Source organism: Trachypithecus francoisi, unplaced genomic scaffold (genome assembly GCF_009764315.1).
Source record: "Trachypithecus francoisi isolate TF-2019V2 unplaced genomic scaffold, Tfra_2.0 Lachesis_group7, whole genome shotgun sequence".
NCBI lineage: Eukaryota > Metazoa > Chordata > Mammalia > Primates > Cercopithecidae > Trachypithecus > Trachypithecus francoisi.
The window spans coordinates 98,107,498-98,249,703 of NW_022681472.1; the positions used below are offsets into that span (position 1 = coordinate 98,107,498).

Here is a 142,206-nt window from a genome sequence, read left to right on the forward strand (position 1 = left end):
AGTTTTGGAGGGTGCCTATGGGTGGCTGCTTGGGGAACGTGTAGACTGTGGCCTCTGCCTTCTGATTATGTTTTTAACACCAAGTCAAGTCCTTCCAACTGCAGGAGGGGCCGTGGCGGGCACCGCAAGGCTGAGTGGGGAATTGACTGGAGACGAAGCTGAAGGGAAGCCGGGGACAGCCGCAGTGTAGTCAGGGGAAGGGGCTTCCAGCCCGGGACACAGGAGTACAGGCCTGGCCAGGAGTGGGCAGCAAGGGGGCGTGAGACCTGGGCTGGGGGCTGCGGGGAGCCAGGTGAGGTGCTGGGAGGGTTTTCACAGGGGAGGGCAAAGATCCATTTGTTATTTTTCATTTTACTTTAATCAGTTCCCCACTCCCCATTCTTCCTCAGGAATCTCAAAGGTCTCGGCCCCTCAGCAGCTGTGATGTGCTGTGTGTCCCCGTGAGCCTCCCGCTGTCGTGTCAGAGCTGGCCTTGGGCAGGCTGATGCCATTGGACTTCCCAGCACGTCCTTGGTGTGGTGGTGCAATCTGCCCGGGCATGCTGGACAGTCCTCCTGCCCGACCCTGTTTTCCAGAGACTGTCCCTTGCCCAGGGCCACTTTTTGTATTAAAGGCTCAGCTTGGGGTTCCTCAAAGGTGGGGGTGACCTAAATCCTAAATCAACATGAGGGCCTCCATCCTGATCCGTACGTAGGAGGGGACATTTCTCCCTCCTCATTCCCAGGGTTAAAGAGCCAAGCTTCCTTCTCATCTCCCATGCTGTTGGATGGAATATTTCTGGACCACATTTTCATGGAAGTTGTAGTCTTGAAAGTTATGGCTTTACATGGGGATTTCAATTCCAATTTCTTTTTTTCTTTTTTTTTTTTTTTAGGGATGGAGTCTTGCTCTGTTGCCCAGGCTAGAGAACACTGGCACTATCTCAGCTCACTGCAGTCTCTGGCTCCCAGGTTCAAGCCATTCTCCTGCCTCAGCCTCCCAAATAGCTGGGACTACAGACGTGTACCACCACACCTGGCTATTTTTCTTTCTTTTCTTTTTTTTTTTTCTGTATTTTTAGTAGAGACGGGGTTTCACTGTGTTACGCAGGATGGTCTTGATCTCCTGACCTTGTGATCCATCCACCTCAGCCTCCCAAAGTGCTGGGATTACAGGTGTGAACCACCGTGCCCAGCCATTCAATTCCAATTTCTAACTTTGTTTGTATCCTAACCCTCACCTCCTTTCCCCTTAGAATTCAAGCCATCTTTTCATCAAGATGCTTAAAGTGGTCGCTGCACACACCCCCACTCCCAGGTGATGGCTGTGTCGGCTTCTGTGCTGACTGGTTGCCAGTCATAATCCCAGAAGACACAACTCCAAGTGCCATAATCCCAAATGCTGAAATCCCAAAAGATCAAAATCTCAAAAATATAATTCTGGGGAAAAAAATTGTAATTATTTTAAAGATATTTATTCATATTTTTAAGAGGGACTTATTTGAAAAACACATAAACACATGACAGAACACTTCCTCAGCCACTTTACACAATAAAACAGGCAATAAGAACTTCCATATTTTTGCCATGATAAATACTTAGGTACATTAACGGCAGCCACAGAGATATAACAGTTATGAGCAGACAAATTGTACTCATAAAGAAATAGGTCAAAAAGCAAAATATATAAATGCTATTGATGAACAAAGCCAAACTCTGTAAACTATTTGAAGAAGTTTATTCTGAGCCAAATACCAGGACCATGGCCTGTGACACAGCCTTAGGTGGTGCTAAGAACATGTGCCCAAGGTGGGTTACAGCTTAGTTGTATACATCTTAGAGGGAAAGAAGTTACTAGCAAAGACATAAATCAATACATATAAGGTAAACATTGGTTCAGCCCCAAAAGACAGGGCATCTCAAAACTGGGGCTTCCAGGTCATAGGTGGAGTCAAAGATTTTCTGATTGGCAGTTGGTTGAAGGATTAAGCTTTTCCTGAAGGGTTGAATTCAGCTTAAAGAATTGCTTGAGTTAGCTGGGTGCGGTGGCTCACGCCTGAGATCCCAGCACTTTGGGAGGCCAAGGAGGGCAGATCACAAGGTCAAGAGATTGAGACCAGCCTGGCCAACAAGGTGAAACCCTATCTTTACTAAAAATACAAAAAAAAAAAAAATTAGCCAGGCATGGTGGCGGGTGCCTGTAGTCCCAGCTACTCAGGAGGCTGAGGCAGAAGAATGGCATGAACCCAGGAGGTGGAGCTTGCAGTCAGCCGCGATTGCACCATTGCACTCCAGCCTAGCAACAGAGCGAGACTATGTCTGGGGAAAAAAAAAAAAAAAGAAAAAAGAAATGCTTCAGTTAAGATAAGGGAGGTTATAGAAACCAAGGTTTTTATTACAAAGATGAAGCCTCCATGTAGCAGGCTTCAGGGAGAATTGGTGGTAAATGTCTCTTATCGGAACTTTAATGGTGTCAGGCTCTCTAGAAAAGACTTAGCAAGGGAAAGAGATCCTCTACAGAATCCAAATTTCCTCTGCAAGGCACAGCTTTGCAGGCCTGTTTCAAAATATGTCAAATAAGTATATTTGAGGGTAAAATACTTTGCCTTCCTTTAGAGCCTGCACTAGAGTCAGGTTGGAATTTGGCATCTTATTGCTACAAAGAGTGTTTGTCAGTCTTAAGATCTCTGTTTAGTGTTAATGCTGGGCCGTTGTGCCTAAACTCCAAAGAGAGGAAGGTCTAATGAGGCATGTCCGAATCCCCACCTTCCAGTCATGCCTTAATGAGTTTCTCAGATTTCTTTAGGACCCTCTTGGCCAACAGGGGGGTCCATTCAGTCGGTTGGGGGACTTAGAATTTTATTTTTGGTTTACAACACATATCACTCTGGCTGGTGACTGTGTGCTACCAGCTTTGTAAAAGCAGTCTGAATTTTCTGCCAAATGTATTGGGCTGAATTAAAAAAGCGAACCTAATGGCAACACCTGGACATTCACTTGTAGGAGTTTGGTCACAGCTCTCTCCCAATCTATTATCAAGGTTTGGGGATTCCATCGAAATCAATTCTTTTCTGCAAAGTCCACCAAATCTTCAAACACACATTCATAAAGGGCTTCACTTTTTCCTGTCGTTGAAACACAAATGAGGAGATAAAGTTCTAGACTTTTCAGATTCACCAGGAACTTGAATTGTATATACTTGAAAAAAAAACAGTGGGGACAGTTCTGAAAGTGCCATCTTTAGTTGAAGTGAAGCATGCACTAGTTTTTCTATGTCCGATTTAGTGGTAAATATAAGAAGTCTATCCTCTTCAACGTCAAATTCCTAATCAAGAATGTCTCACCGTGCAGTGTGTTTGTGGCACTGGAGGAGCCCCGATGACAGACAGCAAACGTCCTTGGTTCTGAAGCTCACTGAGCTTGTCACATTCGTTTTATTCTCAGACGAAGGGCATTTGTTTGTTTGTTGTTTGTTTGTTTGTTTGTTTTGTTTGAGGCAGAGTCTCACTCTGTCGCCCAGGCTGGAGTGCAGTGGCACTATCTTGGCTCACCGCAACCTCCGCCTCCCAGGTTCAAGCAATTCTCCTGCTTCAGGCTCCTGAGTAGCTGGGACTACAGCTCCCGCCACCATGCCCACCTAATTATTTGTATTTTTAGTAGAGGCAGGGTTTCACCGTGTTAATCAGGATGGTCTCGATCTCCTGACCTCGTGATCCGCTGGCCTTGGCCTCCCAAAGTGCTGGGATTACAGGCATGAGCCACCGTGCCCAACCGAAGGGCATTTTTTGAAGGCAAGCATGGTGCTGTGTGTGAAGGGGCAGAAGTCAGGCCTGAATGGATAATGTGACTTGGGAGATTTCTTGTATTTTTCACCTGAGTTTTCACTTCCATGGTCTTCAAAACATTCACTGCACTTGTATCTGGAGAGTGATTGTGGTCTACAAATTTTGCAGGTATGTGCTGTCTATTTGAAGATCTCATTATTGTTTGACTGTTTCAATTAAGCAATTTTCTGCTTTTACAGTGCCAATAATAATTAGCTTTTAAACTTTTATCTTTCACCATTGAGTAGCTTCATACACTTATGGCAGCCTTTTTGCAAGGGAACAATTCCATAGATCTCTTTCTTCCATTGTATTGTAAGAAATATGGTAAGAAGGAACAGTATTCAACTTCCACAATACCAAATCTGTATTAGTCGGGGCTCTCCAGAGAGACAGAACCAATAAGAGCTGGATATGGATATATGAGAGGGGTTTATTAGGGGAACTGGCTCACATGATTATGGAGGCTGAGAAGTCCCACGGCAGGCTGTCTGCAAGCTGGAGACCACGGGAAGCCAGTAGCGTGGCTCAAGCCGAAAGCCTCAGGACCCATTGTGGATGGGAGGGGATAGGTGTAACTCTCATTACGAGGTTGAAAACCTGAGAAGCCAGGGGCCCCTGGTGTAAAGTCCAGAGTCCAAAGGCTGGAGAGCTTGGAGTTCTGTGTCCAAGGCAGCAGAAAGCAGAAGAGGTCTGTCCCAGCCCTCAGGGAGACAATTGGCCTTCTGTATCTGTTCTCTCCAGGGCGCCATGGATTAGCTGGTGCCCACCAGCATCATGGCAGATCCTCCCCCACACAACCACCTCAGACTCACGTGCTGGTCTCCTCTGGAAATACCTCACACACACCCCCCAAATAATGTGTTACCAGGTTTCCAGGTATTTCTGAATGCAGTTGAGTTGACACTTGAAGTTAGGTCCACAAGTTCACCCCTTGTCAATTTGGCATCCATGCCCATCTCCTCCTGAAACCACACTTAATTTCCAAATAATAAAAGACAAGAACAAACAGTGCTGTCTAACACGGTGCAACTGTCCTGTGATTGGGATTCTTGGGGTTTTAGATGTTAGAGATTTTAGACTCCAGGGGTGTAGACTATGGCATTCAGTCCTGTGTCTTGGGATTATGATCCAAACCCATGTTGACTGATCCCTTGTCCAGGTCTCTCCTTATTTCGGGCTCCTGAAGATGTGTTCTTTTGCCAGCCAGGAAATGCATCTTTGTCCGCTTTTCGGTATTCATAGTAGCTGGAAGTGAAAGGATTTCCAGAGTTTCTGCTCCATAATTTTACTAGAACCTGAAGGCATTTACTGGAGCTTTTTCAGCAGCATGTGGTGTCGGGCAGCTCTCCGCAGCCACAGGAGGGAAAGACATGGCTGACGCCGTAGGTGTGTGGCCGCCTCATAGTCATGGAAGTCAGGCCTCACTTTGCAAAAGAACAGTTCCAACTTTCTTGCAGAAATCTGTGCCTGTTTGCAAGAGGGGCCCTGGAACTGCTGGTTGCTGATCTTCTGGCCTCATAGACTGTTGGACAACAGTGGCGTTGTCTCTGAAGATTCTAAATGCCGAGTACACCCTTTCATTGATTCACCCCGCACTTCTTTATTAGGAACTTTCTTTTTCTTTTCTTTTTTTGAGACAGAGTCTCGCTCTGTTGCCCAGGCTGGAGTGCAGTGGCGTGATCTTGGCTCACTGCAAGCTCCGCCTCCTGAGTTCACGCCATTCTCCTGCCTCAGCCTCCCGAGTAGCTGGGACTACAGGCGCCGCCACCTCGCCCGGCTAATATTTTGTGTTTTTAGTAGAGATGGGGTTTCACCATGTTAGCCAGGATAGTCTCGATCTCCTGACCCCATGATCCGCCCGCCTCGGCCTCCCAAAGTGCTGGGATTACAGGCGTGAGCCACCGCGCCTGGCCTTATTGGGAACTTCCTATGGGTCAGGCGCTGTGTGATATGCCAATGAAAAAGAAAATGTCTGCCCTCAGGGTGACTCCATTCTATGTCTAAACTATAGAGATATGTGCTAACACATTGATTTCCCTAAGTTTGATCGTGTCAAAGTAGACACAGCATAATTGTCTTGCAATAAAAGAAGCACTAAGTTAAGACGCACCCATTGAGTGGGACAGTAGACGTCGGTAATAAACATGGGTCTATAAACATGTCTGTCTGTATTAGCCGAAAATGTTGCTCACCATGCATTAAGCAAAAGGACAAGTCAGAATTTTATCTATAGATGCACACTTTCATGTTCTTGCAAATAACCCACACACACATACACAACGATGTCTACAAACCAGTGTGCTAGTAGGTGTTGAGCAGAATGTCAATAATAAAGAGAAAAATATTAAAAGCCTCTAGAAAGCAGGCTGGGCATGATGGTTCACTCCTGTAATCCCAGCACTTTGGGAAGCTGAGGCGGGCAGATCACTTGAAGTCAAGAGTCCGAGACCAGCCTGGCCAACATGGTGAAACTCATCTCTCCTGAAAATGCAAACATTAGCCGGGCGTGGTGGTGGCGCCTGTGATCCCAGCTACTCGGGAGGCTGAGGCAGGAGAATCACTTGAACCTGGGAGGCGGAGGTTGCAGTGAGCTGAGATTGTGCTACAAGAGTGAAACTCTGTCCCAAACAAACAAACAAAAAGCCTCTGGAAAGCAAAGATGACCTATAAATTTGCCTTGATAGTACCATTGTGTCAGAAGACAATGGAATAATATATATGCAAAATGCAAAGGGAAAATTACTGTAAACATAGGATCTTAAATTCAGTTAAATGCTCATCCAAGAGAACAGGCTAAATGAACTATTAATGAAAAAATCAGTTTACTCATCACAGACCCTGTGCCCAAAAGAACTACTCGGAATTTGCTTCAAAGAAAGGAAAGTGATCCAGAGATAAGATGAGGGATCTGGAAAAGTGAGTGTAGTTCAGACGTGGACACAATTCTGCTGATACATGTAATTAACAATTGACTATGGAGAGGCCAAGAGCACAAGAGCTTCGAAACAGCCTGTGAGCGATAACCCTTGGGTACTTGGCTTTGAAGCCAGGCTGGTCTTGAACCCCTGACCTCAAGTGATCTGCCTGTGTCAGCCGCCCAAAGTGCTTGGATTACAGGCGTGAGTCACTGCGCCTGGCCGAGAAGCCCTTTTTAGTCTTTGGTACATGACCAACGACCTCACTCCTCTAACTCACAGCTCGGGCAGTGGGGTGGACCACCAAAGCTCTGCCTGTGCGACGCTAAGGTAAGCTCGGCGGTGGGTGCCGCCTGCCGGGGAAGAACCAAAGCCTGCCTCATGGTTTTGAGCACCTGGTTTAACTCCTCTGGTCCTCAGTGTTTTTCCTTCATCTGCAACATGGCCCTGGAGCAATTGTAGCAGCAACAGTAACGATACGTTTTAAGGATATCAATAAGAAGCACAACTGAGTACTTACAGGCTGGGCACCACGTTACCCTTTATATGAAATACATATAAATGGCAGAACTGTGATCCTTCCCACTTTATTGGTAAACAAATGGAAGCCAAGAAAAATCAGGGCCTTTGCCCAGGGACACCCTGCTATGAAGTGGTGCCGTGGGGTCCAGACCTCCTCTTTGGCTCCAAGGCCTGTGCTCCTTCTGGGCCCACGTTCAGTGCCAGGCTGGGAGCAGTTGCTGCCTGGTGGGCTGCAGGACTTGAGGAAGGATGCTGAACAGTGGCCCCAGGAGCCAGCACCCCAGGGACTGACTCTGGAATCAGTGGGTTCTACCTGGCCATGTGGCTGGCACCCCCTCCACACCTCGAGAACCTGGGGGATCCTCAGTCTTTCAGTGCTGGCCTGGAAAAGTTGGGTCAGATGAGTCCTCCGATTTTCAGATCTCCAGGCCTCTCATCACCTGCAGGTGTGGGCAGCTCGGCACCTTGAGGGCCACAGGCCCTGGTGAGCATCGTGGGCAAGAAACACCATGCTCATGTGATGAAACCTGTGGCAGGCCCCCAGAAAGTTGTGCGGCTGCTGTGACCACTGGTCTCTGCATGAAATTGATAATGAACTGAGTGTGGGACGAGGCTCATGCTAGATTTGTTGAACCATGGATGGAGCCCACGTGTGGCCACTGAAATAAGCATCCAGGCACCCCCAAGTCCACAGTAAATTGGGGGAGTGCCAGCAGGACTGACACCTCTTCCTTAAAGGCCTACATCAGCTGTATCAGCTGGCCCCTGGGGGAGCTGTGCTTACACAATAGGTGAGCACCGTGGTGATGGTGCCATCGTGACCTGGCAGAGCATAGCCGCTATCAGCAACATCATCTTTACAGCACTGTCTGGGGAGCCCTTCCAGGCACTGCTAGAACCAATTCTTCAATCTGTTCTAGGCCAGCACTCAGAGGGCAGTTTCTGGTGTGGCAAAGGTGGTACAGTTCTGGGGCCCCCGCCACCACGGATGGTGGCAGAGGCGAGCGCTCTGACTGGCCAGGTCTGTGGCGCATGTCTGGGAGGGACTCCCGAAAGCCCAGCCCAAGATCAGCATCAGCCTTCACAGAACCCTGGAGGCTTTCTCACAGGGCAGAACCTGGCCATCAGTGCTCACTCTTCAGGGCCTGCCGCAGGTGGCAGCAGCAGCAGCTGAGGCTCCATAGAAATGGAAACATGTGAGCCCAGCAGACCCATGGAACCAGAACCCAAGGTTTCACAAGATACCCAAGACCTACAAGCACAGCAGAGTCTGAATAGAACCGGAACCTATGGTTTCACAAGGTCCCCTGGCCCACGTGCATGGCAGAGTCTGAGAAGCACAATTACAAAACACCATCGCCACAAGCATCATCATCACTATCACCACCACCACCATCACCACCACCACACCCATCACCATCACCACCACCACCACACCCTTCACCATCATCACCACCACACCCATCACCACCACCATCACCATCATCATCATCACCACCATCACCCTTCATCACCACCACACCCACCACCATCACCACCACCACACCCATCACCACCATCACCACTACACCCATCACCATCATCATCACTACACCCATCACCACCACCACCATCATCACCACCACCACCACCATCACCACACCCATCACCACCACCACCACACCCATCACCATCATCACCACCACCACCATCACCACCATCACCATCATCACCACCACCACCACCATCACCATCACCACCACCACACCCATCACCACCATCATCACCACCACCACCACCACCACCATCACCACCATCATCATCACCACCATCACCCATCACCATCATCACCACCACACCCATCACCACCACCACCACACCCATCACCACCATCATCATCACCACCACCATCATCCATCAACATCATCACCACCACCACCACCATCACGACCATCACAACCATCACCACCACACCCATCACCACCATCATTACCACCACTGTTACTGGATGGAAGGTCTTGACTGTGAGCTGTCCAGGTTCTTGGCATGTTCAACAAATAATTGAACAAAACACACAAACAAAGCAACCAAAAGGCATAGTAACACAAGCACAGATTTATTGACATGAAAGTATACTCCTCAGAGTGAAAGCAGGCTCTAGCAAGCAGCTCAAGAGCCCTGACTGCAATGTTCTTTAGAGTTCTTTTATTTATTTATTTATTTTGAGACAGAGTTTTGTTCTTGTTGCCGAGGCTGGAGTGCAGTGGCACGATCTCTGCTCACTGCAACCTCTGCCTCTCAGGTTCAAGCAATTCTCCTGCCTCAGCCTCCTGAGTAGCTAGGATTACAGGTGCGCACCAACACACCCAGCTAATTTTGTATTTTTAGTAGAGACAGGGTTTCTCCATGTTGGTCAGGCTAGTCTCGATCTCCCAACCTCAGGTGATCCACCTGCCTCGGCCTCCCAAAGTGCTGGGATTACAGGCATGAGCCACTGTGCCCAGCCAGGGTTCTTATTAAGCTAAAAGAATTTGATAACACCCATAGGTGTCCCTTAGAGACTTCCAATTAGCTATACCCTATGAAGGACTGGCCCACGGCCCCAGAACCACCTGGAACCTGCCACACCCCAAACCAGCTGGAGAGTCCTGGACTCAGTCTCCCTGCAAGTCTCACCTTGAGCTTCTGATTGGCAGAGCCCAGTCACATGACTGCCCTTAGCAGCAGGGGAGCCTGGGAAGTGCAGTTTTCTAAATCTCATTTTGGAGAAGGAGGGTTGTGAGGGACAAGAAAAATAAGAAAACGAGTTAATCAAAATCTGAAAACAGAAGTTATACCATCTGTCACTCACATCACAGCCACAGCTTTCTCAAGGTTGAAAGTGTTTGGGGTTCCCGCCGCTTTTCCACTTTCTTGCTAATCACAAGACAAAGGCCTCACTCTGCTGGCTTCACCACAGGGCCCAGGTGGGGTGAGACGCAGGGGTCCTCCCCATCAGGTCAGGCAGGGGCAGGCTGGGGCAGCCCTGGGGCTCCTGCATCACCCAGTGACCACCTGCCTTCTCTCTGTGCCCATCCCATCCCCAGCCTGAGCCTTAAAAGACCACAGCTGCACTGACCGTGAGAGCCATACCTGCCCCATCACACAGTGTGCAATGAATAAATGAAAGTCGATGTAATGAAACCTGAGAACTGCCATTCCCATTTCAAAACCCTGGCCCCACCGTTGTCCTCAGTCTCACACCACACCTCACTACCACAGGACCCTGCCATCAAAGAGGCATCAACTAATTACCTACCAAACACCACTGCAGTGACAATCTTCACAGTGAAATCTGAAAAATAAACAACTAAAAGAAATTAAGCTCTGTAGGCAGGAGGTAGGTACTGGATCCTACAAATTCCTAACAGTTCAACCCTACCCCCAGCCTGAGGAGCGGTACCCACACCAGCTCCATCCCATGCGCAGCACCCTCCTGTACTGAGCCATGGAGCCCACCCTTCCCAGCCCCTCTGTGACCCACAGCAGCAAGTACTCTTCCCATTCACGTGCTCCACCACTTCCTCTCAACTGGAGCATATCCACTGGCTGTAAGCCTCTTCTACTTAAAAATGCATATTGTTGGGTGTGGTGGCTCATGCCTGTAATCCCAGCACTTTGGGAGGCTGAGGAGGGTGGACCACTTGAGATCAGGAATTCCAGATCAGCCTGGACAAAATGGTGAAACCCTATCTCTACTAAAAATACAAAAATTAGCCAGACATGGTGGCACATGCCTGTAATCCCAGCTACTTGGGAGGCTGAGGCTGGAGAATGGCTTGAACCCGGAAGGTGGAGGTTGCAGTAAGCCGAGATAGCGCCACTGCACTCCGGCCTGGGCAACAGAGCAAGACTTTGTCTCAAAAAAATAAAGCAGGCCGGGCGCGGTGGCTCAAGCCTGTCATCCCAGCACTTTGGGAGGCCGAGACGGGCGGATCACGAGGTCAGGAGATCGAGACCATCCTGGCTAACACGGTGAAACCCTGTCTCTACTAAAAAATACAAAAAACTAACCAGGCGAGGTGGCGGGCGCCTGTAGTCCCAGCTACTCGGGAGGCTGAGGCAGGAGAATGGCGTAAACCCGGGAGGCGGAGCTTGCAGTGAGCTGAGATTGCACCACTGCACTCTAGCCTGGGCAACAGAGCAAGACTTTGTCTCAGAAAAAATAAAGCATACATATAGACATGCATGCATACACATGGACATATTCATACACATACACGCATATATACATGAAAGCACACGAATACCTGCATACACGTATGCCCTGTGTGGACCCACATGTGTGCGTGTGTTTTGTGCATATATGCCTGTACACACACACATATATGTGCATGCATGCGTACATAAGTATATACATACATCATGTAAGAACAAGCAAAAATCACGAACTTCCCTGTGTGAATACCACCAGTAACCCCTTACAATAACTGTAAGCTCTCCTTCACAAGGCGAACAATGATAAACCATCCAGGGTAACTCAGTGTGCGCTCCCTGCTAAAAAAGTTACACTTTACTGAAGAGTGCTTAAAACCTGAAAGGAAATAGACCATGCTTCTACATGAGAGGACCATTGTGGTCGGGGTGTCAATTCTCCCCAAATCAGTAAAGTGTTTTTATTTTTTTGAGACAGGGTCTCGCTCAGTCACCCAGGCTGGAGTGCAGTGGCATGAACACAGCTCACTGTAGCTTCGAACTCTTGGGCTCAAGTGATCCTCCCACCTCAGCCTTCTGACTGGCTGGGACCACAGATGTGGGCCACCATGACCAGCTAATTTCTTTCTTCCGTTTTTTTTTTGTTGTTGTTGTTGTTGTTATTTTTTTTTTTTTTTTTGAGACCAGGGTCTCCCTATGTTGCCCAGGCTGGTCCCAAACTCCTGGGTTCAAGTGATCCTCCCACCTCAGCCTCCCAGAGTGCTGGGATTACAGCCGTGAGCCACCATAGCTGGCCAAATCAACAAACTTAAGAAAACTCCAAATATCCTCCCAACAGGAGCTATGTGTGTTACATGAATCTGCAAGATTAAATGTGCAACAAAGGCAGAAGTATGAAAGTATAAGAAAAACCAAGAGCTTACCCAGCAGATCTCAGACCTTTCATAAAGCTGGAGATGCACACATTATAGTACTGGCAAGGAGACGACCAAATACATCAGAGGATCAGAATGCAGGGGTGTGTGTATGTGTGTGTCTGTGTGTGTGTCTGTGTGTGTGCGTGTGTGTGTTTGTCCACATGTGTCTGTGAGTGCATGTGTGCATATGTGTGTGTGGGTGTGCATGCATGTGTGTCTGTGTGCATGTCTATGTGTGCATGTGTGTGTGCGTGTCTGTGTGCATACATGTGTGTCTGTGTGCATGTGTGTGTACGTATGTGTGTGCATGTATGTGGGGGGTGCACGTGTGTGTCTGTGTGTGCATGTGTATGTGCATGTCTGAATGTGTGTGCGTGTGTGCAAGTGTGTGTGCATGCATGTGTGTGTGCGTGTGTGTGCATGTGTCTGAATGTGTGCATGTGTTTGTGTCTGTGTCTGTGTCCGTGTGTCTGTGTGCATGTGTGTCTGTGTGTGTCTGTGTGTGTCTGTGTGTGTCTGTGAGTGTGCCTATATGTGTCTGTGTCTATGTGTATGTCTGTATCTGTGTGTGTGTGTCTGTGTGTCTGTGTGTGTGTGTCTGTGTCTGTGTGTATCTGTGTCTGTGTGTCTGTGTGTGTCTGTGTGTATCTGTGTCCGTGTGTCTGTGTGCATGTGTGTCTGTGTGTGTCTGTGTGTGTGCCTATATGTGTCTGTGTCTATGTGTATGTCTGTATCTGTGTGTGTGTGTCTGTGTGTCTGTGTCTGTGTGTCTGTGTGTGTCTGTGTGTATCTGTGTCTGTGTGTCTGTGTGTGTGTCTGTATGTGTGTGTCTGTATGTATATCTGTGTCTGTGTGTGTCTGTGTGTGTGTGTCTGTGTGTGTCTGTGTGTGTGTGTGCCTGTGTGTGTCTGTGTGTGTGTGCTGTGTGTGTCTGTGTGTGTGTGTCTGTGTGTGTGTGTCTGTATGTACGTCTGTGTCTGTGTGTGTGTCTGTATGTATGTCTGTGTCTGTGTGTGTCTGTGTGTGTGTCTGTGTGTGTCTGTATGTATGTCTGTGTCTGTGTGTGTCTGTGTGTCTGTGTCTGTGTGTGTCTGTGTGTGTCTGTGTCTGTGTGTGTCTGTGTGTGTGCCTGTGTGTGTCTGTATGTGTGTGTCTGTGTCTGTGTGTGTCTGTGTGTCTGTGTCTGTGTGTGTCTGTGTGTGTCTCTGTGTGTATGTGTGTGTCTGTGTATCTGTGGGTGTGTCTGTGTGTATCTGTGTGTGTCTGTGTGTATGTGTGTGTGTGTCTGTGTGTGTGTCTGTGTGTGTGGATTTAACACAGGCATCAGCATGGTGGTTCCAACCAGTGCTTCCAGTCAGCAGCATTGGAATCATGTCTTACCCATTTGGAATGAGAGGAAGAGAGACAGAAAACTCGAAAAACACCTCAGTGAAAACCGTGAGTAATTTGTTTATAGTCTTAGAGAGCAGAAATATTGGAGAAGTATACATTTAAATTATTCAAAAGTGAAAATATTTACATAACAGCCATTAACTGAAGATTTTAAAAAAAACAGTGAATGATGAGCAGGACAAACTATTTGCAATAGGTGGAACAAGCAAAAAGTAACATCTCAAGCACATAAAGACCCAGCGGAAAAGAGCAGAGGCCCTGAGCAGGCGGTTCACAGATGAGGAAGTGACAGGAGCCCCCACGGGAACATCCAGGGAAGCAATTCAACACGGTGATGAGATGCCACCCGGCCCCGCCCAGATCAGGCGCAAAAATGTAAACGCCTGATAAAAGTGTTTTCAAGCGTGTAGGGAAATGAACACGCTTGTATCCTGTATAAACCAGTGCCATCTTTTAGGAGGGCCAGTTGGCAGGGTAACCAAAATGTTAAATATGTGGGCATTCCTCTGTTTTCAGAAATTTCACTTTTAGGAATCTTTTTGACAGAAATACTCTGATTTGGGCATGAAGACGTGTGTAAAAGGTGTGCAAAGCTGTAATAACAAAAAACTGGAGGCCACTGAAGGCTCCATGCAAGGGGTACTATCTAAGCCGTGGCTCTGTTATACTGGGCAACTGTTATTTAAAAAAGCATTAGATGCATCTGTAGGTCCTAACAGCAAAATATCTACAAGACACGTTAATGTTTAAAATCAAGGCTCTAGAAACTCCAATTAAAATAGTTAACACGGACCAGGCATTGTGACTCACGCCTGTACTCCCAGCACTTTGGGAGGCAGAGACAAGAGGATTTCTTGAAGCCACGAGTTTGAGACCAGCCTGGGCAACATAGTGAGACCCGCATCTCTACAAAAATTAGAAAAAGTTCTAAAATTAGAAAAAGAAAGAAAGAAAGAAAGAAAGAAAGAAAGAAAGAAAGAAGAAAGAAAGAAAGAAGGAAGAGATAGCGGTGGGAAATCACTGGGGGCCCAGCTACTTGGGAGGCTGAGGCAGGAAAATCACTTGAGCCAGGAGGTGGTGGCCGCAGTAGCTGCGATTGTGCCACTGCACTCCAGCCTGGGCCACAGACGGAGAGACCCTACCTCGAAAAAAATTAATAAAAATATAAAGAATCCTAATTCTCTCTGGAAGGAAGACGAAGCGCCTGCTAATATCGCCGGCTGCCCTGGGAGAGAACACTGGGATGTGGTTCCCGCCTGACCAGGCCCCGCCTCTACTGGGAGGCTGCCCCAGGCTGCATCGCAGCTGCCGGAGTCTGGGGTCCAGCGTGGATTTGGGTGCGGGAGGTGTGACACAAAGGTGGACAGCAGTTCCTGGAGGCCTGTGGGGTGCCCCTGAGGCTGCAGGGCAGGTGGGTGTTCTCCCAGAAGGCCCCGGGGTCAGGGGCGCCCAGTGTCCTCTCCACCAATCACTTCTCAGCACGGCGGCTCCTGGACCCCTGGGTCCCAGCACCTGCTGTGTGCTCCGGATCAGCCACAGTGACTGATGGGAGAGTCACACAGTCTGGAGAGGGAGGCGAAGATGCTTCGCCTGGGAGCTGAGGCGGGACACAGCAAGTCCCCGGACTCTTCCTGCCAGCTCCCCGAAAGGCTGTCCCCAACGCCTGGCCTCCCAGGAGGTCAGCAAAGGCATGGGCTCCAGAGGAGCAGGTGGCGGGGTCTGCAGTCAGGGCAGGCCAGGAGGCTCCGGAGGGCTGTTGAGCTCTGCTTCCCAGAGACAGTGCTGTCCTTGCCCCCATGGGTGGGGCTGGCAGTCAAGTTCCATTCAGGAAAACAAGGATGGGTCACCAGAAGCACCCAGTTTGCCACAGTGACAGCCCCCAGGCAGGTGAGGCCTATCCTGAGCACACGTGGCTTTCAGCGTCTCCCTTCGCCCACCCTGGATGCTTCTGAGGCCTTTCACCCCAGGGGCACACCCTTCCTTCCCCCTTCATTTCACGCAAACACCTTTGGCTGGACGGTGAGCTCACGCAGGAGGCTGTGAGCGCAGTGGTGGGGACAGGACCCGTGTGCTCCTCCACCCCACATCCCACCATCTGGCCCATGGAGGAGCAAGTACAGGCCCTGGACAGACACAGTCGGGCAGCGCCGTCCTGGAGAGAGACGCACATCCCGGGGCCCTGTCCGGGCTTGGTCCTTGCTGGGCCTTGTGGACATGACAGGCTGGGATTGAGGGGAGGAAGCCTGAGGCAGAGGCCAGTGCCCCCCAGCCAGGCTTCCCCCACCTCCCCAGAAGCCTGTGGCAACTGAATGTTATCAGGACCCAGAGGGATCAAAGTGTTCAGTGGAAAATTACTCAGCTTCAGCGAATTTGCTTCTATTTTGGGCAAGGACGTTCTAAGCATGAAAAGAAAGGCTTGATAGATTGATGATAAAAATGTCAACCTTCTGCATAAGTGAATTTAAAAGTATATGAAAAACTGAAAAATATGTGACAAGGGCTTATCACATTTAATACAGAAGTAATTGTTCATTTTCTCAAGGGCAACTTTTAAAATTAAAAAAAGGAGAAAGCAAATTGGAAATATGCAAAAAAGATAAACTGAGAAAAGAATAAACAAAAAAATGAACAAGTAATGATTGTCAAAATTGTCATGTGTAAAAAATAATAGGAAGTGGGGACTTTTTTTTTTTTTTTTTTTTGGAGACTTAGTTTCGTTCTTGTTGCCCAGGCTAGAGTGTAGTGGTGCAATCTCGGCTCCCTGCAACCTCCGCCTCCTGGGTTCAATGATTCTTCTGCCGCAGCCTCCCAAGTAGCTGGGAATACAGGCACGCGCCACCACGCCCAGCTAATTGTGTACTTTAGTACAGACAGGATTTTACCATGTTGTCCAGGCTGGAGTCAAACTCCTGACCTCAAGCGATCCACTCGCCTCAGCCTCCCAAAGTGCTGGGATTACAGATGTGAGCCACCGTGCCAGGCTGGAAGTGGGGACTTTTGATTCATAAACAAAGAGATAAAAGTGAGCTGTACACATCAGAATGCCCAGCCTCGCCACCAATGAAAAAGAAGTCACAGAGCAAGGAGACGTTCTTGAGCCCGGCTTATTTACAAGCCTTCTTGTTTTATTTTGTTTTCAATCATGAAAGCCAGCTTCGTGTGGGGCTGGGAGTGAGTGTCCAGGCAAACCGCAGTGCGTTGGGTCCTCCCAGAAGGTGGCGAGCTAACCTGCACCCAGAGCTTTAAACTGTTCCTGGTCTTTGACCCCATCGTGCAATTTTAGAATTTGACTGTAAAGAAATAATCCAAGATGCCACCTGTGCATATGACTTCGTTCTTCATGATAGGAAAACGCAGGCAGGGAATAGGAAAAACGGACGGGCACCCACTGTCTCCCCTCAGACCCCTAAAGCAGCTCTGAGACCAGGATTTGGAGGGGAAGAGGGTCTACGGCCAGCGAGACAGAGACAGAGGAAGTCAAGGCGAGGGGCTCTGCGCACTGCTGGGACCATGCGGCTGGATTGTGCTGGGCCCTGAGAAGCCCACGGAATGCCTCCCACGGCCCAGCATGAACAGGTACTGCCTCCTGGGGCGGGGACAGGCCAGGAGCCAGCCTGAGTCTGCATTCCCAGGGTGCCCATGCCATAGGTGATGGGGTCCCATTAGAAAGGACCTAGTTTTAGCCAGGAGTGGTGGTTCACGCCCGTAATCCCAACATTTTGTGAGGCTGAGGTGGGAGGATCGCTTGAGGTCAGGAGTTCGAGACCAACCTGGCCAATATGGTGAAATCCCGTTTCTACTAAAAATACAACAATTAACTGGGTATGGTGGCGTGCGCCTGTAATCCCAACTACTCAAGAGACTGAGACAGCAGAATCGCTTGAATCTGGGAGGCGGAAGTTGCAGTGAGCTGAGATCATGCCACTGCACTCCAGCCTGGGCGACAGGGCTAGACTCTGTCTCAGAAAACAAAAAAAAAGAAAAGACCCAATTTCTAAAGACCTGAGAAAATGCTCACAACCTACTGTTAGGCCCGGAGAGAGCCCACCGTCCGTCACCTGGACAGATGTCTCATGGCTGTCCTCAGAGTGCTGTGCACCCTGCTGCCCCACCTTCTTCTAGACGGCAGATCCAGTGGCACACGCCTGAGCTCAGAGCTCACAGTGTGCACACAGGCTTCAAGGATCCCCACAGCCTAATGAGATGCTCACCAAGTGCCATTCCAGACCCAGGGAGAGGGCCCTGGTCATTAGAGGCTGTCTGAGGCTGCACCAGGCCACCTTGCTGGGACTGGGTTGGGTGGGGAACTTCCACCGGAGCCCCTTTTGATGACCCCCCCCATCCCCGAGGAATCAGCTACGGAACCATTTCCATATGCAACCAGCTCCTGGGATGCAGTTCACAGGGTGCCCTGCAGGTGGGAGAGCCCCACACCCCCACTTGGCCTGAAGAAGCTCCTGCGGGAGAAAGTCAGAGACCCACCCGCCCGCCAATGGTATTAACCAGCATCTGCACCCATAGGTCCCCTCGACCAGCTGCAAACACTTAACTCACAGGAACAGCCTCTGCTGGGTGCTTGAAGTGTGCATCTCAGCAGAAGGTCCTGCCTGGGGCTAACTGTGTCCCAGGAGCCTGCTGGTTAGAGGGACCATTTCATCTCAAGAGCCCTTGTGTGCTTAAGGGACAATTAGGGGCTCTGAGGACACAGGCCACACCAGTTTCCCTGCTGCAGAGTGAAGTCAGCCCAGGATTACGCCCTGACCCTGGGCTGCAGCTGAGGCACAGCTCTGGCTTTGTTAGGAAAGTGGCCCAGCCCAGCCCAGTCCCAGGGCTGCAAAACATTAGGGAAGCCGCCTGTGCACATGGCCTCCAGAGGAGAGGGCATGAGAGGAAGGAGGAGGACCGCAGAGCCCCCATGGGGAGGCTGTGGACGCCTCCCATGCTGGAAGCCCCCCACCGTGCAAAAAGGCCTTCCAGGGAAGCTTCAGTGAAGTCTGCTGTGTTCACAAATGCCTGTCTGAGGGGCTCCTCTGAAGAGACTGGGGGAGGTGCTATCTTAGGGTTTCAGGTCTCTAAAGACAGAGCCAACTAACACACTCAAGGAACAGGCAGTGACTTTCATGAGGCTTTTAATTAAAGGATGTGCGGGTTAACACACTGACCAAGACCAGAGGCTGGGCTTGAGGCAGTGGCGGAGGGGATTGGGAAGTACCACAGAGGCCTGGGCTTGCAGGCAGTGGCAGAGGGGTTTGGGGAGTAGCATTGGTGCCCCGACCCTGAAGCGCAGTCTCCCAGCTGGACGAAGCCCGACCCTTGGTCATCCTGCTCTGCAGTGCTCTAGAAGTCCAGAGTGGACTGCAGTTCTTAAGAGCTGAGATTCTGGTTGGGGTTAGTGCTTCCTCCTCCAGGAGGGCATCCCTCAGGGCCCAGGCCCTGGGGACACCATGTCCTTCGGGAGCTGTGGAAGCTGGGGATGCCCAGGCAGCCTGGCATTGCCTGCATCAGCTCCTGCTGCCACCAGAGCTAACCCACCCAGTGCTGGGGGCGCACCTGTCCCCACGTGGGCAGCCGCTTCACCCCTGCACACAGACCAGGGGATCCTGCCACAGGGTTTCTGTTTGCCAATGGTCTTGGGACCCAACTTACAGCAGCACATTTGAGCATGATTCCAGGTTCTTAGGAGGACCCAGCCTTGGATTGCAGGTAAAGATGAAGGCCCGAAGGCAGTGGTCTGCACTATCAGAGGTGCCTCAGCCCCGGCATCATTAACAGGCTTATTGCTGTGGCCACCTAATGGTGCTAGCCCCTGGAGGCCAGCAGGTGGCCAACTCTCTGGGCCAGCAATCACAATGCAGCACCCTGGACAGCATCAAAGACCATGCGCAAATGCGGCCACAATGTCTCCTGTAACGCCCACATGCATGTCCATTCTCTCCTGGAATCCTTCCAATTGGAGATAGGGCCCAGAGAGGGCAAGTGCCCTGCCTAAGGTCACAAAGCAAGTCAGCAGCAGATGCGACCCAGCTGCAGACTCCTAATCTCCTCTTGAGCATTCCTGGGGCTGAGCCCCACTGCTATCTGTTGAGGCAGGCCACCCAGATGCTGAGGGCCAGCAGTCCCCAGCTGACTCTGAGGCTTGCTGTGCTATTGCAGAGACACGTGTTGCAACATGAGGCCCTGGAGGTGGCTAGGTTCTCTTGGTAGCCAGAGCAGATGTAAGCACATGATTTTATAACAATCGTTGGCTGACCTGGGGGAGCTGGAAAACAGAGTGCAGAGGGCTGTTTTTTGAGACCGGTGAAATTCATTCCTGCCCCTCTCGGCAGGCAAAAGACTGCCTGACTCTTCCTCATTATTCTCCCACCTTACAGGGATGCACAGCAAGAGGCAAGTGCAGCCCCAGGGCTCAGTGTGTGACAGGGACCAGGGCTCAGTGTGTGACAGGGACCAGGGCTCAGTGTGTGACCAGGACCAGGGCTCAGTGTGTGACAGGGACCAGGGCTCAGCATGTGACTGGGACCAAGGCTCAGTGTGTGACCAAGACTGGGGCTCAGTGTGTGACCAAGACCAGGGCTCAGTGTGTGACAGGGACCAGGGCTCAGTGTGTGACCAGAGTCAGGGTTCAGTGTGTGACCAAGACCAGGGTTCAATGTGTGACCAAGACCAGGACTCTGTACATGACAGGGACCAGGGTTCAGTGTGTGACCAGGGTCAATGTTCAGTGTGTAACAGGGACTAGGACTCAGTATGTGACCAGGACCAGGGCTCAGTGTGTGACAGAGGCCAGGGTTCAGTGTGTGACAGGGACCAGGGCTCAGTACATGACCAGGGTCAGGGCTCAGTGTGTGACCAGGACCAGGGCTCAGGGTGTGACATAGACCAGGACTCGGTATGTGACCAGGGTCAAGGCTCAGTGTGTTACCAGGACCAGGGCTTGGTGTATGAACAGAGCCCAGGGCTTAGTGTGTGACCAGGGTCAGGGCTCAGTGTGTGACCGAGGTCAAGGCTCAGTGTGTGAGCAGATTCCAGGTCTTACCCACTGTCCCACTTTTCTCCCTCTTACTTTCTGAGCAGTCTGTACCCTCTGTTCAGTATTTACAAGGATTTAAATTAAGCATTTCCTGTGTGCCAGCACTGTGTGGGGCATTTCGTGTGGAATCTCTCATCCACTCTAAGGACCTTAGGATGGAGGCCACTTGCTGTTCCTATTTTGGAGGAAGGAGACAGAGGGCCAGGCAGCTGCAGCATTTGCCTGAGGCGTTGCTTTCAAATATCAGAGCTCTGATGAGAAGCCAGTCTCCCCAGCCCCTTTGATCTCCCCGCCACTCCCTGCCCTCCTGCTGAGGCCCAGGCACACTGCCCTGCCCACCTGCCACCCAGAGGAGAGGCACTCATCGGTCCAGGTAGCGAGTGGTGTTTTGGCAGGATGTGGGTTGGAAGCAGTTCCCTCAATTCCCTGTCGCAGAGCACTCATGGCATCTCAGTGCCTGGGCTGGGGGAGGCACAGCTGGTGGTCAGAGACCAAGCCCTGGTCCCTGCCCGACCTCCCACATCACAACCGCCAGGCATGTACTCTGCTTTTGGGAAAGCACCATCTTACCAAGCCCTGCACCCTGTCCTCCATCCACCCACCTGTGTGGACACCAGGCCCTGTAAGTGCTGCGGCTCCATGGTGCACACTTAGGCTCAGATAAAGACCTTGTCTCTGCTTTCTCAGAAGAGGACTAGAAATCACCTGGGTTAGGGAACCAAAGCTCTGAGCAGCCAGAGATCTAGGCTACCAGGTAATCCCCAGCACCCCCGGTACCCCTCAAAGCCCACCAGGCCAACTCTCTGCAGGACTGGGCAAAAGCAGAAGCCATCAAACGGTGCCCCTGGGGGAGTCAGGAAGACAGAGTGGGCAGGCAGCCCAGGGGCTGGGAATGGGGCGGAAGGCCCAGGCTGTGGCCCTGCGCTGGCTCAGGCTCAGGCTGCACCTCCTGTGGGGCCTCTGGCGAGTCCTGCCCTCTGTGCCCCAGCTTCCCCCTCTGAGCAGCATGGGTGCCTGACTGTACAGGCCAGTCCAGCTAGGCCAGCCCAGGCTGTCAGGGTGGCTGCCAGCACCCCCAGGGACCCAGGGGGGACCCACAGCAAGGGTGTGCATTGGCTCACCTGAACACACCAGCCTCAGAGGCAGCAGTCAAGACAGGTGGATCCTCATGGCTAGGGTGAGGCAGATAGGCAGGTGATGGCCCCGTCCAGAGCTCAGGCTGTCTGGCCTGGATTAGGCCATCTGGTCTTTATAGGGCCTTCTCCAGCTGTGGCTGGAGTGGAGCAGATGTGTTCCTCACTCTCTCCTGACTCCATCCGAACATGTGACATCACCCAAGGTGTGGTTGGAGCAGTAAATGCTTCCAGGAGCACACCTGCTCCTAAGCTCCCTGTCTGCCTAGGCCTGGTGCCCTGGGCCCTGGAGAGCCACTCAGTGCCCCCTTTGCCAGCCCCCTGCACACACACCTCCCCACCACAGCACCCAGGGGCCAGCAGCGCTGCTGTCTGCTTCTCCTTAGGGTGCATCACCCAGGGGCATCCTCAGCTCAGCCACCATCGCAAAGGCCACAGGCCGGGTGCCAGAATGGCAGCCGTGTGCGTCTCACAGGTCTGGAGCTGGGAAGTCCAATATAGAGGTAGCAGCAGGGCTGGTCCCTCCTGAGGCCTCTCTCCTTGGCATGGGGAAGGCATTTTCTCCCTGCATCCTCATGCAGTCACCCCTGTGTGTGTCCTCATCTCCTCTAATAAAGACACCAGGCAGGTTAGGTTAAGGCCCCCTGTATAATCTCATTTTAACTTAATCACCTCTCTAAAAACCCTGCCCCCAGACACAGTCTCACTCTGAGGTATTAGGGAATGGAACTTCAACACAAGAATTCGGAGGAACGCAATTCTGCCCCTAACACAGGGAGAGGGAGAAAAGGGTCATTTTCCTGGGCTGGGGCGTGGTCATGACAGACGCCATCACCAAGAGCCCCATGGGGGCGGGTATCCTTGTTCCTAAGATGGGACCAAAACTCATAGCTGGAATCCATTCAGTCAGGAGACTACTGGTCACACTTGGGCCCGCAGGGCTCTGCTTCCATTAAACAAATAAATATTCACATTTTCAAAGTGCCTGGAACTTGTCCTTTCTTCTTGACTACAAGGATTCCAGGTGTGAGCTTTAGCCCCATTTTATGGACAAGGAAACTTGAAGGCCCAAGGTGGGAAGTGGCTGGCCAGGTAAGGGCTGGCCATCGAGGGCTGGCAGGTGGGGGCTGGCCAAGTGAGGGCTGCCAGGTGACGGTTTCTAGGTCAGGGCTGCCAGATGGGGGCTGCCCTCTTCAGAGTGGGACTGAGTCTTCCAGCCAGCCTGGGGGTCTTCCTGACAAACGTGGGATAGGCTTCCCCTGGTGCTGTGGGCTCGTGCATGGCTCTCCCTTTGTAGCAGAACAGCTGCCACCTTCCTGGGAACCCCTATGATGGGGACCCCCACAACCCTGTCATGCACATCTGTGGCCTCACCGCTCCCCAGCCTGCACGGGCTGACACATTGGCCAGGATTCCCGGAAACAACCCTGGACAATCCCACGAGAGATGGCAGCAGCCCGCCCAGATGTTGGCCTAAGGCCAGGCACAGTGGGTCCCTCTAAGTCCCAGGCTTTGTTCTTCTGTGCTGCAGCCACCCACACTGGACCAAGGGACAGGAGGGGCAGCTGTGCTCTGGGCAGGTCTTCCACACTCATCATCCTGAATCCTCACCGCCATCTCAGGACAGGGACTGATCACGATCCCCACTTCCTAGACGGGGCAACTGAGGCTCCCTGGCCACCCCGTCTGCACTGTGTTCACTTCCCTCTGGGATAGCAGAAAATGGAGCAGGAGTCAGACTGGGAATAGCACATCCATAATAAGGAAGTCGGCAACACCTTGACTAGTCATTGACAGCCAGGCCCCAGGAAGGTTGGTTTGTTGTCTTCTTTGTCACTGAGGCTGGTGTTTCCAGGCAAGCTAAACAGCGGGCCCGAACTTTATTAGGTGTGTTATGCAGGAAAAGGGCCCCCAGAGATGTTCATGCTCCCATCCCAGGAGCATGCAGCTATGTCAGCTCACACAGCAGAGGGGACTCTGCAGATGGGATTAAGCTGAAGATCTGGAGAAGGGGAGAGGGTCATGGGTTACCCAGGTGTGTCTTCAATGTAATCACAGGGTTTTACAAGAGGGAGGCAGGAGCATCAGAGGAGGCAAAGACGGTGAGGTGGGGACAGAGCAGAGACTGGAGTGACTCACTTTCAAGATGGGAAAAGAGGCCACAAGCCACGGAAGCTTCCAGAAGCTGCTATAACAGACTACCACAGAATGGGTAATTTACAATGAACAGAAATTTATCTGGCTCATGGTTCTGGAGGATGGGAAGTCCCTTGATCAAGGGTCCAGCTTCTGGCAAGAGCCTTCCTGATGCATCATCGCATGACTGAAGGGCAAAGGGAGGGTGAGAGAGGAAGGTGAGAGAGCAAGGGTGAGAGATAAAAGGATGACAAACTCATCCTTTTATCAGGAACCCACCACCATGGTAACTAACCCTTAGTTCATTGGTGCTGCTATAAAGAATACCTGGGGGAGGCTGTGCTTCCATCTGGGGTCCAAACATCCCACTGAAGGGACAAAAGAAATACCTCGCTCTGGTGAGCAGAACGTAGCACATCCTAATGACGGACGTGCTATTCCCAGTCTGACTCCTGCACCTAAGGCTGGGTAATTTATAAAGAAAAGAGGTTTATTTGGCTCATGGTTCTGGAGGCTGTCCAAGAAGCATGTTGCCAACATCTGCACCTGGTGAGAGCTTCAGGCTGCCTCCACTCACGGTGGAAGGGAAACGGGAGTCACCATGTGCAGAAATGGCATGGTGAGAGAGAAAGTGAGAAAGAGAGAGGAGAGATGCCAGGATCTTTTTAACAACCAGCTCTCGAGGGAATTTTCACAGGAACCAATAGAGCAATAAACCATTCATTGCTTCAAGAACAGCATCAAGTCATTCATGAGGCATTCACTCCCATGACCCAACACCTTCCATTAGATCCCCACCTCCAACATTGGAGATCAAATATTAACATGAGGGTTGGAGGGTCAAATATCCAAACTACAACACCATGTTTGTGATAATGGCATTAATCCATTCATGAGGGCAGAGCCCTCATGACCTAATTTCCTCTTAAAGATCCCACCTCTCACCACTATGCACTGGGGCTTAAGTTTCTAACACATGAAGCCACCACAGACAGTCCTCACCAGAATAATTGCCCAGTGGAGCCATAAGAGTGGACTGACACCTCCGGGATGCCCGAACTGTGGAGCTACCAGTGTGCAGTAAAAGCCTGGGGTAGCTACAGGCATGAGACTCCAACCCAAAGGAGCTGCAAAGCCATGGGGGCCAGGCTTCCCAAGGCTGCCCAATTCCCATTGCAGTGTGCCCAGGAGGTGGTGTACGGAGCAAAAGATCATTCCAGAGTCTTAAGACTTAACTTCTGTCATGTTGGATTTTAAACTTGCTTGGGTGCTGTTACTCCTTTCTTCTTACCTATTTCTCCCTTTTGGAATGGGAATGTCTATTTTATGCCATCCCATTGTGTTTTGGAAGCACTTAATTTGTTTTGATTTCACAAGCCCACAGCTAGAAAGGAACTTACCTCAGCATAAATCATGCCTTAAGTCTCATCTATATCAAGTTAAATGAGACTTTGGACTTTGAGTTGATGCTGAAATAAGTTGAGACTTTGGAGACTGTTGGGATGGAATCAATGTATTTGACATTGTGAGAAGAACATGAATTGGGGGGTCAGGGCATAGTGCTATGGTGTGAATGTGTCACTCAAAGTTCATGTGTTGGAAACAATCCCCAATGCAACATGTTAGGCAGTGAGGCCTAATTGGAGGTGTTCAGGTCATGAGATTTCTACCCTCATCAGTGGACTAATGTCATCATCATGAGGGTGGGTTTGTTATAAAAGCAAGTTCTGTCCTCTCCTGCTCTCTCCTGCTTTCTTGCCCTCCCACCTTCACCATAGGGCTAATGTACCAAGGGAAGACCCTCACCAGTGCTGACACCTTGAAATTGGACTTCCCAGTTCTAGAACTGTGAGAAATAAATTTCTTTCTTTCTTTCTTTTTCTTGTTACGAATTTCCCAATCTGTAGTATTCTGTTTTAGCAACACAAAATGAATGAGGATGGTGGGGCTGTTGTTGGGGATGGTGATAATAGTAATGGTGGTGATGGTAATGGTGATAATGATTGCGATCGTGGTGGTGATGATTGTGATGGTGGTGATGGTGGTGATGGTAAAGTTGGTGGTGGCAGTAATGGTAGTGATGGTGCTGATGATGGTGATGGTGGTGGTGGCAGTTATGATGGTGATGATGGTGGTGGCAGTTATGATGGTGATGGTGGTGATGATGGTGGCGGTGCTGGTTATGATGACAGTGATGATTGTGGTAGTGGTGACAGTGATGGTAGTGATGGTGTTGGTGGTGGTGGTGGTGGTGGTGGTTATGATGATGGTGATGGTGGTGGTGGTGGTGGTGGTTATGATGATGGTGTTGGTGGTGGTGGTGGTGGCAGTGGTTATGATGATGGTATTGGTGGTGGTGGTGGTTATGGTGATGGTATTGGTGGTGGTGATGATGGTGATGGTGGTGGTGGTGGTGGTGATGATGGTGTTGGTGGTGGTGGTGGTGGTGATGATGGTGTTGGTGGTGGTGGTGGCGGTGGTTATGATGATGGTATTGGTGGTGGTTATAATGATGGTAATGGTGGTGGTGGTGGTTATGATGATGGTGTTGGTGGTGGTTATAATGATGGTAATGGTGGTGGTGGTGGTGATGATGATGGTGTTGGTGGTGATGGTGGTTATGATGATGGTGATGTGGTGGTGGTGGTTATGATGATGGTATTGGTGCTGGTTGTGGTGGTGATGGTTATGATGATGGTGATGGTGGTGGTGGTGGTTATGATGATGGTATTGATGGTGGTGGTGGTGGTGGTTATGATGATGGTATTGTTGGTGGTGGTGGTGGTTATGATGATGGTGTTAGAGGTGGTGATGGTTATGATGACGGTGGTGGTAGTGGTGGTGGTGGTTATGATGATGGTATTGGTGGTGATGGTGGTTATGATGATGGTGATGGTGGTGGTGGTGGTGGTGGTGGTTATGATGATGGTGTTGGTGATGGTGGTGGTGGTTAGGATGATGGTATTGGTGGTGATGGTGCTCATGGTGGTTATGATGATGGTGATGGTGGTGGTGGTGGTGGTTATGATGATAGTATTGGCGGTGATGGTGCTCATGGTGGTTATGATGATGGTGATGTTGGTGGTGGTGGTGGTTATGATGATGATGGTGGTGGTGGCAGTGGTTATGATGATGGTATTGGTGGTGGTGGTGCTGGTGGTTATGATGATGGTGTTGGTGATGGTGGTTGTGATGATGGTAATGGTGGTGGTTATGATGATGGTGATGGTGGTGGTGGTGGTTATGATGATGGTATTGGTGGTGGTGGTGGTGATGATGATGGTGATGGTGGTGGTTATGATGATGGTGATGGTGGTGGTGGTGGCTATGATGATGGTATTGGTGGTGGTGGTGGTGGTGGTTATGATGATGGTGTTGGTGATGGTGGTTATGATGATGGTAATGGTGGTGGTTATGATGATGGTGATGGTGGTGGTGGTGGTTATGATGATGGTATTGGTGGTGGTGGTGCTGGTGGTTATGATGATGGTGTTGGTGATGGTGGTTATGATGATGGTAATGGTGGTGGTTATGATGATGGTGATGGTGGTGGTGGTGGTTATGATGATGGTATTGGTGGTGGTGGTGGTGATGATGATGGTGATGGTGGTGGTCGTTATGATGATGGTGATGGTGGTGGTGGTGGCTATGATGATGGTATTGGTGGTGGTGGTGGTGGTGGGTTGATGATGTGGTGATGGTGGTGGTTATGATGATGGTGATGGTGGTGGTGGTGGCTATGATGAGGTATTGGTGGTGGTGTGGGGTGGTTGGTGGTATGATGATGGTGATGGTGGTGGTTATGATGATGGTGATGGTGGTGGTGGTGGTTATGATGGTGGTGGTCATGATGAGTGTGGGGTGATGGTGGTGGTGATGATGATGGTGATGGTGGTGGTGGTTATGATGATGGTATTGGTGGTGGTGGTGGTCATGATGATGGTGATGGTGGTGGTGGTGGTGGTGGTTATGATGATGGTGTTGGTGGTGGTGGTGGCAGTGATTATGATGATGGTATTGGTGGTGGTGGTGGTTATGATGATGGTGATGGTGGTGGTGGTGGTGGTTATGATGATGGTATTGGTCATGGTGGTGGTGATGGTGGTTATGATGATGGTGGTGGTGGTGGTGGTGGTGGTTATGATGATGGTGTTGTTGGTGGTGGTGGTGGTTATGATGATGGAGGTGGTGGTGGTGGTTATGATGATGGTGTTGGTGTTGGTGGTGGTGGTGATGATGGTGATGGTGGTGGTGGTGGTGGTTATGATGATGGTGTTGGTGGTGGTGGTGGTGGTGATGATGGTGGTGGTGGTTATGATGATGGTGGTGGTGGTGGTGGTTATGATGATGGTGTTGGTGGTGGTGGTGGTGGTTATGATGATGGTGGTGGTGGTGGTTATGATGATGGTGATGGTGGTGGTGGTAGTTATGATGGTAGTGGTGGTGGTGGTTATAATGATGGTGATGGTGGTGGTGGTAGTTATGATGGTAGTGGTGGTGGTGGTTATAATGATGGTGATGGTGTTGGTGGTGGTGGTGGTTATGATGATAGTGCTGTTGGTGGTGGTGGTTATGATGATGGTGATGATGGTGGTGGTGGTAGTTACGATGATGGTGGTAGTGGCGGTGGTGGTTATGATGATGGTGATGGTGATGATGGTGGTGGTAGTTATGATGATGGTGGTAGTGGTGGTGGTGGTGATGATGATGGTGATGGTGTTGGTGGTGGTGATTATGATGATGGTGGTGATGGTGGTGGTTATGATTATGGTGATGGTGGTGGTGGTGGTGGTAGTTATGATGATGGTGGTAGTGGTGGTGGTGGTGATGATGATGGTGATGGTGTTGGTGGTGGTGATTATGATGATGGTGGTGTTGGTGGTGGTTATGATTATGGTGATGGTGGTGGTGGTGGTGGTAGTTATGATGATGGTGGTAGTGGTGGTGGTTCTGCTGCCGGTTGCTGGTGTTGTTGTGGTGGTGGTTTGATTATGGTGATGGTGTTGGTGGTGGTGGTATCTTATTGTGTGGTGGGGGTGGGTGGTAGTTATGATAACGTGGTAGTGGTGGTGGTGAGTGATATCACTGATGTGCTGGTGTTGTTGGTGGTGTGGTTATGATGATGGTGGTGTTGTGGTGGTGGGTCTGATGATGGTGATGTGTTGGTGGTGGTGATTATGATGATGGTGGTGTGGTGGTGGTTATGATTATGGTGATGGTGGTGGTGGTGGTGGTAGTTATGATGATGGTGGTAGTGGTGGTGGTTATGATGACGGTGATGGTGTTGTTGTTGGTGGTGGTTATGATGATGGTGATGGTGTTGGTGGTGGTGGTTATGATTATGGTGATGGTGGGGGTGGTGGTGGTAGTTATGATAACGGTGGTAGTGGTGGTGGTGGTTATGATGATGGTGATGGTGTTGTTGGTGGTGGTGGTTATGATGATGGTGGTGTTGGTGGTGGTTATGATGATGGTGATGGTGCTGGTGGTGGTGGTAGTTATGATGATGGTGGTGGTGGTGGTGGTGGTTATGGTGATGGTGGTGGTGGTGGTGGTGGTGGTGATGGTGATGGAAGGGGTAATGATGGTGCTGGTGACGGTGTTATTGGTGGGGATAACAGTGGTGGTAGTGGTTTTGCTAGCAGTAATGGTGGCAAAGGAGGTGGAGGAGAGTGTATTGCAGTTTTTCCTGCCATGAGTCAGTAACAAGTTGTGATTAAAAGCCCAGCCTTCAGAATTCTACACACCTTGGCTTGACTCTCAGCTCCAGCACTTATTCACTGCATGACCACGGCCACATTAGTCATCTGTTTGCCTCACTCACCTCATCAGTGGAGTGGGAATCACAGGACTCATGAGGGGAATGCAGGGTTTGATAACTACCACAGTGTACTGAGCCCAGGAATGACATGAATGACTTACCCAGAATCATGAATCTACCAACCCCATCCCATATTTCCATCTCTGCTGGCTGTTTGATGTCTCCAGGCTTTCATTATTTCTGTCCTGTTCTAGCTCTGCGACCTTGTCATGACCCACCTGTTTGCCGCCTTTATACACTTTCTTTTGCCCTTCTGCCTCAACTCAGGACACTCTTAACAGCAACCTGCACCGCTTTTCCTCTTGTGTATCTTTCCCTGGAGACACCACCGAAGTTTGCAGAGTATCGCCTGCTCTTTGGCTGTGGCTCCACAAAGTGTTAGTGTCAGATAGGTTCCATCCATAATGCTCACCTTTCCCCGACTCTTTCTGAAGGCTACTTATGCCCCCTGTATGTCCCAAAGACTTGGGCACTTAGCTGCTCTCTTTGCCTGAGGCTTTCCTTACCAAAACTTGCATCCCCACATCATGTATTAACAAGAACACCCAAAAAAAAAAAAAAAAAAAAAAAAAAAAAGAAACACCCAAATTAGCCAAACATCCCTGCGCCCCTTTGATTCCTTACCACCTTCTCTCTACATCCAGTTGGTCTCTCAAGTTCTGCCCACCCAGAATCACCCCGTATGCTCTGTTCCTGCTGCCTCATCTCAATGCAGGTTTTGCCCCAGCCAGTGATGCCACCTCCTTCCATTGTGCTGCACCACCATTTTCCCTGCTGCAGACGCTGACCCTTCAAGCCACACTCACTCATGCCACTCTTGGCTCAAAGCCTTCCCTGGTGCTCCATTTCCCACTAAAGAAGGTCAAACTCTAGTCATGCTGCATGCTTTGAGGTCATCATCCCTTTGCTCTGTGGCTAGAGATTCGAAAACCCAAATCCAGAGTACCTGGTTCTAATCCCAGCTCTGCCGCTTGCTAGCTGTGTGACCTTGGGCAAGCTCTTTAACTTCTCTGTGCCTCAACGTCCTTATCTGTAATTTGGGCCTCATAATGGCACCTACTGCATGAGGTATGGGGGAGGATCAGGTGGGTTTAATACACACAAATCCTTTAAAGTTGTACCTGGTGCCTGGCATGCAATAGGTAAGTGTTTACCATTTTCATCATCAGAACTCAAGCTCTCTGTCTGGCTCAGACTTATTTTGAGGATGTCAAGGGCCACATTCTCACTAACCCCCTTGGTGGTGGAAAGGTGGGGGTGGGTTGTCTTCCTGGACCTCCCCTTTTCCAGGCTGGGCCAGCAGGTGCTCCACCATGTTCCCAGCACTTGGCTCAGATCATGGTGTTGCAGCATCATGATCTGGGCAGGTTTCTGCCTCCTCCCCTGGACCACAGGCTCTGGACCAGCCCATCCAAGGCTCTCAGGCCCCACACGTGCACCGAGTGGGTGCTTTCAGCCTGACGCACCGGAGTCTTCCGACAGCATGGCCAAGCAGCGTCAGAGTTTTCATGGTGCTGATGACAATGCACAGCCTTGGCCCCTGAGTCACCCCAGCGGATGGTGAGTCACAGCCTGTCTCCAGGACCAGCCGGGCCTTGAGCTCAGTGGCCCTGGCTGCATCCCACCTTATTTCTCAGACTCCCAGCCATGCACCCAACTGTAAGCACACACTCAGGGGACTCTGGACCCTGGCAATGCCACAGAAGAGTCAGGCCAGGCAGTGGGGACGTTGACACGGGCAGTAGGATCTGTCCCTCTCCCTGTGGCTGAGGGGGTGGCTGGGGGTGAAGAGTGAGAGGCAGCCATGAGACGACTGCCCACGGTCCCTGAAACCACAGCAGCACACCCCATGCCTCAGCTTCTCCTACACAGTTAGGAAGCTCCTCTCTGTCTCCCTCCTGGGAGCCACCATCCCCCAGGTTCCCCTCTACTCCCAGTCGCCCATCCAGACACCCCTGAGCTTCCTAGAGTTCTAACCATCTTCTCCACAGTCTAGTCCCATTGCCTAGAAGTGGAAGGGCATGTGGAGGCTGAAAAGCAGAATGGGGCACCAGCCAGTGCTCCAGCCCTGGCACAGGCACTCGCTGTCTATGTGCTTTCTCTGCCTCTGTTTCCTCATCTGCAAAACGACTGCGTCTCTGTTTTGCCAATCGCTATGAGAAACGATGAGATATTTACAAAGCCCTTAGAACAGAACCTGGTTCAGTCAGTGCTGAAGATATGTTAATTACTATGATTATGATTGTTTCCTAAGTCCTCCTATAGATGCTCCTCTCTTTACCTTCCCCACCTGCCTGCTCTGTCTCTTCTCTCCTCCTCACCTCTCCTTCCCTCTCTCCTCACTCTCTCTCCATCCCCTACTGAGCCCCTCCCCTTCCCATCACTCCCAGTCCCTTGTCACTTCCCTCTGCCATCTTGGCCTCCAACTCTCCCTCCCAAGACGTGTCCCAGGATCTTTCTCTCCGGGATGTTGCCCAACCACCGTCAACCAAAGCAGCTGCGATTTTCTCCTGATTCAAGCCGCATGCCCTCGACACCTCACCATGGACCCAGCTGTCAGCCAAGACCCTCTGGTGCCACAGCCCCACAGGCTACGGGGGACGCACTGGCCCTGAATCCACCTCATGACCCGTCTGTCCCCTCCCCACCCCTGCTGCCTCTGCCCAGGCTCAGGCCCCTCCACCTCTGTTCGGACCAGTGCCCAGCCTGCCCCTGGTCTCCTTGCCTCCCCCACCCACTCCCCTCCCATCCCAGGCTGCAGGGCACCTCTGGCCACTTGACAGCCATGCTCAGCTGCAAAGGCTCTTCCCATCGGTCATGAGCACCGGACGCCATTGCCTTCAGTCACACAGCCGGGGCCCTCCAGGACCCGGCTTCTCTCTATCTTTGTGCATGTTTTGAATGCATTGTTGTTGCTGCTGCAGTTTGTATTTTTCACCACTTAAAAGTGAAGCATAACACCTGAGCAGATGGTGCCTGCAACACCCTTACCTCGAGTATGTAGTTCCCTGAATTCTTGCACACGAATATGTAAGATCAGCCGAGAGAAAGGACAAGAGATAGAGACCCAAGTTCAGGCAAGTAAGTTTATTGAACCTGCTGGCTGCTCCATTACAGACAGAGGAGGCAGCCCTGAGCCTACACAATGAGGGGTTTACATGGCGGAGGGAGGCCCTGGGGTCATTGGTTGGTCGACTCTGCCACATACCACCTGGTGACGTTCATGCCACCAGGGAGTGCGGGTAAAGATTGCTTATGCTTCCCAGGACATCCCCTGTGTGGTCTCCTTGGTTTGTAGTTGGGATTCATCCCCTGTGTCCCCTGTGTGGTCTCCATGGTTTGTAATTGGAATTTGCTTTATAGCAGCAAGGCCTGATAGGTAACGTCTGCTGGCTTCACCGCGGCATCTAGATGAGGGCTTAGCAGTGTAAAGAGGCTTGGGGCAGCACAGAGAGGAGCTGCAGAGTGGGGAGGGGCGGGCAGCATCGAGAAGTTTCTTGGGGCCGTTTGTCCCTAACAGTATACACCTAGGCGACCACTCCTGAGTTCCCTTGTGCCACCCCCACCCAAAGTAGCCACCGTTCTGACTTCCATGGCTAATAGCTAATGGTCTTTTCTGCTTTTGAATTTTCTATCAGTGGAGTCGCACAGGATGCCCTCCATCACATGCTCAGCGTCCTGTCTGCAAGGTGCATCCATGCTGGCGTGCGCGTCGGTACCACGTTCTTTTTCTGTTGCTGAGTAGCATTCCATCTGATGAATATCCACAACTTATTTATCTTGCCTTCTGTCAATGGACAGCTGTGTCCCTTCCAGATTGGGAATTAACACACTTACGAAAGTCTCTTTGTGGACACACGTTTTCGCTTCCCCAGGCTGTGTACCTGGGTGGAATTGCTGGACATGGAAGGCACCTATTGAGCTTGGGTAGATGTGGCCACAGCGTCCCCAAAGCGGCCCTACTGTGCTGCTCTCCCCACAGCAAAGCAGAGCGCTCCAGCTGCTCTACAACACTCCATGGTGCAGGGGAACGGTGAGGGCTTCCTTTGCCACTCACTGGATGGGCCCTGGGCCTGTGCCAGGTGCAGAGGCAGAGAGACAGGGTTGCCAGACTTAGCCAAAGTGAAGAAACATAGGACACCTCATTCATTTTGAATGTTTAAAATATTGCATGAGACATGCTTGTACTAAAAATCATTTGTTGTTCACCTGAAATTCAACTTTGCCTGGGCACTCTGTCTGATGGGGCAGGGCTCTGAGAGGCCATCAGGGACCCCGTCCTGACACCCTCACAGGAGAGGGCTCAAAAGCCCCTCAATGGGCAGGTGAGACTCTAACACAGGTGGAGAGAGCCCTGGGACTCTGGGACTCTGGCTTTGAGTCTGGTGCACTCACCACCCCCGTAGGCTTCTTCCTTGGGCCAGTCCCCCACGGCCCCTCTCAGCCTGAGTCTCCTTTGCCGTAGGCCTAGGTCCAGGGGCCCAGGGTTTTGCTTTTCCTCTGGGGGCTGCACCAGCCTCCCTGCGCGCGGCCACGTCACACTCCTCCGTTAATGCCAAGGCCACAGGATGACTTCAGGCCTTTGAAAGAGTAGAACAGACACAGGCAAGGCTGTCGGAACATATGGGGCCTCCTGGGGGACTTTAATGAAGGAAGGCTCATAATCTGATTTGTGATTTACAGTCACGTGGGCAATACATCTGTAGTTTTGGGAGGAAAAAATAGAAGACAGTGTTTCTTTCATTTTCATTGACCCACATCCCTGATCCAGGAGCCTCCAGAGAAGGAAACCCCACCCCTCATCCCGGGTCCAGAGACCCTTCCTGAGAGCAGGTGTCGCCCTGAGGCCCTGAGGAGGAAGTCCCCAACTGGAAGGTGCCACAGGTGAAAAACCCCACCTGTGACCTCAGACCAGGGTCTGTGGTGGTGCCAGTTCCCTGCCCTGCCTGCACCTTCACCCCATGTGGGCAGCAGGCTGCTGTCAGGGAGGAGGCCTGACCTAGGAGGCCAGGGATGGGAACTTGTGGGGTGCCACCCCCAAAACTAGGGAAGCTGTGGGCCTCCAAGAGCTCTGGGGACGAGCTCAGAAAGAAGTCACATCCAGAGAGCTCTGGAACATTGCAGAATCCAGCCAGGGTGCTCCTTTGATTTTTTGGTCTGGGTCTTCCAAGAAGCAGCAAGTAGGCTGCAGAGCAGCTCATGTTTCTGGTGGAATGGGGACCACTGCTCCCCACTGGGAGGTGGAGTGGGCAGGACTATAGGAGAGAGAGCAGTGCCCCACAGAGGGGACAGGCCCTGGGAGGGGCAGCAGGGGCCCTTGCCTAGAGGCAGGGGTTTCCATCCTTCCCATCTCAGGTGACTTAACGCTTCAAATAGTGGGATAAAGGCACACACCACTTCCCAGGCACTCGCCAGGGCAGCTTTCGCCAGCGGTCAGGCCTGCTGACTTATCCTTTCCAGGTTCCTTTATGGGAATGCAATCACATAAGGGTATGGAGTCTAATTTATTTTCAATTTTGCTCCAAATTTCACACATTTTGTACATGGGTCACTTAACGCGCATCTTGGAGAACTTATTTTAAAATTGCTGACCATCGGGCTGGCTGATGGTGATTTATTTAACTAGTCTCCTACCGATGGACATTTTGGTGGTTTTCTGTCTTTTGCCCTGCAACCAATACTGCAACCAATAAGCCAATTTTCCATAATACATGTGTGAGAGTAAGTCTGGGAGATGTTTTGGGGCAGGCCTGCTGGTTCAATGAATCTACAAAAAAAAAATTATTAGAACTAGTAAGTTTAGCAATGTCACAGGATACAAGATTAACACACAAAACTCAATTATGTTTTATATACTAACAATGAACAAGAGGAAATAGAAATGAAAGGCAGAATACTTTTTGCAGTTACTCCAAAGGAAATTAAAAAAAGAACATGTACAGTGTCTGTATGCTGAAACTTATAAAATGCTATTGAAATAAGAAAAAAAAAAAACCTAAATTGATGGAGATATAGGCTGTCAGTGGATTGGAAGACTCAACATAGGAAAAGTGTCAGTTCTCTCCAACCTGACATACTTTAAATGCAATCCCTATCAAAAGCCCAGCAAAAGCTGTTCTACATATAGGTGAGATTATTCTAAAATGTATATGAAAAGGCAAAGGAACTAGAATAGCTAAAATAACTTTTAAAAAATGGAAGAAATTATTCTATCTAGTTTCATGACTTACCGTACAGCTACTGTAATGAAGACTGTGGTCCTGGCAGAGGAACAGACACATGGATGGAACAGAACAGGAAGCCTAGAAACAGCCCTCGCAGCGCAGCCAGTGGATGCTTGGCAGAGGTCAAAAGCAATTTAATGGAGGAAGGAGAGTCATATTAACAACTGTACTGAAACAACCGGCTGTCCATAGGTAACCTCGACCTAAACTACTTATACAAGAATTAACTCAGAACAGCTCCTAGATTGAAATGGAAAATGCTGAACTATTGAAATATTTGCAAACCACATATCTGGCAAAGAACTAATACCTAGAATATAGCTCTGTCTTAATCTGTTTTCTGTTGTTTATAACAGAATACCTGGAACTGGGTAATTTATAAAGAAAAAGAATTCCTGGCTGGGGGTGGTGGCTCACACCTGGAATCCCAGCACTTTGGGAGGCCGAGGCGGGTGGATCACCTGAGGTCAGGAGTTTGAGACCAGCCTGGCCAACATGGTGAAACCCCGTCTCTACTAAAAATATAAAAATTAGCCGTGCGTGGTAGCACACACCTGTAGTCCCAGCTACTCGGGAGGCTGAGGCAGGAGAATCGCTTGAACCTAGGAGGCAGAGGTTGCAGTGAGCCAAGATTGTGCCACAGCACTCCAGCCTGGGCAAGAGGAGCAAAACTCCATCTCAAAGAGGAAAGAAAGAAAAGAAAGGAAAAGAAAGAGAAGGAGGAAGGAAGGAAGGGGGAAAGACAGGAAAGAAAAGAAGAAAGAAAGAAAGAAAGAAAGAAAGAAAGAAAGAAAGAAAGAAAGAAAGAAAGAAAGAAAGAAAGAAAGGAAAGAGAAGAAAGAGACAGAGAAAGAAAGAAAGAGAGAGAGAGAAAGAAAGAAAAAGAGGGAAAGAAAAGAAAGAAAGAAAGAGAGAGAGAAAGAAAGAGAAAGAAAGAAAGAAGTTTCAGTTAAGGAGGCTGAGATGTCTAAGGGTAAGGGGCTGCATCTTGTGAGGGCCTTCTGGCTGGTGGGGACTCTCTATAGGGTTCCCAGGGAATGCAGGGCATCCCAGGGCAAGGGAGCTGAGTGTGCTCCATGCCAGCTCAGTTTTCTCTTCCTCTTCTTATAAAGCCACCAGTCCCATTCCATGATAACAAACTAATTCATTAACCCATTAATCTATTAATCCATTAACCCGTGAATGGGTTTAATCTATTCACAAGCGCAGAGCCCTTATGATCCAACCACCTCTTAAAGGCCCCCTGCTGTATACTGCCTCAATGGAGATTACATGAGTTTTGGAGGGACAAACATTCAAACCATAGTGAACTCTATATTCTAGATACTAGCTCTTATATATACTCTCTAAACCCAAGAGGGAAAAAAAAAAAAAAACTCCAACAATTCAATTAGAAAATTGTCAGAAAAAGAAACGTGGAAAACTTTTCACTAAAGAGAAAATACAGAGAACAAGCCAACGAGGCGATGCCAACACAATTCGCCATTAGGGAAAAGGCAAATTAAAACTGCAATAAGATCCTACCACACGCCTAGCAGAATGGCTAAAATCAAATAGAAACCTCACCAAATGCTGGTGAAGAAGCGGGCAGACTGGATGGCCCATGCGTCGCTGTTGGGAATGTGAAACAGTACAACTACTCTGGAAAGCAGCTTGGCATTTTCTTTAAAAACACAAAGTACACGAGCCAGGCGCAGTGGTTCATGCCTGTAATCCCAGCTCCTATTTAAGATGAAGTTACTCTGGTTCACACACCTCTGACACAGGAAGTTGCAAAGACTGTCCAGAGAGATCCCAGTTCCCCCAGTGGTTACATCTTCCCTTCTAGAGTAGAATGTGACAATCAGGAAATTGACATGATACAATGTGCCCCGAGTTCCAGAAATGCCATGCCTGTGTCATTTCTGCAGCCATCACCCCATTCAATATGCAGAGCGCTTCCGTCGCTGCAGGCACCCTCCCTTGTGCTATGCCTTTGTGGACATGGCTGCCCTCCTCACACACCACTAACTCCTGGCAACTTCTAAATTGTCCTCCATCACTACAGTTTTGTCATGGGAAGGTTACTTACATGGAGCCGTAGTTTGTGGCATTTGAGATGGAGATTTTATGTCCTTGGGAGCTTGACCTTTTAACCATGTGGCAGTACTTTCTTTTGGTCTCCGCCTTCGGGGAACAGGAATTTTAGGGTTCATGTCATAGTTAGCTCTAAAAACCATATTAAACAGTTAAAAGCCTTTGCAAGCTCAAAGTTAACTACTCAAGACTCCTTCTGGGAAGAGATACTACCTTGTGCTATAGCTCAGTAGCCAAGGCTTTGCTCTTTCACGGTAGCAGTCCGGGTTTAATTCCCCCATAGGAAGTAAGTCATTTCTGGTTTAATATCTTGTCTATTATCTGCTCCTCCGCAGACCATCTTAAATTTTCCTTTCTCTCAGCACCTGGGAGGTTACCTTTGGTAAGTTCAAAAGCCAGAAATATCGGCCATTTGGCATAAGAAATTCTAAAAAGACTTTAATATTAAAGAGTGCTATGGTTAAAATCAGGTTTATTTAAAAGTGGATATTCAAGTTCTAACAGCCTGGACTCCCTGGGAAAAACAGGAGGCACCAGAGACCCTTTTCCTGGCCCTGTTCTTCCAGGGGCTCCACCCTAAAGCTGGCAATCCAATTAAAAATTTTGGGCCGGGCGCGGTGGCTCAAGCCTGTAATCCCAACACTTTGGGAGGCCGAGACGGGCGGATCACGAGGTCAGGAGATCGAGACCATCCTGGCTAACATGGTGAAACCCCGTCTCTACTAAAAATACAAAAACTAGCCGGGCGAGGTGGCGGGCGCCTGTAGTCCCAGCTACTCGGGAGGCTGAGGCAGGAGAATGGCGTGAACCCGGGAGGCGGAGCTTGCAGTGAGCCGAGATTGCGCCACTGCACTCCAGTCTGGGCGACAGAGCGAGACTCTGCCTCAAAAAAAAAAAAAAAAAAAAAAAAAAAAAAAAAAAAAAATTTGAAAACTGGCAAATGAAAAATCTTACAACTCCTGTGGTAATCTTCTGTCTTTCTGTGTAGCTACATATGTGTTATGTGTAACAGCTATATTAAAAAAACTAATTAATTGGCTTACACAAAAATAAGCACTTATATCAAATATTTTGAAAGCAAAATAAAAACTGCTATGTCTTTTAGTTCATGTAACTTTAGAAACCTTTGGGCAATAAAAACAGCTTTAATAGTTGTTGATAAAATAAAACCATTTAGTCTAAAGTATGCAGGTCAGATATTAAGTTGGCTAAATGCTTTGAGGTCATAAACTGCTTCTGTAACTTTTAAAAATTGTTCAATTTACCTACCTTAAAGCCATTAGATTCTAGATAAGGCCTGGAGACATGTAGAATTAGCCATGCCCCCTAGCTGTACAAAGATTATAAAGAAAGAAATGTTATATGAGAAAGGATCTTGTATGGCAAATTCTTGTCCTAAAGTAAAATGACTGGGTGTTTAAAAGGAGGGATGTTTAGGGCAAGTCAGAAAGTCCAAAAATGTCTCAAGTGGTCTGTGTAAGTCGTGAAAGGATTTGTGAAAGGGAATTTACGCAAGAAATGTTCTACAATTCAAAGGTTGGGCTTCTTAAGTACTTCATAAAATGCTATTATGACTCTTACTGTACAATTTGCCTGCTTCAGTAAGATAAGGCCTGGGGACATGTGGAGTTAGTCACGTCCCTAGCTATGCTGGAGAGTCAGCCCTTATCTACACCTCTGCCTGGTATGTCCTAGGCTAGGCTCCACATCTAGCAGACAATATAAAATTGCTTACTAACCAGGGTTTTCACCAAAAGTAAGAGTCGCTAAAAGTTAACATTGTAACATGTAATTGAGACTACTGAAAAAAACAGCTTTACATGTAAGGTGTGTAAGGAAAGTAGAATGTACTTTTGGTAGAAGGTTAGAAGAAGGCATGGGAATGTGAATGTTTTTTGCCTAAAGGGTTAAAGAATTGTTGTAAGTTAGGTAGAATAAAGCTAAAGGTTTGAACAGTTGTGGAAGGTTTGTAAAAACTTAATTGTAAAACAGATTCTGTGTGTATACATTGGCTAAATTAAATGGATATTATTCAGTTTTTATATAAATTGAACATTGGAATAAGAACACAACAGGTTTTTCTTAAAGCAAAAAAACTGCTTATAATCTGCTCTTTAACAAAAATTTGTAAAGGATTATAAAAGGTTTATGAGAATCTTACCTTATAGTCAAACTGATTAAGATTGGACAGATTTATTTATAAGGTTTTATTAAGAACTGGGTTTGACATCAATAGTGCACTAATACAACAGTGACATTGGCTTATTTGGTACAAAAATCCTACAGGAAATCCACTGTCCTGTATAAAATGGTGTTTGGTTTTTTCTGGGCAGTATTTGTATAAATGTGTTATTGTTTGTTATTCCAGAATTATAGGCAACTCCTATAATCCCAATATGACAGTGTACATTATCAGTAATAATTATAATTGCTACATAAAATCATTCTATGCCGTAGTGATAACAAATTTTCTTGTCAATTGTTTATTTGACTGCGGCTGCCCTAAAACATTTTGTCAGCCACAGACAGTTGTTACCTTGTGTTAGTCCTCTTTAAAAGGTGGTTTAAAATCAATTATAGAACTCTAACAGGTGTTTTTGTTGTTGTTGTTGTTGTTGTTTGTTTGTTTGTTTTTCTGAGACAGAGTCTCACTCTATTGCCCAGGCTGGAGTACAGTGGTGTGATCTCAGCTCACTGCAACCTCTGCCTCCCGGGTTCAAGCAATTCTCCTGCCTCAGCCTCCTGAGTAGCTGGGATTGCAGGAATGCACCACCCTGCCTGGCTACTTTTTTTTTATTATTATTATTTTTAGTACAGATAGGGTTTCACCATGTTGGACAGGCTGGTCTTGAACTCCTGACCTCGAGTGATCCCCCTGCCTTGGCCTCCCCAAGTGCTGGGATTACAGGTGTAAGCCACCACGCCTGGCCTAACAGGTATTCTTAAATGTAGGTTTTCTAATAACTTTGGAAATTGTAACATCAGAATAGAGGAAAAACTTGCAGGACTCTCAAGGAGAGCTAAAATGTTCATAAATATCAAGCAAAACAGGAATTAACTAAATTCACTAAACCAATAAAAAAACGAAGTAATCTTTTAAACTTTGCTTAAACATTGCTGATCCTTTGTTTTGTTTTTCAAAGTCAAGGAAACTTTCTTTTGAGCTATTTACAGCTTTTACCAGTTGAGTATATATCCGCCTATAAACAAAATGTGGAGTATATTTGTTTCTCTCTACCTAATTTCTCCAGAATTTGTAAACTAGTTGTAAGTATTCTTAACTTATGGCAATATAGTTATTCGCATAGGTGCAATAAGAATCTGTTTTCTTTTGTAACAGGACACAGTGGGAGAAATTGGTGATTTTGTCAAGGCTTTGACTGGAATAGTGTGTTTTCCTTTAGGGAACTAAACTTGACTTATAGAGCCAATAAAATCCCTTTAGGGAACTGACCTTATACCTTTCCTACAACAGTCCCTGTGCAGGGTTTCCAACCTGTGGTGAGTGAAGAATGTCACTTTCTGACAGGTCCAGGAGCCCCAAGTTATCCTGGGACATGAAGAGGAAAAAAATGTACCTAACTCATAGATATTCAGGGGTAAAAACCCATGGCTGGGCTCAGCTTTTAAGAAGTCTTATCTGAGATTCCTTATGAAACAGAGTTCCATCAAAGCCAATTTAAAAGGAGCTTATGTGAAAAATAATTACTGTTGTTGAACTTTATACAAATAATCAGGCCAAGTATAATAGAGAATCAGTCTTACCATAATTTGTCTTTAGTAAAAATGGAAAACTGAAGAGAGAAGTATTATGTTTCAAGAACTATGGTACACTTGTTATTAAATTCTAGTCTCATCTGTTGTTTTTAAGTTTGTTTCTGCAATTTAAGCTAACCTTGCTTATCCCTGTGAATCAACCAGTGATCTCTGACTGCTGCTCAGAAGAAACAAGAGGGATAGGAAATGTACAAATCTGGATTGGTATTCCAATTCTGGGCACATTACAATCGGCTACCAACCCCATACCAGCTTAGTTCCAACAGTTGCCCGGTTCATGAAAAGCCTTCTAAGTAAGTTTACTTGGCATAACTTTACTTATTTTGCTTTACTCTTGGGGAATATGTTGCTGTTATGCTTTTTGTATGGAAATACAGGACAAGCTTACTGAATGTTTTCTTAAACACTTATTAATCTTCCAGATACCACCTTTCGTCAAAACTCAAGAGTTATGAATGGACTTACCATACTGTTGCTTTCTGACTGAGCTCCTCTCTACTCTGAATGCAAGAGACTCTCATAGTTAGACAGGAATATCATTGCTCCCATTCGGCCTGAAGAAGTTACAGAAGATGGATCTCTGTCCCTCTGCAATCCTTAGGAATAAGGATTCTCTTATAAAAGGGAAGATGGGGAAATGTCAGAGGCGTGTCAACCAGAGCAACTCCATCTTAAACAGGAGCTGGGTCATATGAGGATAAAACCTACTGGGCTGCATTCCCAGAGAGTGAAGGCACTCTAAGTCACAGGATGAGACAGGAGGTCGGCACAAAATACAGGTCATAAATACCTTGCTGATAAAACAGGTTGCAGTAAAGGAGCCGGCCAAAACCCACGAAAACCACAATGGCCATGACAGTGACCTCTGGTCGTCCTCACTGCTACACTCCCATCAGTGCCATGACAGTTTACAAATGCCATGGCAACGTCAGGAAGTTACCCCATATGATTTGAAAAGGGGAGGCATGAATAATCCACCCCCTTGTTTAGCATATCCTCAGGAAATAACCATGAAAATGGGGGCAGCCAGCAGCCCTCAGGGCTGCTCTATGGAGTAACCATTCTTTTTTTTTTTTTTTTTTTGAGATGGAGTCTCACTCTGTTGCCCAGACTAGAGTACAGTGGCGCAATCTCCGCTCCCTGCAAGCTCCGCCTCCCGGGTTTGCGCCATTCTCCTGCCTCAGTCTCCTGAGTAGCTGGGACTACAGGTGCCTACCACCACGCCTGGCTAATGTTTTTGTAATTTGAGTAGAGACGGGGTTTCACTGTATTAGCCAGGATAGTCTCGATCTCCTGACCTCGTGATCCACCTGCCTCAGCCTCCCAAAGTGCTGGGATTACAGGCATGAGCCACCACGCCCAGTCTCCTTTACTTTCTTAATCAACTTGCTTTCACTTTGCACTGTGTGCTTATCCCAAATTATTTCTTGCTCTAGATCCAAGAAACCTCTCAGGATCTGGACTGGGGCCCCTTTCCTGTAACACCTGAGATTGCACAGAAATCGTCCAATCAGGTTTAGCCTAAAGCCACGTCCTTACATATTTTAAGTTCAGTCTAAAGGTTTTTCTGTACATCATGAACTGTAACAGGTGGAGGTATAAACAGACCATAGTCTACACTTGTGCCAATCACTGAGTCTTGGCCAACCAAATGTAGCCAACAGTTCAAACCGTGTTCAAATAAGGCAGATGCCGAGCTGTAACCCCCCAGCTGTTTCTGTGCCTCACTCCCACTTTCTGTAAGTCACTTTCTTTTTTCTGTGCATAAATCTTCCACCCCATGGCAGCACTGGAGTCTCTGAGTCTACTCTGGTGTAGGGTCCAGCCCTATGGGGCTAAGCGGGTGTTCTCCCCGTGTGCGGAGAGGAGAGATTGTAATAAACAGACATAAGACAAAGAGACAAAGAGAAAACAGCTGGGCCCAGGGGACCACTACCATCAAGACGCAGAGCCCGGTAGCGGCCCCGAGCGGCAGGGCTCGCTGATAGTTATCGCATACAAGACAAGGGGGCAGGGTAAGGAGGGTGAATCTTCTAAGTGATTGACAAGGTGAAGCAAGTCACGTGGTTACAGGACAGGGGGCCCTTCCCTTTTAGGTAGCCGAAGCAGAGAGAGAAGGCGGCATATGTCAGCATCAATCAAAGACTTTAAGACTCTCACTATTTCTTCTACTGCTATCTACTATGAACTTCAAAGAGGAACCAGGAGTACGGGAGGAGCATGAAAGTGGACAAGAAGCATGACCACTGAAGCACAGCACTGCAGGGAGGGGTTTAGGCCTCCAGATGACTGCACGCAGGCCTGGATAATACCCAGCCTCCCACAAGAAGCTGGTGGGGCAGAGCATTCCCTGACTCCTCCAAGGAAAGGAGACTCCCTTTCACGGTCTGCTAAGTAACGAGTGCCTTCCCAGACACTGGCGTTACCGCTTGACCAAGGAGCCCTCAAGCGGCCCTTATGCGGCATGACAGACGGTTCACCTCTTGCCTTCTAGGTCACTTCTCACAATGTCCCTTCAACACCTGACCCTATACCCGCCAGTTATTCCTAGGTTATGTTAGTAATGCAACAAAGAGTCATATGAAAAGCTCATGATTAATAATGTTTATAAAAATGATTGATAATTGTTCATGATCATCTCTATATCTAATTTGTATTATGACTATTCTTATTCTATTTTCTTTTTTATACTGAAACAGTTTTTGCCTTCAGTCTCTTGCCTCGGCACCTGGGTAACCCTCCGCCCGCACTCTGGCTGGAAGCTTGTTGGATTCTCACATTGCTCATGGCTCAGTTACATTTTATTCAGCTGAAGTTTTTCTTTTGGATTCTCAGATTGCTCATGGCTCAGTTACATTTTATTCAGCTGAAGTTTTTCTTTTGGATTCTCAGATTGTTCATGGCTCAGTTACATTATTCAGCTGAAGTTTTTCTTTTGGATTCTCAGATTGTTCAAGGCTCAGTTACATTTTATTCAGCTGAAGTTTTTCTTTTGGATTCTCAGATTGTTCAAGGCTCAGTTACATTTTATTCAGCTGAAGTTTTTCTTTTGGATTCTCAGATTGTTCATGGCTCAGTTACATTTTATTCAGCTGAAGTTTTTCTTTTGGATTCTCAGATTGTTCAAGGCTCAGTTACATTTTATTCAGCTGAAGTTTTTCTTTTGGATTCTCAGATTGTTCATGGCTCAGTTACATTTTATTCAGCTGAAGTTTTTCTTTTGGATTCTCAGATTGTTCATGCTCAGTTACATTTTATTCAGCTGAAGTTTTTCTTTTGGATTCTCAGATGTTCAAGGCTCAGTTACATTTTATTCAGCTGAAGTTTTTCTTTTGGATTCTCAGATTGTTCAAGGCTCAGTTACATTTTATTCAGCTGAAGTTTTTCTTTTGGATTCTCAGATTGTTCATGGCTCAGTACATTTTATTCAGCTGAAGTTTTTCTTTTGGATTCTCAGATTGTTCAAGGCTCAGTTACATTTTATTCAGCTGAAGTTTTTCTTTTGGATTCTCAGATTGTTCATGGCTCAGTACATTTTATTCAGCTGAAGTTTTTCTTTTGGATTCTCAGATTGTTCATGGCTCAGTTACATTTTATTCAGCTGAAGTTTTTCTTTTGGATTCTCAGATTGTTCAAGGCTCAGTTACATTTTATTCAGCTGAAGTTTTTCTTTTGGATTCTCAGATTGTTCATGGCTCAGTTACATTTTATCAGCTGAAGTTTTTCTTTTGGATTCTCAGATTGTTCAAGGCTCAGTTACATTTTATTCAGCTGAAGTTTTTCTTTTGGATTCTCAGATTGTTCATGGCTCAGTTACATTTTATTCAGCTGAAGTTTTTCTTTTGGATTCTCAGATTGTTCATGGCTCAGTTACATTTTACTCAGCTGAAGTTTTTCTTTTGGATTCTCAGATTGTTCAAGGCTCAGTTACATTTTATTCAGCTGAAGTTTTTCTTTTGGATTCTCAGATTGTTCATGGCTCAGTTACATTTTATTCAGCTGAAGTTTTTCTTTTGGATTCTCAGATTGTTCGTGGCTCAGTTACATTTTATTCAGCTGAAGTTATTTCAAAGTAAAATGTTTCTCTAAAATCAGAGCTATTTGTAGAAATACAAATAAAAACGGAAAACTGGTTTTTCTTCTGTCAGTGTTTGTTAGCTTTTTGTTAATAATGTATTCAACTTAGTTAAATTTCCAATTTGGGGGCATACAGTTGTAAAATTTTCTTGTGTTTTAAATCTCTGTTGATCTTTATTTTTTCCCATTGCCGATACTAGTTATTTTAATTTTTTTTCTCTTTACTAGTGATAAAAGAAAAACTTCAGCCGAATTAAATATAAAGGAGTCAATTGAGCAATGAATGGTTTGCAAATCGGGCAGCCCCCAGAATCACAGCAGATTCACAGAGACCCCAGTGCAGCCAGGTAGTGGAAGAAGATTTACAGACAGAAAAAGGAAATGATGTACAGAAATCGGCAGTGAGGTACAGCACAGCTGGATGGGTTACAGGCTGGCATTTGCCTGATTTGAACACAGTTTGAACACTCAGCAGTCTGAGTGGTTGAAGTATGGCTGCTGGGATTGACCAAGATTCAGTTATTGTTGTAGGTGAATACTCCTAAGTTAGGTTTTCAATTTTGTTTGACTATTAAGCTAGGTTACAGTCAACCGCAAGGACTCAGATATAGAAGTACAGAGTCCTTCTCAGGCCATATTTAGTTTGCTTTAACACTAGTCTCACCAGAGTTATCCATGGTACTAGCTTTTCCAAAGAAATAACTAATTTATTGATCTTATCTAGTGCATACATAGTTTCTAAATCATTGCTGGATATAAAATGCTCCAGGAATCTATGCTCAGTGCCTCAAAGTAAAACCAGCCCTCAGGAAAAAGTGTAATCCTCCCAGCAAGGCAATTTACTTCTGCAGAAGGGTGTCACGTCAATCAAGATCCCAAGTGCACACAGAACAAAGGAGACTGGGGGTTTTATCCTTAACGCAGTCCCTGTCTCTGTGTCACTCCCCCATGGGCTGGGGTTGGACTGCACAATCTGAGCTGACCCGATTGGCTTCTTGTACATATTTTTCTAAATATAGAAGGCGGGGGGATGTGAGGTATGAGGTGGAGCGTGTGAGACGTGCAGTTTTGGGGGAACAATGGGTGCAGGTAACCAAGGGAACAGGTGTGAGCTGATTAGAGCTGGCGGGAAGTGGGTAGTCTGTTTACAGTAACTAGGGGCAAGGAAGAACCAGAAAGTTGAGTTTGAGAACAAAGGATAAGGAAGTTAACAGGCTAAACCCTTGGAAGAGTATCTCAGAAAAATTTATTGAATCTTACATCATTAACTTCTACTCTTTAATTTCCATTCTATTATTTTTTGCACTTTCCTGTTCATTTGGTAACTTCTTGTGCTGCATACTTAGTTCATTAAAATTCAACATTTTTTGTTTTCTAATATATGAGGTCTACCCAGTAACCTCGAAGTATGCCGTAGATGCACCCTGTGAACTTTGACGTAGAGCCCATTTCTCATCATTTAGTTTATGTTTTCTGATTTTCCTTTTAAGTTTTGAAGGGGGCCTGCTCCTCCACACCTGTGGGTATTTCTCATCAGGTGGAGACAAGAGACTGAAAAAAGAAATAAGACACAGAGACAATGTATAGAGAAAGAACAGTGGGACCAGGGGACCGGCACACTCAGCATGCGAGTAAGGAGTAACCACTACTACTCCTGCTGCCCTCCTCCCCCCATCTTGCCTAGTTCACAAGACGGGAGAAAAGAGAGAGAGAAACAAAAGTAAGATAAATAGCCAGACAACCTTGGCACCACCACCCGGCCCTAGGAGTTAAACAAAGTAATAATAATAACATCAACCCCTGGCCTAAACTACTTGTGTTATCTGTAAATTCCAGACACTGTATGAAAAAAGCATTGTAAAACTTTTTGTTCTACTAGCTGATGCATGTAGCCCCCAGTCACGTTTCCCACACTTGCTCGATTCATCACGACCCTGTCACGTGGACCCCTTAAAGTTGTAAGCCTTTAAAAAGGCCAAGAATTTCTTTCTTGGGGAGTATTTATGTTCATTATAAATTACCCAGTATGTGGTATTCTGTTGTAGCAGCAGCACAAAACAGACTAAGACACCAGGGAACCCCCAGGATCAGACAGAGAGGGACACCCACACCTCCGGTCAGCCCTGGAGTAGGAGGCAGAAGGACACGGTGGACAGAAGCACCCAGGTCCTGCCCCTTTCCTCTAGGCCCAAGGCACACTGCAGCAGTGTTGTCTCATTTCTCTCTGGTACTCAGTGAGTGTCCAAAAAGATGAACATTTGGAATGTATGAATGAATCGATGACAAATAATGACTTAAGATAAATTGAAAATGTTGGATGAATGCTGAATCTACAAATCATTTAACTGTTTTTTCTAGTTTGTCTAACACTTCATGTATTTGCACTTGTATTGCTGTTTATTGCCCATTCAGTCATTTTTTCCCTCATTCACTCACTTGCTCACCCAGCATATGTTGCCTGCCCACTTGGTCCCTCCCTGTGCCAGAGAGTACGGCACAGGCTCTGTCTTCTCCTCTCCCTTGGTCTCTGTCTCTGTCTCTGCCCTTCTCTGCCTTGGTGCAGCCTAAGAAGCTGTTCTCTTTCTACAAGGCCTTTCCCCCAACACCTACCCAGTGCATGATGGCTCCTTGCCCTGAGCTACCCTCATGGAGAGGCTTGAGTCAACCCCCATCTGTCTGTCTCAGAGTGGGGACTGGTCTCCACCCTATGAGAGGTCTGAGCTCCTCAAGGGAGAGGCAGTTTCACTGCTGGGGGCAGGAACACCTCAGAGAGGATAAAGGAGTAAGAAGGATGTCCCAGAAGCTGTCTGGATCCTTACTGCACACCTCACTCACAAACAAATACACATGCAAAGACTCATGCACATATGCACATACACACTTATACATGTACAGACTCACATATGCACATGTACACACCCATGCCCACACACACAGCCTTCTCCTCACAGTCTCAGAGCACAGTGGATATTACAGAAGGGTCTCCAAGTGTGGGCACTGGGCAGGCTGTGGAAATCAGTGAGAACACCCTCTACTTCACAAACAAGGAGACAAGGACCCAGAGGATAGCCAGGAGCCCAGTTTTCTTGTCTCAAATCAGGTTCATTTTAATATAATATCCAATTCTCAAGCTATCTGTAATACATAAATAACTCTATTCCTTATAGAAATTCCTGATCAGCCATTTATTAAATGAATGCCATGCACTAGGGGCTTGTGCAGTGCTTTCTAAACTGTGGGTTTGTCAAGTACAGTGGTGTTTCACAGTAATTTTTTTTTATTTATTTATTTATTTTTTTTTTTTTTTTGAGGCAGAGTCTCGCTCTGTCGCCCAGGCTGGAGTGCAGTGGCCAAATCTTCAGCTCACTGCAATCTCCACCTCCCGGGTTCACGCCATTCTCCTGCCTCAGCCTCCCGAGCAGCTGGGACTACAGGCGCCCGTCACCTCGCCCGGCTAGTTTTTTGTATTTTTAGTAGAGACGAGGTTTCACCATGTTAGCCAGGATGGCCTCGATCTCCTGACCTTGTGATCCGCCCGCCTCGGCCTCCCAAAGTGCTGGGATGACAGGCTTGAGCCACCGCGCCCGGCCCACAGTAATTTTTAATGAAAAATAGAAAGGAATTAAGTAAAACTGAATAGAATCGAAAACATCAGGAGCACCACGTAGCGTAGGGATTTGTATACACCAGTCATGATGTAAAATACATTTTTTACAGTGGGTCTTGGTCTAAAACGTTCAGAAATGCAATTGCTAGGGCTTAGCCCACTGCACGATGATTGAGGAATGTCACTGTCTAAGAAGGGTCAGTAGGTGCATTGAGCAGGTTTATCCCTGACCTTGGTCATGGGATCACCGACTCAGGCTAGTCCTCACCCATTCCAATTCTCAAAAACAATTATTAGCACAGACCCTAGATCAACGTCCGGTTCTGGGACTATAGGGGAATTCTTGGCCAAAGATCAGGGAAAGTCGCTTCTCCTTGCCAGGCCCTAAAGTCATTAAATTAGTGAAAGGTCAAAGATCCATGAGACATACATTAGATAAAATAGTTTTATAACAAAGTCAATTTTTACATCTTCCCTCCCCTCTTGTAGCATCCTGGAAAGTATGCGGCTCAGCCCGCCTTCCATAGAGAACCTGCTGTGGGGAGTGTTTACAGAAGACAGTGCCAGCTGCCGCAGCCTTGGGCCAGCAACCACATTCATGCAAGGGCCCCCTGCCGCCCCCTGCCCACCACTGAGCAGGGGAGAGCACTAGAGTTGAGCCATTCCTGCCCAATGCCACCTTCCCAGTAGGCAGCCATCAGCCTGGCTGAGACTTTCTTGAGCTATTCTGCAGTCTGAGATTTCTCCCACCAAAAGCTGCTTCCTTCCCTCTGTCCTTTCAGGGGGTCAGATCTGCATTATGACCTGAAGGTTCTTTCCACCTTCTCCTTCCACTTTATCCTTCTTTGCAGGCATCCAACCAGTAAGTCTCTTGCACTTCTAATTCTCCATTGGGCTCAGTTTCCCAGAGCACCCAAATGACAACCCTTCCCTTTCTTTCTGCTGGAGTCTGAATGTTTCTGCCCTCCACCCCGCCAAATTTATATGTGAGATCCTAACTCCCAGTGTGATGGGAGGTGGGGCTATTGGTAGATGACCAGGTTATGAAAGTGAATCTCCTCTTTTATAAGTGCCCTAGGCCCCAGAGCCAGGCACAGTGGCTCACGCCAGTAACCTTGACACTTTGGAAAGCCGAGGCAAGAGGGTCATTTCCCTCCAGTTCAAGACCAGCCCTTGCAATACGGTAAGACCCTGTCTCTACAAAAAATCAAAACGTAGCCGGGCCTGGTGGTGGCAGCTGTACTCCCAACTATTTGGGAGGCTGAGGCGGGAAGATCACCTGAGCCCAGGAGGTTGAGGCTGCAGTGAGCTCTGATTGCACCACTACACTCAACCTGAGCAACAGAGCAAGACCCTGTCTCAAAAATAAAAAATTAAAAGAGGCCCCAGAGAGCTCCTTTGCCCCTTCTACCATGTGAGGTTGCAGTGAGAAGACAGCCTTCACCAGACACTTAATCTGCCAGTGCCTTACTCTTGGATTGTTCAGCCTCCAGAACTGTGATAAATAAATGTCTATTGTTGATAAACCTCCCAGTCTATGGTATTTTGTGATGGCAGCCTGAACAGACTGAGACAGAAAACTGGTTCCAGGAATGGGGTGCTACTGTAACAAATAACTAAAATGTGGAAGCAGCTTTGGAACTGGCTGAGGAGTAGAGGCTGGAAGAGTGTTGAGGCACATGCCAGAAAAAGGCTACATTGCCATTCTTTGTTGTTTTGTTTTATTGTTTTGTTTTGTCTTGTTTTTGAGATGGAGCCGCTGTCACCCAGCCTGGAGTGCAGTGTCGTGATCTCAGCTAACTGCAATCTCCACCTCCTGGGTTCAAGGGCTTCTCCCGCCTCAGCTTCCCTCATAGCTGGGACTACGGGCACGCACTACCACGCCCCACTATCTTTTGTATTTTTAGTACAGACGGCCTTTCACCATGTTGGCCAGGCTGGTCTCAAACTCCTGACCTCAGGTGATCTGCCCGCCTCAGCCTCCCAAAGTGCTGGGATTATAGGTATGAGCCTCCACGCCATTCTTTGTTAATGTTTGGCCCCATTCTTTGTTAATGAAAAAATTATTCAGTGGTACTTGTTAGAGAACACTGAGAAAGACTTTATTCAGGACTGTTGTGATAGGCACAGGGACCATGACAATGGGATCCTGCAGTGGGAGAGAGATGGCTCAACTCTGAATACAACCTGGCCAAGTGGGGATTACAGCTGAGGAGCAGGTGGGATTGGGGGATAGAAAATGACCAGGAGGAAGCATCGGGGTGAGGGGTTCTGGTGAAATCCCCCAACAGGATGCTGAATGCAGGCCAGAGGACCAGGCCTTCCCTGGGGGGGGGGGGGGGGGATGAGGAACCTGATCAGATATTGAGGATGATCAGATATGGAAGGGTGGGGCAGGGGGGATTCATGATCAACTGACTTGGCTAAAACTGGACTTGACAAGGAAGGGCACAGAGGAGTCTAGAAGGTTCAGGAGCCCGACTAAAGTTTGATCAAGCAAAGAAACTTTGTCATCTTAAAGCCATTTCTGGTGAGGGCCAGAAAGAAGAGAGGAGAGTTACAGAGAACTCTTCAGTCTTCTTGGTGGTCAGGCACAGAATTTGCTAGAAATATGGACAGTAAAGGACATTCTAATGAGGTCTCAGATGGAAATGACTAGAAACTGGAGAAAAGGCGATCTTTGTCATGAAGTGGCAAAGAACTTGACTGAATTGTGCTCCTGTCCTAGTATTTTGTGAAGGGAGAACTTGCACGGGAAGAAATCGGGTATTTGGCTGAAGACATTTCTAAGCAGAGCATTAAGGTGTAGCTTGGTGCTCTCGAATGCTTGTAGTGAAATACACTGAAGAGGAAAATGATTCAAAGATGAAGTTTTTAGTCAAAAGGGAATCAAAACTTAAAAATTTGAATACTTCTTAGCCGGCTCATGCAGAAAGGAATGAGAAAGCATGTTCAGAAGAGAACAAAGGTGTGGCCAAGCCACCGCTCAATGAGGAGATCAGCACAGCCCAGTCACCTCTGCGAAGCCAGGTGCTGTCCATGGAGACGGTGAAAGAATGAGCCCAAAGGCTGATGGTTTGGAGATCATGGGACTACCCCATCATTACAGAGCCAGAGTGCAAGGGCCCTGGAAACAGAATGATTTCAAAGGAAGGTTCTCCCTGGTCTGGTGGGATGCACTCCCTAGACTTCCTTGCAGCCCTCCTCACTACCCCAGTTGGGCTCCAGCAGGTGCTGGTGGTCTGTGCGCCCAGCAAAGCTGTGGGGCATGGCTACATCCACCTAGATTTCAAGGGACGCCTCAGAAAGCTGGGAGGCCAGACAGAGGACCATTGTGGGGCAGAGCTTCCACAGAAAGCCCCCACTAGGGCAATGCCAAACACAGCTGTGGAGTCAGGGGCGCCTCCAAGACCTCAGAGCAGTGAAGGATGGTGGCATATGATTTCACACCTCCAGACTCAGGCATAGAACACGCAGAGCTGGGGCCGCCACAGAGCAGCCACAGGGGCTGGGCCTACGGGCAGAGCCAGCGGGCAGGGCTGCACCCACTCTGCCCCAGAGCCAGCGGGCAGGGCTGCACCCACTCTGCCCCAGAGCCAGCGGGCAGGGCTGCACCCACTCTGCCCCAGAGCCAGCGGGCAGGGCTGCACCCACTCTGCCCCAGAGCCAGCGGGCAGGGCTGCACCCACTCTGCCCCAGAGCCAGCGGGCAGGGCTGCACCCACGGTCTCTGAAAGGTGGATCCCTCAACTGCCCCAGTGGGATGGGAGACCAGCAAATTAGGCCAAAAAAAGACTTCTCTTGAGCCTTACGATCTAACGCTGTTTGCCTCATTGCCTTCGTCCTTGCTCAGGACCTGTTACTCTTTCTTCTTTCCTATTTCTCCCTTTTGGAATAGGCGCATCTGTCCTCTGCCTGTCCCATCTGGTTTTGGAAGCTCACATCTTGTTTGCTTCTGTAGGCTCACAGCTGGAGGAGAATCCGCCTCGGGATGAATCACACCTTAAGTCTCACCCAGCTCTGATTTACATGATATTTAAATGAGACTTTTGGACTTAGACCATCAAGTTGATGCTGGAATGACTGGAAACTTTTGGTCTGTTAGGATGGAGTGAATGTATTTTGCATATGAGGAAGACATGAATTTTGCAGGGCAGAATGCTATTGCTGGAATGTTTATGTCCTCCCAAAATTCCTATGCTGGAATCCTAGTCCCCAAGGAGAGAGTATCAGGAGGTGGGGTCTTTGGGGAGGTGATGAGGTCATGGTGGCAGAGCCCTCATGAATGGGATTTGTGACCTTATGAAAGAGGGCCAGGGGAGCTCATGCACCTTCCCCCATGTGTGGCCACAGTGAGAGTGTGGCATCTGTGAACCAGAAAGTCTTAGCCAGACAAGGAACCCGCCAGCGCCTCGATGAACCAGAAAGCAGGACTTAGCCAGACAGGGAACCCGCCAGCGCCTCGATGAACCAGAAAGCAAGACTTAGCCAGACAGGGAACCCGCCAGCGCCTCAATGAACCAGAAAGCAGGACTTAGCCAGACGCGGAATCTACCAGTGCCTTGATCTTGGACTTCCAGCCTCCAGAGCTGTGAGACATAAGTGTCTGTTTTTTATAAGACACCTGCGCTGTGGTATTCTGTCATAGTAACCCTAACACTAAGACACCTTCCTTCCGCTTCCCCTTCACTTCCCTCCCCTTCTAGCATGGAAGAGACAGCCAAGGGGTTGAGGACATGAGGAAGTGATGGAGATTGGGAAGCCACACTGTGGCACAGGCTGGAGCCTGGCAGCTGCACAAAGGTGTGGACCAGAGGCTCTGGCTTCCTAGAACATGGGGGTGGCAGAAGTGTAGGGAAGCCCCTCAGAATGCAGGCCACTGGGCCCCATTGCCAAGGGGTGTCAGGGAAGGGGCACAAAGTGAGTGGACGGAGGCCATCAGTGTGATAGGGAGATCAGTAATGTTAAGTAAACAAGTAAATATATTCAGGATAAAGGGGATCGAGTTACTCCCTGCTGGGGAAGACATTCACAAACACAGAAGTCTGAGAGGCTAGCAAGAATCCTGGGGTGTTGGGTTGGAACTGAGAGTACTGGTAAGAACGTGTGGCTGTTGACTGGATGCAGATAGACAGAGATACTTACAGATGTGTGTTGTGTATGGATAAATACACACAAACTCCCCAGGCTGTCCACTGAGAGGACCCAGTGGCATTAACACCCTGGCAGCAGTGAGCAGACCTAGTGCCCAGACCTTGGTTTCTGAACACCATCCTTCACTAAAAGGAATGATTCCAGGGCCGGGCAGGAAAAGAATAAAATGAGCCTGGGACATCGTTTTGTGCCATAAAGTACAGACTTAGTCAATGAATGATACAGGCATGTCAAAGGGACATAGCGGGCCAGCCCGAAGGGGCTCCCATGCCTAAATCAGAAGCCATTTTAACATCAAAAATAAATAATTGGCCAAGCATGGTGGCTTATGCCTGTAATCCCAGCACTTTGGGAAGCTGAGGTGGGTGGCTCAGTTAAGGTCAGGAGTACAAGACCAGACTGGCCAACATGGTAAAACCCCATCTCTACTAAATTCCAAAAATTCACCGGGTGTGGTGGCGGGCACCTACAGTCCCAGCTACTCAGGAGGCTGAGGCAGGAGAATCACTTGAACCTGGGAGGTGGAGGTTGCAGTGAGCCGAGATTACACCACTGCACTCCAGCCTGGGCAACAGACTGAGACCCAGAGGTAACCCCATCCTTCACACGGGGCTATCCTTGCCCTCCAAATGTGTCTGTATCTTTGCTAAAGATGTGCTTGATACACAGTGTCTGTCACGTTGGTTTGAAAACGTCACGTCAGGGCATACCCAACGTGCGCCTGTTTGAAAACGTTACGTCAGGGCGTCCCTACGTGCGCCTGTTTGAAAACGTCACGTCAGGGCATACCCAACGTGCGCCTGTTTGAAAACGTTACGTCAGGGCGTCCCTACGTGCGCCTGTTTGAAAACGTCACGTCAGGGCGTCCCTACGTGCGCCTGTTTGAAAACGTCACGTCAGGGCGTCCCTACGTGCGCCTGTTTGAAAACGTCACGTCAGGGCGTCCTACGTGCGCCTGTTTGAAAACGTCACGTCAGGGCATACCCAACGTGCGCCTGTTTGAAAACGTCACGTCAGGGCGTCCCTACGTGCGCCTGTTTGAAAACGTCACGTCAGGGCGTCCCTACGTGCGCCTGTTTGAAAACGTCACGTCAGGGCGTCCCTACGTGCGCCTGTTTGAAAACGTCACGTCAGGGCGTCCCTACGTGCGCCTGTTTGAAAACGTTACGTCAGGGGCATCCTCTGCGTGGACCTGTACGGTTGCTTTCTCATTCGCCATTGGGCACGTGCCGGCAGGGATGGTGGTGCAGGTGGTGAAGGTGTTAACCTGCCTCCCGTATTTGCGCCCTTGTAGTCCACGCCCCGTGGATCTGGGTGGGGCCTATGCTGTAGTTCTGGGTCTGAGTCTCACAAGGGCTGGGCAGCTCGGTCTTACACCTCTTGGAAGCCCGAGACAACCATGGATGAAGCCCAGCTGCCCCTCTAAAGACACCAGGTGGAGAAGCCACGTGCAGAGGGAGAGAGCCTGAGGCTACATGGAAAGAAATCGGGGAACCCTGCTGACAGCAGGAATTGAGGCCCCAGAAATGCGACTCCAGCGGAGCGGCTCCGGCCAGGCCCCAGCTGTCCAAGCCACAGAGCCACGAGGGAGGAAGGAAGCCAGCACGGACGTTCCAGCCCTGCCACCTCGCAGGCAATGGGAGGACCTTCCATGTGTGCCCTCCCCACCGCTGTGCACAGAGCTCTCTTCGCCCCAGAACCTCCCCGTGATCGGTGTGGTTGGTCTCCTCGATTTTATATATTTTGATGAATGTGCTGATGTGTCTTGTGCTTTGCATGGCATTTCCCTGATGTTAATGAGGCCGGACACCATGTCATGTTTATTGGCCATGGGATATCTTCTTTTGTGAAGTGTCTGTTCAATTCTACGCACAATTGCCTCCTAGGCTGCCGGTCATTTTTTCATTGGTTTGTATACTCACACACACACACACATACACACACACACACACACACAGAGAGAGAGAGAGAGAGAGAGGCAGGAGGAGAGAGAGAGATGACTCAATTTAATATGTTCATTACATACTGCCTGGGTTTTTTGTTTGTTTTTTGTTTTTGAGACAGAGTCTCACTCTGTCGCCCAGGCTGGAGTGCAGTGGTGCCATCTCAGCTCACTGCAACCTCCACCTCCCGGGTTCACGCCATTCTCCTGCCTCAGCCTCCTGGGTAGCTGGGACTACTCGCCACCACGCCCGGCTAATTTCCTTATTTTTAGTAGTGACGGGGTTTCACCGTGTTGGCCAGGATGGTCTCTATCTCCTGACCTCGTGATCCACCCCCCTCGGCCGCCCAAAGTGCTGGGATTACAGGCGTGAGCCACTGCGCCCGGCCGACTGCCAGGTCTTATATGCTAATATCTTGTTGAGGATTTCTGTTTATGTTCATCAGTGAGACTAGTCTGTAAGTTTTTTTTTTTTCTTTGTTGAGTTTTTCTGGAGCTGAAACATGACAGGTGGTGTTGCTGTTCCCATCATGTCTCAGCTCTAGAAGAGTTTGTGTGAGGTGGGTGTTATTTATTCATTAAATGTTTAGTAGAATTCACTGGTGAAGCCATTTGTGACTAGAGATTCCACTGTGGGAAATTTTTTAATGACAGATCCAATTTCTTTAACAAACGTGGGGTCATTTATCTTTCTTCTTTCAGTTTTGTTAAGCTGTAATTTTCTAGGAATTTTCCCAGCTCATAGGAATTTTTCCAACTCATCAAAACTTTCAAATTTGTTAGCATGTTCCTTGTGCTCTATTTTTTAATGTCCACAGATCTCCAGTGATCTCCCCTTTTCCTTCCCCATCGCAGGGTGCCTTCCTTCATTGTTTACTTGGTCAGCATCACCAGAGATTTACAAGTTTGGGGCATTTTCAAAGAATCGATAGTTGACTTTTCTGGCCCTCAGTGGAAGGTGTGTTCTGAAGGTTTCTCCTCCCTGTGTCTCTAGCTCTCCCTCTAAGGACGTTTCAGACACCTCTCCTCATACCCATCAGCTCGTCTCCTGAGGAAGAACACTCTTGATTTCTTTTGTATGAGTCTGTGTTTATTTCACCTCTGTTCTTGGAGAGTATTTCCACTAGGAATACAATTTAGGTTGGCAGTTAATTATTTCAAAGTAAATTCTTTCAACATTTTGAAGATCACATTCGCTTGTGGTTTGGTTTTTGTATTTCTATTTCGAAGTCAGATGTTTGCATGATTGGTGTCCTTTTGAAGGTAATGTGGCTTTTTTTCTCCAACTATTAAGTATTCTATTCATCTTTGGTTTTCAGCAATTTTACTATGTTGTGCCTGCATGCGGTTTTCTTGCATTTTCCCAGCTTGGGTTTGTAACAATTCTTGAGCCAGGACTTTATATCTGTTTTATTACCTTTATCTCAACATCTTGAGACATACCATAACATCTATCATAACCTGGTAGCAGGATCCAAAAATTCAATCACAGAAAATGGGGGCAGGTGCCATTACTGTGAGGCCAGTGAAAAACAATGTTTTCAGCTACTAACCCAGCCATGTGTGCCCACGGCCTGGGCTTGGCACTGCCCTGTGTGTTGGCCAGTGGCCCATGATGATCAAGTGAGGCTGGAAGGTTGGATGGGGCCAGGAGGCAGGTGCAGCCTGAGGTCACGGGGCAGAGTCTGGTGCTGGGTGAGTGGGGAGAGAGAGGACGCTTTGGGCTCTCTACAGGGTGGGGAGCTGGTACCAGCTGCAGCCGACAGGTAACTGTTTCTTTCACTCTTTTGAGTTCTTGTTCAGGATGCTTCAGCCCTGAAGCTTTGATGGGTGAAGAAAGTTCCCAATGGCTGTGATACACTCTTCCCTGCACAGATAATAAAAATGTAGCTGTTAATATAAGAACTCACATGATTGTTTGCTTTTTCTTTCAAATACTCCTGTTTTTATATCTTGAAATCTTGTCTATTTTATCTTGTTCCCAGTTTTGTTTTGTTTTTTTAAGACGTAGTCTCACTCTGTCGCCCAGGCTGGAGTGAAATGGCGTGATCTCAGCTCACTGCAAGCTCCGCCTCCTGGGTTCAAGCGATTCTCCTGCCTCAGCCTCCGTAGTAGCTGGATTACAGGTGCGCGCCACTATACCTGGCTAATATTTTTGTATTTTTAGTAGAGATGGGAATTCACCATGTTGGCCAGATTGGTCTTGAACTCCTGACTTCAGGCAATCCGCCCGCCTCGGCCTCCCAAAGTGCTGGGATTACAGGTGTGAGCCACCGTGCCTGCCTCCCAGTTTATTCTTTTACATCTCCAATTATTTAAAACTATGTATCATGCAGTGCCTCTCCAAAGTGCTATTATTCCAAGGTCTCATGGAACCAGTTCTGCCCTTCGCTGTGCCTACAACATGTCGCCTTCAGTGGGTGTGTTACCTGATGAGATTTGAAATCGTGAATCTTGAAGCTGTGATCTGGAAGCCCCTATTTCAGGGATTCCTTTTCCTTCGTATCCAGGTCTCATCTTCTTCCCCAGGAGCCACAGGGATGTCACTAAGGCAAGACCACACTTTGGTGTGATTTATTGGCTTGGCAGCTCTGCAAGTGTGCAGGCAGTGTCCACTCCAGCCCCAAAGCCATCTGAAGTTCAGGCTTGTGTGTACCTCTCAGGGCAGTTGCTTTTTTTCCTACCCAGAAGCCAGGCCGATACAGGCAAAATCCCTTTTCGTTCCCCGTTGTGAAGGGTAGAGGTTTCTGTAGTCCCCCCTCCCACTCCCCGCGCACAGAGTGTGGCCCTGCCAAGGTCCTGCCTCCTGCAGGGTCTCAGTTTTACACCCCCCATGACCAGAGCTTGACCCAAGACCCTTGGCTAAGCACACCAGACCCCTGCAACGCTGCAGGCAAATGGTCCTGGATCCCAACACCCTCTGTGTTGTGTAGTACCAAGTCACCCCCCAGAGATTCCCCCTTGCTTGTTGTAAATTCGGCGTACTTTTCAAATAATTCAACTTTTGCCAGTATCCTGTAGCTCAAACTTTTGCCAAAAATGAAAGCCTCTTAAAATTCTCTCTTCTTTTCTCTTCTATTTCAAAGAATATTAAATAATAGTACTCAAGGCTCGGTGTGGTGGCTCACACCTGTAATCCCAGCACTTTGAGAGGCCAAGGCAGGTGGATCACTTGAGGTCAGGAGTTCGAGACCAGCCTGGCCAACATGATGAAACCCTGTCTCTACAAAATATATATATATATATGTATGTACATATACACACAAAATTAGCTTGGCATGGGGGTGCACGCCTATAATCCCAGCTACTTGGGAGGCTGAGGCAGGAGAATCACTCGAACCCGGGAGGTGGAAGTTGCAGTGAGCCAAGATTGCGCCATTGCACTCCAGCCTGGGCAACAAGAGCGAAACTCCATCTCAGTAAATAAATGAATGAATAATAGCAGTACTCAAGGACAATCCAGAACTTGCCTTAGTTTCTCTGCCCTCTCCTGGTGAGGCCTCACCCTTTGAATTGTTTCGAAAGCCCAAGCCCGTAAGTTCACCCCATGTGGCCTCTCCCATCTCAGAAGGGACATAGGAACAGCCCAGTGCTCTCTAGGACTGGCAGCTCCTCCATTCTTTATCCCCCACGGATTACGGATGAGGACAGGCCGGCTGATTTTTCTCCTTTCCCCCTTGGGATGCTGAGAGGTGAATTGGCTACATTCCCTACGAGAGATTTTTTTTTTTTTTTTTTTTTTTGAGACGGAGTCTGGCTCTGTCGCCCAGGCTGGAGTGCGGTGGCCGGATCTCAGCTCACTGCAAGCTCCGCCTCCCGGGTTGACGCCATTCTCCTGCCTCAGCCTCCCGAGTAGCTGGGACTACAGGCGCCCGCCTCGTCGCCCGGCTAGTTTTTTGTATTCTTTAGTAGAGACAGGGTTTCACCGTATTAGCCAGGATGGTCTTGATCTCCTGACCTTGTGATCCGCCCGTCTCGGCCTCCCAAAGTGCTGGGATTACAGGCTTGAGCCACCACGCCCAGCCCTACGAGAGATTTTACAAGCACATTAACATGCAAGGGAAAAAGGCAACAGAGACTCTGGCATGAATTCCCGATGCTTGCAGCTCACGGCTGCTCCCTGCTGGCTGCGTGTGGCCACAGGCTGGCCTGAGCCTGGGGCTTCCTCCGGCTACTCCCCACAAGGACAGGGCAGGAGAGGGTACTCGAGCTGGCTGTTTTTCTGCCTATGGCAAGAGTCCTCTGGTGGGCAACTTTGGCTTGAAGGCAACCTGCTGGCTGGCTAAGGCTTTTTTAGAACTGTGCTGAAGTTGGAAACTCTTTCTATGCAACATTCTTCCTGTGTCCTCTCTCTGAGGGACCCAAGCAGGCCATGGGCCAAGAAAACAGACAGCAAGGCCGGGCGCGGTGGCTCATGCCTGTAATCCCAGCACTTTCGAAGACCGAGGCAGGTGGATCATCTGAGGTCAGGAGTTCGAGACCAGCCTGGTCAACATGGTGAAACCTCGTCTCTACTAAAAATACAAAAATTAGCCGGGCGTGGTGGCCCACACCTGTAATCCCAGCTACTCGGGAGGCTGAGGCAGGAGAATCACTTGAACCCGGGAGGTGAAGGTTGCAGTGAGTGGAGATCATGCCACTGCACTCCAGCCTGGGGTACAAGAGCGAGACTTCGAAGGAAAGGAAAGGGAAGGGAGGGGAGGAGAGGAGAAGGGAAGAAAAGAAAGAGAAGGAAAGCAAGAGAAGGGAAGAGAGAAGGGAAGAAAGAGAAGAAAAGAAAGAAGGAAAGAAAGAAAGAGAGAAAGAGAGAGAACAGATAACAAATGGGATTTTGAGACCAGCCAGTCATGGCCTGCCTGGTGAGGGAGGGCCATCTGGAGTGGAAGGTGGGACTTGGATGGTCCCTGGCTCGAGGCAGGGCCTGGTCACAGAGGGTTCACTGGCAGTGGCCTGGGCAAGCATCCCGGGAAGGACCACGCCCTAGCCCGTGTGATGGTTCAGCGGCCTGGAGGGTCTTGGGGGCAAATGCCTACAGGCACAGTCATGCGCTGGCCTGCACCAAGTCACACGAACCCTACAAGGGATAATGAGAACACCAGGAGGTGCATAAGCATCAGGACAGGTGTGAAGGCTTGGGCCGCTGCAGAGGACGGGCAAAGCTGTGGGGCAGTCAGGACACAACAGAGTGCGAGCCCAGGAAGCTCTAATGCTCAGCCAAGGCAGGTCTGTGCACCAAGGCTGGGCCCCTGGAGGTGAGACCCAGAGATGCAGGGGGTGGACACTGCAGAGTGCCTGCAGACACCCTGACCCCACAAGCAGCGGGTGCATCTGTGCAGGGGCAGTCACCTCCACTCTGGGACACATCTGCCCTATTGGCCTAGGTGGGGTGACACAGCTTGGGTTTTATTACTGCTGATGTGCTGTCTTGACCCAGTTTTGAGGCCCTCGAGGCCAGTCAGTTCCCTCTTTGAGCAGCCAGTTAAGTCCACACCCAACCACCTCCTCATCGGCCCATCACACTCCAGGCCGCTGCACATCTGCCCAATCTGCCCCAGGGCCAAGGGCCAGACAACCAGGGACAGCCCTGTGACCCAGAGCTCAAAATCACCCACAGCTCAAAATCACCCACATTAGCCAATCCACAGGGAGCCCGAGAAACCGAGCCACCCCACCTGCTGGCCACACACCAGCCGCCCTGCAGCCCCAGCTGGCTGCTACCCCACCCCTGGGTGCCTCATGTGGCCCTGCCTGGACGCCTGCCTTGTTTGGAGCTGTGAGTGACAAAGCACTCTGCTTTTCATCTCTGCAGTGTGAGTGTGCTGTGCCCTACATCAGAAGAACTTTCAGATCCTGTATAACGGGTGTCCAGCCCGGCCTCCGGCCCCAGCCCCAGGAGGGCTAGGCAGGATGTCCTTCTGCCGCTGCCCAGGGTTGATCTGGGGCGAGGGGCCAGTGGCCAGTGCTGGTTCATCATCTTGCCATCTATTAAACATATTCTTAGGCATTATTTTATTGCTTTTGACTCTGTTGCATGTAGAATTCATTGTTATTATTCCAATTTCTATGATAACTGGTTGTGGCCAGTACATAAAAGCAATTTTATATGTTCAATCACTTACCTAAAGCATCTTATTGGTTCTGTAGGTTACGAATGTATGAATGAAGCTTTTGGATCTTCTCAAGGGGCATCCCTCTCTTCTGCAGGGAGGGGAGAATGTCAGCACTTCTGGCCTGATGTGCACAATCTCCACCATACCTGCCTGCCTTCGTCTGCCTTGAGAACCCCCAAATGCAGGTGGAGTGGCAGCAGTGAAACAGGCATCCCTGGCTTTTTCCCAGCTTTAATGCTGATCATTAATATTTCATCAATTAATATGTTATCTGTTCTTTTTAAAAAGTAGGTGTGATTTTTTAGGTGCATTATTTAAATTCCGTATTTTATTTTACTTTATTTTTTTGAGACAGAATCTCGCTCTGTCGCCCAGGCTGGAGTGCAGTGGCGTGATCTTGGCTCACTGCAACCTCCACCTCCCAGGTTCAAGCGATTGTCCTGCCTCGGCCTCCTGAGTAGCTGGGACTGAAGGCGTGTGCTACCATGCCTGGCTAATTTTTGTATTTTTAGTAGTGATGGGGTTTCATCATGTTGGCCAGGCTGGTCTCCAATTCCTGACTTCAAGGGATCTGCCCACCTTGGCCTCTCAAAGTGCTGGGATGACAGGCGGGAGCCACCTCACCTGGCCCCCTTTTATTTTAAATAGAAGATTTTATGAGAAATGGCTAAATTTTGTCAAATACTTTTTTCACTAATTCCAACATAATTACATGATTTGTGTACTTTAGTGTATCGATGTAATGTATTATATTATGCTTCCTAATATTAAGTCACTGCGACATGTATGCAATAAAAGCTTGACTATGGTGTGCTATTCCTTAATAAATGACTGTGTATGAATTTATGGTATTTTATTTGGATTTTTGCATCCATTTTATAAAATAAATTGGAATATTTTTCTCATATTGCATCAAAATTTGATACGAAGTTACTTTAGCTATATAATGTGAATTGGAAAATGTTTCACCTTTTTCTATTTTCCGGAATATTTAAAAAAATACTAGAAGAACCTGTTCCTTACCAAAGAGGAAGAAGTCAGCTTTAAAACCATTTGGTGTTGGCACGCTTTGCACTAACAAATGTTAAACGGACTTGCCAATTTCTTCCTTTATTATTGATTTACCCAAGTTTTCCACTTATTGTGGTAATGTATTTCCTCTCAATTTTCAAATTTCTTGCCATAAAATTATACATAATATTATATAATTCACTTCATCATTTTATTTTTTATAGTCACATCTTTGTTAAAATATGTTCCAACGTCTTTGATACCCCTCCTTTCTAAAGGCAGAATCAGCCTTAGAGGCTCACACCCCACACGTGGAATGTGGCAGAATGACACTGTGTGACTTCAGACACGAGGCTGCAAAGAACACTGCAGCTTACGCTGTGCTCTCTGGGATCCCTGTGTGGAGGAAGAGGCCACTCATGAGGACACTCAGCGAAGACATGCAAACAGGACCACGTGCCAAGAACCCAAGGCCTCCCGCCGAAGGGCAGCATCTGCCTGCTGGCAGCACAGTGCGCCATCTTGGAGATGGGTCCTCCAGCCCTAGCCGAGCCTTCCGACCGCTTCACCCCAGACAACATCTAGGCTCACGCAGCCGGAACCAGCTGTGGCGAAGGCTAAAATGATTCCATCTCGGATGCTAAGCCTCCATGTGGACTTCCGATGAACCCTAGTTCTGGGCCCTTAGGTCAAAACAACCTTAATGTTATTGTAAACAAAATCCTGCCCTTACGTGAGTTACAGGCTGTGGTGCAGGTGGCATTCTTGCCTTCTCCTGAGGGTGGACCAGCAGGTGGCATTCTTGCCTCTTCCTGAGGGGTAGGCCAGTTGTCTTACACATCCTTCTGAAGCTCCCGCTCCCTTTCTGGCTGCTACCTAAGCCCTGGGTCTGCGGGTAGCAATGCATGGATCTCGTGGCCGCCCACACGTGGCTTCTGCTTCCAACACACTGTTGAATGTTTCTTTCTGAGAAACAGGATTCATCGGCCTGTTTCTTCAGCCTGTCAGCTCCCTCAGCCTTTGTGGGTAAGTGGCATAGACCTGCTCACCACGGAGCCCACCCAGCAGGCTTTTCTGAGCAACCTAGGGAAACTCTGCCATGGTAAATGCTTATTGACATTGTAAACCTCTAAGTTTTAGAGCAATTATTTTAATGTGACAATAGATAACTAATGCACCAGTATTGTTTTATTTTCTCTTCCATTTATTTTCAGCCAGCCAGAAAAAAAGCAGTCTGTTTGCTGAGCTGATCCTGTAAATCTGGTGTTAGTAAAAACGAGAGCCCTGCCTCCCTGCTGAGACCAACCCCCATCCTCATCATGCCCACACCCTCTACAGCTACGGCAGTGAGTCTCAATCTATGGCAGGCTTAGGAAATACAGTTAAATGCCGACAATGACTACCTGTTTCCTCAGGTTGGTTTAGGAGACCGTGCAACCCTCTTCTCACCTCCAATTCCCGATAAACCACACTCATGGCCACTTGCTGGTTCTATGCATGAAAAGCCCGCATTCCAGGATGAGAACGGCTCCAGCATCTCTGCTTGAGTTGCCCCAGAAACACCCAGAGCCCAATCTCCACACCCGCAGGGGAGCCACACTCTCAGGGCTGCTGCGGCCCCCAGGGTGCCACCTCCCTCTGCAACAGCCTTTAACAGTTCTGCACGTTCTATGGGGCTGTCCCACGGAGAGGTGGGGTCTGAGAAGGGAGCAGTGGCACAGGGCTCCTGCGGCCACGTCAGAAATGCCCTGTAGCTCCCATCTGGTGTCTTCAGAGGCTCCATGAGAGGAGACCAGCCCCACGTGGAAACGTCCAGCATCCTGTGAGCACCATGCTGGAGACACCATGTGTGGCATCCAGGCAACGGCCCCTGCAGAGCTCCAGCCTCATGGGTGTCCCGTCTTGGACTCGCAGCCCAGTGACTTCCGAACACACTCATATGACAGACTGACCCCGAAAGATCCCTTGCTGAATTCTTGACCCTAAAACATGACCAAAATAAGATGGCTGTTTTCAGCTGTAAGTTGGGGAACGTGTTGCACGCCGACAGAGACAGGAGCCCTCCTTCCAAACCACAAACCTACCATCGCTCAACAGCACCGAAGCCACTTCCAGACACTCTGCTGCGAGGAGTTTAGGAAATGTGTTTGGCTTTCTAGTCTCTGCAGGAGAGCAAGGTGTGGCCACAGAGGGCAGAATGGATGTGGTGGAGCCGCCTCTGGACATCCCAACCTCTGAGTCTCAACCGAGCCAGCGCACCATTGCGGGCAAACCCACGCAGGGCTCCTTGCTGTCTCTGAGCTGGGATTTCCACAGTGCTAAGTGACTGAACACGACATGAGATGTGCACAGGAGGGCTCTAGAATGGCCACCTGTGTGTCTAATTCAAAAAACATTCATTTTACACACCCTTTACACAGTGCACCAAGAGCCTGGCTCCCAGGCTCACAGCACATCCATGCATGGGGGGAGCGTGTGTACACATGCATGCATGCGATGTGCTGCGGTGTGCGTGGTGTGCATGTGCACAAATGTGTGTGTCAGCATGTGGGTGTGATGGGCATGCACGTTTATGTATGGTGTGTGTGGGTGTGTGGTAGGTGTGCATATGTAGGGGGTGGTAGGTGTGCATGCGTGTGTGCGTGTGTGGGTGTGGTGGATGTGCATATGTGTGGGGGGGTGGTAGGTGTGTATGTGTGTGGTGTGTGTGGGTGTGTGGTAGGTGTGCACATATGTGTGGGGGTGTGGGGGTGTGGTAGGTGTGCGTGTGTGTGTGGTGTGGGTGTGTGGTAGGTGTGCATGTGTGTGTGGTGTGGGTGTGTGGTAGGTGTACATGTGTGTGATGTGTGTGGGTGTGTGGTAGGTGTGCATGTGTGTGATGTGTGTGGGTGTGTGGTAAGTGTGCATGTGTGTGGTGTGTGTGGGTGTGTGGTAAGTGTGCATGTGTGTGGTGTAGGTGTGTGGTAAGTGTGCATGTATGTGGTGTGTGTGGGTGTGTGGTAAGTGTGCATGTGTGTGATGTGTGTGGGTGTGTGGTAGGTGTGCATGTATGTGTGGTGTAGGTGTGTGGTAGGTGTGCATGTGTGTGATGTGTGTGGGTGTGTGGTAAGTGTGCATGTGTGTGGGTGTGTGGTAGGTGTGCATGTGTGTGTGGTGTGGGTGTGTGGTAAGTGTGCATGTGTGTGTGTGTGGTAAGTGCATGTGTGTGTGTGTGGGTGTGTGGTAAGTGTGCATGTGTGTGTGGTGTGGGTGTGTGGTAGGTGTGCGTGTGTGTGGTGTGTGGGTGTGTGGTGTGTGTGTATGTGTGTGGTGTGTGTGTATGTTTGGATATGTGTGTGGTAGGTGTGCATGTGTGTGTGTTTGGTAGGTGTGTGTGGTGTGTGGTGTGTGTGTTTGGATTTGGTAGGGGTGTATACACGTGTGTTTGGTAAGTGTGCATTTGCAGTGTGTGTCTGGTAGGGGTGTGTGTGCTGGGTGTCTGGGTTTGGTAGGTGTGCAGGTGTGGTAGGTGTGCATTTGTGGTGTGTGTGTGTGTGTGTGTGTGTGTGTGTATAAGGATGGGTTCACAGTACACCGGGCCTGGCCTCGTGGAACCCGTGTTTGGAAAATGTGGTTCCAGGTTCAGAGCTGACATGGGCAATCCCACATGGCCCCACACCTGGCTGCCGCACAAAGAGAGGTTTCTCCCGCTGCACCTCAGGGGTGCTACTCAGTGCTTTTTCTGTCCGGGAAAGCCTCCCCAGCATCTACCCCACCACCCACAGCCTCCACCCACCACCCACAGCCTCCACCCACAGCCTCTACCTACCACCCACAGCCTCCACCCACAGCCTCTACCCCACCACCCACAGCCTCCACCCACAGCCTCCACCCACCACCCACAGCCTCCACCCACAGCCTCTACGCCACCACCCACAGCCTCCACCCACCACCCACAGCCTCCACCCACCACCCACAGCCTCCACGCACAGCCTCTACCCCACCACCCACAGCCTCCACCCACCACCCACAGCCTCCACCCACAGCCTCTACCCCACCACCCACAGCCTCCACCCACCACCCACAGCCTCCACCCACAGCCTCTACCCCACCACCCACAGCCTCCACTCACCACCTATAGCCTCCACCCACAGCCTCCTCCACCCACCAGCCACAGCCTCCATCCACCACCCACAGCCTCCACCCCGCCACCCACAGCCTCTACCCATAGCCTCCACCCACCATCCACAGCCTCCACCCACAGCCTCCACCCACCACCCACAGCCTCCCCAGCCTCCACCCACAGTGGCAGGTGGGCACAGGTGGGCATTCTTCCCCAATCCCAGGAACCCCAAAGAGCAGATATGCCTTCTAGAGGAGAGGAACCCCAAGACTCCAGTTGGGGAGACTTGCTGGGCAGGCCTGGGGCCCCTGAGCAGGCCCAAGGCAGGGAGCAGCTAAGGCCTCCAAGAGCAAAGCAGTGGCCCCGGGCCCTCCCTGAGCAAGTGGAAGCTTCAGGTGTCCTGACAGCCTCCAGGAGCTGAGGAGAGGGGAAGGGCCCCAGGCTGACCATAGCCTCCACATTCATAGCACTCTTTGCTGGCCCAAACTTCCAAGATGTTTATCTTTCCATAAACAAGAAAAGAACACCTCAACTGCAACTTTAGTCTGCAGCACCTGGTCCCCAAAGCTAGTCTGTTAGAAGGCACACCGACAAGCTGCATTCCAACTGGACCTTCCCAGCTGCAGAACAAAGGCCAGATGAGATCAACCATTCCTCTGCCTACCTGAGACCAGACGTCAGCAGGATTAACTCTTCCTTTGTCTCCCCTCATCCCTGGCAATGTTTGCCCACGGATTACTGTTGGGCACTCGTTAATGAAACCAATTTGCCTAAACGCCTGCCCCCTCTTCCTGCGTTCCTTCTCCCAGTTAAAGAAACGTTATTTATACTGAACCCCCCACAGGCCTCTTCAGAGGACATGGGCCATGGAAGCTTCTGGGCCCGCATTTTTCCTGACCATGCCCTCAAGCGGTGGCTCAACAAGCTTCAGCCGATGGAGACCTTGCTTCAGTCTCCCAGGTTGGCCCTGGGTAAAGGATGAGAAACCCCATCAGATGTGAGACGGATCAGACAGTGAGGCTGCGGGTTTTGGGCTAAACTGACTCAGCAGGATTCTTGCTAAAACTGAATTGTAGAGGAAAGGCACAGATGGGCCTGGGGAAAGGTTCAGAAGCTTGATTACAGATTGGCCAAGCAAGCCATCCTCATCAGGTGCTGGGGTCAGTACTGTGGGGAGAGGCAGCCACAGGAAGCATGCAGGGTCTTCCCAAGGCCACAGAGTGGACCCGGAGGAGCCGCCCTGAGCCATAGTAGAGCCCAGCTGGCGTGGGTGGGGGCAGGGAAAAGGGAATTGCAGGGATTCTGTGTCCCTGCCAGCAGGAAGGAAGGGGCTGGGGCAGTGCTGAACTTGCGTCAACAGAGGCCAGCTCCTGCCCCAAACGCAAGGTCCTCTCCCCCTCCAATTGGCTGTGTGCCCAGTGGTGTCCGGGAAGCAGACTGGCACTCACCCTGCTGAGAGGGAGAAAAGAAAAGAACTCTTATCTGAGAAATGTGAGTCCTTTTCTATTATCAGACCCAGAGAGATACTGACATGAAACAGCAGGTGCACCCTTCTACTACCTTGAGCGATGGACTCATCTCCAGTGGCTGCCATTGCCAGCAGCTATGAATTCACCTGATAATGCTGCACTGGACACAAAAACTCACACCCTGGAGCTTAACCATGTCCAGCCAATCACCCAGCAATGTCACTTCTGTGAACCAATCAGAATTCCTGACAAACAACTTTTTATCAGCCACACCCTGCCCCATTTTTGCCTTTAAAAATTCACATGTATGGCTGGGCGCCGTGGCTCACGCCTGTAATCCCAGCACTTTGAGAGGCCAAGGTGTGCAGATCACCTGAGGTCAGGAGATCGAAACCAGCCTGGCCAACATGGTGAAACCCCATCTCTACTAAAAGTACAAAAATTAGCCAGGCGTGGTGGTGGGTGCCTGTAATCCCAGCTACTCGGGAGGCTGAGGTAGGAGAATCGCCTGAACCCAGGAGGTGGAGGTTGCAGTGAGCCAAGATAGTACCATTGCACTCCAACCTGGGTGACTGAGCAAGACTCCGTCTCAAAAAAGAAAAATTCATTTGTAGCTGGGTTCAGTGGCTCACCTGTGATCCTAGCACTTTGGGAGGCCGAGGCAGGCAGATCACCTGAGGTCAGGAGTTCAAGACCAGCCTGGCTAACATGGTGAAACCCTATGTTGAAGTTTTTGTAGAAATCTCTACAAAAATACAAAAATTAGCTGGATGTGGTGGCACACGCCTGTAATCCCAGCTACTCAGGAGGCTGAGATGGGAGAATCGCTTGAACCAAGGAGGCGGAGGTTGCAGTAAGCTAAGATCACGCCACTGCCCTACAGCCTGGGCAACAGAGCAAGACTTTGTCTAAAAAAAAAGACTTGGAGTCCACAGAAAGGAATGTCTGGGTTAAGATAAGGGATTGCAACAGCAAGGTTCTTATCCAGGTAAAGCCTCCAGATAGCAGGCTTCAGGAAGAATGGAATGTAAATGTTTCTTATCAGTCCTAAAAGGGTGTCAGTCTCTTAGCTGATTCTCTCCTGGGTCAGGAAAAAGGCCTCAGAAGAGGAAGGGGATTCTCTACAGAATGTAGACGTTTCTCCACAAGAGACAACTTTGCAGGGCTACATCAAGATATGGCAAATAAACGTATATGAAGTTAGAATATCTCATTTCCTTCCTCGTCTGTCATGCGATGGTACACCACAGTCAGGCTGGAAAGGGAGCCGTGTTACACAGGGTTAAATAAAACCCATCTGAGAGACTCTACGGTTTGTAGGGCACACTCCCCAGGCCTCTTAGGGAGGAATTTGGGCAAAAGAAGAAAAAAGGGCCAGAGTGTAGTCCTCAGAATGCTGACGTGGGACCCCCTGCCCTCAGCCAGCCAGCCTACCCTGCCCTGTGTGAGCACCACGGCCAGTAGTGCCTGAGGGTGGAGGCAGCTGGAGGCAGGCCCTGGAGTGGTGGGCAGCCCTCCCAGCCTCCTAACCCACGCTCAGACAGGTAACCACTAGCAGGCCCAGCTCCAGGGTAGCCCCAGGGACAGGGAGACCAGCCCCACTCAGTAGGAGTCTGAGAGGGTGGCTCTAAGATTCCCCACCACCAACCACTGACTGGTGTGGAGGAAGGCCAGGATGTGGGACCCCAGCAGGGTAGGAGGTGGCCATCAGGACCAGGTGTGTGAGGCTGCTGGGAAGAAAGGACCTTTTGCCAAGTGGGAGGTGGTGTCTTCTTCAGGTATGTTGGGGTGGGAGGCTCCCACTCCATGTCTCATTGACCATCAACAAAGGTTGCCCCAGATCCCCAGTGCCCAGCCAGCCTCTCTGGGACCTCTCTGTGCAGGTAAGACTTTGTAACCACCGAAGGGGCTCTTCCTGCCTGCTGCATAAAGAAAGACCACGGCATTGTGGCAAGGAAAGAGTTGGATAGACACAAGGCCGGCCACGCTAGAGATGGAGTTAGCACTCAAACAGCCTCATGCAAAACTCACAGGTTAGGGGTTGTTCAAAGGCAGTTTTAGGGGAAGGAGTGGGAGAGGCCAGGTGATGGGTGCTTGCTGCTGATTGCTTAGAGCAAAGATGAAATCACAGGGGGCAATGTGGAGGACTGAGGACTGAGTCACTTCTGGGTGGGGTCACAGCAGCGGGATTGGCAGGTCCAGGTGAGTCCAGGTGGAGCCATGGTCAGACATGCACAAACGCTGGAAAAGATTTCTCAAAAAGCCAATCTACAATAGTGGTGTTATCTGCAGGAATAATTGGGGAAGTTGCAGATCTTATAACCTCAGAAAAAATGGCTGACAACCCTTTCTGTCTGTGCCTTACTAGGACTCAGGCAATCTCCACCTCCTGGGTTCAAGCAATTCTCACGCCTCAGCCTCCTAGGTAGCTGGGATTATAGACACATGCCACCACACCTGGCTAATTTTTGTATTTTTTGGTAGAGATGGTGTTTCATCATGTTGGCCAGGCTGGTCTCGAACTCCTGATCTCAAGCAATCTGCCCGCCTTGGCCTCCCAGCATGCTGGGATTACAGCTGTGAGCCACCACGCCCAGCCCAGTACCTGTTTTTACTAAAGACAAATCATAGTAGGACAAATTTATTTAAAATAATTGTTAGTCTTATACTTGGCCTGAGTGTTTGCATAACGTCAGCAAGAATAATTATTTGCCATATAGGCCCTTCTTAAAATTGGCTTTGCTGGAACTTTATTCCATAAGGAATCCCAGATTTGACTTTTTTTTAAAGCCTTGAGCCCAGCCATGATTTATTGGTGCCTGAAAATTCCTATATAAATTGGTCAACGTCCTCTCCTCAAGGTCCCAAGATAATTTTGGGCTCCTGAGCCTGTCAGAAAGTGATATTCTTTACATACTGCAGACAAGGAACTCTGTACAGTGACTGTGTAGACGAGGGATGAGGCCAACTTTATAAGTCAGTTTGACTCCTTAAAGCAGTCTGTTTGTATCTGAAAGTATGTCATTCCAGTCAAAGCCTTGGTAAAATAACCAGTCTCCAATTATGTCCTGTTAAAAAAGAAAATACATTATTATTGAACTTATGCAAATAACTGTACTGCCATAAATTAAGTATACTTGCAAATAGTTTTCAAATTCTAGAGAAATCAGGCAGACAGAAATGTACTTCAGAGTTTACACACAGGAGTGTACTTTACCCAACTGTGAAAAGCTGTAGAGTGCTGCCAATGCCCCAGTGAAGAAGCTGAGGTCAACGTCAGATTTGAAATGCAGACAATTAAGTGTGTTGTTGTGGGCAATGGTGCTGTCAGTAAAACATGTCTCCTGATATCCTACACAACAAATTTCCATCAGAATATATACCAACTGTTTTTGACAACTATGCAGCCACAGTTATGATTGGTGGAGAACCATATACTCTTGGACTTTTTGATACTGCAGGGTCAGAGGATTATGACAGATTATGACCACTGAGTTATCCACAAACAGATGTATTTCTAGTCTGTTTTTCAGTGGTCTCTCCATCCTCATTTGAAAATGTGAAAGGAAAGTGGGTGCCTGAGATAACTCACCACTGTCCAAAGACTCCTTTCTTGCTTGTTGGGACCCAAATTGATCTCAGAGATGACTCCTCTACTATTGAGAAATTTGCCAAGAACAAACAGAAGCCCATCACTCCAGAGAGTGCTGGAAAGCTGGCCCGTGACCTGAAGGCTGTCAGGTATGTGGAGTATTCTGCACTCACACAGAAAGGCCTGAAGAATGTATTAGACAAAGCAATATTGGCTGCCCTGGAGCCTCCAGAACCGAAGAAGAGCTGCAGGTGTGTGCTGCTATGAACGCCTCTCCAGAGCTCTTTCTGCACAGCTGGTGTCAGCATCATACTAAAAGCACTGTTTAAATCAAACTAAAGATTAAAAATTAAAATTTGTTTTTGCAATAATGACAAATGCCCTGCACCTGCCCGCATGCACGCGTGTGGGACAAGGCCCATAGGTAGGGGCCCCCCTTCCCCTCCCAGGACTATACACTTGTGTGGGACCAGGCCCATAGGTAGGGGCCCCCCTTCCTCCTCCCAGGACTATGCACTTGTGTGCGACCAGGCCCGTAGGCATGGCCCCCTTCCTCCTCCCACGACTATACACTTGTGTGGGACCAGGCCCGTAGGCATGGCCCCCTTCCCCTCCCAGGACTATGCACTTGTGTGGGACCAGGCCCGTAGGCATGGCCCCCTTCCCCTCCCACGACTATACACTTGTGTGGGACCAGGCCCGTAGGCATGGCCCCCTTCCTCCTCCCACGACTATACACTTGTGTGCGACCAGGCCCGTAGGCATGGCCCCCTTCCCCTCCCAGGACTATGCACTTGTGTGGGACCAGGCCCGTAGGCATGGCCCCCTTCCCCTCCCACAACTATACACTTGTGTGGGACCAGGCCCGTAGGCATGGCCCCCTTCCTCCTCCCACGACTATACACTTGTGTGGGACCAGGCCCGTAGGCATGGCCCCCTTCCCCTCCCAGACTATACACTTGTGTGCGACCAGGCCCGTAGGCATGGCCCCCTTCCCCTCCCAGGACTATGCACTTGTGTGCGACCAGGCCCGTAGGCATGGCCCCCTTCCCCTCCCAGGACTATACACTTGTGTGGGACCAGGCCCATAGGTAGGGGCCCCCCTTCCCCTCCCAGGACTATACACTTGTGTGGGACCAGGCCGTAGGCATGGCCCCCTTCCCCTCCCAGGACTATGCACTTGTGTGCGACCAGGCCCGTAGGCATGGCCCCCTTCCCCTCCCAGGACTATACACTTGTGTGCGACCAGGCCCGTAGGCATGGCCCCCTTCCCCTCCCAGGACTATGCACTTGTGTGGGACCAGGCCCGTAGGCATGGCCCCCTTCCCCTCCCAGGACTATGCACTTGTGTGGGACCAGGCCCGTAGGCATGGCCCCCTTCCCCTCCCACGACTATACACTTGTGTGCGACCAGGCCCGTAGGCATGGCCCCCTTCCCCTCCCAGGACTATACACTTGTGTGCGACCAGGCCCGTAGGCATGGCCCCCTTCCCCTCCCAGGACTATGCACTTGTGTGCGACCAGGCCCGTAGGCATGGCCCCCTTCCCCTCCCAGGCCTAGGTAATTTGGAGTAATTCTGTATTGTCAGAAAAGTGATTAGTACTAGCTTTTGTTTTGTTGTTTCAAAAAATGTTTTTGTTTAGAAGCAAGGCGTGCTTGTGGATGCCTCTGGAACAAACTAACTGGAACTGTGGAAGCTGCTCCCTGGTTCCACTCTGGAGAGTAATCTGGGACATCTTAGTGTGTTTTTTTTTTTCTTTCCTCTTTTTTTGGGAGGAGTGTGTGTGGGGTTTGTTTTTTAGTCTTTTTTTAAAAAAATTCATGAACCAGTGGGGAGCCCTTGAGGGGGGAGGATGGATTCCACATTCCACTTCCCAGATCTAGCTGAGAAAACATGTTCCCTACCTGGGGTTCTCAGGCAGGAGTAGAGCAAATGACTCATTTAACAGCAGACTCCTTTTTGAAAGTTGCCTTTTCTCTCCACCTTTGAGTAGATCCAGTATTTGATGAAACTCATGAAAGTGGGTGGAGCCTGTCTTGCCCCTCCTCTTTTCTAGGACACACCACATGTGACTGTGACTTTCAAGGACATTTGTTTGCCATTTGCTGATTTTGGGGGGGAGTTCATTTCTAACTTCTTTCACCAATAAATGAAGAAAAGTATTGCACCTTTGAAGTACACCAAATGAATTGAGTTTGTCATTAAAATTTTTTCCCCGTCAGCCATTGTCATAATTATATGCTTAGCCTAGATTGGCAATTCAGTAGTATATGGTGTTCCTAGAACGCAGCTGAAGACGTGATATGTAGAGGTAATACCAGGGGTGGCGCTAGAAGATAGACATCTGTGGAATGATTGATCCACACCCTCTCATTAAGGGGATGGAGGCCTGCTTCATTAAGAAGCTGGGGGTCTCGTGGGGGTGAGGAGAACACTTAACAACATGGGGACCAGTCAGGGGAATCCCCTTATTTCTGTTTTGCATATGAGGAACCCTAGAGCAGCCAGGTGAGGCTCTCTAGTTTAATAAAAATCATGGAAAGAGTTTTTTTTTTGAGATGGAGTCTTGCTCTGTCACCCAGGCTGGAGTGCAGTGGTGCGATCTCAGCTCATTGCAACCTCCACCTCCTGGGTTCATGTCCTTCTCCTGCCTCAGCCTCCTGAGTAGCTGGGACTACAGGCACCCGCCACCATGCCCGGCTAATTATTTTGGATTTTTAGTAGAGACGGGGTTTCACTGTGTCAGCTAGGATGGTCTCGATCTCCTGACCTTGTGATCCACCTGCCTCAGCCTCCCAGAGTACTGGGATTACAGGCTTGAGCCACCACGCCTGACCGGAAAGAATCTTGTGAAGACTCTTCATAAGTGTTAATAGGGATTTTATCAGCTTACTTTGGTTGCAGTTTCCAATTTTTTTTAATGTTGAGGTAATCTTTTCCACCTTCCCAATCCTAATTCTTGTAGATTCATTAGTGTTGAGCCAATGCCTTCTCATGTCTCAATTCTTTGTATATGCGTTCTTTTCAGATGTATTAAACAAAAACCTTTCACAAGCCAAAAGAAAAGCTGTACACAGCTCAAAAGAAAAAAAAAATTCTTCTAGACTCTGAAAAACAAAAGAATTAGCAACACTTCAAACAAAAAAGCAACGAAAAGATTACTCCAGTCTTCCATTAGTTCAGTCTATGTAATTCACTTCTGCTCCACTCAATATTCATGAACACATTAGCTCTCTGTGGGAGTATTGGAAGTTTTTCCTCTTTTCTAATGTCACAATTGCCAAAGTTCTCAGAAACTTGCCTACAAGAGCACCTGTCAGAGTCCTATAGCTGATTATAAAACCACCTTGAAAATAAAGTAAAACAACTGTGGATGAGGAAATCTCAGAAGAGCCACAGTTAAAGTCTGGTCATCTCTGTGGTACACAATAATTTCACATAACAATCCTAATTATTACGGATAATATATACTGAGACATATCAGAATTATAGGAATCTTATACAATTTTGGAACACATACTCATAACATATTCATACAAATACAGCCCAAATAAAGCCAAATACTATTTCATACTTGATAATTCTTCCTGTATGGTTTTAATATACCAAATATGCCCTTTTGGACTTTTTATCAGATTTTTAAAAAGGCTAACTTTAGAATTTGACTTTGGAAAGTTTATCAGATATCAAAGGTTTAACTAAATTTTTGATATTACAACATGAAAGTCCAGATCACTATAAGTAAAGGGGAACATCTTTACTCATTGACAGAGGGGAGACTCCACTTTCCAAACAGGACCCAAAAAAGATGGCATGAGGCCAACTGAATGTCCCCTCTTTCCCTCCTTTTTTTCCTGCTGTTACTCAAAAGGCAAACAAAACTCTTTCATTCTCTTTTAATATTACATGAAAATCTTGTTCAAAAAAGAAACCCAAATTTCACTTTTCCATTAATGTACTATTAATGTTAAATCTGATTCCTTTTTTTTTTTTTTTTTTTTGAGATGAAGTCTCACTCTTGTCCCCCAGGCTGGAGTGCAATGGCATGATCTTGGGTCACTGCAGACTCTGCCTCCTGGGTTCAAGCGATTCTCCTGCCTCGGTCTCCCAAGTAGCTGGGGTTACAGGCACCCACCACCACACCCAGCTAAATTTTGTATTTTTAGTAGAGACAGAGTTTCACCATGTTGGTCAGGCTGGTCTAGAACTCCTGACCTCAGGTGATCCACCCGCCTCGGCCTCCCAAAGTGCTGGGATTACAGGCATGAGCCACCACGCCTGGCCAAATCCGATTCTTAATAAAACCTCACAAACAAGTCTATCCGATCTTACTTTGTACATAAGACAAAATTTCCATAAATGTTTTATAATTTTCTGTTAAACAGCAGATCAGCTCTCTAAGAAAGCCCTGTTATTCAAACACATGGGCCCAGATTCTGGTCCTGCATCAGTGTTGCTTTTATTTCCATGTTCAACCTGTGGAAAACTAAATCACCCCCTTTAAATCCTAGCCAACTTGCTCATATCCACAGAACATCCTGAACAAGATCAACCCTTCACAAACCCTTCACGACTTGCTTAAACCTTCAGTTTCATCCCATTACTCTGTTAGGTTAGGACAACCCTTGAAAATCTGTGCACTAGACAAAACTACCTTGTTTTACAAAAAAAAAAAAAAAAAAGAAACATATATTTCCAAACCTTCTTATAACCTTTTACAAAGAACACATTCTACTTTCCTTCTACACCTTCCGTGTAAATCTGTTTCTCCAGTAGTCTCAAGTACGTGTTACACTGTTAACTCTTAGCAACTTTTATTTTTGGTGAAAAACCTGGTAAGCAAGCAGTTTTCACCATGTATAAGATTGGAGAGCCCAGGCAAGGAGATTGCTGCAGATAATGCATGACTCTTCCCAGCCTCACCAGGGGACCTAGCTAACTCCATGTGCCCCCAGGCCTTCCCTAGAATCTAATGGCTACAAAACAGACCACTTATTAAAAGTCATAGAAGCAGTTTATGGCCTTAAAGCATCTAGCAAACAGTACTAAGCATTCCTAATTTAGACCAAATGTGTACACTTCTTGGCAATAATCTTTTAATTGTCTTTATTTTTCAAAGATTATCAGAGTCACATGACCTAAAAGGCATTAAAGTTTCTATTTTTCTGACAGTGTTCAATTTAAGCACTTGCTTTTCTTTTATCATTTACCTTTTATTTTAAGTTCAGGGGTACATGTGGAGGTTTATTATCTAGGTAAACTTGTGTCATGGGGGTTCGTTGTACAGATCATCTCATCACCCAGGTACTAAGCCCCACTACCCATTACTTATTTGTCCTGATCCTCTCCCTCCTCCTACCCTCCAACCTCCGATAGGCCCCAGCATGTGTTATTCCCCTCTGTGTGTCCATGTGTTCTCATCATTTAGTTCCCACTTATAAGTGAGAACATGCAATATTTAGTTGTCTGTTCCTGCCTAAGTTTGCTAAGGATGATGGCCTCTAGCTCCATCCATGTTCCTGCAAAGGATATTATCTCATTCTTTTTTTTTTTTTTTTTTTTTTTTTTTTTGAGGCGGAGTCTCGCTCTGTCGCCCGGACTGGAGTGCAGTGGCCGGATCTCAGCTCACTGCAAGCTCCGCCTCCCGGGTTCACGCCATTCTCCTGCCTCAGCCTCCCGAGTAGATGGGACTACAGGCGCCCGCCACTTCGCCGGCTAGTTTTTGTATTTTTAGTAGAGATGGGGTTTCACCGTGTTAGCCAGGATGGTCTCGATCTCCTGACCTCGTGATCCGCCCGTCTCGGCCTCCCAAAGTGCTGGGATTACAGGCTTGAGCCACCGCGCCCGGCCTATCTCATTCTTTTTTATGGCTGCATAATATTCCATGGTGTATGTGTACCATATTTTCTTTATCCAGTCTACTATTAATGGGCATGAGGGTTGATTCCATGTCCTTGCTATTGTAAATAGTGCTGCAGTGAACATACACATTTATGTATCTTTATGACAGAATAATTTACATTCCTTTAGGTATATACTTGGCAATGGGATTGCTGAGTCAAATACTATTTCTGTTTTTAAGTCTTTCAGGAATTGCCAACTGTTTTCTACAGTGGTTGAACTAATTTACATTCCCACCAACAATGTATAAACATTCCTTTTTCTCTACTACCTTGTCTTGTCAGCATCTGATATTTTTTGGCCTTTTTTTTTTTTTTTTTTTTGAGACAGAGTTTCGCTCTTGTGGCCCAGGCTGGAGTGCAGTGGCATGATCTCGGCTCACTGCAACCTCCGCCTCCTGGGTTAAAGCAATTCTCTTGCCTCAGCCTCCCGAGTAGCTGGGACTACAGGCGTGCACCACCATGCCCGACTAATTTTTGTATTTTTAGTAGAGACAGGGTTTCTCCATGCTGGCCAGGCTGGTCTTGAACTCCTGACCTCATGATCTGCCCACCTTGGCCTCCCAAAGTGCTAGGATTACAGGCGTGAGCCACCGCGCCTGGCCGTTTTTTGACTTTTTAATAATGGCCATTCTGACTAGTGTGAGATGGCATTTCATCGTGGTTTTGATTTGCATTGCTGTAATGATCAGTGATGTTGAGCTTATTTAAATATGCTTGTTGGCCACAAGTATGCCTTATTTTGAAAAGTGTCTGTTCATGTCCTTTGCCCACTTTTTCATGGGGTTGTTTTTTTCCTGTAAAGTTGTTTAAGTTCCTTATGGCTGCTGGATATTAGACCTTTGTCAAATGCATAGTTTGCAAAACCTTTCTCCCATTCTGTAAGTTGTCTGTTTACTCTGCTGATAGTTTATTTTGCTATGCAGAAGTTGTTTAGTTTAATTAGGTCCCATTTGTTAATTTTTGCTTTTGTTGCTATTGCTTTTGGTGTCTTCATCATGAAATCTTTGTCATTTCCTATGTCCAGGATGGTATTGCCTAGGTTGTCTTGCAGAGTTTTTATAGTTTGGGGTTTTACATTTAAGTCTTCAATCCATCTTGAGTTAATTTTTGTATGTGGTAAAAGATAGGGGGCCAATTTCATCCTTCTGCATATACGGCTAGCAAGTTATCCTAACGCCACTGACTGAATAGGTAGTTCTTTCCCCATTGCTTGTTATTATTGCCTTTGTTGAAGATCAGATAGTTGTATGTGTGTGGCCTTATTTCTGGGCTCTCTATTCTGTTCCTTTGGTCTATATGTCTGTTTTTGTACCAATACCATGCTGCTTTGGTTACTGTAGTCCTGTAGCATAGTTTGAAGCTGGGTAGCTTCAAACAAATTCCTCCAGCTTTGTTCTTTTCTAAGGATTGCCTTGGCTATTTGGGCTCATTTTCGGTTCCATATGAATTTTAAAATAGTTTTTTCTAGTTCTGTGAAAAATGTTATCAGTAGTTTTGCTTTGGGTGATATGGCCGTTTTAACAATATTGATTCTTCCTATCCATGAGCACAGAATGTTGTTCCATTTGTGTCATCTCTGATTTCTTTGAGCAGTGTTTTGTAATTCTCCTTGTAGAGATCTTTCACCTTGCTGATTAGCTGTAGTCCTAGGTATTTTATTCTTTTGTGGCAATTGTGAAAGGGATTGCATTCCTGATTTGCCTCACAGCTTGACTCTTGTTGGTGTATAGGATGCTAGTGATTTCTGTAAACTTATTTTGTATCCTGAGACCATGTTTTCTGCAAACAGGGATAGTCTGGCTTCCTCTCTTCCTATCTGGATGCATTTTTATTTTTTTTTTTTTTTTTTTAGACAGGGTCTCACTCTGTCACCCAGGCTGGAGTGCAGTGGTGCAATCTCAGCTCATGGCAACCTCCACTTCCTAGGCTCAAGTGATCCTCCTGGTTCAGCCTCCTGGGGAGCTGGGACTACACATACAAGCCACTATCCCAGCTAATTTGTTTGTTTGTTGTTTGTTTGTTTGTAGAGACAAGGTCTCACTGTGTTACCCAGGCTGATCTCAAACTCCTGAGCTCAAAGCAATCCACCTGCCTCAGCCTCCCAAAGTGCTGGGATTACAGGAGTGAGCCATCGTGCCTGGACAAGATGCCTTTTATTTCTTTCTCTTGCCCAATTGCTCTGGCTGGGACTTCCAATATTATGTTGAACAGGAATGGTGAGAGAAAGAATTCCTATCTCATGCTGGTTTTCAAGGGCAATGCTTCCAGCTTTTGGCCATTCAGTATGATGTTGGCTGTGGGTTTGTCAGAGATGTCTCTTATTATTTTGAGGTATGTTCCTTCAATACCTAGTTTATTGAGAGTTTTTAACATGAAGGGGTATTGAATTTTATAAAAAGCTTTTTCTGACTCTATTGAGATAATCGTATGGTTTTTGTCATTAGTTCTGTTTGTGTGATGAATCACATGTGTTGATTTGTGTATGTTGAACCAACCTTGCATCCCAGGGATAAAGCCTACTTGATCACGGTGGATAAGCTTGTTGATGTGCTGCTAGATTCCACTTGCCAGTATTTTGTTGAGGGTTTTTGTATCGATGTTCATCAAGGACATTGGCCTGAAGTTTTTGTTGTTGTTGCTGTGTCTCTGCCAGGTTTTGGTATCAGGATGATGCTGGCTTCATAGAATGAGTTAGAGAGGAGTCTCTCCTCCTCAATTTTTTTGGAATCATTTCAGCAACAATGGTACCAGTTCTTCTTTGTACATCTGACATACTTCAGCTGAGAATCCATCTGGTTCTGGGTTTTTTATGACTGGTATGCTATTCATTACTGATTCAATTTCGGAGCTCATTATGGGTCTGATCAGGGATTCACTTTCTTCCTGGCTCAGTTTTTTGTTTTTCATTTGTTTGTTTTTGAGAGAGTTTTGCTCTGTCACCCAGGTTGGAGTGCAGTGGTGCAATCTCGGCTTACTGCACCCTCCGCCTCCCAGGTTCAAGCAATTCTCCTGCCTCAGCCTTCCAAGCAGCTGGGATTACAGGCATGCACCACCATGCACAGCTAACTTTTATATTTTAGTAGAGATGGGGTTTCACCATGTTGGCTACGCTGGTCTCAAACTCCTGATCTCAAGTGATCCACCCACCTTGGCCTCCCAAAGTGCTGGGATTACAGGCATGAGCCACCACACCTGGCCCTGGCTCAGTCTTGAGAGGGTGTATATGTCCAGGAATTTACCCATTTTTTCTGGATTTTCTAGTTTATGTGCATACAGGTGTTCATAATATTCTCTGATGGTTATTTATATTTCTGTGGGGTCACTGGTAATATCTCCTTTGTCATCTCTGTGTTTATTTGGATCTTCGCTTTTCTTCTGTATTAGTCTAGTTAGTGGTCTATCTATTGCATTAACTTTTCCAAACAAACCAGCTCCTGGATTTGTGGATCTTTTGAATGGTCTTCGTGTCTCAGTCCCCTTCAGTGCTGCCCTGATTTTGGTTACTTCTTGTCTTCTGCTAGCTTGGGGGTTGGTTTTCTCTTGGTTCTCCAGTTCTTTTACTTGTGATGTTCGGTTGTTAAACTGGGATATTTCTAACTTTTTGATGTGGGCCTTTAGCGCTATAAATTTCCCCTTAACACTGTCTTAGCTGTGTCCCAGAGATTCTGGTATGTTGTATCTTTGTTCTTATTAGTTTAAAAGAACTTCTTGATTTCTGACTTAATTTCATTATCTACACAAAAGTCATTCAGGAGCAGGTTATTCAAATTCCATGTAATTGCATGGTTTTGAGTGAATTTCTTAGTCTTGATTTCTAATTTGATCATGCTGTAGTCTGAGAAATTGGTTGTTATGATTTCAGTTCTTTTGTATTTGCTGAGGAGTGTTTTTTTTTCCAATCACGTGATCTATTTTAGAGTATGTGTCATGTGGCAATGAGAAGAATGCATATTCTGTTGTTTTGGGGTGGAGAGTTCTGTAGATGTCTATCAGGTCCATTTGTTCCAGTGCTGAGTTCAGCTCCTGAATTTTTTTGTTAATTTTCTGCCTTGATGATCTGTCTAATACTGTCAGTGGGGTGTTAAAGTCTCCCACTATTAGGCCGGGCGTGGTGGCTCAAGCCTGTAATCCCAGCACTTTGGGAGGCCAAGGCAGGTGGATCACAAGGTCAGGAGATTGAGACCATCCTGGCTAACACAGTGAAACCCTATCTCTACTAAAAAAAAAAAAAATACAAAAAATTAGCTAGGCGTGGTGGTGGGCACCTGTCATCCCAGCTACTCGGGAGGCTGAGGCAGGAGAATGGCGTGAACCTGGGAGGCGGAGCTTGCAGTGAGCCGAGATCGTGCCACTGCACTCCAGCCTGGGCAACAAAGTGAGACTCTGTCTCAAAAATAAATAAATAAATAAAAATAAAATAATAAAGTTTCCCACTATTATTGTACGTGAGTCTAAGTCTCTTTGAAGGTCTTTAAGAACTTGCTTTATAAATGTGGGTGCTCCTGTGTTGGGTGCATATATATTTAGGATACTTAGGTCTTCTTGTTGAATTGAACCCTTTACCATTATGTAATGCCCCTCTGTCTTTTTTGATCTTTGTTGGCTTAATGTCTGTTGTGTCTGAAGTTAGGATTGCAACCCCGGATTTGCTGTTTTCCATTTGTTTGGTAGAGTTTTCTCCATCCTTTTGAGCCTACGGACGTCACTGCATGTGAAATGGATCTCTTGAAGACATACCAATGGCTCTTGGTTCTTTATCCAGCATGCAACTTTGTGCCTTTTAATTGGGGCATTTAGCCCATTTACATGCAAGGTTAGTATTGATATATGTGGATTTGCTCCTGTCATCATGTTAGCTGATTATTATGCAGATTTGTTTGTGTGGTTGCTTTATAGTGTAACTGGTCTGTGTACTTTGGTATGTTTTTGTAGTGGCTGATAACAGTCTTTCTTTTCCATATTTAGTGCTTCCTTCAGGAGCTCTTGTGAGGCAGGTCTGGTGGCAACAAATTCCCTCAGCATTTACTTGTCTGAAAAGGATCTTATTTCTCCTTCACTTGTGAAGCTTAGTTTGGCCAGATATGAAATTCTAGGATGGAATTTCTTTAGGAATGTTGAATATTGGCCCCCAATCTCTTCTGGCTTGTAGGGTTTCTACTGAGAGGTCTGCTGTTAGTCTGACAGGTGTTCCTTTGTAGGTGACCTGGCCTTTCTCTCTGGCTGCCTTTAACATTTTTTCTTTCATGTTGACCTTGAAGAATTTCATGATTATGTATCTTGGGGATGATCTTCTCATGGAGTATCCTACTCTGTGTTCCCTGGGTTTGGACGGCAGCCTCTCTTGCTAGGTTGGGGAAGTTTTCATGGATGATATCCTGAAATCTGTCTTCCAAGTTGCTTACACTGTCCCCATCTCTTTCAGGGACACCAATGAGTCATAGATTTGGATTACAGAATCCCATATTTCCTGGAGATTTTGTTCATTCCTTTTCAAAGTTCTTTTTTCTCCATTGTTGTCTGACTGTCTTATTTCAGAAAGCTAGTCTTCAAGCACTGAGATTCTTTCCTCCACTTGGTACATTCTATTAATACTTCTGATTGCATTATGAAATGCTTATAGTGTGGTTTTCGGTTCTATCAGGTCAGTTACGTTATTTTCTATACTGGCTATTTTGTCTGTCAGCTCCTGCATCATTTTATTGTGAGTCCTGTCATCCTTGGATTGGGTTTTCACATACCCCTGCACCTCAACGATCTTGGTTCCTATCTATATTCTGAATCCTATTTCTGTCATTTCACCCATCTCAGCCTGGTTCAGAACCCTTGCTGGAGAGGTGGGGCAGGTCACTCTGGCTTGTGTTGTCTGGGTTCTTGCACTGGTTCTTTCTTATCTTTTGGGCTGATGTTCCTCTGCTCTTTGAATTGCTAACCATTGGATGATTTTTTTTTCTTTTATCCTGTTTGATGACCTTGAGGATCTCATTGTAGTATAAGTTGGATTCAGCTGACTGGCTTTGTTTCTGGAAGATTTTAGGGGGCCAAGGCTCAGTTCACAACTCCTAGACTGTGTGCTCTAACTCTGGGGGACTTGTATCAGGCACCAACTTTGTTCTCTGGCTCCTGGAGAGATCGAGGTGCTCCTGGACTACTGGTCACTACACTCTGATAGGTGGTACTAGCCAATGCATTTTGCAGTGCAGTGGCAGCAGGATCCATTCTTGTTTGCATGTGCCAGCAGTCGTGGTGGCAGCAGCACAGGGTGCACGTTCATCAACTGTGGCAGGGTGCTAGCAGGTGCTGGGGTGCCTGCCTCTGTGCAGGTGTTCACTGCAGTGGCAGAAGCAAGCACCTGGGAGGCAGGGCCCCCTGCTGGCGACAGCCATGCTGGTGGTGGTGTTGGGATGGAGGTGGGGCGCTGGCAGGCCCAGGCCTGTGGCATTCTTTGTGCCCCACACGCAGGGGTGGTCCCTGTTCCCAGTGCCTAGTTTCACTCCCACAACAGTGTTGGTGCAAGAGTGGGGTGCAAGGGAGGTGGGGCTGGCTGGCTCTGTGTCTGCCAAGGCTCCAACTGCAATGGCAGTCAGCAGGGGGCGTGGGGCAAACCATACTCCTGCCACAGCAATGGCAGGGCAGGGTGCAAACACACAGGTACACTGGTGGGTAAGGAGAGCAAAACCCACCTGCACAGAAATGCACGGGCAAAAGCAACATGGGGGGTGACGGTGGGCCCTGGAGAAGCTGCAGGGTGGGAGGCAGTGGGTAGGCTGGCACAGGGATGTGGGGGCTGCCCTGCTGGAGCTCTCCACCAGTCAGGCATGGTCCACCAGTGCAGAAACTATGCTGCCGGCCTCCAGGGCACCCAGAGTTGCCCTGCAAGCAGGTGTGGCCAGGCTGGGGCCCTGGGAGAGGCCAGCAGACCAAGGCATGCTCGGGTCAGACTGGCCCCATCTGATGGGCAAGACTGCCCTGCAAAGATCATATACAACAGTTCCCCTAGGGCTAAAATCTCCTATGGGAGGAATTCGAGCCTCGGGGATGGCAGTCCACTACAGACGCTCCTGCACCAAACCCTCCCGGCTCCGCCTCAGCTGGCAGCTGCCCCTACACCTTCTCTAGGCAGCTGTCTCTGCCACCTCAAGTGTCCATGGTGGTTAATCTCCTCCTGCCAGGATTCCAGAGGCCCGTAGCGAGAGCAGGCTCCTCCTTGCCAGTTCAACTCACCCATTCTCCCAGAGTCTTGGGGACCAGTAACGAGTCCCAGTGTGCAGTGGCCCTGCACACGGTTCCCAGCTTCCTCCCGCTTCAGTCTAGCTTCTGTGTCCTCCTGCAGTCCACTCTGGTGCCCTGCAGTCCACTCTGGGTGCCCCGCAGTCCACTCTGGTGCCCTCCCTCTGAAGATCTGCTGGAAACACACCAGTTGTCTGCGCCCCTCGATGGCAGCTGTTTCACCTGGCTACATTGCTGGCTGTCTTCCAACTTTTAGCCTATTTTTCTTTAATCCAGTTAATTAGAGTTTTTTTGTGTGTGTGAGATAGAGTTTCACTCTTGTTGCCCAGGCTCGAGTGCAATGGCGTGATCTTGGCTCACTACAACCTCAGCCTACCAGGTACAAGCAATTCTCCTGCCTCAGGTTCCTGAGTCACTGGGATTACAGCCATGCACCACCATGCCCAGCTAATTTTGTATTTTTAGTAGAGACGGGGTTTCTCCATGTTGGTCAGGCTGGTCTTGAACTCCTGACCTCAGGTGATCCACCCACTTCAGCCTCCCAAAGTCCTGGGATTACAGGAGTGAGCCACCGAGCCCAGCAATTAGAGCTCTTTTATAGAAAGACCACACGCCAGACATTAAATACACAGACAGACAGAAACGAAGAATCAAGACAGAATTCCCTTGACTGAGAAGTGTTTAGAGGAAGAGCAGGGGCTTTAAAACAATGTCTGCCCAAATACCGGCTTTAATGAAGTCAATTTCTAACTACAGAGCTCTCAAAAGAAAAATCCTTTTAAAATCTTGCTGGGCGTGGAGGCTCACACCTGTAATCCCAGCACTTTGGGAGGCTGAGGTGGGTGGATCACATGAGGCCACGAGTTCGAGACCAGCCTGGCCAACATGGTGAAACCCCGCCTCCACTAAAAATATAAAATTAGCTGGGTGTGGTGGCAGGCGCCTGTAATCCCAGCTACTCGGGAGGCTGAGGCAGGAGAACCGCTTGAACGCGGGAGGCGGAGGCTGCAGTGAGCTGAGATCGCACCACTGCCCTCCAGCCTGGGCAACAGGAGCAAAATTCCGTCTCAAAAATAAAAATAATAATAACAATAAATCTTTTATTACCAGATTTCAGCCAGGACAAAGGGCCAATATTTCCGGCTTTGGAATTGTTTTACTAAAGATAAATCAGTGAGCCTTAACTAAGAGGATGACTTAACCACAAAGATACACAGAGTGTCTCCAAAGAGATAATAAGTGATTTTTTACAAGGTCTAGAATCTCCCCAAATGTAGTTCAAGACAGAAAATCAGAAGCTGTCCATGGAGGGGGAAATAATCAATAAGCAGCAAAAGTCCAGCAAGTATTAGACCATGAAGGACTCACTCCCACAGCCAGGAACTGAACCCAGGCTGCTATTGCGAAGAACCACCGAAGCTTTAGCTAGCTGACCTCCAGCACAAGGTGACTGCTGGTGTCTTTCCCAGGAGTCAGTTCCAACTGCAACTCAATCCAAAAAGCTAGCCGAAGTCCAGATGGCAATTTTCCAGGTTTTTACCATATTAGCAAAAGGTATTTCCAGAAAGGGAGTAAAGCAGGCATCTCCATGATCCCCAAGAATTCACTCTGAGAAATGGGCTTAAGAAAGCGATAGACGGCCGGGCGCGGTGGCTCAAGCCTGTAATCCCAGCCCTTTGGGAGGCCAAGGCGGGCGGATCTCGAGGTCAGGAGATCAAGACCATCCTGTCTAACACGGTGAAACCCTGTCTCTACTAAAAAACAATGCAAAAAACTCACCGGGCGAGGAGGCGGGCGCCTGTAGTCCCAGCTACTGGGGGGCCTAAGGCAGGAAAACGCCATGAACCCGGGAGGTGGAGCTTGCAGTGAGCCGAGATCGCGCCACTGCACTCCAGCCTGGGCGACAGAGCGAGACTCTGTCTCAAAAAAAAAAAGAAGAAAGCGATAGACAGTAAAAGCCCCGTAGGGACGAAACCTTTTTTTTTTTTTTTTTTTTTGAGATGGAGTCTCGCTGTCTCGCCCAGGCTGGAGTGCAGTGGACGGATCTCAGCTCACTGCAAGCTCCGCCTCCCGGGTTCACGCCATTCTCCTGCCTCAGCCTCCCGAGTAGCTGGGACTACAGGCGCCGCCACCTCACCCGGCTAGTTCTTTGTATTTTTTAGTAGAGATGGGGTTTCACCGTGTTAGCCAGGATGGTCTCGATCTCCTGACCTCGTGATCCGCCTGTCTCGGCCTCCCAAAGTGCTGGGATTACAGGCTTGAGCCACCGCGCCCGGCCGGACGAAACCTTTTAAGATAAAACTCTTGCGAGGGTCAACACACTCAGGGGAAGAGCAAGGCAACTCATTTCTGACTCCTGGTCCTCTTGGACCCGCCGCCTGACACGAACTTGAAAATTCCTGCCCTCCGGATGGTGGAGACCAGGAGAGAATTCCTGCACACGGTCACAAAGTCAGGCTTCCAAGGACATAAACCAAGAGGAGAGGGAAACTTCCTTCAGTTTTGGCTCCAGGAACCCGCAGCAAAGTTTGTCGCTGACCAGCCCGTGGGAGCAGGTTGAGCAGTGGGCTTCCAGGGCTCCTAGGCTCCTGTTTATCCTGTGGTACCCTCTTCATGACAGAGCAACAGAGAAAGACAAATTCACAGCACAAGGTACTCCAGATGTGCTGCAGCCTCAGACTAGCCTCACAAATCCTTTTCCTCATTAATAAACAGTGATTTTTACCATTCACTCAACCAGGATGCACAGAGAGAGGGGGCCCAGAAGCCTGGCTGGCAAGGAATTACTATTATTATTTTTTTTGAGGGGGAGTTTCAGTCTTGTTGCTCAGGCTGGGGTACAATGTGATCTCATGATCTCAGCTCACGGCAACCTCCGCCTCCCAGGTTCCAGCAATTCTCCTGCCTCAATCTCCCAAGTAGCTGGGATTACAGCCGCCCGCCACCACACCTGGCTAATTTATTTATTTATGTATTTATTTATTTTGTATTTTTAGTAGAGACGGGGTTTCACCATGTTGGCCAGGCTGGTCTCGAACTCCTGACCTCGTGATCCACCCGCCTCGGCCTCCCAAAGTGCTGGGATGACAGGCTGAGCCGCCGCGCCCGGCCGGGTAAGACATTCTTACCCTGTTGCTGGTATGCCAGGTTTTTGGGTTCCCTTTCCCAAGGTCGCCCTGGTGCCCTTGCTCACAGCACCAGCCACAGCTATAGGGCAAAGCTGCATCACAAAGGAAAATCACCTTTTTCCACTTCATGGAATCACAGGGGGGAAAAAAACCTCTCAATTTTGCAAGATGCTGCCCAGTGAGCTGCATGGGGAACCGGTAAAATTAACATTTTTCCATCCCAGCTGTCGCAAAATACACACAATGAAACAGACACAGGTCACCTCGCGCCACAGTCAACATCGACCTCACAAGGCTCAGACTTGTCCCCTTTGGTCCCTGGCGTCTTTGTTTGATGCACGCAAGGTGGGGAGGGATGACCTCTGACCAGGAATTCAATGGGTGGTCTTCGGGCCAGATGGACGAGCGGACCGTCATCCCCAATCAGGCCTGTTGAGCTTCCACTAACAATTCCTTCAGGGCTCACCAAATGTGACCACACAAATAAGGAGGCTTCTCTGAGTGAGGCTTGCTGGACTTCCGTCAGCGACTCCCTCAGAGATCCCCCTCCACGTGTTCAAACACACACAGCACCACCCACAAGCATTTCCATTCAGAGGCACGCACCACGCAGAAGCCGGGTCCAGCTGCCATGGAGCCCAAAACCAAGTGGGGGTGACAGAAAGTAAAATAAGATCTGGGTCCCCAAACTCACTATGCCGAAGGAAAAAGCGAAGCTTGGAAACTGAGTCACACAAAAACAAAAACAAGAAAAGAACCTGCCTTGCCTTTTGTTCTTAAACAGACAGCTACAAGAGAGAAGGCCACGTGTCTCCCCAGGCGGCCTCCCTCACCTGAAAATATAAACGAACAACAAATCAACCAGGCGAGGTGGCTCACACCTGTAATCCCAGCACTTTGGGAGGCCAAGGCGGGTGGATCACCTGACGTCAGGAATTCGAGACCAGCCTGGCCAACATGGCAAATACCCCCATAAGAATAGGCAATTAAAGCAAAAATGGACAAATGGAATTACACCAAGTTTTAAACTTTCTGCACAGCAAAGGAAACGATCAGCACTGTGAAGAAATAACCCACAGAAAGGGAGAAAACTATTTACAAACCGTCCATCAGACAAAAGATTAATAACCAAAATATGTAAGGAGCTCAAACATCTCTACAGGAAAAAAATCTAATAATCCAATTTAAAAATGAGTGAAAGATTTGAATAGAAATTTCTCAAAAGAAGACATGCAAATGGCATGGCTGGGCACAGTGGCTCACACCTGTAATCCCAGCACTTTTCGAGGCTGAGGCAGAGAGATTGCTCGAGCTCAGGAGTTCAAGACCAGCCTGGGAAACGTGGCAAAATCCTGTCACTACAAAAAATACAAAACTTAGCTGGGCATAGTGTGCCCGTGATCTGGCTACTTGGGAGGCTGAGGTAGGAGGATCACTTGAGCCCAGGAGGGCAAGGCTACAGCAAGATGTGATGTGATCACGTCAGCCTGGGCAACAGAGCAAGACCCTGTCAGAAGTAGAAGAAGAAGGAGAAGGAGAAGGAGGAGAGGAAGAAGAAGGAGAAGGAGGAGAGGAAGAAGAAGGAGAAGGAGGAGAGGAAGAAGAAGGAGAAGGAGGAGAGGAAGAAGAAGGAGAAGGAGGAGAGGAAGGAGAAGGAGAAGGAGGAGGGGGAGGAAAAGGGGGAGGGGAAGGGGGGGATATAAATGGCAAACAGGTATATGAAAAGTTGCTCAACACCACTGATGATCAGAGAAATGCAAATCAAAATTACAATGAGATCTCATCTCACTCTAGTTAAAATGGCTTTTATTCAAAAGACAGACAATAACAAATGCTGGTGAGGATGTGGAGAAAAGGGATCCCTTGTACACGTTGGAAGGAATATAAATTAGTACAACCACAGTGAAGAACAGTGTGGATCACAAGGTCAAGACATCGAGTCCAGCCCGGCCAACATGGTGAAACCCCATCTCTACAAAAATACAGAAATTAGCCGGGCGTGGTGGCGGGCGCCTTTATTCCCAGCTACTCAGGAGGCTGAAGCAGGAGAATCGCTTGAACCCGGGAGGCGGAGGTTGTGGTGAGTTGAGATCGTGCCACTGCACTCCAGCCTGGACAACAGAGTGAGACTCTATCTCAAAAAACAAAAACAAAAAACAAAAAACAAACACAAATCAACCATTCCTCGGCCCCCCCCCTTTTACCTGCAACCTGGAGAGCAGTGGATACAGATCACAGCCTCACAGGAATATGACCCTCCCTTTTTTCTTTCCTCCATCCCCTCCGGCCACTTCTTTCTTAAATATTGAAGCCCCAAAACCTCTTTGGAAAAGGAGTGGGCTGCACACCCTACTGTGGCTTCTGTCTCTTTTTCCCAGGCATGGCTTCAACCTTGGCAAAGTAAACCTCTGAACTGGTTGAGACCTGTCTCAGTCACTCTGTGGGAGGGGCCTCCCCTGGGGTCAGGGAAGATTTCCCAAGAGGAGAGGACAAGCAGCGACTCAGGGAGGCCTGGAGCAAGTTCGGTTTCAGGGTTGAGCCAGGGTCAAGGTGGCAGTGCAAGTTAGAGGAAGAGCCTGAGGCCCCAGTGGTGGGAGCAGATGCTGACACCCCCGGGAGCGCTTTGGACTGTGCCCTGGAGAGGCAGGAACCAGGCCAGAGAGTACTGGCAGCTGCACGTTGGAACGGGAAGCCTGGACTCAGGGAGGTCAGGCAGCAAGCTCATGGCAGCCCAGTCAGAGAGTCAGCCTGCTCTCCCCACACTGAGCCAAGGCTGGGAGACAGCCTACCTCCTTCCAGAGCCAGCAGGCAGGTCCCAGCCCAGCCTGCCCTGTCCTGCCCCAGCCTGCCCTGTCCTGCCATCTGCACTCCCCGTCAGGCCTCCTGGTCAGCTCGACAGTCCTGTCTTCCAAGAGACACAGGCAGCGGCGGCAGGGGCTGGATGTGGGAGGCCAAGAATCAGGGGCCCTCCCCCACAGGACCCTGAATAGTGACCAGAGAAAGGTCAGGGCAGGATGAGGCCCATGGCCACGGGCAGATCTCAGGTGTGAGGAGGAGGGAGTGGCGTGCGAGGAAGAGGGAGTGCTGTGCGAGGAGGAGGGAGTGGCGTGCGAGGAGGAGGGAGTGGCCTGTGAGGAGGAGGGAGTGCCGTGTGAGGAGGAGGTAGTGGCCTGTGTGAGGAGGAGGGAGTGGTCTGTGAGGAGGAGTGAGGGCAGTGTTGCGAGGAGGAGGGAGTGCGTTGAGGAGGAGGGAGTGCCGTGTGAGGAGGAGGGAGGTCCTGACGAGGAGGAGGAGGGGAGTGGCGTGTGAGGAGGAGGGAGTGGCCTGTGAGGAGGAGGGAGTGGCCTGTGAGGAGGAGGGAGTGCCGTGTGAGGAGGAGGGAGTGCCGTGTGAGGAGAGGAGTGGCCGTGTGAGGAGGAGGGAAGTCCTGTGTGGGAGGAGGGAGTGCCGTGTGAGGAGGGAGTCCTGTGGAGGAGGAGGGAGTCCTGTGTGAGGAGGAGGGAGTGCCGTGTGAGGAGGAGGGAGTCCTGTGTGAGGAGGGAGGGTCCTGTGTAGGAGGAGGGAGTGCGTGTGAGGAGGAGGGAGTCCGTGTGAGGAGGAGGAGTGCCGTGTGAGGAGGAGGGAGGGTGCCGTGTGAGGAGGAGGGAGTCCGTGTGAGGAGGAGGGAGTCCTGTGGAGGAGGAGGGGTCCTGTGTGAGGAGGAGGGAGTGCCGTGTGAGGAGGAGGGAGTCCTGTGTGAGGAGGAGGGAGTGCCGTGTGAGGAGGAGGGAGTGCCGTGTGAGGAGGAGGGAGTGCCGTGTGAGGAGGAGGGAGTCCTGTGTGAGGAGGAGGGAGTGCCGTGTGAGGAGGAGGGAGTCCTGTGTGAGGAGGAGGGAGTGCCGTGTGAGGAGGAGGGAGTGCCGTGTGAGGAGGAGGGAGTGGCGTGTGAGGAGGAGGGAGTGCCGTGTGAGGAGGAGGGAGTGGCGTGTGAGGAGGAGGGAGTGGCCTGTGAGGAGGAGGGAGTGCCTGTGAGGAGGAGGGAGTGGCCTGTGAGGAGGAGGGAGTCGTGTGAGGAGGAGGGAGTGCCGTGTGAGGAGGAGGGAGTCCTGTGTGAGAGGAGGGAGTGGCCTGTGAGGAGAGGGAGGGGCCTGTGAGGAGGAGGGAGTGGCGTGTGAGGAGGAGGGAGTGGCCTGTGAGGAGGAGGGAGTGGCCTGTGAGGAGGAGGGAGTGGCCTGTGAGAAGGAGGGAGTCCTGTGTGAGGAGGAGGGAGTGGCCTGTGAGGAGGAGGGAGTCCTGTGTGAGGAGGAGGGAGTGGCGTGTGAGGAGGAGGGAGTGGCCTGTGAGGAGGAGGGAGTGGCCTGTGAGGAGGAGGGAGTGGCCTGTGAGGAGGAGGGAGTTCCATATTGAGGAGGAGGGAGTGCCGTGTGAGGAGGAGGGCTGCTCTGTAAGGAGGTAGATGCATGGGTAGAGTTGGCGTTCGGCCCGGTTCCTGACTGGGGACTCCGTGGCCCTTGTTTCGGTTATGGGTAGAAATGGAATGGCTGTGACGTCTCCTGCTCTCTTTTCACCTGCCCCAAGGCAGAACTCCAGTCCTCCCCCTCCTTTCTGATCGTGGGCCCCAAGAGGATCATTCAGAGAGGATTCGTCCCACACCCTGGGGGTAGGAATGCTGAGCACATAGAGGTTCCTGGAGGGGCCACGTGGGCGGCATGGAAGCTCCTCACCCCTTCCCCGAGACCGTGGCCGGTGCCTCAAGTGTATCCCTTTATAATTAACTGCAAATGCATTTCCCTGACTTCCCGGGGCCACTCTTGCAAATCAATGGAATGCAAAACGGGGAGGGGCTACAATATTGCTGGGAAAGAGGGTCCCAGTCCAGACCCCAAGAGGGGTTCTTGGATGCTGTGCAGGAAAGAATTTTGGTGAACCACAGAGCACAGTGAGAGACGCAGGTTTATGTGAAATGACTCCGTTCTAGAGTGGGGCGTGCTCAGAAAGCAGGGGAAGGAGGGTGGGTCCTCTGTGAGTGCCTCTGCTTAGAAGAAACTGTAAGGAGCTGCAATTACTCTGGAATGTGCAGACGCGCTCACTAAAGACCCTCACTAAAGACCGGGGCTGTGGGTGCCATCAGTGACCATTCATCCTCCAACCTCAGGCTGCTCATTGACATTATCTCTGAGTAAAGTGGCCTGCACTCTCGGGTTATCTGGACAGTCTGCGGGCTTGCTGGGAGATGCCCCATATGGCCATAAATATTCTGTAATTATAATTGGTGGCCAGCTTGCGACGTGGCTATTTTTAGACCATAAGCATTAACCTTATAGGTGCCTTGTGAGTGCCTCCTACTTACTTCAAGATGGAGCCACTCTCCTCATGTTTCACTAAACCAGAGGCCTGGTGAGCAGGGGTTCCTCTGACAGTGGGAACCTCAACGTCGGGCCAGTCGGCAAGAAGTTCCAGAGGCCGGCCCTCGCAGCTGGTGTGCGTGTGTGTGTGTGTGTGTGTGTGGAGGTGTCTTGGGGCTGAGCGCTCACCCTGTGGTGACGCTGTCTCCAGGTCCAGTGTTGGAATGCTGTTGGAGGACACCCAGCTGGTGTCTGCTGCAGAACTGGCGGCTGGCTGGGTGGCGGGGAGACTCCCACCCCCCACATTTGGCCCCAGCAGTCTTGGGAGTCTTCTGTGTTGATGTCTCCTGTGGCGTGTTGAGTGAGAGACAGGATAAATGGTTTGAGAGTCTTTTCCAAACCGCCCTCTTCCTAATGCAGCTTGTTTTCTGAATCAGAGGGTACTGTCTTGAAGGAGGCAAACCCCCCCATGCTCTCGTCCCACAACTCTTACTGAGCCCCTACGGTGGCACGGATGGCCCCAGGTGCTGGCTGCGCAGAGAGAACCCCCTGCCCTCACCGCCAGCATTCTAGAGGGGAAGACATCCTGCCTCTGCCCCAGTTAAGACCCAGAGGCCTGGACTCCCCCGGGCCACAGCCTACTGGAGCCTCCAGTCCCCAGGGTCAGCTGGGGCATCGCCCCCAAAGCTGTGGAAGCCCCACCCACGGTGCCATCATACCACAGCCAGGACATCTCGTGACACACATAGCCTCAGCCTCAGCCTCCATACACACGCACCACACACACTCACTCATGCAAAACACATACACAGCCACACTGAATGCACCCCTAGATTTGAGATGGGTGTTACAGGTGTCTCTCCGCCCCAGCCCCCTCCTGGCCACACGGCCACCTGCCGACCCTCGCATTTCCCCACATCCTCCCCCTACTTCCGTGTGGGGTTCAGAAGGCCCCTCCCTGGCGCTCGCCCTGTCACCCAGAAAGGAAACTCACTGTCAACTGGAGAATAGGCCAGTGGCAGAGCCCCAGCGCCCACAAACCCTCGGAGAGGGCCTGGCGGGAGGAAAGGCACCCACCGATGGCAGAGCCCCAGTGTCCTGGCAGAAGCCAGAACCCACAACCTCCCACCTCCCAACCCTTGCCGGTCTCCCCACCCCCGCCTGGGGGATGGCCAAGGCACAGCCCAGCCTGGAGCGGGAAGCAGGGACAAGATGACCTCAGGAAGCCCAGGCTACAGGGGTGCCTGCTTCCTCCCCTGCCCCGCTCCACTCCGCAGGCGAGACCCCCAACACTGCTCCCCGACACTCTCCGAGGCACCCCTCCTCCGTGCTCACACCCAAAACACGTCTGCTCACCCGTGGGCCTCCCACTCCGATCACAACGAGGACTGGCCACAAGTCCAGGTGTCAGCGACCTTCACCCCGGCCTGGTCCTCTGTCCCCCCTCGCCAGGTCAGCACCCGCGGCACGCACAGCAGGGCCGGGTGGAAGGAGGCCGGGCCTGGCCGTGGCTCAGGCGCCACCTCGCTGGGGAAATTGGCGGGTGGTCTCAGCCCCCTTCTGGTCCTCAGCCTCCCCATCTGTCCCAAGGAGCTGGGGCAGGCCTGGGCGGCGAGGGGACCCCCACCGCGGGCTCGCCGACTCCGCCCCCCGGAGGCCCCTCCCGCGCCCCGCCCCTGCCCCCGCCCCGGGGCCGCGCGGGCTGCCTGGGAGTCTGCGGTCCAGCAGCGGTTCAGAGCGCGCGAGGTTCGGGGAGCTCGGCGAGGCTGCTGGTACCTGCGTCCGCCGAGCGGTGAGTCCGCGGGGCCGCGACCGGGACGCCCCCGCCACCTGCGCGCACGCGCTCAGACCCGGCGGCCTCGGCTGCGGTGCACGCGGCCCCGGCCCAGCCACGCGCGGCGGAAGGCGCCCTGCGGAGGCCGGGGCTGGAGACGGTGGGAGAGAGCAAGAGGGGCGCACGGGGAGGCGCAGGAGAGGGGCTGGGGCTGCCGGTGGGTTGGTCCCGCGAGAGCTGAGCCTCTCCTCCCATCCCCCCGCCCAGGCCTCCCCGAATGTTTCCAAAGATCTGGGGCGGGAGCGGGCGGAGACTGCCGCCAGGAGCCTCCCGGCCGGCCCAGGGCTGCGCAGCCACTGGAGCCCATCACCCAACTCCAGACGCTCCTGGCTCCCCAGCGTGGGCCGGGAGTGACAGCTTTGCTGACTAGGGGAGGGGGCACGGGACCTTGCAGAGCTCCTGGCCGGAAAGGGAGGATTGACCGCCCCCCTGCGTATCACCCCGGAGCACTGGAACCCGCCCCCGCTTCTTGTTCTGGCACCAGTGGTGCTTGCGGTGAGGTCCAAGGAGCCCAGCCTCCCGGAGTGGACCGCCGGGCCCCTCCCCATTCCCACGGGAGAGGCTCCCGCCTCTTGCTGGCTGGGCAGCCCCTAGATACCTGGCTCCCAGGGGCCAGCTTCCTTGAGCCTGGGGACGAGCCTGCAGCCTGGACCCCACGGGCGCCCCCTACGGCCTGCCGGCTCCCTCTGGGCTCCATAGCCCACCTGGCCTTCCTAATTGCCTTCTGCTCCCACTGGTGCCTTAGCTCAGCCTGGTGGCCCGGCGGGTTGGGTGCCGCCCAGTGGGCAGATGGCGGCACCAACTGGACCTGTTTGTGGCCCTGTATGCCAGGACTTCCTCAGAGACAGGTCAGGGACCCCCACACCAGAACCTCACTTTTCGGGGGTGGGGGGATAAGGAATTGGAGATCCTTCCTCCTCGGGCTCCTCCCTGGAGGCGGGGACAGGCCCCAGCTGGACTTGGCACTGGTTTTGGCCATCTGGGGCTCCCACTCCCAACCCCAGGATGTCAGCCCAGGTCTCAGGGTCCTGGCCTGCTGTTCTCCCCTTAGGGCCTCTCTGGGCCCCTCTCCAGATCTTTTCTCTGAGGCATCCTCACCCCCAGTGCCCAGCACTAGCTCCCCAGGCCCGAGATGTCCCTCCCCCTCCTCTGCCCACGGCTGTCCCTGGCAGAAGGCAGCAGCCTCCCCCTCCAACACGATGCACTCACAAAATAGAGAATCACGACCCCAGCAGGGCGTGTTCCAGATTCTTTCTCCAACAGTGCCATGGGCCCCTGCCCAACAGAGGGTCCTGTGCAGAGGCCAAGGAGCAGTACACGGACCCATCTGGCCCCTTCCTGCTGGTGGGACCGGTGGCACGCAGCCTCGTCTCTCGGAGCCCATTTCCCAGCCACAGAATGAGGAGTAGCAGATACTTAGTGGGCTGCTGTCCTCAGAACTGAGTAACATCAGGAATGGGGAGTGCTTTCCCCTGGGCCATGCCCCAGGCGGCCCCGGGTCTCCATGTCAGGGGAGATGCCTGGGCTCAAGACACTGAGCTGTCCCAAGGAAAGTTCTAGATATAGATTAGCTAATATGCACAGACACACACATATAAATGTGTATATAGATCTCTCTTTTTTTTGAGACGGTCTCACTCTGTTGCCCAGGCTGCAGTACAGTGGCATGATCACAGTTCACTGCAGCCTTGAACTCCCTGGCTCAACAGATCATCCCACCTCAGCCTCCCAAGGAGCTGACCACAGGCACATACCACGCCCAGCTAATTTTTGTATTTTTTGTACAAACAGGAGGTCTCACTATGTTGCCCAGGCTGGTCTCAACCCCCTGGCCTCATGTGATCCTCTTGCCTTGGCCTCACATAGCGTGGAGATTATAGGCGTGAGCCACTGTACCCAGCCCCAGACTAGCTAATAGTATTACTGGTCACCATTCCCACACCCCAGGACTAGTGGCAGAGGCCACTCACTCTGCCTCCTTTTCTGTGATTCTGAGAAGGCTGGTGAGTTTCCTCCTCTTGACTCCACAGCGCCCATGCCAGGTTTCAGGCGGGGTATAGCCTAGAGCATGCCTGCACTGAGTGAGGGGCAGGTCAGGAGAGAAGCAGGGAAGTTCTTGTGTGCTGGCAGGTCCCTGCCCCTCTTTGCTGTCTGTGTCCTCATCTGCAAAGTGGGGGTGCATGGTCCTGGAGAGGAGCGAGGCACCACCCGGCCCCTAACCAGCTGTGTCTCTCCAGAGCAGGACGGGCTGCTTTGGTTTGTGGCTTCCAGACAGGACGGCCATCCTCTCCAGAATGAAGATCTTCTTGCCGGTGCTGCTGGCTGCGCTTCTGGGTGTGGAGCGAGGTGAGGTGTCCTCGGGGACCCCAGAACTTTGTCCAGCTGTGCCCTGCTCGACTCCCCAGGGGTCCTTCCAGGCCGCTCCCAGCAGAGGGCTCACCCGGCCTGGCCACTGTCTCACTGTGTGTTTGGGTGCCACTTGAGCGGCTTGACGGCCAGGGTAGGGTGTCACTGTCCTCGTTCTGCCTCCAGCCCAGGGGTTGCTATACAGTCATTTCTCAGTAAATGTCCACTGGGGTCAGGCCTGGGAGGGACACTGGAGGCTTCCCTGAGACAGGTGTGTCCTCCTTCCACAGCCAGCTCGCTGATGTGCTTCTCCTGCCTGAACCAGAAGAGCAATCTGTACTGCCTGAAGCCGACCATCTGCTCCGACCGGGACAACTACTGCGTGACCGTGTCTACTAGTGCCGGCATTGGTGAGTGCCAGGCCTCAGACCACGCCATCCTCCCCTGGCCATCTCCCTGGCCCAGGCCGGGGCTCAGCAGAGGCCATGGCTGTCTGCCTGCAGCCATCTGTCTCTCCCCTGACAGCCTCATTTCCCATGCAGGGAATCTCGTGACATTTGGCCACAGCCTGAGCAAGACCTGTTCCCCGGCCTGCCCCATCCCAGAAGGCATCAATGTTGGTGTGGCTTCCATGGGCATCAGCTGCTGCCAGAGCTTCCTGTGCAATTTCAGTGCAGCCGACGGCGGGCTGCGGGCAAGTGCTACCCTGCTGGGCGCCGGGCTGCTGCTGAGCCTGCTGCCGGCCCTACTGCGGTTCGGCCCCTGACCACCCAGACCCTGTCCCCCGATCCCCCAGCTCAGGAAGGAAAGCCCAGCCCTTTCTGAATCCCACAGGGTGTGGGAGGCCCTGACTTCTCACATGCCTGATCTGTGCCCTTGGTCCCAGGTCAGGCCCACCCCCTGCACCTCCACCTGCCCCAGCCCCTGCCTCTGCCCCAAGTGGGGCCAGCTGCCCTTACTTCTGGGGTCGATGATGTGACCTTCCTTGGGGGACTGTGGAAGGGACGAGGGTTCCCTGGAGTCTTAGGGTCCTTCGTCAGGACCAAGTCCCATGGACACGCTGACAGCCCCCAGGGAGGCTGTGTCAGTAGGGATGTGTGCCTAGCTGTGTACGTGGGTGTGCAGTGCATGTGGGAGCACGTGGCGGCTTCTGGGGGCCGTGTTTGGGGAGGGAGGGGTGCCAGCAGCCTGGAGAGCCTCAGTCTCCTGTAGCCCCCTGCCCTGGCACAGCCGCATGCGCATCAAGGGCAGCCTTTGGGAGCTGGGATTTTTGCCGCTTCCAGGTCTAGGCCCCGCCCCAAATCCAGCCAGTCCTGCCCCAGCCCACCCCTACGTTGGAGCCCTCCTGCTGCTGTGGTGCCTCAAATAAATACAGATGTCCCCCAGCTTCCTGCTCTGCGTGTGGCTGCCCCATGGGGGAAAAGGCAGAGCTCCCCAGGTTTGGAGGGTTCTGGGGTCTTCTGTGGTACAGCCCGGGGGATGGTCGGGGAGGAGGCGTCATCCCCTGAGCCAGCAGCTTGCCTGGCCTCCGAGGGAGCCCCTCCCCAGCGCTCTGCCCTTTCTCCTGCCCCAAGCTCAGCAGGTCAAGTGAGTTCGGCCTCCCACAGCAGAAGGAGGTCCGGGGGCATGGAGGAAAGAAAGCGGGTGCAGGAAGGAGCACGCTCAGGCTGGGGCAGCACCCAGGGCTCTCTAGGACTTGGGAATGGAGGGTGTCTGTCTGGACCCGCTGGTGCAGAAGGCACAAAAGCTGGGCTGGGGCAGGACAGACAGGCTGGAGTTCAGTGAGTGGCCTGTGGGAGGAGCAGGGGGCTCCCACGCAAAAGCTCGGGGCAGCAACCCTGAGCCATCCATGCCTGGGATTGCAGCGCTGCCGGCTTCCCCCTGGCAAGCAGGTGGTGGCCTCCTGACAGAGGAACCCAGCCCAGGCCACCGTCTGCAGTCAGGTGCTGTGCGCAGCCCAGAGGGCTCTTTGGGCTGGAGAGAGAAAACAAGAACAGACACCCAATGGAGGTGCGTTTGTTCATTTCTCTGGGACAATGGGAGGAAATCGACCAGGGTCTCAGCCACTCAGCGCCCGACCCTGGATTTCCCCGGCTGGCCAGAAACTGTGCTGTGTGTGTCAGGATCCCAGGGGCACTGTCCCGCAGGAGGGGCCGGTGGTCACCATGGAGGCCCAAGATTCCCACCCCTGGCAGCTGATGTGAATAGCCAGGTCCTCCCAGGTCCCTGAGGTCAAGGCAGGTCCAGGACCTGTGTCCTCCTCCTGGGTCCCTGAGGTAGTGATTCCTGTCTGAAGCACACAAATCATTACTGCCACCCAAGAAGGGCCCACTGTAACTGAGCAAGAGGACCTGGAAGGGGTCAGCGGGAGGAGGGGCCTGCCGACAATCACCACTCCCTGTGGACGGACCCTGCAGAGACTGAGCTTGAGATTCTGTGGGAAGTTTGGATTTGCTGAGTGGGTTGCTCTGGCATTGAGAAATGCAAGCAGAGAACAGAGGGTGGAAACCAGATGGTCCAGGAGCCTGGGCACGGTAGCCAGGAGGAGAGATCCCGGCATTCGGGTCCCAGTGTGCAGTGCATTCACTGCATTGTTCACTCGGATCACAGGTGGCTTTGCTGGAGGGACAGACCACTTGATCATAGTGGAGCTGGTGAGAGGAAGTTGCACCCAAAAGCCATGGCCAGGAACCTGGATCTGACTCCAGGGACACAGGAACATGGTGGGCGCTGGGCCATGATAGAATTTCTAACAAACGCTTGGTTTCTGCTAAAGCTAATTTTCGCTTCCATCTCTGGCATCTCCTCCACTTCCCAGGTGAGCTCACTGGTTTCTAAGTCTCGCAACCACACTGAGACGGGGGCGCAGTCATCCCCAGGGGAGACAGTGTCCGAGTGGAAGCTGCTTGTCCTCCTGGGATCTGGAACTCGGGACCCAGCTCTCCCTCTGCTGTGGGTTTAGGGCTGAGGTCAGAGGCAGCCCTGACCTCCTGCAGGTAGCGGAGCGGATCCGCGGGGTTCCTGGTTCCGCGGGGTTCCTGCTGCCCCGCCCTCTGGGGGCGGGGGGGGGGCCTCCAAGGACAGGTGGTGTCCTGGAGCCGAGGGGGCAGTCTGGGAGAAGAGGGAGGGAGCCCAGGTTGTGTCCTGGACCTGAAGCAGAGAAGGGAGGAGTCCAACGTGCTGAGTTTCAATTTCCTGAAGCCTGAGGGAGGGAGAGGAAGGGAACCTCGTCTCAGGGCTCTGGACCGGAGCCTCCCGCCCAGGGCCCACCACACCCTGCTAGGAGCTGGGATTTCCCAGTCTCCATGCCGACCCGAACTGGGCCCCCTCCTCTCCACAGCCCATCCAGCCCCGCTTTCCCGCTTCCCAGCATCTGCTCGTGGATAAGCCTCTGGAGGATGGGCAGCCTGTCCCAGCGCTGCGCCTCCCCCACCCCCACCACTCAGCCGGGGTGGGGACTTCCTGCAGTGAGGCCCAGGCAGAACCCTGCGCCGCCTCCCCCGTCCACAGCTTCTGCCCCCTTGACACCCCCGCCCTCTGCGGTGCCTTGCAGGAGTCGCCAGCCTGTGGGCCCGGGACCATTTCACACAAACACACATCTGGCAGCCACAGCTGGCCTGGGCCCTTAGTGCCTCCACCCGTCCGCCCCCTCTGTCAGCCCCCAACACGTCTTCCTGGGGGGCCCCAGCCCTGAGTGCAAGACCCTCCGGGCTGCTTCTGGACCTCGGGCTGGGGCTGAGCCTGATCCTGGCTGGAAATGAGCGCAGGGCTGGGCCACCTGGGGAAGGCCCTCCAGTCTCTGAGCCCCACCCTGGGGAATTTGCTGGGACCCCCCCCCGAAGGCCACAGACCAGACCCCAAGGGTTAATAAGGGAACAAAGTCCTTGGGTTGAACACGTGCATTTACTGTCTGGGCCAGGGGGCATCGAGGCTGCTGGGTGAGGGGGGTCTCTGGGCTGCTGGGTGGCCAGGCAAGGGCATCAGGGCAGGAGCTGAGGGCTGCACTGGGCAACCACCCTGCGCTCCTATTTACCCACCAGGGCAGTGCCAGGGTGGGCTGGGCTCACAGCAGGGCCCAAAGGAAGAGGCCCAGGCTGAGCAGGAGCTCCCTGACAGCCAGGCCCCAAAGGCCACGCTGCACTGTGGCCTCCTTGTTACAGAGGCTCTTTTCACAGCAGGTCATGTCCAGCTTCTCAGTCTTCACGTCAATCAGTCCATCCTGAGTTTCTATGGGGTAAGACCCTCCAGGGACCACAGGATGGGTGAGGTTCATAATCTGGGCACAGGGTCGGGGCACAGCCCTTGCTAGTGTAGCTGAATTTCTGCCCTGTGGGCGAGAGAGGAGGGCAGCTGGCACAGGAGGCCCCACCCGACCGCTTCGGGCCCCAGGACCGCCCCCTTCAGGGAACCTTGAAGCCAGTGGGGACGCGGAGACAAGCAGAAGAGAACAGGGGGCGGCCCCAGGCTCCACGCCAAGTCTGTGATCCATTAGATGGAGGTCCCTGAGCTCTGTCCCCAGATCCAAGCTTCCACCAGGCCAGGGGGCTCAAGGCAGAGCCCCTGGGATGCTGCCTGAGTGCCCTGCCCACCCCTTACCTGCTTACAGACGCCGGGTCCCACCCAGACTCACCATTGGTAGTGCCAGTGACCACAGAGGAAGGGCAGCTTTGAGCCTGCATGGGGTAGGAGACGGGTGGCACAGGCTGAGGTCCAAGACACCGTAGCACTGGAAGCACTCAAGGCCCTGACTTGGGATGGGGCAGGGAGGGTGCAGGTCAGGGTCGCAGGCTGAAGGGTGGGCTCCAGTCCCTCTCACCAGCACAGGCAGCAGGCCTGGGCAGCATACAGGTAGGCTTAGGTGCCCTTGGCTACTCAGAATTGTGGGCAGGGTCCTGCTAGCACCTGGAGCCCCCAGCATCGGGAGGGTCTCACTCCCACCTTCAGGCCTCCTTCCCATCCTCCACCCTCAGACCCCCTTACAGGGCTTCACCCACAGCTGCACCAGCAGCAGCAGGGGCCGGTGACCTTCATGGTCTTGGGTGTGGGTGCATTGAGGGCAGGTGTGGCACAGAGGCTCCGAGCCTGAAAAGAGCTAGGAGAGGCCTTGCACCCCCGAGCCTGGGAACCTCTGCCCCACTTCTGGTTTATGAGGAACCCAGATTGCTTGTGTAATATGCACACAGCCCATGGCCTCATCCCATCATCTCATGTACGGGAACTGAGGGGTAGAAACCCTTCCGTCCTGACCTGGCTGCTCTGGAAGGCAGATGTGACCTCGAGCAAGACCCCCCCACCCCACCCCTTCTGTGCCTGGAAGGCAGATGTGACCTAATCTGGCTGCTCTGGAAGGCAGACGTGACCTCGAGCAAGACCACCCCCCTACCCCTGCTCTGCCTGGGGCCTCCCAGAGCTCAGGGTGTGAGCAGAACAGCCCCGGAAGGAGGAGGGGCTGCAGTGAGGAGAGAAGGGAGAGGTCGTCCCCTGGGGTGGGAGGTTGCCTTAGAAGGAGAAATTGTGACTCAATAGAGAGGAGGGTCCTGGACTAGGGCCCTGAGTTTCAGTTTCAGTTTCCTGGTGCATCAGGAGCAAGCTTCTTCCTGGTGTCAGAAGCAAGAGAGAAAAGCAGCCGTGAGACTCAGGTCATCCCACTTAGGATGAGGGTCTCTGGCTGAGCCCACCACTGGCAGGCCCCTGTGCAGACAGCCTGGGAGGGGCCAGCGGGGCAACAATCTCTGACACTGAGACCCCAGGCCAGGCACCCCTTATTTTCTGTGCAGGGAGCAGAGGCCCCTGTAACGGGGTGGGGTGACATGGGGGCTCCCTCGGGGGGGGAGTCCTGGCCACTCCTGGAACCACCCCTGTCCCTCCCAGTCAGTGTCCCCTGCCCACCCCCATCACACCCACACCTGGACTTGTTCTTCAGGGGAATCAGAAGACCCAGGAAATGGGCCAGGGGTGACTGCAGACTCTGCCCCCCGACCCCCCCACCAGGTGCTAGGCAGAAGGAGGGAGAGGGCTGCCTGGACTGTGGGGACAGCCCTTGATGAAGACAGATAAAGGCAGCAGACCCGCATAAGAATGGGTCGCCTTTCAGTTGGGAGGTCCCCTCTGAAAAGCAGAATCCACTCTGTGCCCTCAGGGGTCTCTGCTTGGAGACTCCATGGCCTCTGAGAGGATGAGCCAGGTGAGGTGGGGGTGGCTCCTGAGAGCGGGGAGGACAAGGGCGGAGCTGGAGGCATCAGGCACAAAAGACTCCCCAGTGACTCCGGGCAGCTGTGGGCAAGGCGCGGGCTCAAGAGGCCTGACTGCCCCGCCAAGCACTGCACCAGAGCACAGGTCAGACCTGAAGGGGCAGCACCAGCAGGGCCCATGGTCCACGGGTCACTCTGCTGGCCCTGCAGTCACACTGCTCGGGTCCCAGGGCCTGATGATGGCTGAGCCAGACGTCGTAACACCAAGCAATGGAGAAGTTAGAATATTGCTAGGGACACTGACTTGTTGTATTTTTGACTCTTAAAATGTATGTTTTAATCTGACCGTCCATAAGCAGTGCGTGTTACATGCCAGTCAGAGCACAAGCATCCCCGAGAGGTGTGTACTCTGTGTCTACGGATAATGAAAGCACAGCTTTCACACAGCAAGTTATCCTCGCTTCATGTGATGCCTTCTACTTTATTTGAAAAGTATCGCCGGGCGTGGTGGCTCAAGCCTGTAATCCCAGCACTTTGGGAGGCCGAGACGGGCGGATCATGAGGTCAGGAGATCGAGACCATCCTGGCGAACATGGTGAAACCCCGTCTCTACTAAAAAAATACAAAAAACTAGCCGGGCGAGGTGGTGGGCGCCTGTAGTCCCAGCTACTCGGGAGGCTGAGACAGGAGAATGGCGTGAACCCAGGAGGCGGAGCTTGCAGTGAGCCCAGATCGCGCCACTGCACTCCAGCCTGGGCGACAGAGCAAGACTCCATCTCAGAAAAAAAAAAAAAAAGAAAAGAAAAGTATCAATTGTGTCCCACTCAATTGATTTTATACCCTCTATGCACATGGTCCCCAGTTCATTGGCAGGGGGATTATTTGGTGTTTTGTTTGTTTTTGTTTTTGAGATGGAGTCGTGCTCTTGTCGCCCAGGCTGGAGTGCAGTGGCACGATCTCAGCTCACCGCAACCTCCGGCTCCCGGGTTCCAGCAATTCTCCTGCCTCAGCCTCCCAAGTAACTGGGATTACAGGTGCGTGCCACTACACCCAGCTGATTTTTGTATTTCTAGTAGAGATGGGGTTTCACCATATTGGCCAGGCTGGTCTCGAACTCACGACCTCAGGTGATTTGCCTGCCTCAGCTTCCCAAAGTGCTGGGATTACAGGCATGAGCCACCACACCTGGCCTGTTTTGTTTTTTGAGATAGGGTCTCCCTCTGTTGCCCAGGCTAGAGTGCAGTGGTACAATCACAGCTCATTGCAGCCTCAACCTCCTTCCCAACCTCAGCCTGCAGGGGAGCGGGGAGAGAGAAAGGGAAGGATGAGGAAGGAAGGCTCATCTCAGGGCTCTGAACCTGAGCCTCCCACCCGGGATTTCCCAGTCTCCATGCCGGCCCAGAACTGGGCGCCCTCCTCTCTGTAGCGCCATGCAGCCCCTGCTTCCCAGCATCTGCCCGCAGATGAGCCTCCAGAGGATGGGCAGCAGGTCCTGGCACTGCCCCTCACCAGCCCCCCACCGCTCAGCCCCTGTGGGGACCTCGGGAGGTAAGGCCCAGGCAGGACCGTGTGCCGCCTCCCCCATCCACAGCCTCTTGATGCCCTTGTTACAGAGGCTCTTTTCACAGCAGGTCATGTCCAGCTTCTCAGTCTTCAAGTCAATCAGTCCATCCTCAGTTTCTGTGGGGTAAGACCTACCAGGGACCACAGGCTGGGTGAGGTTCATCATCTGGACATAGGGAGCCCACAGCCCTTGCTAGTGTAGCTGAACTTCTGCCCTGTGGGCGAAAGAGGAGGGCGTGTGGCACAGGAAGCCCCACCCGACCCCCTCGGACCCTCTCCAGGGCCACCCCTGGCTGGTTTCAGGGAACCTTGAAGCCAGCGTGGACACGGAGACAACCAGGAGACAAGCAGAAGAGAACGGGCCGCGGCCCCCAGGCCCACGCCAAGTCTGCAGTCCTCCCAGGCTCAAGTGATCCTCCTGCCTCAGCTTCCAAGTAGCTGGGACCACAGGCACCGCCACTACACCCAGCTATTTTTTAAAAAATTTTTTTTATAGATATGGGATCTCACTGTGTTGCCCAGGCTGATCTTGAACTCTTGGGCTTAAGTGATCCCCCTGCCTCAGCCTCCCAAAATGCTGGAATTATAAGTGTGAGCCACTGCACCCGGCCTGGTCCACAATTTAAAAACACAGCCACCATTCCCTCTCCAGAAAGCACCCAGGTCCCTTTGGGAGAACCAGCCTCCTCCATGGGGAAAACTTGGGACCTGCCTTCCCATCTGGGGAGCAGAGGGATCTGTGGAAAATCCTTCTGACGGTCCTTCCCCTCAGTGCCCGATCCATACTCAAAAGTAGAAAAAGTAAGAAATATACAAAGATAGCAGATACGTACACCGTGACAGTTCCCCAAATAGCTGAGCGAATAGCACAAAGGCAATATTGAAGACTTAATAGCTGAGACATTTCCAGAACTGATAAAGTGGATCCAGCCACAGATCAGGCAGCCCAGAAAACTTCAGGCAGTGTCAACAAATAAATAACCCCACATGCACCTGTGAAAATGCAGAAGCCCAAACAAAAAAAAGTCCTGTTAATGGCCAGAGAAAAAGATCAGCCACCAGGGGGCGGTAGTGAGAAGGACAACTATGGAAGCCAGGAGAGATGATAGCCCTGAATTCTACAGGCAACAAGAGCATTGGAAGAAAGACTTTGTCAGACAGAAAGGTTATCACCAACATACTTCCAACATACTTGTACTAAAAGAACATTTTTATTTTATTTTATTTTATTTTTTATTTTTATTTTTAGACGGGACCTCACTTTGTTGCCCAAGCTGGAGTGCAGTGGTGGGGACGCAGCTTACTGTAGCCTTAACCCAGGCTCAAGCGATCCTCCTGCCTCTGCCCCCGAAGTAACTGGGATGACAGGTGCACACCACCATGCCCACCTAATTTTTGTATTTTTGTAGAGACAGGGTTTTGCCATATTGCCCCAGCTGGTCTCGAACTCCCGTGCTCAAGGAATACAGGTGTGAGCCACAGCACTAGCCAAGAACGTCTTTTAAAAAGTGATCTTGCTGGGCATGGTGGCTCATGCCTGCAATCCCAGCACTTTGGGAGGCCGAAGCAGGTGGATCACAAGGTCAGGAGTTCAAGACTAGCCTGGCCAAGATGGTGAAACCACGTCTCTACTAAAATTACTAAAATTAGCCAGGTGTAGTGGTGGGCTCCTGTAATCCCAGCTACTGGGGAGGCTTAGGTGGGAGAATTGCTTGAACCCGCAGGCAGAGGCTGCAGTGAGCTGAGATTGCGCCAGTGCACTCAACAGAACAAGACCGCATCTCAAAACAAACAAACAAAAAAAATTCAATTCAAAAGTTTAGAAAATAAAACAAATTTTCACATTAATAAAAGAAAGGTAACCCACATAGAAAACCGGACACAGCGATCCCAGAACACACATCTTTTTCAAGTACACACAAACATTTACAACTATCGATCACATAATGAGCCATGAAAAAGTTTCCACAAATTAATTGAAATCATACAGAGTGGCTTCTCTAGGCCGGGCGCGGTGGCTCAAGCCTGTAATCCCAGCACTTTGGGAGGCCGAGACGGGCGGATCACGAGGTCAGGAGATCGAGACCATCCTGGCTAATACGGTGAAACCCCGTCTCTACTAAAAAATACAAAAAACTAGCCGGCGACGAGGCGGGCGCCTGTAGTCCCAGCTACTCGGGAGGCTGAGACAGGAGATGGCGTGAACCCGGGAGGTGGAGCTTGCAGTGAGCTGAGATCCGGCCACTGCACTCCAGCCTGGGCGACAGAGTGAGACTCCGTCTCAAAAAAAAAAAAAAAAAAAAAAAAAAAAAAAAAAAAGAGTGGCTTCTCTAATTACAATTCAATTAGACCAGAAATTATTACTCAAAACAAGAAAATCCTCCTCTGTTTGGAAATGAACAAGTATATTTATAAATAACCCGTGTGTCACAGAAGAAATCAAAATGAAAATAGGATTTCCCTCTGTTGCCGAATGCAACAGGAATGCAGTGGGTACAATCAAAGCTCACTGCAGCCCTGACCTCCTGGGCTCAAGTGATCCTCCTGCCTCAACCTCCTAAGTAGCCGAGACCACAGGCACACACCACCACATCTTGCTAGTTTTTTATTTATTTATTTTTTTGAGACGGAGCTTTGCTCTTGTTGCCCAGGCTAGAGTGTAGTGGCACGATCTCAGCTCTGCAACCTCTACCTCTAAGTTCAAGCGATTCTCCTGTCTCAGTCTCCCAAGTAGCTGGGACGACAGGCATGCACTACCACACCTGGCTAATTTTTGTATTTTTAGTAGAGACGAGGTTCCACCACGTTGGCCATGGTTGGGCTCGAACTCCTGACCTCAGGTGATCCACCTTCCTCAGCCTCCCAAAGTGCTGGGATTGCAGGCATGAGCCACCACGCCCGGCCATAACTGCATGCTTTGAGAGAACTATATCCACTGTTAGGTCTCAGAACCCAATACCTCAAATTATGGCACTTTGACGTGCTGAAGAAACTTCAGGAACTTTCTGTTCTCCCCCACAACCCACAGACTCTCCCAAAGTCAGGATGGAGTTCTCTAAACTTCTTTTGTCTGCCTAAAGTCTGAACCCACCAAGAACAACTGTATTTTCTTCCCCCTACCCCAAGACAAAGACTGTCACCATATCTGAACAGACCCTTTCAAAAGATAATAATGTCTGTCCCTCAGGCCCATCCACATTCCAAAGAGAACTGTCTACAAGTTAATCTCTGCTCCCTGCTCCACTGCCCTCAGAGTTCGTCTTCTCTCCCCATGGCCTGTGTGGCCAAGATGGTCCCTCAGCGTCTGAACCCCGCTGCAGTGTGGGGGATAGCACTCTGTGTTTTCCCCTGTGAATACGTTAATAAACCTGTGTGCCTTTTCTCCAGTTAATCTGCCTTTTCTGAGCTGAGTTTTCATGGAAATGGCAAGGGTTAAAAGGGAAGATTTCCCATTGGCCCTTACCTTCATACATTAAAAAAACATTCAGGCTAGGCACAGGGACTCATGCCTGTAATGCCAGCACTTTGGGAGGCCAAGGCCGGAGGTCAGGAGTTGGAGACCAGCCTGACCAACATAGTGAAACCCTGTCTCTACTAAAAATACAAAAATTAGCTGAGCGTAGTGGCACACACCTGTAATCCCAGCTACTTGGGAGGCTGAGACAGGAGAATCACTGGAACCCGGGAGGCGGAGGTTGCAGTAAGGTAAGATCCTGCCATTGCACTCCAGCCTGGGTAACAGAGCGAGACTCCATCTCAAAAAAAAAGATTCAACATTGATGAATGAATTCATCACAAGAAGTAACAGAAAGAACAGCAAATGGAATCCAAAAAAAAAAAAAAACAGAAGAAAGAAACTAATAAAAGTGACATCAGAAATTAATAATATATAAATTATGTACACATTAGATAGGATACACAAGTTAGTTATTTCTTTGGGTAAACTAAAAACTTGGATAACTCTTGCTTTTTTTTTTTTTTTTTTTTTTTTTATAAGACAGGGTCTCACTCTGTTGCCTGAGCTGGAGTGCAGTGGTGCAGTCTCCACTGACTGCAATCTCTGCCTCCCAGGTTCAAGCAATTCTTGTGTTTCAGCCTCCCAAGTAGCTGGGATTACAGGCTTGTGCAACCAGGCCTGGCTAATATTTGTATTTTTTGTGGAGATGAGGTTTCACCATGTTGGCCAGGCTGGTCTCAAACTCCTGACCTCAAATGATCCACCTGCCTCGACCTCCCAAAGTGCTGAGATTACAGGTGTAAGCCACTGTGCCCAGCCTTAAAAATGTGGATAATTTGGGCCGGGCACAGTGGCTCAAGCCTGTAATCCCAGCACTTTGGGAGGCCGAGTCGGGCGGATCACGAGGTCAGGAGATCGAGACCATCCTGGCTAACCCGGTGAAACCCCGTCTCTACTAAAAAATACAAAAAACTAGCCGGGCAAGGTGGCGGGTGCCTGTAGTCCCAGCTACTTGGGAGGCTGAGGCAGGAGAATGGCGTAAACCCAGGAGACAGAGCTTGCAGTGAGCTGAGATCCGGCCATTGCACTCCAGCCTGGGTGACAGAGCCAGACTCCGTCTCAAAAAAAAAAAAAAAAATGTGGATAATTCTTGTGAGAGACCCGTCATTAAAAGAAGAGGAGAAAAACAGCCATAATAGCAATGGGAAAAAAAATCAGGATCAACAGAGGCTTCAGCCAGGCGCAGTGGCTCACACCTGTAATCCCAACACTTTGGGAAGCCGAGGCAGGTGGATCCCTTGAGCCCAAGGGAGAAGGAGCAAAGGGGGACGCACCACACACTTTCAAACCATCAGATCTCCTGAGAACTCACTATCCCCAGAACAGCAAGGGGGAAATCTGACCCCATGATCGAGTCACCTCCCACCAGGCCCCTCCACCTATTCCACATGAGATCTGGGGGGCAAGGGGGGACACAAATCCAAACCATATCAGCCTGTAACTTCTTTCTCCCTGAAGGGTGTAAAATCGAGCTGTTCCCCGGCCATCTTGGGCACGTGTTCTCAGGACCTCCTGAGTCTCTGTCACAGGCCACGGTCCTCACATTTAGCTCAGAATAAACCTCTTCAAATATTTCAGAGTTTGGTTTTCTTTCATCAACACATCCCATCCTGTAACACGCAGAGTAAGCCGGAGAGAACGGCTCACACCTGTCAACTCCACAGTTTGGGAGACCAAGGTGGGAGGATCATTTGAGGCCAGGAGTTCAAAAGACCAGCTTGGCCAACAAAGCAAGACCTCATCTCTAAAAAAAAAATAAGTAAATAAAAATAAATGCATAGTGACTGCACTGTTTTCTCTCAGAGCCTCCAATTGTCACTTGTGTGAGTTTCTTCACGGTCTCTTGAACTGTACTCAGGGTGTCAAGAGGTACAGTCAGGAAGAATAGGGGCCTCTAATGGGGGGTTAAGAGCATCATTCCGGGAGGCATGAGGGAGGCAGCAGAGGAGGGGCTGTGGTGTGGCCTTCGCACACTGCAAGTCCTGGAGGTCAGCAGGGGCAGGATGTCCAGACAGTGGACGCATGAGTGGAGAAGCCTTCAGCCGCCCTGACTCCACCTAGGAGGTGCCCCAAGGCAGAACCAGCAGCTGAGCCTGGCCAGCCCCACAGTAAGTTTTGGGGTGACCAACAGGGAGCCCCAGCAGGAGCCCAGCAGGAGAGAGAAGCTGGATATTGATCCTGCTGGCCCCTCCTGCAGTCCGCAGGACTGTCCACAGCCCTCGCTCCTCTTAAGCAGCTCACCTGCCTTGGTGGCCCCTCTCCTCCTGGCCCCTCCTTTTGGGCCTGGGTTGGGGGTGGCAGGGGTCCTGTCACTGCACCCTGAGGGGGATACGGCTCTGGGTTGTTTCCGGGCAGCTCACCCCTGTAAGAGGGCCTGGGGCTGGGCCCAGCAGCTCACACCTGTAATTCAGCACTTTGGGAGGCTGAGGCAGGAGGATCGCTCGAGCCCCGGAGTTCGAGAGCAGCCTGGGTAACATAGAGAGACCCCACTTCTACTTGAGAGACAGAAAGAGAGGGTGGGAGGGTGGGAGGGAGGGATGAAGGGGTGGCCTGCCCCTCCACACCTGTGGGTGTTTCTCGTTAGGTGGAACGAGAGACTTGAGAAAAGAAATAAGACACAGAGACAAAGTATAGAGAAAGAAAAAGTGGACCCAGGGGACCGGCGCTCAGCTTACAGAGGACCCGTGCCGGCCCCGGTGTCTGAGTTCCCTCAGTATTTATTGATCATTATCTTTACCATCTTAAAGAAAAGGAAGTGGCAGGATAATAGGATCATTGTACGTAGAAAATTAGCAGTAAGACATACGGATAAAGATCTCTGTGACATGAATAAGTTCAAAGGAAACTGCTGTGCCTTGATCTACATATGCAAACATCTCCATAAACCCTTTAGCAGCATTGTTTTAGACTATCACATGGGGAGAAACCTTGCACAATACCTAGCTTTCCTAGGCAGAGGTCCCTGCGACCTTTGGCCGTGTACGTGTCTCTGGGTACTTGAGATTAAGAGAATGGTGATGACTTTTTAACCAGCAAGCTGCCTTCAGGCACTTGTTTAACAAAGCACACCCTGCACAGCCCAAAATCCGTTAAACCTTGAGTCACCACAGCACATGTCTCTTGCAAGGACAAGGTTGGGGGTCGGGTCACAGATTAACAGCATCTCAAATACAGAACAAGATGGAGTCTCTTATGTCTGCTTCCTTCTATATAGACAGTAACAGGCTGATCTCTCTTTCTTTTCCCCACAGAGGGAGGGAGGGAGAGGCTCTTGGTAAACGCTCCTATTTTGTAAACTCTCTTCCTATTTTGTGATTAGGATGCTCCAGGCCGGGCGCGGTGGCTCAAGCCTGTAATCCCAGCACTTTGGGAGGCCGAGACGGGTGGATCACGAGGTCAGGAGATCGAGACCATCCTGGCCTACAGGATGGCCTACACCCCGTCTCTATTAAAAAATACAAAAAACTAGCCGGGCGAGATGGTGGGCACCTGTAGTCCCAGCTACTCGGGAGGCTGAGGCAGGAGAATGGCGTAAACCCGGGAGGCAGAGTTTGCAGTGAGCCGAGATCGCGCCACTGCACTTCAGCCTGGGTGACAGAGCGAGACTCCGTCTCAAAAAAAAAAAAAAAAAAAGGATGCTCCATCAGTTTCTGCCACCACTTGCTGGAGACGCTGCATGACCCTGACTCCTCTCAAAGGGTGAAAGGCTCAGTTGCACCCCAGACCCCCCCTCAAGCAGAGGATAAACTCCCGGCCCCACCACCTGCCTGGCCTCTGTGAGAGTGGCATGCAGGCTGACCCTGGAAGAAGAGGGACGTTCGAGCGGGATGGGCGGCCTTCTACTGCTAGGCTGGGCTCTGGGGTGGGTGGAGACTGGCCGCCATCAGCCTTCAGGGTTCTGGAAGCAGGGAGGGCAGAGGCTGGCCCAGCCTATGGGAGACCCCCGCAGAGGCGTGGCCTCCGGGCTAATCCTGCCCCAACTCTCCCAGGGCGGGATTTCTTTTCTTTTTTCCTTTAATCTCTTTATCTACAGGCTCCAAGGCTTGATGAGCTCCAGATGTCTCAGCATGCCAGAAGAGGCTTAGGATCCCCTGCCAAATACCAGGGAGACAAGAACACACCAGATGGGCACAAACCAGAGCTGGTGACCCCAGTTCCCTTTAAGGCAGTGACATGTCATTACAAGCCGGAAGTCCCCGCCCGAGAGAACAGTCCCCAGGGCTTGCTAAGCATGCATGGTATCAAGAGGCGCATTGAGGTGCTCCTACAGCCTCCTCCCCGCATGGGACTCCTCACAGCCCCGGCCTCAGCCTCCCCCACAGGGCGGAGGCTCACTCTCACCCACTCTGGGCCAGGAACGCAGCCGGCTTGCCTTTTGTCCAATTGGGTGCTCTTTCTTTGCCACTGATACAAAGTGGGGACAAACTTCGCTTCCAGTGATGCCTGGGCCGCAGGAGGCTGGGGGAGAAGTGCCCGCTGCCCGGCCTTCAACCTGAGCTGCCTCCAACACTGCCGAGCCCAGACCCCTGCAGCTGTGAGGTGAGGCGGAGAGGCGGCTGCCTGCTGGGAGGGGGCTGACTATAGGGAGGGAGCTGACCGCGGGGAGGGGGCTGCCTGCGGGGACTGGGTGCCTTCGAGAGGTGGCTGCCTGCGGGGAGCGGGCTGACTATGGGGAGGAGCTGCCTGCAGGGAGGGAGCTGACTGCGGGGAGGGGGCTGACTGCCGTGCTGGCCGCATGGTTCCCCCGAGAGTGGGGGACCCCTGACGTCAGGCAATATTTCTCCAAAGGCTCCCTCACCTTGTCCTTTGGGGTCTGGGGTGCTCAGAGGAAGGGGGAAGCCGGGTGGGTGTGGAGAGGGTCACTGGAGAGGGTAAGGGCCGGAGTGATCCCCTTGGGGAGGAGGCAGAGGAGAAGCTGTGGAGACCCAGAGAGAAGAGGTGGGGTGTGCCTGGGCCTCTCCAGTTTGTTTCTCAGAACCGGGGAAGATTACCGTAGACGGGAGGACCCTGTGGGAAGAAGCTTCCAGAGACCTTCTGGAGAGGTCAGCCAGGGCCAGCCAGGGCCAGAAGCAGAAGGCCAGCTGCAGACCCCAGGCCAGCTGCAGTGGACAGTCAATGCTGCAGGAGGCTTGGGAACTAGGGCTGCCCTCCTTGGGCTGAACCCTCTGCCTAGAGGACCATGGCCCTGGGCAAACGCGCTGCTTTCTGGGCCCCCTGGAGGGTAGGGCATGACGCCGTGGTGCTAGGGGCAGGCGGGGACATGAGGAGGTAGACAAGCGGCCTGAGTCACCAGGTACAACCACTGCACCCCGTTGTGACTGCCCCTGGGTCCGACACAGATTTGGGGTGGTCGGGAATTTCCCTTGACCTCCTTAGGCACTCATGAGTTTCTAGGTTGAGCAAATAAAAAGTCCAAGATGCCCAGCTTATTCTGAATCTCAGATAAACAACAAATAGTCATTTTTACCAATGTTGGGGACATACTTATGCTAAAATTGTTTATCTGAAATTCAAATTTAATTGGGTATCTTACCCGGCACGGCCGGGTGGTGGCTGTCACACTGTGCAGTCGGAGGACACTGTGCAGTCGGAGGGACCAGGACGTCTCGGATAGAAGCGTCTGGCATGGCTGGGTGGTGGCTGTCACACTGTGCAGGCAGAGGGACCAGGACGTCTCGGATGGAGGCGTCTGGCATGGCTGGATGGTGGCTGTCACACTGCAGGTGGAGGGACCAGGACGTCTCGGATGGAGGCGTCTGGCATGGCTGGGTGGTGGCTGTCACACTGCAGGCGGAGGGACCAGGACATCTCGGATGGAGGCCTCTGGCACGGCCGGGTGGTGGCTGTCACACTGTGCAGTCGGAGGGACCAGGACGTCTCGGATGGAGGCCTCTGGCATGGCTGGGTGGTGGCTGTCACACTGTGCAGTCGGAGGAACCAGGACATCTCGGATGGAGGCGTCTGGCATGGCTGGGTGGTGGCTGTCACACTGTCGTCCGCCCAGACTGTTCTGAGCCCAGCCCTGACTCCAGGCTGAGACGTCTGTCCACCCAGGCTGTTCTGAATCTAGCCCTGACTCCAGGCTAAGACAGGCGTTCATTCACCCAGACCGTTCTGAGCCAGCCTGACCTCAAGAGATCCGCTCACCTCGGCCTCCTAAAGTGCTGAGATTACATGTGTGAGCCACCACGCCCAGCCCAATTTACTCTTTACACTAGAATTGACAGTAGGTGGGCCTGGTGGCTCACATCGGTAATCTCATCACTTTGGGAGGCCAAGGCAGGAAGATAGCTTGAGGCCAGGAGTGAAACCACTTTAGCAAGATTATAACAATGAGAGGAGGCTGTTTTGTTTTTTTTCTAAGACCACCAGAGCGGGCGCAAAGGAACCAGCGACTAGGCAAGGGTAGGAGCAAAACTGCAAGTTTATTTTGGTCACCTAGCTTCAGGGGAAGAAGGTGGGTAAGGAGAGGTCTGTTGGCCTCCGGCAAATGAGGCCCCCAGAGTTCTCCGTGCTGCCCTCGGACGGAGTTCCGACAGTCCCGACCGCAGTGGGGAAGCTGGGAAGTCCGCGCGTGGCACTCGTCCGCAGCGGCTTTTCTGGGAGTGGGAGGGCGATAGGCGGGGCACGGGCGTGTCCGGGGGCGTTCCGCAGGTGCGACCAGGTAAATCTTGGTCTCTTCAGATTGACGTCACCTGGCGCATGCCCAGTTAGTCTGCACCTTCCCGGGCGTCGGCTGCATTTTCGCGCGCGTGGGAAAAGTTGGGGGGGGATGAAGAACCCGGAAGTGCGCCATCTTGCCTCCGTTCGTCCAAACAGTGGCCAGGGGTGGTGGCTCATGCCTGTAATCCCAGCACTTTGGGAGGCCGAGGCGAGTGGATCACAAGGTCAGGAGATCGAGACCATCCTGGCTAACACAGTGAAACCCCATCTCTAATAAAACTACAAAAGAAAAATTAGCGGGATGTGGTGGCAGGCACCTGTAGTCCCAGCTACTCGGGAGGCTGAGGCAGGAGAATGGCGTGAACCTGGGAAGCGGAGCTTGCAATGAGCCGAGATTGCGCCACTGCACTCCAGCTTGGGTGACAGAGTGAGACTCCTGCTCAAAAAAAAGAGAAGAATCTAACATAACTGACTCCAGCTTGCTTCTAATCTCACAAGCTAACCTGCCTTTGCTCAGGTGGCATAGGCCAAGCTAACTATGGGAGGAATTTAGTTCATAGTTTAAAGTAAGGATGGGCCAGGCATGATGGCTCACACCTGTAATACCTTTGAAAGACCAAGGCAGGTGAATCACCTGAAGTCAGGAGTTCAAGACCAGCCTGACCAACATGACGAAACTCTGTCTCTACTAAAAAAATTAAAAATTAGCTGACGTGGTGGCGGGCACCTGTAATCCCAGCTACTCAGGAAGCTGAGGCAGGAGAATCACTTGAACCTGAGATGCGGAGGTTGCAGTGAGCCGAGATTGTGCCATTGTACTCCAGCCTGGGTGACAAGAGCGAAACTCCATCTCAAAACAAAAATAAATAAATACAAATAAAAAATAAAGTAAGGACGATAATAGTCTCTTCCCAAAACTACTCCACTCCTTGAGACCAAAGCCGCCTTTGTAAAACTAATGAAAGACCACAAGGTTAGCATTATGGTAGGGGCTTGAATATATATATATATATATATATTTTTTTTTTTTTTTTTTAGATGGAGTCTTGCTCTGTCACCCAGGCTGGAGTGCAATGGCACCATCTCAGCTCACTGCAATCTCTGCCTCCCCGGTTCAAGTGATTCTCCTGCCTCAGCCTCCGGAGTAGCTGGGATTACAGGCACCTGCCAGTGCACCAGTTTTTTTTTTTTTTTTTTTTTTTCGTATTTTTAGTAGAGATGGGGTTTCACCGTGTTGGCCAGGCTGGTCTCAAACTCCTCACCTTGTTATCCGCCTGCCTCGGCTTCCCAAAGTGCTGGGATTACAAGTGTGAGGCATGGCGCCCGGCCCAGGGGCTTGACTTCTGCTTATGAGCCAGGATAGGTAGTCAAGGAAGTGACCATATCCTTAGGATGCAGCCACCATGACCACTGTACAGTCAACACAGTAAGCCTTTGCATTTGCACTGTGGTCCAGCTCCTCCAAGCAAAGCTAGCTCCAGGAGAGAAATCCCCCCTCCCCAACTAGAGAGCATGCATATTTGACTTACCCTATCCTCAGACTGACCCTTTGCTCATTATAATAGAAAACACACCCCTGGGTGGAGATTTAAGATGCTAATGAGACACGCAACTTATGAACAAGCAGGTGTAGGTACTGCGCATGTGCACCCAGAGGACGCCCCCCCCCCGAACATGTTTCCTAGCAACGCCTCTGCCCACCCGCTGTGAGTAATCATGGAAGACTCCCATGGAGGAGCCTCCCTGATGCCAGTCTCTGCTGTCTCGCCCTTACGAGCAGACGGCCCTGAATCCTCTCTCTCAGGGTGTCCTGTCTCCTGCGTCGCACTTTCAAAATATTCTTTCTCCTTTACAATACATTGCTCTGTGCTGCTTCTCCTTGGCTGTGTGTCTCTTGTTTAAATTCTTTTAAACTAAGAAGACAAGAATGGAGGCCTCCCAGCAGCCGTCAACGTTTCTGGTGCCATGACTCGGATGGAGGTTTGTCCGCGTCATTCACTCCAGTTTCCCTTCCCCGCAGCGGGTACCGTGGCAGTGCCAGGCTGCCTGGTTGGCTGCTGCTGCTTTTCCCAGGGCTGTTTCAGTCAAGCGCTGGGAAAGGTTTCTAAGTTGCCTGTACCCTTCCTGTGGATATACGTGCTGCTGCCCTCTGGCTGCCTCTGCACCACTCATCATTATCCTAACCACGTGGGTTGCTCTCAACATTCAGTATTTGGGCTGTTTTGCTGCTTCATTTCACACCTTTCTGGCCTCATTTCAGACGCAGCTGTTTGCTGTTCCTCTGGTAGCACTCGGCCGCCACCTCGTGGCCATTGTGATTTATTGTCTGATCGCGTTTTCTGTTTTACAAAATTTCCTTTTTTTTCTTTTTTCTTTTTTTTTTTTTGACGGACTCTCTTTTGCCCAGGCTGGAGTGCAATGACACCATCTCGGCTCACGGCAACCTCTGCCTCCTGGGTTAAAGCAACTCTCCTGCCTCAGCCTCCCAGGTTGCTGGGACTACAGGGGTCTGCCACCACGCCCAGCTAATTTTTTATACTTTTGGTAGAGATGGGGTTTCACCATGTTGGCCAGGCTGGTCTTGAACTGCTGACAAGTGATCCATCCACCTTGGCCTCCCAAAGTGTTGGGATTACAGGCATGAGCCACCGCGCCTGGCCAAAGTCTGTTTTGAGGGACACATTAAGAGTGCCCCGTCCCTCCTTATGCATTTTCCAGCTCCTTCAGATGGTCCTTCAGCTGGCTTTCCTTGCTGAACAAAAGATGCTTAGTCATGTAGATACCAGGCCGCGGGATTGCATCAGACATTCCAGGCATTGTAATTGGACATCACCAATGGCCAACCAGCGAGGCAGGCAAAGGCTTGCTGGCGAGATGTCGGGCCTCCCAGCCAGCAGGGGGGGCCACGTCAGTCGGGCCTGGAGACTTCCAGCACCTGTGAGACCCAGGACGGTGCATGCCAAATGCCCGTGACCTCCTGGGGCCCTGGTTTCATGAGGATTCAAGGGCATGTCCCAGACCCTGTCATGGTCCAGCTTGGCTCAGGGACACCTGTGACCTCCTGGACTTTGGTATCTGTTTTTTTCATTGCAGGATTATCTCGGCACCATGGGAACCACTTCCTTTACTCTCACTGACCGTCCCTGGGACATATCTTTAAAAATTGGAACACCTTTCGGGTAGATGAGCTAAAAAGGAAAAGACATCTTATGTTACACTGTTTGGCCTGGGTACAAGTTCGCTGACAATGAAAAGTGGTCAGAGAGTGGAACCGTGAGCTTCATTGACATCCTGCAGCTCTGTCTTTCCGTAGGAATCAGGGACAATGGTCCTAAGTACCCTATAAGCAAGCATGTGTGGCCTTACAACAGAACCCGGCTCTACGCAAAAGCTGCAGGCTAAAATCCAGTAAGCTAGAAAGCCCCCCAGACCCATGCGAAGACCCTCTTTTATTAAAGGGAAGGGTCCCCAGGCCCCATGGCCCAGCTCCAAGTCCAGATAGGGGTTCTCAGGGCTCCTTACCTCCTTCTGACTCCCCAGCATCCCCTGCACTATCAGAGTCTCCTGTGGAATCTAATCCCATTTCACCCCCTCCTTATGCTCCTCCTTTGCAGGTACAATAGGGACTTGCCCGGCTGGAGGTACTCGCACTGGGACATCACACCATCCAGGGCCAGAGAAACTGCTCCCCTTATGGGAGGTCCCAAATGGAGAGGGGACCATTATGGCACGTGTCCCATAAATGATCTAATTTATGGACTCACATCAACAAATGATCGAATCCAGTGGAAGCAAAAAAACAAAAACTCACCTTCTGTAGCAGAGAAATGGAGAGTAGCCCTAGGAGTCCCCCCAAAACTGGGAGAAACACCGTGTCTGGTTGTGGGAGGAACACCTCGTTCTGTTGTGGGAGAAACGCCGCGTCTGGTTGGCTCCTTGGGGCAGTCACAGCCATCGCCATTCCAGTAGAGGAAGCCCAAAACCTGACTTTTTTGGGTTTTTTTGTTTTTTTGTTTTGTTTTGTTTTGTTTTGTTTTGTTTGAGACGGAGTCTTGCTCTGTCGCCAGGCTGGAGTGCAGTGGTGCAATCTCAGCTCACTGCAACCTTCACTTCCGGGTTCAAGCGATTCTCCTGCCTCAGCCTCCTGAGTAGCTGGAATTACAGGCGTGCACCACCACATCTGGCTAATTTTTGTATTTTTAGTAGACGTGGGGTTTCACCACATTGGCCAAGCTGGTCTCAAACTCCTGACCTCAAGTGATCCACCTGTCTCGGCCTCCTAAAGTGCTGGGATTATAGGAGTGAGCCACCTCGCCCGGCCCCAAAACCTGACTTTCAGACACACCTTCGAGGTCCTCTCTCCCCTCCAGGTGCAGGGAGTTTTAGAAATAAAGGGCCATGTTGGCTCTCGGGAGGAAGGCTCGCCGTGATCAGGCGCCCTCCTGGACTCCCTCAAGATTACTATAAAAACTTGTGGTACCCTTAATCCAGCCTCTCATGCCAGCCTGTTCCTGGGACAGCCTAACTCGTTCCGGGGTTGAAACATGGGCCAGGCCTGCTGCAGTAGAATAGACCTCAGGGGTGCACCCTCTAGAATCCTGGTGCTGAATGGCTCACTGATGGAAGTAGTTGCATGGAAAATAAACAAAGAGGGGCAGGACATGCTGTGGTGAGTCTACACCAAACAGCAGATGCCCATGCTGCCACCTAACACCTCGGCGCAAAAAGCAGAGCGAGTCCCCTCGCCAGGGCCCGGCTCAGGGTCACGGAAAGGCACTTTATAGGTGCACCAACTCCAAGGGCACCTTCCTTGTCCCTCATGCACACACAGCTACTTGGAAAATGGGTCTTCTAAATGCAAGGAAATCCCCCATTAAACATGCAAAAGAAACACTGCAGGTTTTAGAGGCTGTGCAGGAGCCTGAGCAAGTGGCAGTCCTTCACTGCCTGGGACATCAAAGAGGAAACTCCTTAGTGACATTGGGAAATGCAAGGGCTGACAGGAAAGCTAAGAGGGAATTCCGGGAGCAGTGGCCCAGCTGGCCTTGTTCCCCTGTGCCCATTCTCTTGATGTAAATCCATCTTAACTACAAAAGAACAAGCAGCTGGGCACGGTGGCTCATGCCTCTAATCCCAGCACTTTAGAAGGCCAAGGCGAGCAGATCACCTGAGGTCAGGAGTTGGAGACCAGCCTGGCCAACATGGTGAAAGCCTGTCTCTACTAAAAATACAAAAATTAGCGGGATGTGATGGCATGCGCCTGTAATCCCAGCTACTCGGGAGGCTGAGGCAGGAGAGTCACTTGAACCCAGGAGGCAGAAGTTGCATGGACCCGAGATCGCACCACGCACTCCAGTCTGGGTGACAGAGCGAGACTCTGACTCAAAAATAACAATAAGTAAAACATCAAAACAAGCATGAGCTAAAGAAAGTCAGGGGACTCTAACACCTGAGGGTTAGTGGCTCATAGGTCAAAAGCTCTTGCTTCCTCAGCCCGACCGGTAGAAAATGGTTAAAAGTTTACATGATTCCCAGCTAGGCACAGTGGTTCACGCCTGTAATCCCAGCACTTTGGGAGGTCGAAGCGAGTGGATCACTTGAGGTCAGAAATTCTAGACCACCCTGGCCTACATGGAGAAACCCCATCTCTACTAAAAATACAAAAATTAGCCGGGCGTGGTGCCACCCACCTGTAATTCCAGCTACTCGGGAGGCTGAGGCAGGAGAATCACTTGAACCTGGGAGGCAGAGGTGGCAGTGAGCCAAGACTGAGCCACTGCACTCCAGCCTGGGTGACAGAATGAGACTCTGTCTCAAAGAAAAAAAAAAAAAATTTACATGATTATCTCCATATGAGGCGGGACACCATGACCACCTGGGTGGACCATCTCTTTATGGGCAAGGGCCTGGCAACCACAATAGAGTCACTCGGGCCTGTGAACTTTGCTCCCAAAATAACCCTGGGGGCAAACAAAGACAGCCTCTCGCTGAACCCAGGAACCCGTCCTGTTGAGGACTGGCAGATTGACTGCACCCACACGCCCTCCTTTCGAGGCTTTAAATACCTTTACCGGGCCGGGCGCGGTGGCTCAAGCCTGTAATCCCAGCACTTTGGGAGGCCGAGACGGGCGGATCACGAGGTCAGGAGATCGAGACCATCCTGGCGAACACTGTGAAACCCCGTCTCTACTAAAAAATACAAAAAACTAGCCGGGCGAGGTGGCGGGCGTCTGTAGTCCCAGCTACTCGGGAGGCTGAGGCAGGAGAATGGCGTGAACCCGGGAGGCGGAGCTTGCAGTGAGCTGAGATCCGGCCACTGCACTCCAGCCCCGGCGACAGAGCAAGACTCCGTCTCAAAAAAAAAAAAAAAAAAATTCCTTTACCGGATGGGTGGAAGCTCTCCCCCAAGAACAGAGAAAGTTACAGAAGTGGCCAACGCGTGTTTTGGCCTCTCCCACTCCTTGCTACTAGAACCCAGCAGGGAGCTCCAGCTTTGGGAATTAAATATCATCTCCACTCCTCATGGAGGCCGCAATCCTCCGGCAAGGTTGAAAGGACCAGTCACACTTTAAAGCAAACCCTGGCAAAATTATGCCAGGAAATTTCTGGATCTTGCTATACTCTGTTGTCTACAGCGTTCATGAGAATACAAACGGTCCCCGAAGGGAAGAGGAAACTTAGTCTTTTTGAAATGACTTATGGGAGACCCTCCCTCACCTTAGACCCGTTAATCAAACCTGAAACTCAGTCTATTATAACATATATTCAAAATCTAGGCCAGGTGCGGCTGGCCATCCAGGAATATGGAAACACAGTGCTGCCCTCGCCTGGCCAAGTGAAACAGAAGCTCAAAATGCTGCCTGGCGGCTGGGCCCTGTTGAAAACCTAGAAGGGAGGCTCCCCAGCAGGTCAACTTCTTCCTAAATGGAGCGGACCTTACCAAGTGCTGCGAACCACCCCCAGCGGCTGTAAAGCTGCAGGGAATCGCCAGCTGGACCCGCATGACCGGAATTAAACTTCGCAATAAACCTTTACAGAAACCAGAGGAAGCCGCTCATTACACCCAAGAGCTCAAAGAGGCTCTGAAGTTTCTATTCAAGAAAACAACCCCAGACGGGGCTGATTGGAAGACAAGTAACATCTTCCTTTTCTGCTGCTCGCCTGCTGTGCTCTAAGCGCTTTTAGAGATGCTGGTCTGTGTGCTAGGGAAGCAGTTACCCATACTGTTAGTCTATTAAACATAACTCAGCCTGGCTGGCTTTCCATGACTACCAAACGTGGGGAATATGCCAGACCTGTGCCCGTGGAAGACTCTGGCCTCCCAGCACACCTCCAGGAACAAACTCACTGGCCGGCAGGATGGGGATAGCAGCTCCAACAGTCCATACAAAGGGATTTTATGGATGGGGTCATGGGTTCCTTAAGTTCCCCCTCTTAACGATCAACAGTAGTTCATATGTCCCAAAAGGAGAAATGCTTTCTTTTTTTTTTTTTTTTTTTTTTGAGACGGAGTCTTGCTCTGCCACCCAGGCTGGAGTGCAGTGGCCGGATCTCAGCTCACTGCAAGCTCCGCCTCCCGGGTTTACGCCATTCTCCTGCCTCAGCCTCCCGAGTAGCTGGGACTACAGGCGCCCGCCTCGTCGCCCGGCTAGTATTTTTTTTTGTATTTTTAAGTAGAGACGGGGTTTCACCGTATTAGCCAGGATGGTCTCCATCTCCTGACCTCGTGATCCGCCCGTCTCGGCCTCCCAAAGTGCTGGGATGACAGGCTTGAGCCACCGCGCCCGGCCCGAGAAATGCTTTCTTAGCGTATCTTTTGTCTGGAGTATTTCCCCTTCTGCCTTTACAGCAATCACGCCAGTTCCAACACTTTTGCAGGAAAACTCCAAGAGAGTCAGTGTAGATGAACCTTTGTCACTGGGTCACTATCTAGCCCTCACGTCTGCAGGAACTAGACTGATAAATGGACAACTCCCCCATGCAATCAATTTCCTGCTCTATCCCGTTCCCTGACTGGCATGGTCTCTACTTCCTGTCAACAAAACTAGAACGGGGTTTCTGCTGGGGCTGCCTTCACATGGGAAGCCTTTAATCACTCTATCTCAATATATCCTCTGGGGACTGTCAACATTTCCTGTTAAAGATAACTACACCTGGCCAGGCGCAGTGGCCCACACCTGTAATCCCAGCACTTTGGGAGGCCGAGGCGGGCAGATCACAAGGTCAGGAGATCGAGACCATCCTGGCTAACACAGTGAAACCCTGTCTCTACTAAAAAAAAAAAACATAACAAATTAGCCAGGTGTGGTGGCGGGCACCTGTAATCCCAGCTACTTGGGAAGCTGAGGCAGGAGAATGGCGTGAACCCACGAGGCAGAGCTTGAAATGAGCTGAGATCGTGCCACTGCACTCCAGCCTGGACAACAGAGCAAGACTCTGTCTCAAAAAAAAAAAGAAAAAGATAAGTACACCTGTGGTGGGACCCTAAGAGGGGAACCCTATTTAAAGAACTTGTTAACACCACCATCCAACTCCACCATCCCTGATGGACCCAGTGAGCACTATTTAAAGAACTTGTTAATACCACCATCCAACTCTACCATCCCGTCCCCTGATGGACCCAGTGAGCACTGCCAACATAGCTGCACAAAACCTTTCACTCATAGGCCAGAAAATAGAAAACCCTCTTTTATAGAACCTCCACTGCTTTCACCACTTTAATGAAAAATACTTTTGTAGCACACGGAGTTTTGGGGGGTTGTGGATCTCCAGTGCATCTATGACTCCCTGCACTCTGGAAGGGACAGCGTTCCATCGCTTACAACTCCCCCCATCTAACCCCGCATGGGCTACTGTGTCTCTCCCTTTTCCCGTGTACCAACATCGCGTGAGCCGCCGCCGAGCAGGACCCCTTATTCCCTTGGGTTTAGTGTTACCCTCTCTATTGGGATTAGCAGGGACAGCTATGGGAGACAGAGCCTTGGGAATCCAGCATAAACTGTCTTGGGAGGCTGAATGGCCCTCCAGCAAACGGCAGAGGGCCTCATGAGTCTTCAACAGCAGCTGGACTCCCTGGCTGCTGTAGTCCTGCAAAACCGAGGGACCTTCAGTCTTCTCATGCTGGACAAGGAGGAACATGTCTGTATCTAAAAGGAGAATGCTGTGGCTACATCAGTCAGCCCAGTTTGGTCCTCGAATGTATTAAAAACATTGTTACCCAGGCAGACAAAATTGAATCTTTAGGCCTTCCGTGGGAACTTGGAAGCAATGGCTGTTGTCTGCCCTACTCCCTTTAATAGTGCTGATTATTATCATACGTTTAGCCTTAACTTTTAGTCCAACTTTGTTTTGTTGTTGTTGTTGTTGCTGCTTTTCTGTTTTAAGATCTTTTATTAAAACACAGTCATTCAGAAGCCATTGAGACATCAGGCAGCAGGAAGGAAGGTGGGGTGGAGCAGGCCCTGGGAAGGACCAAGGACAAAGTAATCGCCACAGTTATTTAATTTCATTTTATTCTGATAAAGACTAATGTATGCCTGATAGCCTAGCAATAATCCATAAGTTTGGTAGTTCACAACATTTTAGAAAGCACATACAATTGACATTCAAATAAGGCATTATAGAAAGTTTTATGACGAATGAAGTGTTTGCTATAATTATTTTAAGAAACTTTGGTTCATCTTGAAAGATAGATGAATTTTTTAAATATCAGAAGAAAAGGAAAATGAAATTATTCCCCCAAAATACATAAGAACTACTTACTGGCACTGGTATTTAAGTACCTAGAAAACAACGGAACAGATTTTTAAAGGCAATTAATAACAGCTTGTACGAGGGATTGTTTCATTTGACTTGGCACCAAGCAAAGGAAGAGTAGATACGCCATGGAAGACGCCATCGGGTATTTCCTCCACCTCTCATACTGCCCCACTTCTACCAGACCACACAGCACGTCAGCAACCGTCCTTGCTGCCCACTCAGGAATCACTTTAGATTCCGATTTGTAAATGGCTGCTCAGATGACGCCAGTAGAGTTCTTTCTCCTTACAATAAGGCGGCAGTGAGTGCTAACAGTATCGAGTTCTCTCATCAGGAACCAAGAATTCCTTCAGGAAACTCACTCACTTTCCTGGTCCTTGTTAACCTGCCGCGTAAATTCTCTTTATTGGCACACCTGTTTACTAATTATGATTGATTGCTATTTATGCCAGGCATGCCTCATCTATTTACTCACCACAAAGTGTGCTTGCTCTATTTACACAGTACCGCCGGTTTTCTCTATTTGCTTTTCTTTTTTTTGGCCGCTGGGTGGCGCTATGACTTGTTAGTTATCAGGGCAGATCATACATTTGGATCAAAAAGAGAAACCATCAAGTAGATCCTAAAACACATTTCTTAACCTGAGTCATATCTGAAAACATACAGACTTTAATTACATTTTTGTTGAAAATTCGTTCAACTTTGGTGCTCGTCCAAGGACTTATCATGTCAGTTTCTGACATAAATCATAGCCCTGAGTATATATGTACTTTCAAAGGAAACAAGTCATCTTAAAGTAATATTTTTCTATATGCTAATTGATACATGTTTATAGCAAATTGAAAATTCTGAGCAAACAAAGTATGCTTAACAACAAAATAAATACAGCATATATGGTTAGCACATACATTTCTTCCTGTAAAGGCAGCAGTGAATTTGTGTCTTACGATAAATCTCTAAATCCAGTTGCTTTCTTTCTGGAATTTATATAATGTCTCACCATGTTCCACAATGCTAGAAATGCCTTCTTTGGAATCAATCTATGCAAAAATTTCTGATTACATATTTTCCTCAAATGACATGTAACTTTTTTAACTTTTCCAGAAAAATATGGAAACTTTATCAACCACATATTAAATGAACACAAAGTGAGATTACTACCAAATGCTCGTTTAATTTTGCTCTAACAGATGTTTTAAAAGTTCAGGCATCACTGATGTTTTTGAGGATAGCTGCATAAAACACACTACATGATTTCAAAGGATGAATCTTAGTATCTGACTCATTTGGCACATCCTTAGTATCCAGAATAAAATCAGTAGAAATAAAAGTCATATAGTTTTCAAAGAACTCATACATACTGGAAGTCTTAGGAAAAGCACTTCTAAATGCAGGGACTAGGAGGTTTGCCCATCTTACTATTCATAGTTACACACATTTCTCCTCATGAAGTAACTGAAGCTTTCTGGCTTGTTTGTGGAACTTTAGTTTGTAGGAAAGTATATATATAGGACCAAATCTTGTTGGTTTCTGTTCCGGAGAATGTTTCCAACACCCCCTTTTCTCTGGTGATATTCCAGGACTGGCTTTCTTTGGCTTCATAAGCCTTTAGTCTCTTTATTTATTTATTTATGTATTTTGAGCCAGAGTCTTGCTCTGTTGTACAGGCTGGAGTGCGGTGGCGCCATCTTGGCTTGCTGCAATCTCCACCTCCCAGGTTCAAGCGATTCTCCTGCTCAGCCTCCTGAGTAGCTGGGACTACAGGTGCCCACCACCACGCCCGGCTAATTTTTGTATTTTTAGTAGTGATGGGGTTTCACCTTATTTGCCAGCCTGGTTTAGAACTCCTGACCTTGTGATCCACCTGCCTCAGCCTCCCAAAATGCTGGAAATACAGGTGTGAACCACTGTGCCTGGCTGCCTTTAGTCTCTTGATAACCATCTCTGGTTTATCATCCTCATGCTGAATGAGAGGGTCCCCAGTCAGATCATCAATGCCCACAGTTTTGGGAGGGTTGATTCAATGTTGTAGACTTGGCTGCTGGCAGGATGAATCCAGCAAGCAGTAAGGCATTGTTTGATGACCTCAAAGGGCACATTCAGGTTAATTGCTGTGTTGATCTGATGAGCTCTATCTAGGGCTTCTGTCTGTCGAAGTGTCCTTGAAAAACCATCCAACAGCCAGTTAGACTGGGTGAGATTTTCCAGTTCTTGCGGCCGGCCTGATTGGTGGCCTGTGTCGGGTGCCATATGAGAGATTTCAACCAGCCCACGCGCAACTAGAGGGATGCGGCCCACGGCACGGGTGGTCTCAGCAGCTCTGGAGGGATACGGCCCATGGCGAGGGTGGTCTCAGTGTTGCCTCTGTCCGACCCTCCCTCCCTCTGCATCTCTCTCAAATCTTGGCAGCCCACATACTGAGTCAAATTGAGAAGAAAGAAAGTGGAGGCAAGGTCATTAATGTCAGTGCAATTAATTTAACTGTATTCAATTACAAACAAATAGAGCATTTCAGATAGTGATGAGGGTTCTCAGGATGCACAAACAAGGGGCTGGGACAGGGAGTGACCAGGTTAAGGCCACCTCAGAAAGGACAGGCAGTGAGGTGGCAGGTGAATGATTAGACAGGCATATCCACCCTATATGTAATATATTTTAAAAAATAAAATAGAGATGATTGGCCAGGCTGGCCTTGAACTCCTGGGCTCAAGTGATCTGCCTGCCTCAGCCTCCCAGAGTGCGGGGATTACAGTCGTGAGCCACCACATGCGGCCACGTCTTCTTATGAACAGAAATTCTCAATATTAATGAGGTCAAATTCATGTACGTTTACTCTGATAGTTAGTGCTTTTGTGGAGTAGACAAAGATTTCTTAAATATTCCCATGTGTTGACTTCTAAATGTTTTATGGTTTTTAAGTCCTACATTCAGGGCTAGGATGGTTTTGGGTAGGCTGTGAGGCTTGAGATCGTGATTTACTGAAGAGTTTTTTTTTTTTTTTAGACAAATATTCAATTGTTCCAGCACCATTCTTCAAACTAATTTACAACAATCCCAAATTGGAGTATGGAACTCTAAGAAGGCAAGAGAAGCAGAAATAATAGCTACTTGGATAAGCATAAAATAATATTGGTGTAATTACTGGTATAAAATAAGAATAACATCTTGTAGGTTTAAAACATATATACAAGTAAATATACATGGGACTATAGGCACACATGACCACACCCAGCTAATTTTTAAAATTTTTTTGTAGAAATGGAATCATATGTTGCCTGGTGTTGCGGGAAGTCAGGGACCCCGAACGGAGTGACCGACTGGAGCTGCGGCAGAGGAACATAAATTGTGAAGATTTCATGGATATTTATCAGTTCCCAAATAATACTTTTATAATTTCTTATGCCTGTCTTTAATCTCTTAATCCTGTTATCTTTGTAAGTTGAGGATGTATGTCACCTCAGGATCACTGTGGTAATTGTGTTAACTATATAAATTGATTATAAAACATGTATGTGTGAACAATATGAAATCAGTGCACCCTGAAAAAGAACAGAATAACAGCGATTTTTAGGCAACAAGGGAAGACAGCTGTAAGATCTGACTGCCTGCAGGGTTGGGCAGAAAGAGCCATATTTTTCTTCTTGCAGAGAGCCTATAAACAGACGTGCAAATAGGAGAGATAGCCCTGGTCTCCTGCAGTGCCCTCAGGCTTACTAGGGTGGGGGAAAAACTCCGCCCTGGTAAATTTGTGATCAGACCGGTTCTCTGTTCTTGAACCCTGTTATCTATTGTTTAGGATGTTTATCAAGACAATATGTGCACTGCTGAACATAGACCCTTATCAGTAGTTCTGCTTTTGCCGTTTGTCCTGTTCCCTCAGAAGCATGTGATCTTTGTTCTTTGCTCTTTGAAGCATGTGATCTTTGTACCCACTCTCTGTTATTACACCCCTCCTCTTTTGAAATCCTTAATAAAAAACTTGCTGGTTTGAGGCTCAGGTGGGCATCATGGTCCTACCGATATGTGATGTCACCCCTGGTAGCCCAGCTGTACAATTCCTCTCTTTGTACTCTTTCTCTTTATTTCTCAGCCAGCTGACACAGAAAATAGAAAGAGCCTATGTTGAAACATTGGGGGGGTTTCCCCAATATCTGGCTTGTCTTGAACTCCTGAGCTCAAGTGATCCTCCTACCTCAGCCTCTCAAAGTACTGGGATTACAGGCGTGAGCCACTGTGTCTGGCACAAGCAAATATTAAAACAATGAAAGTACAATGGAATAGAGGTAGGTAAATGAAGTTATGCTGTGTAATGTTCTTGAATTGTTCATGAGTGTGGGCAGCAAGCCACCCAGGTGCCGAGGCGAGAGACCGAGGGCACAAGCTGTTCCAGTCTAATAAAGACAATACAAAGGCCGGGCGCGGTGGCTCAAGCCTGTAATCCCAGCACTTTGGGAGGCCGAGACGGGCGGATCACGAGGTCAGGAGATCGAGACCATCCTGGCTAACACGGTGAAACCCCGTCTCTACTAAAAAATACAAAAAACTAGCCGGGCGAGGTGGCGGGCGCCTGTAGTCCCAGCTACTCGGGAGGCTGAGGCAGGAGAATGGCGCAAACCCAGGAGGCGGAGCTTGCAGTGAGCTGAGATCCGGCCACTGCACTCCAGTCCGGGCGACAGAGCGAGACCCCACCTCAAAAAAAATTAAAAAAATAAAAAATAAAAAAATAAAAAAAATAAAGACAATACATAGAATAAGAATAGTTATACTAGAAATAGATTATAGATATGACTCTATATGAATATTATCAATCATTAGTTTGTAGCATTACTCTTTTTTCCAATAGTATAATAATCTTTGTTCTACAATTATAACCTGGGGAAAACCAGGCCATACAGAGACAGGAGCTGAAGGGGCACAGTGAGCAGTGACCAGAAGTGTGTGAGCCCTGTCATGCCCGGACAGGGCCACTAGAGGGCTCCTTGGTCTAGCGGTAACGCCAGTGCCTGGGCAGGCGCCCGTTACTTAGCAGACTGGTAAAGGGAGTCTCCCTTTCCCCCGGGGGGAGTTAGAGAAGACTGTGCCCCACCACCTCTTGTGGAAGGCCTGACATCAGTCACACCCGCCCGCAGTCATCCGGAGGCCTCAACATCGCCCTGTGATGCTGTGCTTCAGCGGTCACGCTCCTGGTCCACTTTCATGTTCTGCCCTGTACACCTGGCTCTGCCTTCTAGATAGCAGTAGCAGAGTTAGTGAAAGTATTAAAGTCTTTGATCTCTCCAGAAATACATAGAAGAAATAGTGACGTAAACTCTCCCCTCTCTCTCTCTGCCTTGACTACCAAATAGGGAAGGGCCCCCTGTCCAGTGGACACGTGACTCATGTGACCTTACCTATCACTGGAGACAACTCACACTCCTTATCCTGCCCTCTTGCCTTGTGTACAATAAATGACAGCGCAGCCAGGCATTCGGGGCCACTACCGGTCTCCGAACCTTGGTGGTAGTGGTCCCCGGGGCCCAAATGTCTTTTCTTCTATCTCTTTGTCTTGTGTCTTTATTTCTATGCTCTCTCATCTCCACACATGAGGAGAAAAACCCACAGTTCCTGTAGGGCTGGACCCTATAATGAGACAGTAACCAACTTAAGATGGACTATAAGTCAAAGATGCATATCGTTATGTCTAAAATAACCTCTGATGAATCACATAAAATGTATCTAAGAACATAACAAAAGAAAATATTAGAAATATTTAACAAATCCAAAAGAATACAGTAAAGGAAAACAAAGAAAAAATAAAAGCTGGGAAAAAATAAAAGCATACAGTGAAATGAAATATTTTAACCCAACTATGTTTGTTCTCACGTTAAATGTAAATGAACTTATTCTAATTTAAAGACAGAAAGTGTTAGGCTGAATAAAGATAACAATAAACTGATCACAGCACTTATTTTAAAAGGAAGGACACAGGCCAGACATGGTGGCTCACGTCTGTAATCCCAGCACTTTGAGGGGCTGAGGTTGGAGGATCTCTTGAGCCCAAGAGTTCAAGACAAACCTGGGCAACATAGCAAGACCCTGTCTCTACAAAAAAAAAAAAAAAAAAAGGTCACTGAAAGAAAACAATGGGAAAAGATACATCATACTGATAGTATTAGGCAGGAAATGCAGCTGAAATAAAAGGATATTTATAGTGATAAAAGGGTCAACACAATAGGACAATATTTTAATCCTACATTTGTACATATCTAATAACAGCTTCAAAACGTTTAAGCACAATATAACAAAACTGAAAATCAAGGCAAATCCACAATCACACTTAGGTTTTTGTTTGTTTGTTTGTCTGGTGTTTGTTTTGTTTTGTTTTGTTTTTGAGATGGAGTTTTGCTCTTGTTACCCAGGCTGGAGTGCAGTGGCTCGATCTTGGCTCAATGCAACCTCCACCTCCCAGGTTCAAGTGATTCTCCTGTCTCAGCCTCCCAAAGTGCTGGGATCACAGGCACGAGCCACCGCGCCCGGCCAGGTATTTTAATATGAATCTTTAAGTAACTGATAGAACAAGCAGACAAAAAAATAGAATACATGAATTTATACAAGATTATAAATATTCACATACTGAACATACATGAAATGCTGTACCAAACACCTGGAGAATCCACATTTCTTTAAGTGAATGTAGAACGTTTATCACATGTGTCCCATGCTCAACCATGCAATTAATCTAGAATTAGAAATAAAACATATAAAGGTTGGAAAGAAATAAATGCAATATGGCAAGAAAAAGGTATGACTAGGCCGGGCGCGGTGGCTCAAGCCTGTAATCCCAGCACTTTGGGAGGCCGAGACAGGCGGATCACGAGGTCAGGAGATCGAGACCATCCTGGCTAACACGGTGAAACCCCGTCTCTACTAAAAAAATACAAAAAAAAAAAAAAATACTAGCCGGGTGAGGTGGCGGGCGCCTGTAGTCCCAGCTACTCGGGAGGCTGAGGCAGGAGAATGGCGTAAACCCGGGAGGCGGAGCTTGCAGTGAGCTGAGATCCGGCCACTGCACTCCAGCCCGGGCGACAGAGCAAGACTCCGTCTCAAAAAAAAAAAGAAAAAGGTATGACTAGAAAGGAAATGAAATGTCATTATTTGCAAATGATATATTTGCATATGGGGAGAAACCAAAAGAATTTGCAAACAAAATATACATAAATTTAACAGGGTTCTGAAGGTCAAGGTACAAAAATCAAATATATTCTACAGACTGACAAGGTAAAGTGAAATGTAAAAGACAATATAATTTATATTATCATCAAAACCAATATAATGTTTAAAATGAAACCTAACAAGAGATACAGAGGCCCTCTACCCTGAAAACCAAGAAAATACACATGAGGCTGGGCATGGTGGCTCACGCCTGTAATCCCAGCACTCTGGGAGGCCGAGGCAGGTGGATCATGAGGTCAGGAGTTCAAGACCAGCCTGGTCAACAGGTGAAATCCTGTCTCTACTAAATATACAAAAACTTAGCCGGGTATGGTGGTGGGTGCCTGTAATCCCAGCTACTCGGGAAGCTGAGGCACGAAAATCACTTGAGCCCAGGAAGCGGAGGTTGCAGTGAGCCAAGATTGCACCATTGCACTCCAGCCTTGGCGACAGAGTGAGACTCCATTTCAAAGAAATAAAAATAAAAATACACATGAGAAAAAAATGGAGATCTACGTAAGGAAGGACATACAAAGGCATCTGTTGGAAGAGTTAATACTTTTAAACTGATGTATAGACTTGATGCAATCCTGATCAAAAGGGTATCAGGAATGATGATAATGATGAGGATGTCAAAATTCGCCTGCTGAGTCTATAATTTACCTGGAAATACTAAAGTTTTAGAATAACTAGGGCAACCTTGGAGAAGAACAAGGGCTTACGAATCATGTGTCAAGATTTTCTGAAACTTTCCGTTGTTGTGACAGCTTGGTGTTGGCAAAGGGGACAGACAGCTGCTGAGTTGGGCCCATTTTTTAGCAGCACTTGGTCACCAGGCTGGAACGAGCGGACTGGTTCTGCTGAGTTCACAGGGCTCCTGTTCAGAGCAAGCTTATGCAAAACATGAAGAATTTGTCCCACCTGAGTATGTTTAATAGTTGGCTTTCTACCAAGGGGCACCCCAGTAACCTGAGACAGATTAGCAGCAAAGGGTGTCTCCTACGTAATTTCATAGAGACTTAACCTGATCCCACTTCTGGGGGTCACTCTTACCCAGAGCAGTGCAAGGCCAAAGCCCTAAATCCATTTCAGTTGAGTGTTCTGACACGGTTTGGTAAGAACTGTTTTTAGGGTTTGATTTTTCCTTTCCATCGGTCCAGAGGATTGTAGTCTCCATGCTAGGTGTGACTCCCAGTTTATTCCGAGTGTCCTGTGTACTTGGGACAACCGCAGAGCTCTCATAAGGGCAATCAGTTCTGCCTCCTGTGCAGAGGTTCCCCTTGGTAAAGTCCCCGCTTCTGTTACCTTGGAAACAGTTACCAAGGCATATGCAGCATTTCTTTTTCTGTTGGTTACCAGGCTGCTCCCATCCACGAACAATGTCCAGTCTGAATGTGGCAGGGCTATGTCCTTTAAATTAGGGCAACTGGAAGACACCTGGTAGATAATTTCTAAATGATTGTGCATAGGTTCTTTGTGCTCTTCAATAGCAGGAAGTACAGTTTCTGAGTTTAAGGCTCCAGCAGTCTGCCCTTTTACTGCAGGGTCATCTGGAGGTGTGGCCTGGCATTTGCTCAGCCTGCCTGCTATCAGTCCTTCTGTCCTAGTAACACCAGCACCTGGTGAGGTTCGTGGATCATGATGGGCTGTCCCCAAACCAACTTTTCAGCTTCCTTTAACAGCAGGCAGGTGGCAGCGACCACCCTTACACAAGGAACCAGTCTATGGCCACAGTGTCCAGTAAGCCACTGGCTGCAATATTCTTCCTAATTTCTGTGTAAGGACCCTAGTGTTCGACCCAGTCTCTCAGGCTCGTGAAAGGGCTTGTGAGAATTTGGGAGCCCGAGGACTAGGGCAGAGATTAACTTAGGTTTGTTATTCACATGCGTGCTGGTGTTTTGTTCACAGAAGGGGCCACTGTTAGCTCCTTCAACAGTTTGTCTAGCAGCTTCACCAGTAGTTCATAATTAGGAATCCAGATTAACAAAACCCTGTTATGCCTAGAAATCCTCTTAGCTGCCTTCGGGTAGCTGTGGCTGAGATGGAAGAGGTTGCATTTTGCCCTTCCACTGTTAGAGCTGTTTCCCTTCTATAAGAGAAAACCTAAATATTCCACAGTTTGTTGGCATATTTGAGCCTTTTTACTTGAAACCTTAGATCCACAGGTTGCTAGATGGTTTAGGGTTTTAATGGTGTTATTCTGATAGTCCCATTCAGAGGGGCTAGATATTAGTAAATCATCCACGTATTATAACTATACCCAGTTTTTCCATTGTAAGCGCCTCCAATCTTGAGCCAAGGCTACTCCAAATATAGTTGGAGAGCTTTGAAATCCTGGTGGGAGCACAGTCCAATGATACTGAACTTGTGTGTGGCTTTAGGACCTATCTATTCAAAGGTGAACAACAGTTAGCTTTCTGTGTCTGTGGGTATGCAACAGAAAGCTTCTTTTAAATCCAATACTGCAAACCATTTATGATCTCCAGTGAGAGAAACAGACAGAGTATACAGGTGAGCTACAGTGGGAGTGTGTCCTCTACAACATCCCAGTTTGGGTCCGTGCGGGGAATTGCTCCAGTCAGGATCTGGAGTGTTGTCTGGATTTTCATCATGAAGGTGCTGTGCCTCTTCCTTTACTTTATTTAAAACCAGTTGTGGCTCATCTGCAGTGAGCATATTGTCCCAGAGAGCCTGCACTTCTGCCCAGGTGAGATGGTGTGCAGCAAACAGCGGTCAATAACTCAGCCATCTTTCAGGGATCCTCCCTGTCTGTAGGGAGGGTTAGAGTTCTTCCAATTTAACAAGTCTGAGGTGGAGCAGGGATTACAGGTCCAATCATTTTGGGCTGGAGCTGCTTGCTGATGGATGTTGTCATCGTGGGAACATTACGCAGCGCCCTGCTCTGGACTCCGTTGACTTCTTGACCAAAATTAGTATCTTGCCTAGTCTGAGAGGAAGACAGTAACCCTGGTGCTTCCCTGTACTCTGGCAATCACATTCCCTCTCTTTTCTGAGCTGGGGCAGGAGACACTATGGGGTTTAGGGTACTCACTGTCAGGTTTGGAGGTTTTCTCTTCCTCCCCTGGGGAGCAGGACAGACCTTAGCAGTGCCTCACACCATGAGCTCACTTCCCTTTTCTTCTGCATCTCATTATGCAGCCACATACATGTCTGCATGTAAGGTGTTCTGCCCCCTTTACCTGACCTCTGGCAGAACGGTTTTAATGGATAAATGGTATGAAATTGCAAAGATCCAAAAACTGGCTACCGTTTCTCAGACCCCCAAACAAACATTGGCCAAGCTGTGTTGCAATAGAAGTTTTTTTTTTTTTTTTTTTTTTTTTTTTTTTTTTTTTGTCATGGATGGATAACCAAAGTTCTTCCAATCTGACAGAATTCTCCCTAGATGACTGTGTAGGGAGAGACAGAGTAATGCCTGTACTGGAGCTGGAAGACTTAATGACTCCCGTGCTGGGCGCAGGACTTGCGTGTGGCCGCTTGTCTCTTTCTTTCCCTTTCTTTCTTTCTTTCTTTTTTCTTTCTTTCTTTCTTTCTTTCTTTCTTTCTTTCTTTCTTTCTCTCTTTCTTTCAGTACAATATCCACTTTATTTTTCTCCTGAGAAGAGTCCGTCTTCAGTCTTTAAGGACTCAGTTCCTCATGTGGGCTTTGGTGGGGGTCACAGGGCAGCACTCGCAGGTCTAAATCAAGGTGGGGGTGTTCAGTCCTTGTGGGCTTCACGAGATCCCTTCCTGACGACCTTGTTGTGAATTGCACAACCCGCACAAGAATGTAGCTTCACATACAGCTTGGGAAGCACACAGGCACTGAAGACGCTTGCTTCAGAAAAGTCCCTGACTGCTGTGGCCTCATGATGTTTCCAATGATGAATTTCTTTTCTTTACTTTTTTCTTTTTCTTTTGAGATGGAGTCTCACTCTGTCGCTCAGGCTGGAGTGCAGTGGCGCAATCTCAGTTCACTACAACCTCCGCCTCCCAGGTTCAAGCGATTCTCATGCCTCCTGAGTAGCTGGGATTACAGGCACCCACCATCACACCTGGCTATTTTTTGTATTTTTAGTAGAGACAGGGTTTTGCCATGTTGGCCAGGCTGGTCTGGAACTCCTGATCTCAGGTGATCCACCCACCTTGGCCTCCCGAAGTGCTGGGATTACAAGTGTGAGCCACTGAGCCCGGCCTCAGATGATGAATTTCTTAATGGCCTTGTCCTTGGCCACACATGAGGCACCATTCGCGCAGCGAATCGGCTGCACATGGCCGTGGCCCTTTTTGGCATGACCATTGTTCCTTCTTTTCTTTGTCATCTTGGAGGCACAGACCAGAGAGAGGACAGTTGTCCCTTTCTTTTGGCCAATTTCTCCCTTTTGGAATGGGAATGTTTACCCAATGCCTGCATCCCCATTGTATCTTGGAAATAAATAACTTGTCTTTGAGTTCGCAGGCTCATAGGTGGAAGGAACTCATTTCCACATGAAACTGAACCTGGGACTGGAGGCTTTTGGTTGTGTTGATTCTGGGATGAGTTAAGACTTTGGGGAGCTACTGAGAAGGGATGATCTTACTTTGCAATGTGAGAAGGACATGAGATTTGGGAAGCCCAGGGTGGAATGATACGGTTTAGATGTCTGTCTCTTCTAAATCTCATGGGGAAAAGGCCTCAAAGGCATTTCAGAAATCTCTGGAAGTGTAATCCCCGGTGGTGGAGGTGGGCCTGGTGGGATTTCAGAAGTCTCCAGAAGTGTAATCCCTGGTGGTGGAGGTGGGCCTGGTGGGATTTCAGAAGTCTCCGGAAGTGTAGTCCTTGGTGGTGGAGGTGGGCCTGGTGGGTGGTGTTTGGATTGTGGGGGTGGGTCCCTCATGAACATGTTGGTGCCATCCTCATGACAGTGAGTGAGTTCTCACTCTGAGTTCATGTGAGATGTAATTGTTTAAAAGAGTGAGGCGCCTCCTACCCCCAGCTCCACTCTTGTTATGTGAGATACCTGCTGTGGGGAAAAGAAAGAGAGATCAGATTGTTACTGTATCTACGTAGAAAAGGAAGACATAAGACACTCCATTTTGATCTGTACTAAGAAAAATTACTCTGCTTTGAGAAGCTGTTAATCTGTAACTTTAGCCCCAGCCCTGTGCTCACAGAAACATGTGCTGTATTGAATTAAGGTTTAAGGGATTTAGGGCTGTGCAGGATGTGCCTTGTTAACAATATGTTTGCAGACAGTATGCTCGGTAAAAATCGTCGCCATTCTCCATTCTCTGTTAACCAGGTACACAATGCACTGCGGAAAGCCACAGGGACCCCTGCCCTCCACGCCTGTGGGTATTTCTCGTCAGGTGGAGGCGAGAGACTGAGAAAACAAATAAGACACAGAGACAAAGAATCGAGAAAGAATAGTAGGCCCAGGAGACTGGCGCTTAACGTGTGAGGACCTGCACCAGCACTGGTCTCTGAGTTCCCTCAGTATTTATTGATCACTATTTTTACTATCTTGGTGAGGGGGGTGTGGCAGGGCAACAGGGTGATGGTGGGGAGAAGGTCAGCAGGGAATCTGTATCATGAATAATTTCAAGGGAAGGTACTGTGCCTGGATGTGCACACAGGCCAGATTTATGCTTCATTTTACACAAACATCTCAGTGTAGCAAAGAGTAACAGCAGTATTGCTGCCAGCATATCTCGCCTCCAGCCACAGGGTGGTTTTCTCCTATCTCAGAATAGAATGAATGGTCGGTTTTACACTGAGACATGCCATTCCCAGGGAAGAACAGGAGACAGAGGCCTTCCTCTTATCTCAACTGCGAAGAGGCCTCCCTCTTTCACTCCTCCTCAGAATAGACCCTTCACGGGTGTCAGGCTAGCGGATGTAAGGTCTTTCCTTTCCCACGAGGCCATATCTCAGGCTGTCTCAGTGGGGGCAAACCTTGGACTATACCCAGGCTTTCTCAGGCAGAGATCCCTGAGGCTTTCTGCAGTGCATTGTGTACCTGGTTAATAGAGAATGGAGAATGGTGATGACTTTTACCCAGCATACTGCCTGCAAACACATTGTTAACAAGGCACATCCTGCACAGCACTAAATCCCTTAAATCTTGATTCAATACAGCACGTGTGTCTGTGAACACAGGGTTGGGGCTAAAGTTACAGATTAACCATGTCTCAAAGCAGAACAATTTTTCTTAGCACAGATCAAAATGGAGTTTCTTATGTCTTCCTTTTCTACGTAGACACAGTAACAATCTGATCTCTCTTTCTTTTCCCCACAACCTGCTTCCCCTTTGCCTTCTGCCATGATTGGAAACTTCCTGAGGCCTCCCGAGAAGCTGAGCAGATGCCGGCACCGTGCTTCCTGTACAGCCTGCAATACCAAGAGCCAATTAAACCTCTTTTCTTTGTAAGTTGCCCAGTCTTAGGTATTTCTTTACAATAACAAAAGAACAGACTAACGCAACAGGAAAGAGTCAAAATTTTCTTGTCTCAGTTTCCTTGGAGAACAGTAATTTTATATTTATAGTGGTTGTTATGGTGACTTATGCCAACAAAAGGGCACTTGACTAATAATTTCTTTTTTTTTCCTGAGAATCTTGCTCCAGATTGACTAATAATTTCCTAGAAAACTACCATGCTTAGGATAAAAATCCAAGCTCTTCTGCAGTGCCACTCCCAGAATTGTTTATCCTGTCACTGCAGGAGTGAGCTGGGCTGGGTCTGAGGGTCTGAGATCTTATGTCCCAGGGAGAAATGCTCCCCGCACCAGCCCAGGAGGACCCCAAGGGTCCTGGGAGTTGGAAGCCGAGATTGACCCATGGTGGTTCTGAGCTCCTATCTCTGAGTCAATAGGCAAAGCAAGGGGCCGTGACATCCTAGCTGGGGCTGTTTTCGACTCACCAAGGAAGCGAGCTGGCACCACACCACGGGGTGGGGGGAAATGTCTCTGGGCTCAAGGCTGTCTGTCATCTCTTACGTCTCCCACATCCAAGAGAAAAAGTTAATGGGAACCAGAGCCCCTAGAAAGAGACAAGGCTGTGGAAAGTCCAAACACTTCCGCAGTGAGGGCTTGGTCAGCCTGTAACTGAGTGGCTGGTCTTCAAAATGCATTTTTAGGCTTGTTTCTTTTCTCTTCGGTTTCAAGATATAACCTTGAAGCAAACTGCAGAAGCCTTTTCCCTCAGCCTTGAAATAGACTCCTCATCCCTCCCTTTCTCACTGTAAAAATCCCTCCCATCTCTCTAACGGTCCATTAGTATCTAATTATGTGCCTTCTTAGAAGTGCCGCAGGCTTGGCCGGGCACGGTGGCTCAAGCCTGTAATCCCAGCACTTTGGGAGGCCGAGACGGGCGGATCACGAGGTCAGGAGATCGAGACCATCCTGGCTAACACGGTGAAACCCCATCTCTACTAAAAAAAAAAAACAATACAAAAACTAGCCGGGCGAGGTGGCAGGCGCCTGTAGTCCCAGCTACTCGGGAGGCTGAGGCAGGAGAATGGCGTAAACCTGGGAGGCGGAGCTTGCAGTGAGCTGAGATCTGGCCACTGCACTCCAGTCCAGGCGACAGAGCGAGACTCCGCCTCAAAAAAAAAAAAAAAAAAAAAAAAAAAGAAGTGCCGCAGGCTAATCTTGAGACAGACAGGCCAAGCCTGGAGACCCAGCTGCAAAATTCCGGAGATGACTTCAAAGCGGGTAATTAACAGCCCGGCCACAGTTGCGATGATGCCAGCCCACGTTCTAGGTGGACTGAGACCCAAGACCGCCAGCAGGACAGGACACACAGGCGCTGTGCTCAGCATGATTCCTGCATGCCTTCCATATCGAGCTTTCCATTTGTGAACCCTTGCCTTTCCCCCGACGTTTGAAGTGGTTGCTCTGGGTCAGAATCCAGCTACTTCCTTTCACTAGTCTTGGCTAATGAAGTCTCTTCCTTTCTACCGGCCCCTGCTCTTGTTAATTAGACTCTGCAAGCAGAGAACACCTGAACCTGTGGCAGCTCCAAGCCCACCAGTAAAGAGCCCTTTCCTAAGGACAAAATACACATGAATGAACAGGGGACAGGGGATGTTACAGCGGCCGCACCCAGCGTCGTAGGAAGCCCCAAGCATTAGGGTCCAGCAGTGCACTAGTCAGCTCTGGCCACCATAACAAACACCACAATTGGGGGCTTAAGCTACAGGAATGGATTCTCTGGTCCTGGAGGCTGGAGGTCCGAGATCAAGGTGTCAGCAGGGCTGGCTCCCCCTGGGGCCCCTCTCCTTGGCGTGCAGATGGCATCTGCACCCTGCATTCTATCACAGTTGCCCTCTGTGTGTGTCTGCGTCCTCATCTCCTCTTATAAGGACACCAGGCATGCTGGACTAGGGCCCACCCTAATGACCCCATTCTACTGTAATCACCTCGTTAAGGACCCTATTTTCAAATGCAATCACATTCTGAGGTAGTGGGGGTGAGGGCTCAACATACGAATTTGAGGGGGGCACGGTTCAGCTGTAACAAGTGCCCATGGGCTTTCTCCAGCTGCCATATATATATTTTGTTTGTTTGTTTGTTTGTTTTTTCTTTTATTTTGT

The 142,206-nt window shown here is 49.9% G+C and overlaps 2 protein-coding genes, 2 long non-coding RNA genes and 1 pseudogene across 13 annotated transcripts; 3 read left to right on the forward strand and 2 right to left on the reverse strand.

Moving 5' to 3' along the window:
* Positions 1-58,078: 58,078 nt before the first annotated feature.
* LOC117079425 (translation initiation factor IF-2-like) lies at positions 58,079-97,292 on the reverse strand. Of its 8 annotated transcripts, none has more exons than XR_004435432.1 (3): positions 95,925-96,059; positions 94,758-94,915; positions 71,003-71,678 (listed from the first exon to the last, which is right to left on the reverse strand). XR_004435432.1 is itself a non-coding variant. In XM_033203234.1 (2 exons), exon 1 carries the CDS (start codon positions 96,948-96,950, stop codon positions 96,081-96,083), a length of 870 nt encoding a protein of 289 aa, XP_033059125.1. In that variant the 5' UTR covers positions 96,951-97,292; the 3' UTR covers positions 58,079-58,567; positions 95,925-96,080. The 8 variants fall into 8 exon arrangements, 1 of the variants encoding a protein (XP_033059125.1); XR_004435431.1 differs by lacking the exon at positions 71,003-71,678 and adding an exon at positions 72,029-72,460; XR_004435429.1 differs by lacking the exon at positions 71,003-71,678 and adding an exon at positions 91,297-91,355.
* Positions 72,680-73,371, forward strand: LOC117079426 (annotated as a pseudogene).
* On the forward strand, positions 96,234-100,134 carry LY6E (lymphocyte antigen 6 family member E). 3 transcript variants are annotated; one of them, XM_033203230.1, is made up of 4 exons: positions 96,234-96,360; positions 98,645-98,748; positions 99,039-99,158; positions 99,291-100,133. In XM_033203230.1, exons 2-4 carry the CDS (start codon positions 98,697-98,699, stop codon positions 99,512-99,514), a joined length of 396 nt encoding a protein of 131 aa, XP_033059121.1. In that variant the 5' UTR covers positions 96,234-96,360; positions 98,645-98,696; the 3' UTR covers positions 99,515-100,133. The 3 variants fall into 3 exon arrangements, with proteins under 3 accessions (XP_033059121.1, XP_033059122.1, XP_033059124.1); XM_033203231.1 differs by having other exon boundaries at positions 96,235-96,360; positions 98,640-98,748; XM_033203233.1 differs by lacking the exon at positions 96,234-96,360 and adding an exon at positions 98,381-98,405 and having other exon boundaries at positions 98,640-98,748; positions 99,291-100,134.
* Positions 100,135-102,870: 2,736 nt separating this feature from the next.
* LOC117079427 lies at positions 102,871-104,001 on the reverse strand. Its single transcript, XR_004435433.1, has 3 exons — positions 103,729-104,001; positions 103,379-103,496; positions 102,871-103,075 (listed from the first exon to the last, which is right to left on the reverse strand). It is a non-coding gene; the product is annotated as an uncharacterized LOC117079427 (long non-coding RNA).
* Positions 104,002-114,067: 10,066 nt separating this feature from the next.
* Positions 114,068-120,752, forward strand: LOC117079428. Its single transcript, XR_004435434.1, has 4 exons — positions 114,068-114,558; positions 118,248-118,388; positions 119,776-120,090; positions 120,297-120,752. It is a non-coding gene; the product is annotated as an uncharacterized LOC117079428 (long non-coding RNA).
* The last annotated feature ends 21,454 nt before the right edge of the window (positions 120,753-142,206 follow it).

Coding starts and splice junctions, on each gene's coding strand:
- LY6E (XM_033203230.1), top strand. CDS start 98,697: ATGAAGATCTTCTTGCCGGTGCTGCTGGCTGCGCTTCTGGGTGTGGAG. Junction 98,749..99,038: donor GCTTCTGGGTGTGGAGCGAG/GTGAGGTGTCCT, acceptor CTCCTTCCACAG/CCAGCTCGCTGATGTGCTTC. Junction 99,159..99,290: donor GTCTACTAGTGCCGGCATTG/GTGAGTGCCAGG, acceptor TTTCCCATGCAG/GGAATCTCGTGACATTTGGC.
- LOC117079425 (XM_033203234.1), bottom strand. CDS start 96,950: ATGGGGAGGGGCCCGGCGGTCCACTCCGGGAGGCTGGGCTCCTTGGAC.